This window comes from Lycium barbarum, chromosome 8, assembly GCF_019175385.1.
Source record: "Lycium barbarum isolate Lr01 chromosome 8, ASM1917538v2, whole genome shotgun sequence".
NCBI lineage: Eukaryota > Viridiplantae > Streptophyta > Magnoliopsida > Solanales > Solanaceae > Lycium > Lycium barbarum.
In genome coordinates this window covers 130110725-130254903 of record NC_083344.1, presented here as the reverse complement: position 1 = coordinate 130254903, position 144179 = coordinate 130110725, and the positions used below count along the sequence as shown (strand labels likewise).

The following is a 144179-nucleotide window of genomic DNA, read 5'->3' as shown; positions in this document are numbered from 1 at the left end:
ACCGGCATTTCATTATCCTATCATTATCTTTTACTACCGTCACTACTACTATTATTATTATTATTATTATTATTATTATTATTATTATTATTATTATTATTATTTTGTTATTATTATTATCATTATTATTACCAGTATTATCATAATTATCATTTCAGCATTTTTTACCATCTTACGCACACGCATCGCATTTATCTTCGCATAATTAGATAACAACATTTACTTACTGTTGAATTTCAAATATTATTGCACTGCTATTATGACGGCATATAATTTATTATCCGAGTATTAGTAATTGCACATTTTATATTAAGTAATTTAAATTGGTCTTTTATTTAAATGTAGTAGCCCAATCAACTCATAAACATTTTTGACCAGCCCATATTTTGATCCCAATTTTTTAGACCAGTCCATGTTTTATTGCACTAGCCCATTCATTTAATACCCAGTCCAAAATAAACTGATCCAGCCCAATCCCCTCTTCAACAAAAGAAAAGAACCCCTAGGGTTCTTTCCCTTCCCATTTTTTTCCGCCGCACCCCCCTCCTTTCCTCTCTTCCCTCCTTTCTCCCTCATCGCACGCCCACTGCCCGTTGTCCCCCCACGCCTCTGTCACCTCCACTCCGGATGACACCCTCACGTCCCTCTGTCCCCCACGCTCATCTCTCTTCTAAGTAAAACGAAAACCCTAACAAATCACCCTATAAATCGTCATTTCTGTGGATTAGAAGGGGGGGATTTTTTTTTGAATCGGGAAAATCCGCTAAACACGGTTTGCAGTCGCCATTTTTCTAAAAAAAAATATTAAGTTTCTTCAGCAGCTTAAATCCCCCAAGGAGGATGGTTTTCAGTGGCCAAAATCCCTATTAAGCAATATTAGTTACTTCTGCATATCGGGTCAAGAATATCCAAATCAATTTTTGTTTTTCGTTTACTTTGGTACTACTCTGAATTCGAGCATTGTAATCTCGGATTTGATAGTGTTCGAGCGTGAATCGAAGGCCCCGTACCCACTTCGCTGCACCCGAAGAAGGTGCGTTAATCCCCTGCTGTTTATTTTTCATCTTTTGCAATTTTGGCTTCTTAGTTGTTATGTGTTAGCATTAGTTTATTGTCTTCATGATTTAGCAACTATTATATTAATTCAGTTGTTGGTTTGTGAAGCATGCTGATAAATTAAATAAAATGCCTATGTCCTAATCGTGCTTAGTAGTCAACAGTGTCTATATGTTTATCTCGGAATCACGCTGTTCAGTTTATGTATATTCGGTATATGTCTCTCTTTTAGTGATGAGGTTATATCCGGTCTAAGATGCTTTTATGGATGTAAACTTGATTACGTGAATTGACTGATGATAATGTTACTTATATTAGGTGTGTATGAATAAATTAGTCATGTACTAGACTTTAATAGTATAAACATGAACAAGTTTAGCATATGATGTGCTCTATATGTATTCAGTTGGATAGAAGTTCTCGGGAGGAGTTAGTTTAACTCATGAAGTAATTTTGATAGTGTTCTGTTTGATTTGGGGTCGGAAGTTATGTTTAGCTGCTTAGGATTGGTTAGCTATCACCATTGGATTTTGCTTAAAGCTTCATCCTGAAACTCTTTCTCTTCCTTAACAAATTAAAAGAAATTGCTTGTTTGTTTGAGATTCAGCTTATAAATGATGCCTTCAAGGTTCGGTTCTTGTGTCTTGTTTGTTCTGTAGCTCTAGCCTTCTATGAAGATGAGAAATATAGGTTTAACAGGATTTGAAATGTTGACTATGAACCCTGAATCTGCCTGAATTTGTTCCTGCTCACTAAGTACCTATTCTAAATGATCTCATTTAAAGCACGACTTCAGCCTGGCCTTAATTAATTTTGAACATTTTCTCTAAGTGTCCTTTTATTATGTTGTGTGCTAATTTGAGCTGCATACTTAGTTTCTTTATTTAGGCCTTAGTTTTGATTATATACTAATCATTTTCCTTCATTTTTTTTATGCATGACCATCGCACACGAGTCTAAGGGACTCGTCTTCTTCCGCATTCGGCGTTGGGCTGAAACATTCTTCTCGAGTCAGCCCCTCAGCTGTGTAGAAAGATTCTGGGCCAAAGCCCCAATAGCAAAAACAAATCGCCGCAGTGGTCCTAAGAATGGGCTGATCCGTTCGCTTTTTTTTCCCCTCTATCTTATTTTTCGTTGTATATTTTTTGATTTACCTATATGACTAAGACTTTATTTTATCATTTAGCTTAGATGAATCCATAGGAGAACTAGTAGAGTTAGTTTCGGGTAATGGGTAGTTAATTTAAGGAAAAACCTACGATTATTATATTTTGCAAATCTTACCTTAAGTAACATTTTTTATTTCAAGCCTTAGCAATATTTATTAGTCTTATTTTAAACAGCGTTGTTATATTTCCCTTTAAAACCTTAGTGACATTATAAACCCTTTTTCTTAAAATTTAAGCACCTTATTTAGCATTGATTATTTAGCCTAAGTTTGGCCGGACAACCGTAGTTAACGGATCCTAGAGGATGCCTAACCTCTTCCCTTTAGGATAATATAGAACTCTTACCTAGAATCACACTGATTAAGCAGACTATTAACGGAGGTTTAATTAGCTTTACTTTAATTAATAATTAGGTGCCCTAATTCACCTTAAAATCAATTAGGTAGTGACTCCTTAAAACGAAACGATTTAGGAATCTCCAATATGTTGTACTCCGCTTCAACCCGATTAAAATGGGGTATAACAATGGTCATCCCAGCTACCTCTGAAATCAATAACGCAGGCACGAAACATATCTTCCAATGTCTGAATAGTGCGCTCGGCCTGTCCATCGGATTGGGGATGAAATGATGTACTCAGACTCACCTGGGTCCCCAATCCCTCCTGAAATGATCTCCAGAAATTTGCTGTAAAATGGGCACCTCTATCGGAAATAACAGACACAGGAACTCCGTGCAGCCTCACAATCTCCTTAACATAAATCCTGGCATAATCTTCAGCTGTGTATGTAGTCCGAACTGGCAGAAAATGGGCTGATTTTGTCAGCCGATCAACGATAACCCATATTGAGTCATACCTCCATGGAGTGCGAGGCAAGCCTACAATGAAATCCATATTAAATATCTCCCACTTCCATGTCGGAATCTCCATCTCCTACAATAGCCCATCGGGCTTCTGATGCTCAATTTTCACCTACTGACAATTAGGGCACTGGGCAACGAACTCTGTTATGTCCTTTTTCATACCGTCCCACCAATACAAACATCGAAGATCATGATACATCTTCGTCGATCCTGGATGAACAGAATATCTGGCATAATGGGCCTCACCCATAACCTGTCGTCGCAGTCTCGCAACGTCGGGTACACACAACCTGCCCCTGAATAATAGTACTCCATCGGATGTAATCTCGAACGGGGCCTTCTCCTTTTCACGGACTGCCTCTCTATACTAAACCAGAATAGGATCCTCGTACTAGCGTTGCTTTATTTCACCCAGAATAGAGGAGTCGGCCACTCCTCGAACAGAAATCCCAGTATCTCCAGAATCGGCTAAGCGGACTCCAAGACTGGTTAACTGATGAATATCACGAACCATTTCCTTCTTACCAGACTGCACACCAATCAAAATGCCCATGGACTTGCGACTAAGCGCATCTGCTACGACATTATCTTTCCCTGGATGGTATAGAATATCGACATCATAATCCTTCAGCAACTCTAACTACCGCCTCTATCGCAAATTCAATTCTTTCTGTCTGAAAATATACTGGAGGCTCTTATGGTCTGTATAAATATCAACGTGGACCCCATATAAATAATGCTGCCAAATCTTCAAAGCATGAATCACCGCGGCTAACTCCAGATCGTGAGTGGGATAATTCTTCTCGTGCGGTCTGAGCTGCCGGGACGCATAGGCTATGACTCGACCGTGCTGCATCAACACACAACCCAAACCCATACCAGAGGCATCACAATAAACCACATACCCGTCGGGCCCCTCTGGAAGAGCTAATACCGGAGTTGTAATTAATTTTTGCTTCAACATCTGAAAGTCGCGCTCACAGGCATCAGTCCACTGAAATTTCGCTGTCTTCTGAGTCAACTTTGTTAAAGGTGCCGCAATAGAAGAAAAATTCTCTACGAATAATCTGTAAAAACCAGCCAACCCCAGAAAACTGTGTACCTCTGTAGGTGTAGTAGGCCTAGGCCAATTCTGTACAGCTTCAATTTTCTGCGTATCAACCTGAATACCATCTGCTCCGACTATATGCCCCAAGAATGCCACAGAAGTTAACCAGAATTCACATTTCGAAAACTTAGCATATAATTGCTGCTGCCGAAGAGTGCCAAGCACTGTCCTCAGATGATCAGAATGCTCCTCTGCTGATCGTGAATAAACCAATATATCATCAATAAACACAATCACAAAGATATCAAGGAAAGGCCGAAATACCCGATTCATCAAATCCATGAATACCGCTGGAGCATTAGTCAGCCCAAAAAGACATAACTTTGAATTCATACTGCCCATACCGGGTCCTGAAAGCAGTCTTCGGAATATCAGACTCTCGTACCCGTACCTGGTGATAACCCGAACGCAAATCTATCTTCGAAAAATATTTGGCACCCTGCAACTGATCAAACAAATCATCAATCCGGGGGAGGGGATATTTATTCTTGATAGTCACCTTATTTAATTGCCGGTAGTCAATACACATCCGCAGTGACCCATCCTTCTTTCTGACAAATAATACTGGCGCTCCCCAGGGCGATGTACAGGGTCTAATGAAACCTTTTTCCAATAAATCTTTCAACTGTTCCTTCAATTCTTTTAATTCTGCTGGTGCCATCCTGTACGGAGGAATAGATATGGGCTGCGTATCTGGCAACAAATCAATAGCAAAGTCTATCTCCCGCTCGGGCGGAAAACCCGGAAGCTCATCTGGAATAACATCCGAAAACTCATTGACAACCGGAATTGACTGCAAGGTAAGTGTCTCGGCTATAGTATCGTGTACACGGACCAGGTGATAAATATAACCCTTCTGAATCATCTTCTTAGCCTTGAGGTATGAAATAAACTTACCCCTCGGCGACGCTGTACTCCCGGACCACTCTATAACTGGTTCCCCTGGGAACTGGAAACGAACTACCTTCTACTGGCAGTCAACATTAGTATAACAGGACGCTAACCAGTCCATGCCCATAATCACATCAAATTCAAGCATATCTAACTCTATCAAATCAACTTTAGTACAACGATCAGATATGATAACAGAACAATCCCGATAAACCTGTCTGGCTATAACAGAATCCCCTACAGGTGTAGCTACCTCAAAAGGCTCTATTGGCTCAGATTCTATCCCAATCTCACTAGCAACAAATGGGGCAATATATGATAAAGTCGAACCAGGATCAATCAATGCATACACAAATCGGGAGAAAACCAGTAAAGTACCTGTAACAACGTTTGGCGAAGCCTCCTGATCCTGGCGGCTAGCCAATGCATATATGCGGTTCGAAGGACCGCTAGAACCTGAAGCACCGCCACAGCCTCGACCGCGACCTGCCTGTACCGGCATACCTCGCCCCGCAGGGCATACAGCTGAGGGAGTAGAAGATGAACCTGCGGCTGATCCCGTCGGCTGAACTGTACTGCCAGAACCACTCGCCATCGGACAGTCACGCATAATATGGCCCTGACGGCCGCAAGAAAAACAGGCTCCCGTAGCTCGATAGTACTCCCCTAGGTGCGATTTCCCGCAATAAGTACAACGGGGCCTAGGTGGTCTAGACTGGCTGGAACCTCTAGCTATCTGTGAACCTGATGCTCTAGAACCCTGACCAACCCCAGATGGTCCTGCACTGTCAAATCATCTGCCGGCTGACTGTGTACCCCGGCCTGACGGAGGAAAATATCTGCCCGACGACTGCTGCTGAGCTGTCCGCCTCGAGAATCTCCCGAATACCCAGCGGACCTGGCCCTCTTGGGCGGCCTCCTGTCACGATCCCTACCAGCATAATCGGCCCTGTGTCGGTCCTCCATACCCTGAGCGTGGGCCTGTAACCGGGCGATATCCATATCTGTCTGTGACGCCATCGCCATGCAACTATCGACCAAGTAGCGGTCCAATCCTATCACATACCGGTGCATACGGTCCGCCATATCCGCTACTATAGCAGGGGCATATCGAGCCAGAGAATCAAACTCCAAATTATACTCACGAACACTCCGGCCCCTCTGCTACAACTGTAAAAATCTGTCAACCCGCGCCCGCCGTAACTCCGGGGGCAAAAAGTGGCGGGTAAAAGCAGCCATGAACTCATCCCAAGTAGCTGGGGAAGCACTCTCACCCCTGGATAGCTCCCAAGACTCGTACCAATTGGCAGCAACATCCCGTAACCTGTGCGAGGCCAACTCAACAGACTCAGTCTCTGAAGCCCTGACCAAATCTAATGAGCGCCGAATCCCCCGAATGAAGTCGTGGGGGTCCTCCTCGGGCCTAGACCCGTAAAACTCTGGGGGACGGCATGTTAGAAAGTCTCGAACCCTCAGGCTATCACGCCTGTCATCATCATCATAATCCCTCTGCCCGCGTCAGCGAACCTGTCCCGCTACCAAAGTAGTCAATAACTGCACGGCGTCCCTCAAAGTCCTATCCTCCGCCCCTGGCTGAGGAGCTGGGGGCGCGGGAGCTGGAGCCTCTGGAGCTAGTGGTGAAGCCGCCCCCTGATCCATAGAGGCAGCGACTGGTACTCCAGACACCTCTGATGATGAAGACGTAGCAGAGTCTGTTGGCCGGGGCGCAATATCACGCATCATCTCAGCAAGGGTCCGAGTACCCTTTCCGAGCCCGGCTAGTCTCTCCGGCCGCTGATGACTTGCCCTTCTGGGCAGCTGCCGCCTTTTTCGGAGGCATCACTGAAAGAAAAACATAACAACTGATCAGAACAGAGTCATCCTAATAGCACAGCTCTATCGCACAATCTAAGATTCAAAGGAAGGAAACATCCTAAATGTCCTGTAGCCTCCTGTTTATCGATGTGGTACACAACACATCGATAAACAAGACTCTACTAGACACGGTCTGTAGACATCCCAAGGAAAAACTGCTCTGATACCACTTCTGTCACGACCCAACCCCGAAGGCCGTGACTGGCGCCCTAATTGGGCACCTTGACATACCTGTACATATCGAATCACATCCAAATAGCCTATGCGGTAAAAAGAAAAAAATGCTATATGCCGTCTCAAACTATATCAAACTGTATCAGACACATTTCAACGCAACCAAGTGCGGACACACATATATATATATATATATATATATATATCAAAAAGCCGGCAAGGCTGTCAAATGTATCAACAGCCAACAAGGCTATCAAAGATGTCAAAAAGCCGACACGGCTATCAAATGGCACAATGACCCAAAACACATATACCTAAAGCACGCCGATAAGGCTGCCATAATAAATGAGATCATACAACCCAACTGTACAAAAGTAGGCACACACACCCACAAATACGTCTACAGACCTCTAAACAGACCAAACGAATCATATGGCGGGACAGGGCCCGGCCATACCCCTGAACGAATATATACAAATATGGCGAACAAAAGATATACCAAAAGATATGATCTGAAAGGAGAAGAGCACTCCAACAGCAAAAGGGGTGTCCTAAAGCGGTGGATCACCAAACTGTGCGTCGGTACCTGCGGGCATGAAACGCAGCCCCCCGAAGAAAGGGGGTCAATACGAAATATGTACTGAGTGTGCAAAGCAGAATATACCGAAAGCAAATATGAGACATAATCAAAAGGGGAGTATCAAACATAAGCGCAAATCCAACATATCAAAATTTGTTTGCTTTCAAAAATATGTAAGTCATGCATAGGGTACAGAAGAATATGGTCGCCCGCCTGTCAACGGCGCCAATACACAGCATAACACCAGATGTAAGTTTCAATTCTCCGAATCCCCGTCACATATCATAACCCAACATAACTCCATATACAACACATCACCAAACATAAGTGGAACCCGACCCTCATTAGCGAGTAGCTCGGAGAACCATAACACACCATAACTCCGGAGTATATCAAAGCGCGCACGATAACAGAACCGGCCCGGGACTCGGCGAAAGGAATAACAGAATGCACGAATAGAGTCGTGAGTAGTCATATGCATAAAATTGTTTTCATAAATTCAAACATAAGCAAAATGGTCATATTTGAAAATCGAAATAATAGTTATACTAATCTTTCAAAAGTTCCCGAATTACATAAAGGGAAGTCGCGGGACCCACGGACGGGAATTTACCCAAGTCGGGCCCGCTTATGGAAAACATACTCATTATACATAATGCAAACTCTTATAAAAATATCGGAGCAATCCGAGCATTTATACGAAAGATATGACATTCAAAATTTACGAATTCTTTATGCAAAGTTCGGAGAACGAGTATTTCGAATACATAAAGATTCATATTTCATCAAATCATGCATAAGAATGCCAAAGAACATATACGGATCATAACATGCTCGGATGTCGGATTTGGAATTTCCTTAAGGCTCTAATTTAGCCTATGAAAAACTAAGACATGCCCAAAAAGAAAGGAAGTTGCCTTACATACCTCGAACGCACTTCCAAGTTAGCCAATCTAAAGCTACTCCAAATCTACGCCTCGGGCTCCCCAAGGTCTACATAACGTGCCAATGAATATCCAATATTAACCATAGGCACTTAAGCAATTATTTATTCCAGCTAACTCTAAATTCTACAGAAAATTCGGCAGCACTTCCCCTGTAAATAGGCCATCCCAAGAATTTATCTCGCTTAAAAATCAACAACAACAACCACAATAACCAACCTAGCAACATCAATAATAAATTCGGAAGGCAAAATAACATTAATAGCTCTCTTTTTCATCATTCGATAACTTTCTAAATATTCAATTCAACGGCTTACATTCAAGCCACAATATCGCTCACACATTTAATTATCAACCCGAATCTTTACCAACAATATTCTAGGGCATTCTAAACAATTCACAATTTTTCTCCCAATTGGCCGAAAATAGCCCTTTGGCCGAGAGCAGTCCTCTTTTTATTTTCCTCATTTTCAAGTCATGTTTTGTCTCAACAATCCACAATATAACGATGTTATTCTCATATAATATACCAATTACATCAACGCACGATAAGCCTCAAAACAGCCCGCACAACCTCACATCAATCATAAGTCATTAAATGTTCATTTCAAGACGACGACAACTAACATACTAAGCAGTAGTAATGCGATCTTCGACACCTTATAAAAGTCACATTCGTCCACAACACACATATATACATATGTTAAGGATTCCTATATATACGAATTTCATTCAATGCACAAAGTTCTCCAAATCAGTCCGCAACGCTTACTATGTCAATTTGGGACATTAAATTCCCATTTCCAACCTACAAGTCATCACAATAACCATTACGACGCTAAGCGACATTAATGAGTTCTTCGTCGCGCATTAGAGGCTATATACACGGCTACTCTACACATACATATATATTGTTGATTTTTATTCTCTTCCCCACTCTCCAACAATCTAACATGATATAAAAATTGATTCAAAATTTCCATTTTCTACACCCATATACACGGCCCAAACACAATGCACACACTCCACTTCCAACATACTATATTTCATGATTTTCTTCCATATTAATATACTTCAACATGAAATAAACGTTCACAACACATAAACAAGAGCGAAACATACATTTCTTCTTCAATCCACCAAATAGCTAGGGTTTTGCAATGGGCACAACTAATGGTTGGATGAACCAAACAATACTTCCACGCTACTTAGGGACCTTAAATTAGCGGGTTTGAGCCAAAGAAATAATTTTTGGAAGGGATGAAATGATCTTGGCTTTTCTTCCCTCTTGGCCGTGAGCTTCTTGGTGAAGCTCTTCAATTTGGGGCTTTATTTTGCTATGGGAATAATGAAAGAAAGATGACTTGAAGTCATCTTTTAAGTCCCACTTAATATCTCTCTTTGTTTATGGCCCACACATGTGTTGGACCAATTAAAATTGGCCACACAAGGTGTGGGACCATTTCAACTTACACGGCCCACAAGGCATTTTTTTGCACCACATTTTTACTTCCAATTTTATGAATTGTGGTCCCAATTTTTCCTAAGTGTTCAATGTCAACAATTTCATACATAACTTATATCTCAAAATAAAATCAAATGGTCAAAAGTCCCGACTTCAAATCCCGGAATAATCTTGGCCTTAAATTATCATAGGTCATCCGGGTTGTTCCAATGTATAAAAATACGGGACGTAACAAAATGAGCCTACGGAAAGTGGGTGCGCAGCCAATCTGAAATGTTAGGTTCGTACTCATAGAACTAATGTTAGTGGTCGTTTGGTTGGTAGCCAAATTATCTCGGGATTATAATCCCGGGACTAATTTATCCCATATTTTGGGATTATTTTATACCATCTAAAAGATGGTATAAAATAGTCCCGTGATAAGTGGGATAAGAAGGGATATCTCACCCTTGGGATTATGCTTTATTTTGTACCGTGTTTGGTAGAAGGTATAAATTTATTATTTTGTACCGTGTTTGGTGGGAGGTATAAATTTATCCCAGGATAAATTTATACCTCCTAACAAACACGGTACAAAAAATTAGTGCTGAAATATCCCAGCCTATACTATGCACCAAACGACCCCTAAATGTGTGTGGTGGTGCTCTATGTGTTTGTGGTGGGGGGGGGGGGGGGCGAGGGGTCGAGTAATAATTAAGAGGAATATTAAGTGAAAAAACAAAATGACAATTAGCTCTTTTTAAAAGTCAATAGCAAGATCACAATTATATAGGATTGGTCTTTTGATATGCTCCGCGCATCGCGCGGGTATGAATACTAGTAAGTAAAAAAGTGAACGGGAGAGCAACTATTTCAAAATTTGAAGTTCAATTTGTCAAGATAACGTTTTTTAAGTGCTTACATATAAGTATATTAGGGGAGAACAATCCTAAAAAATGTCAATTGACGTAGGATGCAACCTGAGCTACGCGTAATCATCCAAATAATCCAAAAGCAAAGCCTGAAAAGGCATACTTACTGCATGAAATAAAATTCAGAGTTGCTATTTTTATGGAGGCAAACCATGCACTGTAATTTAACTCAGCCAAGCAACTGCCCTTTTTTCTTCTTTTTGGAACCCAGAACAGACAATTAATTACTAGCAAGAATAGAGAAATAACTTAAGCATATGTGACTCATCCTACTTGTGAAAAACGAATACAAGTCTTAACTAGTTTTTTTATTTTAGTCTAAGTATTTAGTTCTGTTTTATTTCTCTTAAAATTTATAGTTAGTATACTAGTCGTATTTTTACTTAGTTAAAAGAGAAAACAAAAGAAAGAGAGAAAAGGGAAAAAAAAAAAAGCAAAGAGAAGGATTAATTTTGTCTTATACGTAACAAATTTGGCAGGATCACCCCTTGCACTCTCACTTTTTTTTTTCATGACAATAGACATTTTCTCACTCCACTGATAAAGCTTTCTCTGCAAGAGTTTGAATAAACACAGTGCATGGTATATTACACTAAAGCAAAAGGACAACACATTCACAAATAAATCTCCTGAGAGTAAAAACAAAGCACATTATTCAGTCCATATGCTTAAGCCACCGGTTTGCCGACGATCTCGTTGAACCTGTTCGTGTTTCATAAAAACACACTGGGTATTTTGTCGTTGTAATATGCAGGTCACTGATACTTTTGATTTTTGAATAAATTTTGACTACATTAGTAAGTAATTTCCTAAGAAGTTGACTTATTATGTAGGAATATATTCTTGCTGTTTGGAGCACCTATAAAAAATAAAAACATTACTGTATTAATCACATTAATTAAAATAGGCACAACATACTCACTTTTTTTTTGGGGGGGGGGGGGGGGGGGGGAAGGGTACGTTGTTGTATATATATTAATCACATTAATTAAAATAGGCACAACCACATTATTTTAGGCATATTTTGGTATCATGAAGCCATTTTTTTGTAAATTATAAACTTAAGTTTAGAATACTTATTGTCCAAATAAGTACAATTAGTAGCTTAATTTGTTTTTCTTCTTGAAACTGGTAACATAATTAGTAGTAGTTGCTTAATTTAACAAACACATAATCTCTCACATACTCAAATGTGTAAAATACCTGTCCAGATTATAGACTAGGTTGTATAGATAATTTAACTAAGGCTGGCATATATTATAATACTTGAATCGATTAATACTTGTCAAAAGTTAGATTTGTAGTGACAAAAGATAGTCTAGTGACTTTTATAGAAAAAATGTGTAAGTTCTCTAACCATAAGAGGAATTAACTCGTATATATCCTTAACAACTCATGACATGAAACCAACTTTTAGCTCTCTGCTTCAAAATTTGTTTGTATGCAAGATTGCACTCCCTTCTTTACAGTTGTTATTTAAAGAGTTGTGATACCCTTGTTATGCTTGTTGGGCATCTTTTGTAGTTTCAAGCATTTATTATGTTTGTTGTAATATTTTCAAAGAGGTACAGAAGAAAATTTTAATACTAACATATGAAAAATATTTGGGTGCCAGAGAGCTTTTTGAAGCAAAAAAAGTCGCAAGAGCATATAAACTTTCATTATCAAAATGTCAAATTCTTTTTGGATTATTAGCAGATGAATTGATATCTCATTTGTTGGAGAAGCCTCCAACTAGGGCCAACAGCCCATTAGTAGATAAATCTCTCAAATGTTACAGAAAGGTTCAAATATGATTTAGCATCTTAAGGATTTGGTTTCACACTTTCACTCATATTAGGAGAGAAAAAACCACAGTCTAGAAGGAGGCTAGTGTTTGACTAATAAGTTATACATAAGAGAAATCTGAAAAGCGTGGTCAGTTATCACTCTAAGCTTGGTTTGGTTCTTCAGATATTACCTTCTTATTTCAAATTAAACCGTGGAGTTGAGATGTAAAATTGGTGTGTTGAGCTGAATTTGGGTGGGTCAAACATTTAATATGTTGTTGAGCTTTTCTTATATGGCAGTTTGAGCAGTTACCACAGATGGTGAAAGATTTTTGGGTGGGTTTCGCTTTTATTGAGTCTACCGGACCATTTTTGTTGGAGTCAGCTGCGTACAGGATCATGCTGCTATTACGTCACAGTAATAAGTCTCAAACTTGAATAACGTTTTATCTTAAACATTATATCTTAGGCGATGTGACGCTTTTATTTATTTTGGAACATCATGCAGATAGTGATTATCACTATGATCTTCCCATTGATATGTTTTTTGGTAATGGCATCATAGACAACCTTATTGAATGTTGTGGATCTAATCACTGGCGCAGCCTTCGCGTGAGTATAATTCCTTATAGTTTGATACATAGTAAGTAAACATTAAATAAGACTTTGTTATCTTACTGATTTTGCTCTTTATTTGTTAGCGTCAAGCTGCTGAGACGTTACGCCAATTTATTCTTGATGGAACAAACGCACAAAATCAGGAATTGCTTAGACGTGGTGTAATTCCTACTTTTATGCAAATGCTTAATGATGAGTGGGCAATCAACCTTAATGATGAGGACTGGTTAAATGACTTCTTAATTATTGAGGTAGAATGCTTACTTTTTGTAGAATCTTGTATTAAATTTTTAAAATGAAGTTACCAGTAGAATTGGGTTTCCATTCTTTATCTGAAATGTACATATGAGGAGGGGATATCCTGGCCTAAGATAGCAAAAGAATGTACAGCATTATAGTATGCTAGCACCATATGCAAAAAAAGAAAGCAAATCAACTAACAAAAAGATTTGCCTAATCATGTTTTATCCTCACACTAGGTAGTTGCCATTTATCTAAGAAGCAAGCTCCTTTAGCATCCCTTGGAAGATGTTGGAAATTAGTGATGATCCTAGGATCCTGGATAGTGGTAGCGTATTTTCCTAATCCATCTGCCACTTGATTAGCTTCTCTTAAACAGTGGCCTAACCTCCACATTAGCATGGGAAAAGCTCAGCTAAATCTGTTGTATTGCTGCCTTAAGCTTACAGGTGGCCACATTGTCCATTTCCAACATTTATCAATGATAGATGAATCTGTTTCCAAAACCTAAATCTTTATATCCCTGTTGAATGGACCACTCTGCCCCATACCAGCCTGCCAGTGCTTCCGACATGTTACTGGATTCATTTTGGTAGGAATAGCAAAGGCCATGATCAAATCTCCCTTCCAACATCTGATAATGCCAGCTTTTCCAGATGGTTGAAAGCTTCCAACTGAGTTCATTTTAACCTTGTTGACTGTGGGGAGCTCCCAGATAACTGTTAGGCTCCTTGGGACAGGTCTAAGTTTGTCTATGAGTTCACAAATTTTTGGCCAAGGCAGATCCCAGTTACAGGTTGGAAATTCCACATTCAGAGTTGTTTCGGGAGTCCACAAAGTGTTATACTACATAGAGCTGATATTCACCTTCTTATGATCCCCAAATTTGCAAGAGCTTACCCTTTTCCAGGGTTCCCAGCAGACCACTAAAGGGGTAATCTGAGTAATAAGTTTATGGATCCTATTAACTGGTTTGGTACTAAACCAGTTGTGGTGGACATCTTTAACACTTCTAGCATTATGTTTGATGCCTAAAGGACCTCCAAACAAGATCATCTCTCAGTAAAGACATGTTGAACTGTTTCAATTTTAGGAGAGGTATAGCAGAAACAACTTGACACTAGGTTGTTGCCAAATCTAAGCAAAACATCATTAATGGGGACTTTTTTACGGAGCATTCTCCAAGAGAGAGGATATTTTAAAAGGAATGCTCTTGTGCCAAACATTTGGAGTAAAGCTTGACTGTCCATCTTGATCCCTTTCCTGTCTGATTTGGTATAAAATTACCATCAGCAGCAATTTTCCATATAGGGTAATCCTTCTGATTTTGATCACCAATATACAGGTTCCTGATATGACAGACTATCTCAGAAGGTAGAACTTCTTTTAGCTTGTCAATGTTCCAAGTTCCCTGATTAATGTAGTTAGCCACATTCTGTTTGAGAGAATCTATTAGGATAAGGGTAATTCTAAGCAATTGCACCTTCCCCGTCCAATTATCCCACTAAAACTTGGAGTCCCTTGGTTGATAGTCCAAACTATGTTACTTAAATTTCAGCATGTTTCTCTGTGAAGGAGCTCCGAAGATTATACTGAAATCTTTTGTATTTTAGCAATAATCTAAGTTTTTATATCTCCTAACTTATTTTCTGATTTTTTTACTAAAGGCTGTGGAGAATTTGGCTTTGTTGTCAACTAAAGTAGATATCGGAGTTGAGTGTGTTAGAGAATTTAGTGAGCGAAATCTATGTGGAAGGCTGATGTTGCTTTTCAGGTAGTTCTTCTCCTTTATAGTCAATTATCATTATTCATGCTTGTGGCCTACTGTTTCTTCTTCCTCTTCTTCTTCTTCTCTTTCTCTCTCTCTCTCTCTCTGATCTTTTTTATTTGAGACTTTGCCTACTTGATCTAATAAAAAGAGTTGATGTAGGGATCCTAGACACACCATAGTTAAAAATGAGTTGACATTTGGGGAGAACTTTCTTACTAGAGGAAGTGAAGATCAAAATACAGGTAGTCCTTACTAGCCGTCATTCATATCAAAATACAGGTAGTCCTTACTAGCCGTCATTCATATCAAAGCATTTGTTGTCTTTCTTCCATCATTTACTGTTTTAGTAAGTGTTCCTCTTATAATTGGAGTATTATGTGTTTTAGGTTCTCCTTGACAACGAAGTTTTGCAACATCTAAGATTTGTAATTGCGGAGCCTGCGGGGAACAATTTAGACCTCCTGAGTAGACAACATAGGGCAGCACTGGCTTTAGGTAATTTTGCCCGTCGTTCAATAAGGTGGAGGGACCTTGTTATTGATAGTGGTGCAGATCTAATCCCATTATTTCGAGTTCTACGTTCCCTAGCAGGTGATGCCAATGAATTTGACCCATCACCGGCAATGAGTGCTGCCAGGACAATAGGATACTTGTGTTTTGGTAGTCCATTCCCATCATTTGCTAAGGTGTAGTATGCCAGATAGTTTATGTTCTGTTCTTTGAGATCTGTCACTCACAACACATATTTCTTTAATGCTCATACACGCTACATTCTTTTGTTTCAGCTGCGGCCATCATTACCGGTCCTCCGGTATCTCATTGATTTGGAACATCATATTGGAGAAGAAGCACGTGCTGCTATTAGGCATGCGTGCTTGATTATTGCATGTCTGGCACGTGGTGGATCTGGTCCTATAAATGTTCTGGTTGATGAACATTTTTGTCCAAGGCTGGTGATGCTTTTGACGTAAGTTGCTCTCTTTAAGACGATAATTTTGATGTGCTATTAGTTTTGATAAAATGTTTAGCTAGTATAATAGAGAATCTAATAAACTTAAGGTTATGCCAGGCATCATGACAGTGAGGTATTTGCAAGTGTGTTGAAAGTTGTGGAGAACTTCTTTTAGAATGGCTGAGAATCAAATTCAGGTAATTTCCCTGTACCATTATGATGCAACGCTAAACCATCAATTATAACCACCTATTAAATGTTTATTTGAAACATGTTCCTTGTATTTTGATTTTAACTTTTGTTACTCGAAAAATGTTTCAAAAAATTTATGTTGTTATTCACTAAACAATTCGTTGCACGTGTCGAAACCAGTATGTATAAAAATTAGGATGAGAAAATCAGCATATCTGGTCTTTTAATTTGTGAATGAAAAGTCTACTTCCTTCATCATAATGAAATAAAGTGAATCCTTTTATGTTTTCTAGGTTCTACACGATAACCAAGTTCTTCAACACGTTTTAAATATTCTAATCAATCATGACAACAGACCTTTCCATCTGAGGAGTGTTTGTCGTGCCATCGCACATATAGTGAATTACCGGGGCAGTCAAATACAGGTTCATTTCCTGACATGTGCAATCTTCTTGTAGAAATGTTATTTGAGACATTCTATATGAATATAATTAACTAATAATTTATGAGCCTTATACTATGAAACAGAGAATGGTTGATGAATCTATCTTCCCTCCTCTTATTCAAATTTCAATTAACCAAGAGGTGGATGATACCAAATATGAGGCTACATACGCCATCTCAAGTGCGGCCAGGAGAGGATCTCATGATCAGATTAGGTACAATCTTCTTTTTGAGATTATATATTCTTCCTGTTTCTTGATAAGTGTGCTGTAGTTTCCTTATATATATATATAGGCACACACACACCTGTTTGTGTGTATATAGTAATTGTATGAATATTAGTGTGCGCGTGTTGTATCCTTGTGAAGTTGCACTAGTGTGCATATTATATTAAAGTAATTGGCTCACGATTTAACAATGTGTACACCAATACTTGGCTTGTTGGTATATCCGCGTGATTGAATTTTATTTTAAACATTGCTACTATAAGTAGCTATCTCTAATGTTGTGATCACGACTTCTAGGGAAATTAGAGGCCAGTTTTTGTACTTGATTGATATGTTCATGTTGGGTATTTCTCTTTTGGATTGTTGTGTGGTCATTAGTATTAATCCTTAGATATGGTTTGTGTGTTTTACTAATCTGAACTTGAAGGTCTCAAATATGTTTATCTGGTATTGCTCAGATACTTGGTCGATCAAGGTTCCATTCCAGCACTTTCTCTTGGACTTTTGTGTGAAGGTTACACAAGAAGAACTTCTTGCTTCCAGGGGCTCCTAAAGATTCTGAGGGTCGGAGATTCTAATAAAGTCGATGGTGTCAATATCTACATACAGATGGTCATTGAGAGTGGCGGACTTGCTAGGATCAAGAGCCAAATGGATGACCCTGATGTTGGAGAGATTGCAAGAAGAATGCTAAGGTCGTACTGGCCGGGGGAGCTCTGACTGTTGCTTTGTTATCCACAACTGACAGTTGTAGTTTTTGCAAAACTCATGCTATGGGGTAGATATATGGATTCTGCTAATCTTTCCATGAGAAGTGTGTTTTTTGGGATGTTAGAGTGGGAATGAATCATGATTTTTGCTTAAACAATCATTGACAATATGAGTAAAATGAAGTAGGAATTTGGTTCTACAGAGATTTGGAGAAGGTTTTGTTGAATGTTTTATAGGTCCTTCCTATAACTGTTTTGAAATAATTTGTTATGGTATTCTGTGATGTTTATTGGTGTGCTAGAGAGCATTACAGGTGTGAATTTAAATGTGGCACACCGTCCGTTTATCTTTCTTGATTATGTTGTCCGATTTTGCAACACAATGGCAAATAAATGGGTTCTTTTGATCAATACTTCCTGTTTCTATTCAACTCTGATATGATTGCCTGTAGCCACTTCAAAAGTTATGCGCATCTTAATTAGGGTTCTGATACTTCGATCCTTTGCTATTTCTAATTGGGGGATCCTCCCAATAACTGATTATTCAAATGATAAGAGTGCTGGAATATGGTTTTAAGTTATTGCTGGAAATATGATTATGATACAAAATCCTGTGCAGTTTAACTGAAGGGTAGAATTGTCCGCTCGACCTTTGCACCTCACATAAAAGCTCTCAAACCTGTTCTTAGGGGGATTGGACTGAAAAGGAAGCGAGTCAGCTATTCTGAATGCAAGATTGACCTCGGAGGAGTGTCAGATTCGTTCCACCCGAAGATTCGACGTGTTTTTCTTAAGCTTCTCCTATTGTCTGTTCTTATGGATGCTGAACTAATTCTAGTTCTTTTATTGTTGAATATAAACATGAGTAGCAAAACTTCTTATCTAGGGTTCTGATAGAATGCTCTTGTCGGTTGAAACTATTGTTCTCATCAATCGAGCCGTTTTAAGTCCTTTTGTTCAACTATGTATTAACTGTTGTTTGATTGAACAGCTCTCAATTAAACGTGCTGGTATATCTTGTTTTCACTTGGAAGAGACTACATAATTAAGTAGTTGTTGAACAACGAGAATGCAGAATAGTCAAGGGATTGATTTCTAAGATTTAATAGTAGAAGGTAGGGATGACTTCACAAATATTCACATAACATTATTTGTTATTATATCATCACTGATTACGTTCTACCATCTCAAGCATTTGGTTTAAGGGAATCACATTAGTTTTGTCATGTTGGTAATTGCAATACTTATTTGTATTACACCCATTACCCATACATATTTTGATGCTAACCTACTTTCAGTCCGTAATTAGCTGCTCACAGGAAAAAGGTTAGATATTGGATCATGAATAACTTACATGTTAATTAGAAAGATTCTAGTTTTATGTAATTTCTTTGACTTGTTTCAATTAAGAATATATAGATGAAAAGCTAATCAATTAAAGAATGAAAACTACTCAAGTAGAAAGGTCAAATGTGTAAAGTATGTTCTACCTTATGCTCTTCCTTGGTTTAATTTAATATCATAATGGAGTTATTTCATAACTTGGTCTCAATAAAGGTGGTTTTTGCACTTTTGCTCTTCCAGGCAGGTTTGCTAATTTTGTTTGCTTGTTGCCTTTGTTGATTTCTTGTTCGATTTTCAGCTAAACAATCTGATTACAAGCCCCTCAAATCATCTCTAAATATGATTAATCTTCAATGTGAACTTTCGAAGTATACTAGAAACAATATATTAGATTCAACTGTTTTAAGCTCAACAACAATGGATCTTTGCTCTAAATATATATTATGTGGAATGTTATTTTAAAATGGACATCCGCTACATTTTTTTGGGCGGATTGTCCTTCTTTTGGGGTGGTCTTTAGTTTTTGCCCCTCAAATTGCTAGTTTTTAATTTTTGTCCTTTACTTAAAAAGGTGGCCGAAAATAACTCGAAGTTCCTGGTTCGAACCCCGTTTAGTTAAAAAAAAAAAATCGCAAGGCAAGGCTTTTGCAAAAAGTCTGATTATAAGGCAAAGTCTGCCGTCTCCGGCAGACTTTTAGTTATGCCTGAATAACTAAAAGTTTACCTTACAAGGCAAAGTCTGCCGTCTCCAGCATATATTCTATGTAACTTCCCCCGAATATGAAATTATTATTATTTTCAACTCTGCTGGATTTTAAATCCAAAATCTCGACTATTTTCGGCTATTTTTTTAAGCGAAAGATAAAAATTAAAGACCAGCATATTGAGGGCCAAACATTAAAGACCAGTCCGCATTGAAGGCCAATCGTGCAAATTACCCCATTTACTAAGACGGGGTAATAGTTTTAGGCCGCTTAGACAGGACCAAGTGCATAGATAGTCGTTTTGGGACCTTATTTAAATTAAAAATAACTTAAACTTATATTTATAACTTTTTTATAAGTCGAGACTAAAATTTCAAAATTTGGATCTAACACTAATTTTACAAAGGAGCTCTGAACAAAAAAGATACTAGTAGAAAAGGGCAAAAAGGAAAAGCAAAAAGAAAGAAAATAGAAATTAAGTATTTAATGTCATGAATTTTAATATGCCAAAAAAGTTTACTAGCTAGTTACTATATATATAATAAGGGTCAATCTAACTTTTGTGTAGTATTTATTTAGAGTCCTTGGTTACATTACAACTATCGGTTACCAACTAAACTGGAAAGTGCTCTGAGTCTCCTCTTACTGTCCTTACCCTGGTTTTGGCTCCCTCATACATGTCCTTGATCACCCTAATGTATGCCACAGGTACACTTTTAGCCTCCAATCATTTCCATAGGATCTGTCTTGGAACTTAGTCATAAGACTTTTCTAGGTCGATGAATACCATGTGTAAGTCCTTCTTCCTCTCCCTATACTGCTCCACCAACCTTCTCACAAGATGGATGGCTTCTATAGTTGAGCGTCCCGGCATGAATCCGAACTGGTTCTCTGAAATAGGCACACCTCTCCTCACCTTCATCTCCACCACCCTTTCCCACACTTTCATAGTATGGCTTAGCAGCTTGATACCTCTATAGTTGTTGCAACTCTGGATATCTCCCTGAGTAGGACCAAGACAGAGTACTTGGAGTGTAAGTTCAGTGAAGCACCTCAGGAGGCTGGCTTGGAAGTGAGACTTGGTACCCAGGCCATTCAGAAGAAAAGTAATTTCAAGTACCTTGGGTCTATTCTGCAAAGCTGCAGGGAGATTGACGATGATGTCACACATCGTATTAGGGCAGGGTGGATGAAATGGAGGCTTGCTTCCGGAGTGCTATGTGACAAGAAGGTGCCACCAAAACTTAAGGGCAAGTTCTACAAAGTGGTGGTTAGACCGACTATGTTGTATGGGGCGGAGTGTTGGCCGGTTAAGATCTCTCACGTTCAAAAGATGAAAGTTGCCGAGATGAGAATGTTAAGATGGATGTGTGGCCACACCAGGAGTGACAGGATTAGGAATGAGCATATTCGGGATAAGGTGGGGGTGGCCTCGGTGGAAGATAAGATGCGAGAAGCGAGATTGAGACGGTTTGGGCATGTGAAGAGGAGAGACACAGATGCCCCAGTGCGGAGGTGTGAGAGGTTGGCCATAGATGGTTTCAGACGAGGTAGGGGTAGACCGAAGAAGTATTGGGGAGAGGTAATTAGACACGACATGGTGCAACTACAGCTTACCGAGGACATGACCTTAGATAAGAGGGTTTGGAGGACCCAAATTAGGGTAGAAGGCTAGTAGATAGTCTCGTTTTCCGTTCTTATTAGTAGTCGCATTATCGCAATATAATTTCTTCTACTCAGATTTCTGCTATTATCTGTTATTTCCTGTGCTTTGATTATCCTGTGTTATCTGTGTCGCTTGCATTATTTCATTTCATATCGCTTTGATTCTCTTAACCTTATCTGACTTCTTTTTATGCTTTTATTGAGCCGAGGGTCTTTCGGAAACAGCCGTCCTACCTTGGTAGGAGTAAGGTCTGCGTACACTCTACCCTCCCCAGACCCCACGATGTGGAATTTTACTGGGTTGTTATTGTTGTTGTTGTATTTGTCTTTTATTGTTTCCTCTACTAGGGAGTGTTTTAGAAATATTAAGGCACTTTCAAGCCCTTTTTTCATTATTATAGAAAATCTCTTAGACTAACTTTTTCGAAGGTGATGTGACATGTACTATATCTTACTTATTTTTATTCCTACTTTATTTCTTTGTTACTTAATGTGTCACACCCAATTTTGGTAAATTTAGAAAATTTTAAGGTTCTCTTAAAACGCTTAAGAAATTGTGAATTGTGATGACGTCAATTAAAAAAAAACACGTCACTATGCATAATTTGAATGCAAGAATACACCACCTTAATTAAAACACGTATTGCGCACAAAAATTGAAATTTCTCTAATTAACAACTCTTTAATTGTTCTGTGTGAAACTTTGAAAATTTAATAGATAAAACGGGTCTTCATTTGGATTAGATATTGTTATCTAAATATTTATTTTTATCTAATCATTTGCTAACAATATTGAAATTTGAATCTTTTCATCGGCATGTTTTGTTGGTTTGTATGTTGATTATCCATATCTTTCATGCTTAACAAAACTAACTTTCTTTTTTGGATATTATTTGGTGCATTATAATTTTTTATTTTTACAATTTGATGCACACATACTTAATTATATTTTCTATGCATAGAACAATGTAAGTTGTAGTTTTATTGCATTCATCTAAAAAAAAATGCAAGGCGTACTACGCGGTTAATCAGTTCAATTTTTGGTATGAATTCATAATATATTTCTTAATATATATTTACACTTAAAAATTAAAGAAAAAGAAAAAAATTATAATATGAACTTGATGGAGTAGTTTAAATATTGATAACATCTTTGAAAAGTATGTAATTAGTGAAAAAAAAATAGTTTTCCAGCAGTAGTAATGTCAAACTTCTTGTGATAAAAGGGAGTAAATTGTTTATGTTTTTTGAGTATTATTTTTTTATGCGGGTAAAAATATGTTAGACAGTACTTGTTAGCATAGAGAAACGTGATTAAATGAAACACGAAGCATTGAATCTTCATTTGTGTTTGAGAAAATAATTAAAATATACATTTCATAAGATAATGTACCATTTAAACTAACAAAATGAAAAAAATGTCATTTTCTCTATCACGCCCCGAACTATGGCCTAGGCGAAACACGGCACTCGGTGCCTTACTACATGTGACCGAGCGAACCACATGGCTTGCTAAATCATTATGAGACGTATCATAAGCGGAATAAGACATGAATGCATAGTGAGCCTTTGTAAAACATAGTAAGTCATAATATTAAATAGAAATACTTATTTAAATCATAAATGTGGATAATATCATAAATGAGATCAGGTGGCTAACCGACTCTGAAAGTTTGACGTAATATAAATGATTTGTACTAACTGACTTGTCTAGTCTATGAAACCTTTATCATGAGTCTGAATGGAAAACATAGTTGCTGGGACAAGGCTCCCCGGCATACCTTAAATGCATAGCTAATCATAAAATAAAGGGTTGACTAAACCCCGAATGAGATGGGGCTGATCAATAAGCTGATAAGTCTGAAGCCCTACTGAGCAAGTGTGTTGTCCTGTAAATCTGAATCTGTATCATGAAATGCAGGCCCCTAGGCAAATAAAAGTCGATGTTAGCACATCGAATGTACTGGTATGTAAAGCAACTGAATGAAATAGCATGGGACATGGAAATAACATAACAGGGATTGAACTGAAACATGATCATGAACATGAATGTCTGATATGGACATAATTATAATTATATATATATATATATATATATATATATATATATATATATATATATATAAAACATGGGTAAAACATTTTAAGTTGGGAGGGCAATAAATATATAACCGACAACACGATCTGGTACTTGTGTCCTACCAGTAGAACACTCACACCTTGCATGGGTAATGAGATTTAAAAATGGCATGAAATGATCCAGTCATTATGAGAGATCATCCTAAGCATGGGTAGAGTGATCCTTATCCTACGATAGCTGCGTAGTTTTAGGCTGCTTGACGCCTTCTCGATAATTAATGCAACTCCCAAAAACATGAACATGGAAAATAAGTGGCACCTGCTACCCATGGCTTTTCAGGAATTATAACTTGCATGTATATGAATATCATTCGTATTATTCTTGCATGAACTTATAAAACATACGTGAGTCCTTGGTTTCATGAGATACTTGTCATAATCTTGCAAACATGTTCTTGATTGATGAGTAATAATAATAGTTCATAATTATATATATAATTAACTTGAAAACATGCTTGTAACTTACTAGATAAAATCATAAGGTTTCATATAAACATAATGAGAACACATGAAGAAGAATTCATGATTCATGGATTAAGCTAGGATTTCTAATAACCGTAATGAAATATTAGGAATACAATAACGAATATATATACAAAATTCATGTTCATAAATACATAAATTTGGGCTACCAATATGTTGGGTTTAATGCCCTAGGATTTGAACTTCATGGATATCAAGAAACGGAGCGTGGGGAAGAACGTAGAGATTCCCACACATGGATAGAAGTTCTACATATCTTAATCGCTCCAAAAACTTGAGAAAAGCCAGAATCTTTGAATAAGAAATTCCAAAATCTTGATTCTTGAAACTTGGAATGGGTTTTCTTGAAAACCCTACGTTAGAAACAATGATTTCTTGTTTAGATTACAAGGATATATATTAAAAGTGACTTGAAATGATTAGAATTGGCTTACTTTGGTGTTCTTGGTGATAAAAGAGGATAGGAGGTCGTTCTAGGGCTTGAAGGAATGAAAATAATGATTTTGGACTGCCTTGGACGAATATATACTGTTCTGGGTCGTAAATTATATGGCCACTAAATTCCGTATTTCATAATATAGGTCGTATTTCGGGTCGTATTTTTGGACTGCTCTGCGACTCTTTAATAAAATGGCAATAACTTTTTGTAAAGATGTCCGGTTGGCCTCCATAAATGGCCATAACTTTTTGTAAAGAAAGGCATTTCAAAGCTCTACAACTTTTATAAAGAAGCTCTACAACTTTCATAAAGGAAGTTTTCTCAAATTCCCAAATAATAAAGGGTTATGATCGCTTGAAGTAAAACCTTGTGCAAACTGACTTGAAAACATGCCCCGTAGAGTGGCTTCCAACTTTGTTTTGCCCAAAGACTCTTCTTATGACTTGATTAGTTTTCAAAACACTTTCTATATCTCCCATATTGGTTCCATTATATCCCCCCCCCCCCCCCCCCCCCCCAATCTCACGCGTTAAACCTTAGCCCAAAGATCTAAGATGTTACATTCTCATCACGTAAATTTTTAGAAAGTAAAAGGAAAGTCTAATTAAATTAAGAAAAGTAATTGATTTTCTTCATCTTTTCAATATACTCTGTATAATTTAATTGGATTAACATCTACAAACATTTGTAAAGTATGAAAATTTATTTTTATTCATTTGAAAGTTATCTTTGTTTATAAGCAACCTCATTAAAATCTCAACAAAAGAATAAATATAACATATCTAATTGATCTCTTTAGAACCAAACTATTTTTTTTCGGGGAAGAAAATGTTATTGTTCATATTATTGTTAAAAAATTAAGAGACTTTATGTCATGTATTTGTTTGAAGGTAAAAAGAGGTCTAGAGTAAGGGAAAAAAAAAAGAATTTTTGTTCAATTTTCAAATATTTTTATGCAATTTAAATATATGGTAAGCCTTTAGTTTTTAAGAGTTTTCAGAAAATATCGAACTACTCATTCAATAATTTAATGTCTCAAAAAGCGGGAAAAAAATAAATACAAATTTAACTTTTAATCTTGGTTTTGGGCCCTTGCTAGAGTTTGCAGAAAATATCAAACTAATCTTTCAATAACTTAATATCACAGAGAAGCGAACAAAAAAAATTTTTTTGCGCGGATTGCCCTTTATTTGGGGTGTTGACACCCAATTTTGTCCCTCCTTTATTTAATTTTATTCACTCGGGCGTCTAAATTTATTGACGAGATAAATACTTTATTTTCACTACTATTATTCTCGCTATTTTTATTTTCAACATTACAAATATTACTTTATCACAAATTTTAGATGATTCGTCATCATTTCGTTTTCGGGTTTGGACTCGTTTACAAGACAACACCTTGTTAAATCCCTATTTTTCTACATATTTCACATAGTATATTTTGTAGTGGTTATTAAGTTAAAAGCCCAAATAAATTAATTGACGGAAGAAGGGATCAATATTTTTGGATGAACATTTGAGTCCAAATCAGCCCATTTATTAAACAGCCAAATAAACAACCCACATTTTATCCACCTACCCAATCCAGCCCATTAATTACTCGACCCGTCTGGCCCAGACCATTTACCTCACTACCCGGCCCAATCTCCTTATTCTTTGCCCTAATCCCATTTCTCCTCTCTTTCCTTTTCCTTCACTCTTCAGCCGCCTTCTCTCGTCTCTCTCTTCCTCCTTGTTCCCTCTTCTTTGTCATCTTCTCCATCTCTCTTCCACCCCGCACCCACGTTCTCTCCACTCACCTCTCTCCCACGGTTTCTTTCTGACCGCCTCACGTTCCCTCCACATTACCTCACACCCTCTCCACTTCTTCTCTCTCACACGTTCTTCATTTCTACTCACCTCATGCCCTGTCCCCCGCTTCGTCTCACTCCCCCGCTCCTCTCTCTCCTCGTCTATAAAAGGAGAGGAGCTTACAACAAAAAGGGGGGTTTTTTTCTTTTTGAGCCGCGGAGGTCTTTCTTGAAAATATCGACATTCTTGAATCTTCATTTTCGGGTAGTTTACTTCTAAATTTAATAGCCTCTCTCTAAAGCATAAATCCGAGACCCTGACGCCCTGTTCACTGTACCCAAAACAGGTCAGAAATACTCCTTCTCTCTCTCTCTCTCTCTCTCTCTCTCTGCCTTTAATTTTGCTATATACAGACTTATGTAGTTAAGTTGGTTTAATTTAGAGCGATTATGATTTAGCATGATGATTAACTATTTTGCGAAGTACGTTTCGTTAGTCCAGTTTGCCGAGATATCGGAACTGTATCATATAGTTAATTTGCCTTAATAGGATTGTGTGTGCTAGAGTAGTTGGTTACTAAGCATGTTGATTATTGCCGGATAAATAATGTTTTCTACCTTATTTGATAGTTGAACATGTTCAGCTTATTTAGATTGGCTCAAATTACTGGGTCTTATATGATCATTTCTCCCCGTAAGCATGAATATATGTTAGTTAGCCCAGCACGTCTTTGTTCGGGTTGATTATGCGTATGGTTTGAATCTCCTCTGTTTGAAGTCCAACAAGGATCAATACCATGTTTTATCTATAATATATGAGGATGTCTATGATATCAGTGTGTAAAATAACAACAGCCTTCTAGTCCTTCCCTTTTGTTTATCTTTCCCGCTTCTGTTGTAAAAGTATAATGCTTAGTTCATTTTCAAGAACTTGTAGCAGCCTCCTGTTTGGGTCACAGTAGATTACATTTGAATTGCATCCCTTTTGAACTCTTTATTCCTAAAACTATGATTGAGTCCACATTTGAGAATTGATTTTTTTTTAATGCAATCATCTGTAACTTAATGATGAGTATGAAACTGGTTTATTTAGCGTTAGTTCAATTAGAGGAACAAGCTAAGAGTTAGCAAGACTGTCTTGTCAAGTTCAAAATTTAGAATATGTCTTTACTTGATTCTCATTTATTAGATAAGTTAAAAATTGAGAAGTAGCTTGTCCAGTCGCTTATGCCAAATATCACGTTGAGGTTCTAGTCCAGAATCATTTGCTTATAACCATGATAGTAAGGTCTAGGTAATAGCTTGTTGGATATCGCAGAAATTGTCTCGTGCGTCAGTTCCAAGAGTGCTCTGTCTTGGTCCTGAGAATAGGATACTAGAGTCTTTAAATTTTCCTTTTAGTATCGTTAGAATTGCTCGAGTATGCAAATAATGGTTTCCTCAAGCTGGTCTCCTTTACATGTCTAGTTGATTTTTTTAGCTAGTTTCTCGTTGTTCCTTTAGCTGTTGTGTTATGAACTAAATATATGTTCTTGTATATCGTTTTCCAGAAAAGAGAGTCCTGTTCATTTTAAGTTAGGTTAGGTGTTTCAGATTTTCATTCGAGATAACTAAGTCTGTACAGTTTGTTGATCCCATAGGTCATTGGATCCTGTGATTCTTTCCTGTTAGAAGAGATGTTAGCATGACTAACTGCTGCTTCCAGTTATAAAAATCTGAACCTGTCTTTATTTTTCAAATTGATCCCTAGTTGTATGTTCAAAAGTTTGGGTCATAACCTTGTTCAGTGTTGTTTATTCAATGTATGATTAACTCATGATCAAATTGTGATGAGATTAGCTCGAAGTTTCATTAGATATGGCTATATGTATCCTGGTACATCTTGGTTATAAAGAAATCAGTTTCAAGCGATATAAGGACTGCAGATGGTTACTTTAATATTCTCTATCTCAAACTTTGTTCATTAGACTAACTTTCTTTTATGTTTGATATATTGAGTTGGCTGCCATCTTATCTTCAGGACCATTGGGAATATTGATTTTAGGAGATATTTTCATAAATCGATTACTAAATTGAAAAAAAAAAAACGAATGACACCGTGACTTAAGATCTGCACATGTACTTTATAGGGAATCGACGTATGAAACTCTTTACTTGTATTATGCGTAGATACTGAAAATTTCCCTTTCCATGACAGTAGGAAGTACTGGACGTCTGTTTGGTTTCGCTGTTCTATAGCCATTATAGAACATATTCTTTGGTTTCAAATGTATGTAAAAAAATGAGGACACTTTTTAATCAAATCAAATGCGCTGTTTAGACAATGTATTTTTGGGATAATGGCTAGCATGCTTGCCTTGCTTTCTTTCATTTTATTAAAACATGTTAATTTACAGTACATGGAGGGTTTGAACGATGGAGTGATTTTATCCTTTTACTTAATGTGTCTACTGCCCTATCAGCCATTTAGTTTACATATTCAAAAGGGTAAATAGCTTAGCAACCACATCCAGCAGCAGCAAACATACTCCCTTAGTTTGCCTTCCACTTTGAATGAACATATGGATTGATAGTATTATAAAAATGAATTAAGTTAATGTCCCTCAGATCTAAGGCAGTGGGGAAATGTTATGATTTAACATTTAAGAGATTTGATCTTAAGCTGTACGAAAAGCACACAAGTTTATTTTCCAACTTGGAGTATACTCACTGTTAGCAGGAGTTAAGTTCTGATAATTATGGCTATCACGACATTTATAAAGTATTTGTTTGCAAGTTGTGAGTTTCCCCTCTGACTTTAATATTCGCTAAGAATCCTGCCATTATTCTAATCCATGTATTTTCTTTCTTTTGGTGCATGTACAATCGGGGCCGGAGAGTTTTCCCTTTGAAACTCAACAATACTGCTTACGGGCTTTGTACCCCTCCATTGTCTACTCTCTTATTTTGATTGAGCGAAATAGCGGAACAGCGCCACCTCTCCATGAACACCGAAATAACTCTAGTCATTTCGTGTTACTAGTTTGGTTTATGTGATGATGTGATTAAGTTGTTTTATGTGACTAACCTTGGCTGCTATTAGATAATTCGCTATTAAGACTAGTTGCTTTATGAGTTTCGTTTGACATTTTTTACTCTAGCTAATACGTGATAGACTAGTTAAGTAACGTTGGACTCTACTTATATTTTACCAAAAGGACGTGCTTTATCAAAACTCTCATTTTCTAATAAATCTGATTTTTCTTTGAACATAAGAAGAACTATCTTAAATTCTTTCAATGTCTCATAATCGCTTCCACGATAAAACTTAGTATTTGCAACAAAGATTAAGGATTATCGCTGGTATAATTTGCAGATAAAAAAAAAATCTGGTCGTACAAGATGAGCTTTCTAAAAAGAGTTGATACAAACATTTCTTTTAAATTTAACTGGTGCCTTCTTATACATCTATCCCTAACTTTAACTATACTTATAAAGATATTTTTCTTAAATATTATAAAATTTGAGTCCGGTCGGTTAACCATTGTTAATGGGTCTTAAAGGATGCCTAATACCTTCCCTTTAAACTAATTGAACCCTTACCTAGAATCTTAAGTTTCGCAGACCTTAAACAGAGTTAACTTTAAACATAACTTTAATAAACTTTAGGTGTCCTAATTCGCCATAAATAATTAGGTGGCGACTCCTTAATATAAACAAAACAGGAATCTCCAATATGTCATACTTCTACTTTAATCCCGGTTAAAATGGGGTGTGACATGGGGTGGTCTTTAATTTTTGCCCTTCAAATTGGTGGTCTTTAAATTTTTACCCCTCACCTAACACTTCAAGGTTGTGAGTTCGAACCCCAACTCGGTTAAAAAAAAATCACAAGGCAGAATTTGCATGGGTAGAAATTCTGCCTGTGCAGGTCAATTTATGCCGGAAGGCAAAATTTCTACTTGAAGGGTAGAATTTAAAGACTACCATTTTGAGGAGTAAAAATTAAAGACTGCCCTAATGAAGGGTAATCCTGCAAATTGCCCTAAAAATTTTAATATTTAATCTTAGTAAGCCGGGCCAAATGCCACTAGGACTAATATAAAGGAATATTTTGTGTGGTTTTTATTTATTTATTTAGTTTAGACTATTAATAAGTGAAACTTCTTAGTACGACGAAGGGCAGATTCGTAAATATACATTGCTTTATGGCTAAATTGTAAATTGCTTTTGAACCTTGAATGGCAAACACGTGTTATCCTTTCTAGAAATTACAAAAACGTCTTCCTAACTTTTCCCTTTCGGAAGTCATAGAGCTTCTGCTGACTACCAAGTCATGCGGTAAGGAAATCGTTGTAATCTTCTCTTCAGATTCAGTTAAGGTCACTCAGTATCATCATTTTGTGTCCATACCCTATTTAGCTTTCTTGAAAATTTCCATTTTTTTTTTTTTTTTGTTTTTTCAATGGAAGAACAAGGCGATTAAGAAAGCAGCTCTCACCGATTCACCAGGATTCAGGACTATTCAGGTGAGGGTTGTTTGGGTTATTTCTTGTCTTGTTATAATTCATAATTGGTTTTATGCAATGTTGACCTTCACTGAAGTTGCATGTATATATTTTGGTGATAATGCTCAGAGAAAGATCAAATACATGTCTAGATTCATTTGTTTGATCATACAGAGGGAGACAACATTGTCTCTGACTACACCATCATGAACATGATTTCAGCTTGCTACTCTATATTGTGAGTTTTGATCTTTTTGTTATGCTATATGTGCAGCTACGCCAATCTACTGTATTAGTCTATGAAACTTTATTCTGAATCCACTCAAAATAAGAGATTGTGGAGATTTGCCTGAGTGTTTTACTTTTGTTTCCTATGCTCTATATATGTTTGACACTTTGTTCTATAGAAGGAAAACAAATTATGAACATCATTGATGGATAGTACAGGTAATGGAAATGAGTCATGACTAAGTTCATTCAAAGATTTCCTTAATCACAATAAATCAATTTTCTCAAATGTATTATATTTGGTAGCATATGGACTATATATTCTAAGAGTAAAACATAGTTGCGCCAAAGCAGTAGGATATGAGTAGTATAATGGCATCAACATATGTCACAGAGCTTCAATATCGAGCATTTATTAATTTTTGTATTTGTATTGATGGTATTCTCCAAAGTTCTTCAAATCAAAAAATACATTTTGAGAGTACTGGTTTTTATGTTTCTTGTTGTAACAAGTCTACTAATGTTTCTTCATATGTTTCGTTAGTTTAGAAATTGCACTCTCAATCTTCTTACCATCTATGATGTAGTAAGTGGATTTTCAGTGTTGATTTAGATGGGTAGTGTTTATTCCACTTGTAAAATGTATTTATGTAAATCTCTGCAGTTTCAAGTATTAGCACCTTAATATTTGTTCCTTTAGCATCTTTCAAATGTCTCTCGGGACAACTGGGAATTAGAGAATCTTGCATTACTTCGAGATAATACTTGACGGTGATGGGAAGTCTTGGTGAGGAATGAAGTATAAAGCCATTGATTGGCACGTATAACATGTCAGTCAATTTATAGAGTAAATGTGAACTACAATTGAGTTCTTACCAACTCTTCTCTCTTTGTATTTGTAGGAGGATTATTTGAAAGGAGCTGAATAACATTTTTTCAAGCCATTTATTGCTATCGCAAATGATCGAGCCAAAAAGCAAATAAAAGCTCTAGATAATATTCTTCCTTTTTATATATCAGGTGGGCAATTTTATCTTTTACAATCTCTAAAGAACTACTTTTTCCATTTACTTTTAGAATTTTTATATTACCAGTTTCTCGAAGAAAAAAAAAAAACTACTCTTTTTGTTCCACTTTATGTGACTTGATCCATAGTACGAATAAATGTACATATTTAAAAACTAAATAAAAAGTACTATAGGTTACAATAATTAACAATTTAAAATAGTTTAAATATTAAATCGTGTTCAAATACAACATCTTCAACTCTCCAAAAGTCCAAATAGTAACTAGATCACACAAATTGGAACAGAGGAAGTATAAGCTTTCCATGTGACCCTGGTTCTATTTGTTTTTATGCTGTTGAGTAGTACGTGCAGTTTATGTAATTTCAAAGTAATATAGTCTATTAGCAATAATAGCCTGGTGAAAGAAAGTTCTTATTATTAATTTCCTTTTTAAATATAAAATATATGTAATAACTCTACTGTTCAGGTAGTTAAAATTTGTTAGCTTTACGACCAATTCACTCTTCTCTGGTCAACATGTTCAAATGGCAATAGCAAAACAGTTTTAAACATCTAATAGCCAACAATATCTGAAATTTTTAAGGAAGGAATCATGAGAATTCCTACATCTCATTTTTGATCAAAAAAGAGAATTCATACATCTCTCATTTATTTATAACTGATTAAGTTATTTGGTGCAGGCCACTGGGAGATATAAATTTTGCATGTGATTTTGCTTTTGTACGACTGGAAATTACTTTAACTTTTGTGTCATTTCAAGGTAAAGTAGTCTTCGAACAATGATAGCTCAGTAAAGTAGCATATAGTTTTATCATAACAATGTCAAATTTGAAATATGATAGAATGCTATAGTTGAGCCATTTTATTAATCCTAAACTTGACCAATATAGTAGGACTCTCACATTTTATTGGTTGACATTCTGTCTAAGAGTTGGAAAATTTAACCAATACAATCTGAAGTCATGAAGGAAAGAACAATGAGAATACCAATTTGAGCAGCTTTTATGTGCCTATCTTCGGTGATTCTCAGGTAGAGATAACTTTCACGGTATGTCATACTAACCTTTTTCCATATTTGCTAATTGTTGATTTTCTTCATCTCAAAACACAAGTTTTTGTTGCCTGAACTAGAAAAGCTTTTTCTTCATCGAGCGCTACAATTTTCTCTGGCACTATTTTAAGTTTGTCAAGTCGTGGAAAGCTTGGTAATTTTCTTTCCGAGTTTTGAAGCAAGAGTAATTGTCACTGCTTATTATTTTATATATGTCTTGCGGACTTTTACTGTAACCTCTTTTGATGTCTTCTCTACATATTGTGCACTAGAGGTTGGCTGATCTTACTTTTCATATGGTTCACTTAAAAGACTTGATCTCCATATTTCCATGTAAATAAAAGCCGAGCTGTCACAATTTTGTGATGGTGCACTACAAGTTCTCTCACCTTGCTAATGCTGCAGAATAGATGGGAAATACAAGAACTGTAGAGATTTTAGGAGAAAGCTATGCAAGTGGGAAGATTTGTAAATTGCTACTATTATTTTCAACTTATACTGTCTGCCATAATATAAAGACTTTGAGGTATTGCGATATGCTTTAGTCTTCGTTTTTTTGATTGAAGGTGCGACCGAAAGAGTCTTACCTTCCAGAATGGTTATGGTATGTTACACTAGTTTTACTGTAAGAAGATAATAGAAGACTACCTTCTGTTACTCTTTTCATTCTGTTTTTCACTTTCCAGCGGACCTCCAGGCAATGCTTTTGGTCATCCTCTCAAACAAGGAATATATACATAAATTTATGATCTTCTGCAACCGTCTTTAATTTCATGGTATGAAGTGGCCGTGCTTGAGTTAATGCAATGTTGAGCTTGCTATTTTTTTAATTACTCTAGAAATTTAATTGTTCAAGTAGGAAATTTATAGTTTTTAGTTACAGCTGGAAGATGAATAAGCTAAGAGATATAGGACTTTCTTCAACTAGAAATATTATTTGTACACTTACCTTGAAGCGTTCGCATGTTATATAACTTGGGAATTGGGCAAAGAGATGGTTCCACAAAATAGTGAGAACTCTAAAACTAACTGCTCTGTCCTGGTTATGAACAAGTAGGCGAAAGGTATTGCTTGGCTGCTATAGTGGTTTATGCGCCAGAGGTTGTGAACAAGTAGGCAAAAGGTATTGCTTGGCTGCTTTAGTGTTTCATACGTGAGAGGTTGTGAACAAGTAGGCGAAAGGTATTGTTTTGGCTGCTTTAGTGGTTCATAATCAAGAGGCAACGTCACAACTCTCTTGAATTGAAAAGATTGCTTTTAGCCTATGTTCTTGTTCTTATTTCTCCTCCTGCATTTACTTCTTGGCATTGCCTAAGTTTTGTAATTGCAGGTTCTAATATTTTTGTTGTATACTGCAACAAAAGAAGGCTTGGAATGATGGACTTTCAAAAGGAATGCATTTTTGTTTTGCCACTTTGTAAATATGTGGGAAGCAGCCTAAGAATGTACATATGTTGCAACATAGAATTTCTTAATCTTTTGGATATGTTGTAAAATTTTGTTCCTCAATAGGTGAATATATATTGGAGCATTAATATGTTGTAGACATTTAATCTTGATAAATGATAGTAACGAGTATAACTTAATTACTTCTTCGGTGTTGAACCTTTTGGCATATTGTCCATGCTGCACAGGCTATCTAGTACTATTAATAAATGAAACTTTTGGATGACGAAGGGTATTTAAGTAAATTCAAACTATTAATAAGTGAAGCTTTTGGACGATGAAGGGTATTTAAGTAAATTTATATTTCTTTTGTGGCTAAATTGTAAGCGTCCGTTGGCCTAAAAATAAACACATGTCCCACCATCCTACTCTTTTACCACAGTGGTTCCCTCCATTCACCATCTTCTCTCCTTTTGCGGATTTCTGCAAAAGTTGTTCCCTTCGTCTTATTTGAGCTTCCAGTTGTCATGAGTTTTCTCTCCAATTAACTTTTCTTGTTGCACATGTTTGTGGGCAAATTTTTGTTGGATTCTTACCTATCTTTCAGTATTTTTTTTTTTTCCTGATCTTCACATGCATGTCTGAAAATAGATACTCCAATGGGTGATTTTGGATAACTATTATTTGATGTCTGTTTCGATTAATTCTCTAATGGTTTAGTTGCTTGAGAAAATTACTGATTAAAATAAAATTAGTCCGTCTTAGAGAATATCTCAATACTTTTGCTAATTGTTGGTATGTGTCAAATTCTGATATTTAGGTGATCTCTTAATTCTCAACCTCAGGTTTTTCCCTACAAGGATGGAAAATCATTTTGCTTTGAGGTTATCCTTTTTCTTCGGTAGAAAATTCACTTACTAGCTCCACTATTCTTAAATAAAGAAAGTTGATGTGCAAAGAGGGTGTTTGATAATATGCCTAAATCAATTTTTTTTTACTTTTCTCTTTTGACAGGGTAACCCCAATTTGAATTTATATCATTCACTCAATTTTTCACCGGAATGAGCTTCTTTAAGACATGGGATTCGATAAATGTATCTTGATGATACGCAATGAAGGATTAAGGGAGGTGAATAAACACACTTTGTCTAATTTATATGATCCACTTTCCATCTTAATGTCCAAAATATATTGACACTATTCAGTTAGTTAAATGATTTTGAATTCTTCAAAATTGTTAGTTATATATATAGAGAGAGAAATTTATTCTCTGTGTCTCATAATTATGATAAAGTGGTGTCCTGCATTATGATGCTGCCTCAAACTGAGTCGAAAATTAGTGCAATTATGACGAGGAGTGTCTTGCATTGCGGCACTTAAATACTCCGTGTCACTTTTGAACTGGCATTTAGTATAACTATGATAAAGGGTTTCTTGCTTTGTAGTGTTGGTCTCTATTACTGTTGAAATTGAATAAGAAAAATAACGGTGAATGCAGATGGTAAGGAAGGCTTCCTTGCAAGTGAGAAATAATACCAGGACTCCCCAATGAAGATTATGTGGAAAAGGGGTTTTACTTGGTTCGTTCTTGTGGCTGCAATTATTTGGGGTATGCTCATTCTAATTGCTTTTGTTATTTCATGCTTGGTCTTGCCAATCATCTATTGTTTTCTCTTTAGTTAACTATTTCACACTTTCTTGCTTTTGTTTCCCTTGCTATATTTACCGAAGCATTCTCATTTACTTTGGTGGATGAGGGGTTTGCGGTGATGAACAATGTGATTGATCATTGACAAACCTGATTGGTAAACCTAGCATATTTAGCATGTGGACTCTAAACACAAATTAAATGTTATCCTCTTTTACAAGTTCCCTGCCTTTATAGTTAATGAAACCATGGCGTAGTTGAAGCTGGAAGTAGTATGTCTGATCTTATTATTGCCAATTTTTGTTTCAGAAATTAATTAGAAAAACCTATACTTTTTACGTTTCAAGAGGGGATTCTACATTTATCTTCCTTTCTTGATATGGAGCCCTTTGTAACAAAAGCAGTGAAATATATGAAAAGACAAATGATGGAAAATATGGAGCAATATATGAACTTTCTAGAGGAGATGGGGGTTTATAGTTTAAATGGTATGGCAGGGGCTGTTTTTGTTGTAATTCTGTACCATCTTGGTACCTTTTAATAAAATTTACCTTATCAAAAAAATGTGAAGTGGTACATAGAATTGGACTTGTATTAATGGATCTCAGTCACCACTTCCGTTTAGAGGACATATGGCAACAAAAAGATGAGAGCTTTAAACGTTAACATACCTCCTTATCTAACTTAATTTGAGACTTCAGCTGTTCCGGCACCTGTTTGTTGCATTTACCTGGGCCAGTTTCTTCTTCTTCTTTTTTAAAACTTTGGTAAAGACTAAGTTTTGCTCATAGGAGCAGCGGCAAGTGTTTTGAAAAGGAAATCTACCTTAGCTTTGGCTATATGTACTACATATAATATATAATTAAAGTACAAATCAGATTTGGTACTCTCTTGCTCCTTAATTGCTTACTCCATTTTTGACATGCATTTGCATATTGCAATCAGTGAAGTACTTAAGATAAGTGTGTACCATTCCCAAGTGATAACATTAGTAAAATGTCTTGAAAAAGACTGCCATACTCATCAAGTGAATGTGATTATATTCTGCTAATAAATATAAATTGAACAGGAAAGAGGAATGAAAATATGTTACATACTCGGAGCGCTGTATTTGTAATTCCTGAGGATTTGGTTTCCTTTTGCTATTCTCGCAGTTCGTTTAATATATACCTGTACACATTAAAATAGTTCCCATTCTTTTTCAACTAATAATTGAGCAAAGTCAAGAATTTGTTGTTGTAATAACATGTTGGAATGAACTTCGTTGTGAGCCAATTGCTATTTTTTTCTATTTTGTTTTTTGAGTTTCATTATCAATTCCGTCTTTAAAGAGTCGCTACCTAATTATTTTATTGATGAATTAGGACACCTAAGTATTAACTAAGGTAAAGCTAAACTAAACCTCCATTAATGATCCGCTTAACTAATGTGATTCTAAGTAAGGGTTTTTGATTATCCTAAAGGGAACGGGTTAGGCATCCTTTAAGATTCGCTAATTACGATTAACCGGTCAAATTTAGGTTAATTAATTAAGGCCAAAAAATGCAAATATAACATTTTAAATATTTAAGAAAATAGCTTGTAAGTGTTGCTAAGGTTATAAATGAAAAATATAATAATGCTATTTAAAATAAGACTTGTAAAAAGATAATAATTTGCATAAAAGACTTTAATTATAAGTGAAACTAAAGAAAGCGCGGGATTGTGCAACGTTTATAAAGATTTGAAATAACTCAAATGGCTAGATATTAATTGATTTTAACGACTTAAAATATATTGATAAGATAGATGAATGACTGGTGTAAATTTGAAAATATCTTTATAAATAGACCTTTCTTGGCTAATTTAGGCACTTGACGAAAATGAAGGCTTCAAAACATTGAAAGCTTATTTTTTCTTTCCAAAAGATACATTAAAATACTTCCATTATTATATAGAAATAACGCCAGTTTCTTTCAAAGATATACTATAATACTTCATAAAATGAATTAAAACATTTCCATTTATTATATCATAATAACGTCTCAAATAGCCTATCCGATTAAAAGCTCTTCTAGAGTCATAAAATGAATCCAATATTTTGCTATTATGCCGAATTAATATCCCAATTAACCCACTAAGTCAGGTCTTCTAAAGTAATCAAATACTCACACATCAAAAGCACAAAATAAGTTAAGCAAAATATAAGATATGCTTTAAATGTAGCACTTTCTTATCTCCCCCCCCCCCCCCCCCCCCCCCCTTTTCTCATTGATTCGGCCTTGATTATTTTCGAAGGGGGGGGGGGGGGGGGGGGAGACCCGAATAGAGAAGTCCCGTCTCGAATGTCATGGGAAATTGTTTTGGACGAGTTTTATGAGCTAGGGACACAAAGTGGAGTGATGAAGTCGTTTGATCTCGCGGCGAAATCAAGTCTCATTTGAGACTCTTCGCAATCCCGGATGTCATGCAAAAGAAAAGAAAAAAATTAGAGCGACGACATAATTTTATAATATAAGATTTTATGAAAAATAACCAACATAATAGAGCATTTTCAATTAGAAAATATCTACACCCATTCGCTACTAAATACAAATATGCATGAATTAAGTATGCAGCATGCACCAAAGGCCTATATTTATTGATGTAGTGAAAAGAAGAACCTATAGGGAAGTGAAAACAAGCCCAAACAGTGGGGATGCCCAATTAAATGACAACAGCCATAAGGATGATAGCAGGCCCAAAAACGTGTCAAAGCAAAAACAGAAAATACAGTAGGCCCAAAATAAAGTAACAGTTTCAGTTTTCAGAATAAATAAATAGCTTATGTATACATTATGTATATTTGAGTATACTTCGTATATACACATTCATAAGGATGTTTAGAAGGTTAGTATTGGAAAGCTTTTGCCCCCGTCTTCCCGATGTTGCTCAAGTTCCAAGGGATTTCACGAATCCTAGGCATGGCTAACACCGGAGAGGGTTCAAGCTTAATCCATAATGACCGACTAATCTCCCCATAAACGTATTAACTAAAGTATACTGATCATATACATACATATACATAATCAACACAATATACTTGCAATACACAAACACATACGAATTTAAACGAGCACAAAATCATCACAGCATTCATACAGATCGGAACCCTCTATCCATTCACTATTTTTTTAATACGGTTCAAAACATCAGCAACAGCTAACAAATATACCGGTAGTGAACCAGCAAACTCAACAACAAAATAATGACCTCTTTTTCTTATTTCAGCAGCTTATACACTTAAAGGAACATCACTATCACTGGGGCAAATTCCAGTTTTTTAAAAAAAGAATCAATTTCTAATTTATTGAGGACCTATACTGAAGATGACGGGACCCATTTAGAAAGGACATAGAAGCAGTTTAAAGACAGAATACAAATGATATACACAATATTCAAAATTCAGATACTAATAGGATGCAGTGACACATAAATGAAACTTAACATGACTATATACCTAAAGTATCTAAATTACTTTAGTGAGACAAACATCAAGTCCAGCCAAGTATCAACAAGTCACAAAGGGAAGGAAGACAGATGCAGTATTATATAAGCCAAATGATTATAGGCCTGAGACTATGCCAACTGAGAGGGGATGATACTTCACCATACACACAGTCAACTAGGCACATTGGTAACCAACTTATAACTAAGCAAGAATCAAAACAGAATATACAGGTTCAACTTCAAACAACATTTCGATTCTGAGAAAAAGGATTCATGCGACTTTTAAATTCTTTTTTTCAAACCAAGGTGCAACAAATAGATTCAATTTTTACTAAAAATAGGGCAATCTAGTCAAGTATGGACACTACAACATACACAGGCCAAATTTAGGCAAAAAAGGGCATACAAGGACTTAAATGACCATTTTTCATATCAAAGCATGCTTTTACTTCAACTAAATCATAGATGATCCCACGGGTGCATAGTAGTTTAACCATACATAACTAGTTTGCTTTTAGACACAAACATGTATCATAGACAATGGAGACTTTATATTAACAAGATGGACACATGGAAAGTGTTTGAATGATGGACCAAAACATAACAACTCAGTATTAAACAAACATAAGGCAACCATCATGTTTATCTAAATGATGCAAGTTAGAAAAGTCCTGCTCAAATCTCTAAAGAACATTTCAGTTTCCTTTATATGTAAAAACCTTTATTCACCTAGTTTGAACCTACCTGTGTCATGTTTTTTTTTTTTAAATCCAACCTCATGCAGATCATTAAGGGATGAAAGTTTTTAATTTGAGTAAAATGGGGGACTGAATCTGTCTTGAGCATGCTAAATGATAACATTAAACAAAATAAAGCATATGAACACTCATAAGCTATGACACTAAGCATTTTAAAGGTAAAATAGGCATTCTCTGATTCAAACCCCTATATGCATATCTAAACCCCAATTTTACTTCTTAAATACAACCCCATTATACTACTAACACACAATAAAGGACTATTAGTATTAATAGGGATATCAATAGATTCAGGTCTAGACTAAACATAATGCAATCATGCTAAACATAGGCATTCATTTGATGGCAAAGAGATTAACTGGTTTATAGGGTTTCTTAAACTAAGCCAAACCAGTATAAGTAAGTTATTTACCCAATTAAAACTAAGGCTAAATCAAACATTATCCGTCTAACTATGGCTGACATATGAACATGCTTAAGCATACTAAACTAACATATGTAAGATTACTTGATTAAGGTATATTAAACTAAGCAAAAACATAACTCAGACATTTGAATAGCCTAAACTAAACTATCATCACAAACATATTTAACTATACAAACAGAACAGACTCAGAACACATGATTAACTAAACTATCATGAGAAATGATTAAATCTTAACTAATACTAACATGCAAACAGACCTTTTCATTAAACTAAAATAATTAACGTGTTTCAGTCACAATGACAACTAAAGAACATAAAGAAAGTAGAAAATAAAAAGGGAAAAAAGGAGAATCACTGACCTTCTTCGGGTGCAGTGAACAGGGGTTTGGAGTCGTCGATACACACTCGACCACAATGAAAAAGAAGAACAAAACTAAAATTAGACCCGATCGAATTGCCACTGAAAATCGTAGTTCTAATCGAAACCCAGACTAAGTTTTAAAGTTTTGTTTTTTGGAAAAAGTCGAAAATCTCAATATTGGAGAGTCCCAGAAACCCTAAAATCCCCTTTCGTTTTTAGTGAGAGACGAGTGGAAAATCGAGGGAAAAATCCCTCCAAGTTTTGAATCAACCAATCACTAGTGAGTATTCAAACTCACAAACGGGCGAAACCCATTAAAATGTCTTTAGATCGAAAACAGAAAAGGAAAGAAGAAGACAAACCTACAACGGTTGAAAACTGACGGGAAAAAAGACGAGCATTAATTTCCTTTCCCCGAAATGGCCTGTAGGAACAAAAGGCCTCTGCAATTTTTCCGTTCGCGTTGAAGAAGAGAGAGGCAAGAGAAAGAAGAGGAGAGAGGCGCGGCGGATCTCATATGGATATTAGGTTTAGGGATGAACAACAAAAGAAAATGGACCGGGTCGGGTCGGCTTTTAAGGGTTAGTGGGCTGATGAATTATATGTGGGCTGGTCGGGTTGCCCATTAAAAATATGGGCTGATCATTAATGGACTGGTCCGAAACACTTGTAAATTGATTGGGACGGATGGGCCCAAAACTTGGCTGATGGAAGGCCTTTTTGGGCTAAAAATATTCATTTCTTATACTGCTTTGGGCTTCTAAATTTAAATAAAAGACCTTCTTCAATTAATTACATATTAACGTGTGCCAAAATACTATTTATTATTACTCAAATACAATTATACGATGTCGTAATAGCCGTGCGATAATATTTTAAAGTTTAACAGTAAATAAATATATTGCTTAATTGCATAAAATGAAATGCGATGCGTGTGTGCATAAGACGATAAATAGAAAATGTTAAAAGTGATCGTAATGCAAATCATAATAATGGAAAATATAATAATAATAATAATGATAACGATAATAACAGTAATAATAATGATAATAGGCAATGGCTATAATTGGATAATAAACTGTGGTATTAATAGAAGGCTAATTACAATTGCGGCAAAGTATAAATGACTATTCTTAAGCTATTAAAAATATTAGAAATGCCAATAAATATTTTTTGGAAGGAAGGCGGGACAAAATTGGGTGTCAACAGTTTCTTCTAATGAAATCTCTTAGTGATGAGCAAGTTCTTTGTTTTTTTTTTTTTTTTTTTTGGTATAAAACTTCTTGATTTCACAGAATGAAGATGTGACATTATTTTCTTTGAGAAATCCTTCTGAGGTTCCTTCATGTTCGAGTATTTGTACAACTTCCTGGTAGATGCTTCGCATTCTTAGTATTGACAAACTTTAATATGTTCAATCTTTCCCATTTTAAAGAGCGTCCTATCGGAAGGTTTTTAAGTCATTCTCCTGCAATCATTGAAGAAATCTACTGCAAGTTTGAGGGTGAGTCTATTCTTGAGTTTTATGCATTACTTTGTATTATGCTGGATCTGACTGTTAGCTACATTGATCGGTATCTCTCTTGTGATGTGATAGTATGATGGATAGAGAACTATTATATATCTAGGAGCAGTTTTGCATGATGACATTGTAAGAGATTGATTCTGATTATTAGTATGAGAATGCATGTAGCAAAGTATAAGGCTTGTGCACTTCAAGTGCAAGAGTCTGCTACATAAAACACTATACTCCAGGAAGCATGTAAGCTTGACCTTTTGAACCACAGGACATCCTATGCTGCAACGAAAGAAATTGTTTGCAAATAATATCTGGATCTGTGTCAAATCTCCCGAAGGTTGGTCACAAGCTGCACGCAAATGGATTGGCATACTCCATAATACTTTTGGTTGACTCGGAAGACTCTTTGAGGTCTATCATTTTCATTTGGTTTTCACGGGCATTCTTTTGTAGGTGCCGCATTACTTGGCTTATGTGATCTGCATAATGAGACTATTATTTGGAGGAAAAAGAAAGACGAAAGAAGGTGTATTGACATGTAGTTTCCTCTGTTACTCCATTATATAATCAACTTGGGATTTGGCGTGGCTATTTTCTAAGTAGGTGACTACTTGCTTTTAGTCTGAGTTGTTTTCTTTGTAATTGCATCTCATGGGGTGTCCCTTGCCATGTTTTGCATTTAGTTGGGTAATAGCATTAGCAAGCCAATCAGAATCCAAATAACTGGTGGTGCTTGTAAGCCGTACTTTTCTTTGATCAACTCTGATTTTCACTTTTCAAATTTACTTAAATTCCTATCAGTGTGCAACTACTTGAGAGGTTTTATAGGATATTAGACTTCTTATTGAGGATTTTGACTGCACAACTATCCAATTAAGTATTATTTCATGTTGTTTGTTGGAGAAGAGGCAAATATTATTCAAAACTAATCTTTCGGAAGTGGAAGGGGAATGACGACTTTGTACTACTGTTGTTGCCACAATTAATAGTTAATCTGGTTTGAATGAGTGATGGTCTAACAACAATTCTATAGGTGTATGCTACTTTGGGTTAGAACCAAAAAAAGGTACATCGGGCACCGTGCGTAGCACGGGCACGCCATCTAGTTTACTAAATAAAGAAAAGAAATATTAAACCAAAATCAAATCAAAACTTGATTAATCACAATTCATATTTGGATTTGAAAATGTTTTAAAGAAAAAATTCAAAATATGAAAAATAAGCCTTTCAAAACTAATTATAGTACTTTTTAAAGTAGATAGTTATATTTTTCGAATGATTAAACCATATCCAGAAGTTTGGTAAAAGAAAATTTAAAAGATGTTTTTTTTAAAAAATCATGTTAAACACTAATAAAAACATGGTTTTTTCTAAAATTGTTATCCTCTAAATATGGTCTCTAAGGGGTATTTGGTACGATGGATAAGGAAAAATAGTTTTGAGATAAGAGTTTAGTATCATCATATCCCTTGTTTGATTATTAATCCTGGGATAAGTTATTACATGATTAAAAATAGTATTGAAATAAGTTTATCTCTGGCCCAATTCCAGGAAAAAATAATGAAAATGACAAAAATAGCCCTGAGGTCTCTCAAACCCTTTTTTCTACTAAATAAAGTGGAGGATATTTTTGTAAACAAATAATTTTTTCTTAAAAATTGTGCAATACATGTTACTTTTAATATAACAAATCGAACAATCAATAAAATTAATATCAGAATAACTAATCATAACATAAATAATTCTGATATAACTATTCCCATCATAATTTTTATTCAAACCAAACGATCCCTAAGTACCAAATCAAAACCATTAGCTAGTCTAATTTGATTCGTATATAAGCAGCTCACTATCTCTATAAACAAGTCAAAACATGGGCTTATTTTGCTTAGAATCTTTTTGGGGAATCAAGCTTAGATAAAATGACAAAAATAGTCCCCTATATTTGAGGATAGTTCAAAATAGTCCCTTATAAGATGCACCTAACAGTTTTGGTCCTTTAATGACAAAAATTAACACTTTCATTCTCTGTTAAATTTTTATTGGACCGTGTCTATTAGGTTTAACTTCATAGTGAAAAAAAAGATTTAACTATGAACACCAAAAAAGTCATCAAATCATAAATATGCAACACAAAAAACTACATTAAACATTAAAAAGATATAAAAAGTAAAAATTACACCTCAAAAAGTTACATCAAATTCTAGAAATAAATTAAAATAGCAGCAAATATAAAAATTGTACCTCTATATATGAGTTTTCTCTAATTTCCTTTTTTTATCGTTCCCATCAAATCTAACAGACAAAGTTTGACAATTATTTTACGGAAACTAAAAATGTTAGGTTTTAGCAAAAGTAAAGGACCAAAATTATACATACTTTAGGACTATTTTAAACCTACCTTCAAACATAAGGGACCATTTTGTCATTTTCTCAATCAAAAGACAATATTTTCAGAAATAAAAATGACAAAAGCAGATCCAAATCCTTCAAAAAATTAACCGAAATCTTTTTCTCCAGAAACGTATTGTGAAACACAACTTTTTCCTAATATCGTATTTAAAACTAAACCAAAAGTGCAAAACCAATGCTAATGAGTTATTAATTCGTGAGTTGAGAATGCTGTCAAATTCCTCAAGAAGGGTTTTTTTTTTTTTTTTTTCGTGTGTATCCGTGAACTAGGAAGCTTGTCAGTTTACTGAATATTTATTAATATCGTACTCCCTTCATTTTAATTTATATGAACCCATTTGATTGGGCACGACATTTAAGAAAAACGAAAGACTTTTGAAACTTGTGGTTCAAAATAAGCCTTGAAAATTTGTGTGGCTGTAAATCATTCATAAAGTGAATTTGTTTCCAAATTAAGAAAGAGGTCATTCATTTTGGCATGGACTAAAAATGAAATAGGTTCAAATAAATTGAAATAGAGAGAGTATTATTTTTCATATTAAAATAAACTAGACAAAAATATAAATAAGAGTCTATATTTTTTCTTGCCAAATTCTTTCGTACGACGCTTGTTTTTTACTACTGCAATTCATAGTTCTCGCTACGAGAGTGTATGAATTTGCTTATTTTAAGTGTTTATTGACTTTTAAGCATTTTTTTATATGTGCCGTTTGAGAAATATAAAAAATGTTTAATAAGTCAAAAGTTAAAAGTTCGGTATTCCAAGATGTTTGAATTGACTTATTTTAAGCATTTTTCTACTTTTTGAGGTGTTTGGCTTACAAGCTCCTCATAGAAAGTCAATCCAAACACCCTTTATCTAGTACTCTTTCCGTTTATTTTTACTTATCCACTTTTGATCTTGCACACACTTTAAAAAATATTCCCTCTATTTCAATTTATGTGAACTTATTTTTCTTTTAGTCCGTGTCAAAATGAATGACCTCTCTTTTTTTGGAAACAAATTCACTTTATGAAATAATTTATAGCCACACAAATATTCAAGACTTATTTTGAATCACAAGTTTTAAAAGTCTTCACTCTTTCTTAAATGTCGTGCCCAGTCAAATGAGTTCACATAAATTAAAACGGAGGAAGTAATAAAAAATACATAATTTACTAATGTATTTATATTAATTAGTGCATATTTTTATTAAATTTAAAAATAATTTAAAATAAATAATTAATACTATGAGTAAAATAAAAAAAATTATCTTTTCCTTAAATGTTAAAAATAAAAAGTAAAACTGAAAATTTATTTTTAAAATACTGACATGACATGAAGTGAGGGAGTAATTTATTTTGGCTATTCAGTAATCAGTTTAAGGAAAATGGTCTTTTACCGAGCCTCTTTGTCAAAATATAAGAAAACCTGACACAACTTAGGTCAATTGTGTGAATTATAAAAATTTCCCCCTTTTCACTCTCGGGGGCTTGTATTTCAGGTATGTTCAAGCTTCTGTAATTTTTTAGTTTTGGGTGAACTCTAGCAACCTAAATACTGAAATTACGATATCAAATCTGAATTCAATCTAAATAAAGTTATTAGGGTTATTGAATAAACTTGCATCTATTGGCCTGATGAGTATAACACATAACAAAGTAAGTTGAGAAGCCTATGACACGTAATGCAGTTTCTACCAGTCGATGGACGATTTGCATTGAGATATATAGTGAATGCTGTTGAACTAGTTCATTCTTGAATTTTAGGTGTTATGATATGCTACTAAAAGTTTAAGACATTGTGTGTATCCGATTGTGTGGAAGGATACAGTAACAGTAAATACTAAACCATAACATGTATTATTTTTTTCATGTCCTATGTTTTTTTTCTTGAGTTGTTTTGCTATAGGAATCGGCATAACGGCTGGTTTAGTTTGTTGAGCAAGGCACGTCCTCCCCAGTTCTACCATAACACATATATATATACATGAAAAATAAATGAAAAAGGAAAACTTCTCATATACTCTTTTATGTTGTTTGTTCTCTTGAAAGCTTTTTTCTTGCTTTGTAGTGTTATCTGATGCCTTGCATCTCATTGTACCTGTCTATGTTGTAAAAATCTTATTGTACCCCACTCTTGCAAAGGTTAGATAATGTCCATTTGTTGTGAAATGGACTGTGAATATTAACTCCTTACCAAAGGACTCTATTACATGTACACTTTCCTTAGGTTTATGAAATTATTAGCATGGCATCAGAGTGTTTCTTCTTGTCTGCAAATTTGAATTGTTTTTCTTCTATGTGATTGTAAATTCTTCATATGTTCTGCTTTTCCTACGGCTCCTGGATAGCGGAGCTGCAACAGACACTTGATAAGTATGTCATAACAAGTGATATTCTGGACTTATGTTAAGAAATATGTCATTATGATTTTCCAAATGAGCTTGTCAGCATAGCATTGACCATATCTAATATTGGCATCTCCTAATGAGCTCTTGTGTGTTCATTTATATGATATGTGCTGCTTCAGTTCCAATTACCATAAGTCTTTTTCACAAAAATTACCATACGGTAGACACACTGCTTTTTGTTAATCTCATCTGTATCTTTGTTATGTTTATCTTAGAGGGTTTTTTTTTTTTTTTTGGGGGGGGGGGGGGGGGGGGGGGATATTTCTCTCACTTTTACTAATTCAAATGGTTGTTTCATTGATTTTCTCTTGCATTTCCTAAACCATATTTTTTTGAGTTAGATGACCATATGCACCTCACTGAGCCTGCGGTTCGACTGGTTGAAAGGAGAGGAGAGCTCTGATAAAGTCCTAAATAAACCTTCTCCTTTTTTTTTTTTTTTTTTTTTTTGAAAAAGAAGATGTAGGTTCTAAAAAGATATTATTCACCATTTTAAGGAAATTAAGATTTTCGTATTGGATTCTAATTAAAAACATAATTAAGACTAAGTATTGAATAACATTTTAAACATTTGAGCTTGCCCTAAGTACTTAATGTATAGGCAACCCTATTGGTCGTTCAGTCATTTCTGCTTTCTGCCTGATTTTGCTATCACCTCCTTACTCCGCTGCCTCGTTTATGCCGTCTCCGCCTGTGCATCACCATTCCTTCTCCTCCTTTTGATATCTCAGTTATTTCAGTCGATTTCTTAACTATTGCTTGTAATCCTTTTATGGTGTATGATCTATAGAATTAGTAACTATTAACTCGTTTTTTATTCTTTTTTCATATTTCGCCGATTGTCGTATATATATTGTTGATTCGCTTAAGCAAGCATCACAACTCACAAGTTATACACTGCTTCTGCTTCCATTTTGCTGACACTCGCAGACATGCGGATATATGAGGGCATGAACTAGTTAATAATTATATTAACTTTCTAGTTTATTGGGAATTTTAAGAGGTTTAAATCTTAAAAGGCATTTAAAATTGAAATTTACATTTACTTATACTTTTCTACTCTTATTAGGTTTTTTGATAGAGTTAGCACTTGGAAAGAGTTTAAATCAAAATCTTATGTTTTAATTTCTCTAGCAACAACTGCCTTATTTTATTAAATTATATGCAAAGAATGCCAGTGATCATTAGCCTAATGCATCACTACTTTTGGACAAACTTAAACTAAAAGAACTGACTTCCTTGTAAGTGCTCATTCCAGTGGATGATTGCTATTTTTTTTCCCCTCTCTCTAACAAAGCACAGATATATTCCTTGGGAAGTGCTTACGCATATCGATATGAAAGTTTTTGTTAGTGCTATGTATCTTTCTCCTCGTCTGCATTTATTAAGGTCATGTACTAGGCTGATTGTTGCAATGACAAAAACGTATATAATGGCATGTGTGGCGGTAGTACTGAAGCACTTCTGTATACATGTAGAATAGTGGTTTGTATCTCTTTTTGCATCTGCCTAAAGCTTCAGAATAAAGAGTCATTAATCAGGTAAAATGATTTTTGATTGTGCAAAAGGCTTTTGGAAATGTCAAGTGAGAATTCTAATATTCACTCTTAATAATTCATCTTCCTTTTAAGGTCCTTGACTAACGACATATTTCAAACATACTGGGTCTACTTCACTCTCACACAGCTTTAAAAGGAAGGGCTGCATCAGCAAAGACAGCAGCTCTTGACAAGCCTAAACCAGCTGAAGAGTGGACAGTTGTAATGCCTCGTCGCGGGAAACAGAAAAGAAATTTTCATAAAGGTATCATCCATGAACAGCAAAAACAAGAATAATTATGGACTCCAGCAGATACTGAGACCGATCCGGAGAGAGTCTAAATTGATGCAGAAGATACAAACCTGCATTAAGAAACTCGAAAGATCTTCCTTCTGGTTGACATTTTTGGATCAGTTACAAACCCCTGAAATATTTGATTGGTTTCTAAAAGCTGTGGGCTCAGAAGGAAAGATGCAGATAGTAATATATGGCATTGGTAGCATAGAATCGTACGAGCCTCCTCGATTGCAGCTTAGTCTTGCAATCTTAATGAAAAGAATGTTTAGTTGGATTGGGGAGGTAGAAGTATTTGATCCAGTGATCTGTCTGGCAGAATCTAGGGTACTAGCAACTCTTGGTTGTTCTGTCCTAACAGTAAATGAACAGGGTCGACGGCAAGCTTTAAGACCTACAATGTTCTTCATGCCACACTGCGAAGCTGAACTGTATGACAATCTTCTAGAGGCAAATTGGAGGCCTGATCTATTGAATAATATTATCCTGTTTGGAAACAGTTTTGAGGCATATGAGCAAGACTTGTCAGTGTACAAAAACCTTAGATTTGCTGATTCTAGGAAGCATGTCCTAGCAATTAGGCAGTTCGTGAAAGAGTTTGGAATTGATTCTTCTTCAGATGATTTCTTTCGAGCCTTCCATGGTTCAAGTTGGCATTTCTTCAATATTGCTCCCGATTTAGACCTATGTGGTGTTAAACCATGAACTCTTTCTTCGTTTTCTGGATCATATGAACTTGAATATCTATTTTGTATTAACATGTCGGAAAAGTTCTCTTCCTTTGTTTTCTGGAATTAAAGCCTGTCATCAAGCTTTCAACGTTTTTATTTGTCATGTCTGTTGGCTGAGATGCTGCCTCATCGCTCCATGATTGTTTCGTCATGTGCATGCCTATAGACTCTTTAACGTGTCAAAATGATGAATCTTCAAGATTAATAAAGATTTTGGTTATGTTGTACATCCTATCTGCTTTACAACCCACTAACTGCCTGTTTTCTGATGATTCAAAAGCAATCCCTGAATTTCAAACATGGAGGCGTGAGAGTTGATGTTCAGTGATATTTGACTTTGGGCTTCTTTATGACTATCTGAATAAGAGGTGAGTAATTGTATGTATTTTGCTTTTGCATCAAATGTGTAAATGCTGTCATGATGAATTGAATATATTTAGTTTTTGTCGTGATGAATGATAACATTTTAATTGTTTTAGAAAAACAAATGCTTGGTTGCTTTACTTATCAATATAGCTGGGATCAGTTGCACGTGGTATTTTATTATCTCAATTACATTCCAATTTTTATTTGACCATCTAGTTTCCCAATAAATAATTGGACCCTGAGTCTGTTCTTCACCGAATTGGAAGAGCTTAGAACAAATAAATTATTGCCGCCAGCTTGGTCCTCTCCATCAATTTCTCCACTAAATTGTATGTTTCTCCTTCCCCCCTTCTCTAAATATAAACACACACTTAGTTAATTAAATTAAATTATACTTAGTGCTGTTTTCTACCTTGTGTTTTAGTATGAAGATTCATAACATAATGCACTTGTTGTTCTACACAGGTCCAGGTTTCGCCAATGTCTAACCCCAAAAATAATGTTCCCTGCGAAAATACAGAAGCCTATGTCCAGGTTTTTTTTAATTTTTTTTTCTATATTTGTGCAGTGCTTTTGTTAATTTTATTTATCTCTTCAGCATACTTGCTTGCTCAAACTTGTTTGCTGGGATTTGAAGGTGCCAAAAGAGGGAGGGAGGGAGGGGGGGGGGGGGGGGCAGTGGAATAGTAACTAAAAGTTTCACTTTTTACAGTAAAACGAGTCAGTCATAATCTCTAGGAACTAAAAAAAGAGTTTTTTATGTCAAAGGGGATTTGACAACTTATATATATGGGAAAACAAAAAAACCGCACGGGGCTTGACTAGTGCGGGTTATCTCTCCTGCGTGGTTTGCGAGCTATTACACAGGAGTTGGGTTTACCTGTGTGCACTTTCGTAGCGGCTGCGGGTTCCATGTCATAAAAAAAAAATTACCTTAGGGTTCAATTGACACTGATCTCGAGGAATTTCTTTGATTAAAAAAACATAATGATACTTTTTTTTTTTTTGATGAAGTGGAATATTATTAACAAAAACATCACGAAGATGCATAGATTACAAAAGAAAAAAAGAAACATAAAGATTACCTTTTTTTTTTTGATGAAGTAAGTGGAATATTATTCACAAAAGCATCACGAAGATGCATAGATTACAAAACATAAAGAATACTTTGGTTTTTTTTTTTTTTTTTTTTTTTGATGAAGTAAGTGGGATATTATTAACAAAAGCATCATGAAGATGCATAGATTACAAAAGAAAGAAAACATAGAGTACACTATAGTCAAACGGATGAACCAGAACAGAAATATGTTGGTAAAAGAGGAAGAAGCGATCATTAGAATGGTTGTAGATGAATAAATTAATCTTGGTGAGACATCGATATTAATCTCAGATTTGTTGCTGTACAAGCTGTGTTGGTTAACCGCTCTAGTCGCTAAAATCTTATATACTAGTCAAGATACAAATGCTTTTGCCTTGCTGAACCGTTACACATCAGGAATTTTTCTTTGGAAGAAATCTGAAAGACTAAAAGCCCAAATTTCTACCGACCTGAATATTGTAACATGTGGTCTAATAGGTATGAGGACTCCTTTTATGTAGCAGTGTTTACAGTAATTTAAATCTTGTAGCCTGGAGCTAAATGCCCTTGAATAGATTTCTTAGAGTTTCTTCCCATGTGTCCTAGCGTTGGTGGACAGAGTTACTAGGTACCTGTTGCTGGTAGGAGGTGGTAGGTATCCCTAGAATTAGTCGAGGTGTGCGCAAGCTGTGCTAGGACGCCACGGTTATAAAAAAATGATTTCTTAGAGTTTCTCTTGGGTCATTAATTGTCGTGCTTCTCATGGAATTTCTGACTCTTTCTGCACCACTTAGTCTCTTGTCTGATTATATTCAAACTGCGACCGTTATTTGTTTATGGAGATTTGGAGATTGCACCTGTTTTCGTGTATAACTTCACTTGGTTAGTTGAGGGGTTGGAACCTGGAGTTCACATGTCCTCTGTTTTAATCTATTGGTAAACTCTCTTTACCTAAAGAGAACCAGTTAAACTGAAGTACTCAAAACGAAGCTGTTGCTGGTGGTTCTGACATGTTTTGTTTGTTTCCTAGTATGCCCCTTTACATCATGTGTATTACCTTCTAATTTATTTCTTAAGCATCCATGGGATGCAACCGATAATCATTTCAAGTGAAGTCCCCGTAAAACAGAAAGCATGCAGCAGAAGTCCTAAACAACATGTCTGTTACACCCCCTCTCAATTCTATTTCCTCCCTCACTTTCTCCTCTTCTTCTTCTTTGTCCTTCCGTTAGATCCTAGTTGAAGGAAATTGCAAGAAAGAATCAATAGGAACCCTAAATGAGAAGTCAAAAATAGATAGATAGATAGACAAAGAAATGGTTAAGGTGGCTCTTAGAAAAACGTAAAAGAACACCAAGGTCAGTTGGGGATTTAAGTACAAAAAAAAAAAATTAAGTATGAGTTTTAGTGGAAGAGGCGCTAATGAAGAAGAAAATAGAAAATATATACTCACTTATTTGACTGGGCATGGAGTTTAAGAAAAAAGAGGAGACTTTTTGAACTTGTGGTGTAAAATGCAACCCATAGAGAGATATTGCATCTGCCATGTTGCTAGTCTCCTTTCCATTTTTCCAATGACTCTGTTCCAAATTTTAACAGATTTGAATTTGGCACCTAGGGGCAATCCCAGGTAGGTGGTTGGAAAGAAACCAGTTTTGCAACTTAGGATTTCTGCCAGTTCTCTAAATTGGAAACATCATTAACAGGGTATATGATGCTTTTGTTCATGTTGATGTGTAATCCAGAAATGGTTTCAAAGACCAGAAGAGTAAGTTGAGATTGGACACCTGATGTCTGTCTGATCCACAAAAGATCAAAGTGTCATCTGCATACACTAGATGAGAAATAGTAACTGTGGTGGCTGGATTCCTGCCTATCCGGAAACCATGAATCCATTGTAGTTCTTTTGCTTTATCCAACAACTGAGTGAGACCCTCCATGACAAGTATAAAAAGAAAAGTGGAGAGGGGATCTCCTTGTCTAAGATCCTTGTGTGGAGAGAAGAAACCCGCTTCTGTTTATCAAGACAGAGTATTTCACTGTTGATATGGAGAAGTAAATCCACCTTATCCACCTATCTCCAAAGCCCATCTTCTTTAGAATGTTGACTAAGTAAGACCAATTTAATTGATCAAAAGCTTTTTCAAAAAAATAAATCTTTTAATAACTGAGAAATCTGCTATTTCTAACTTCGTATGAATAATGCAGTATTATCAAAGGTTCACTTCACTTAAGCCTTGAAACTAAGTACAAAAACTGGCGGATCACTTCGCGTTGGTTAGGCATAGTTCCAATCTAGGCACCAAGGAGAAAAAGGTGTGTGTCTCATCACCCATTGGCCCATTCTTGAAGAGGACAACGCTAAAAAATAACTGCTCCCTCCATCCCTATTTAGGCAACCATCTTCGGGAAATTGCTTCATCATCAAGTTTTTTTTTTAATGTCACACCAAATGAGCTGAAGCGTGGCTCTTTTGAAAAAAATTCTGTGTACCATTATGCAAATAAGAGAAATATCCTCTTTAGAGATCATAATATCGACCATAGTATTCTCCTTAAATGCTTTTCTAGAGTCTTTGATTTGATGTGTCTAGACCGTTGGATGTTTAGTTTGGTAACTCTGATCCTCACCTGAGCTTCCATGCAATTTTATTTTCTATTGTATGTTAGTGGCATGTCCTTTTAATTTCTTTGCTTCTTTACGAGGTGTGGACACAATTTTACCAACTCGTGAAGTGATGGTGTGCAACCCATGTGCACTACAAAAACTGTACATTTTTAATTCTGAAAATACGTGAGCATTAATTTCAAAATCTTCAGACAATTGGGGGAAGTACGTGAAGACATCTATAAAGCATTTTAGATCCCCTCTAACACCTTTTGACATGTCTAACCCGATTCTTGAATTTGCATGTGAACTGAGTGTTGAACAATCGAGTCTGACAGTCCACCCAAAATTGACAAGGGAAGAGTTTGTTCCTTCATCTCAAAACCTTAAAGCAATACATGAATACCCCCAGACCCTTATAAGCGGTTTGCATACCTACATATCCTTATCATCTATAAAGTATACAAAAACATAACTATCTCTGATGAATAACTTTTCCTTACAAAAAAAAAAATAATAACTGTCTGATGAATTATTAATTACCTTTAAGTCTTAGCTGAAAAGGGGATGCCCTCATATTTCTTTGTTTTTTTGCCTTTATATCTATTCTCTTTCATTTTGTAGTAGTAATTCCTACTTTCCTGTTTATTACAGATTTTAGGGACAGGAATGGATACCCACGAAACATCCCCGTCTGTTCTGCTCTTCTTTAACAAGGAAAGATTCATATTTAACGCTGGAGAGGTAACTCTTGTGTGATAGTAATATCTATTACCCACTACATCTTTTTATCGGAGAGTAGATTGGGGCTTACTTCAACTAGCCTGCTATTTCGTTATGTTTCTAAAAGTATGGTTATTGAAGTTGAGGATATTCATTAGATGATACTTCAGAATGTTATAGTATTAAGTATTAACAGTGACATGCTGAGTTGAAAATCTGTCTTAACTCTGTTTATGCTTCACCCTTGTGAGCCATTTCATGCTTATCTTAAGAATTCTCGCTTCCCCAAATATTCTCATTCCTAGTAATTTTCGCATCTTGATTGTGCAATACAATTTAATTCGAAAGCTCTAGGAACAAGCAGCTTGGAGATGCCAACACAATGCTATTTTCTGATTATGGGCGTTCGTTGGCAAAGTATAATGAGTAGAAGTATTCTGTTCAAATTCATTCCTTTAGTAAATTGATAGAATGCTTAAACCCAAGATTCCCTGTTATCCTCAAGTTAGTTTGCTGAAGTAAAGATCCCGATTCAACTCTTGGTTGAACTGAATTAATTGCTTTATGTGAAAATCTAATCTGGACTGTTGGTGCGGTATCTGCTAGTTCACTGTCAACAGGGGAACATTCCAAGTTTTTTGTTTTTTGGGGAGCTTGGAGGAGCGGTTGTGACACTTGCTGTCATTGTTTTCCACATTCAGTAGAATAGTGACAGCTTTTCCTTGTGGTTTTTAGTTGAAATAGTTTTCTGTAATAAGAATTGATGCTCTGCATTTGTATTCTTAAAAACCTTGTTTTGCACAGCAAATATTATCCACTTGTTTAAAATGAAAAAAGAAGAAGTTGTTACCCGCTTGTGGGAGTTGTCTAGTTAGTTCTAAGAACACTTGTAAGGCGTTATTCCTCAAAGCATTACCTATGTTGCAGGGATTACAACGCTTCTGTACAGAGCATAAGATAAAATTATCTCAGGTATGTCTCGCATGCACGATTTCAGTTTTGAAGTAGAAGTAATTGGTCACTGCTTTTGTGGACGGACATAAACAATCGATTTTCAGGTAGACCACATATGTCTGACTCGTGTCTGCTCAGAGACAGCAGGTGGACTTCCAGGTTCGCAGCTCGACCTTCGGGGAATGAACTAATTTTTAAAGCCATAAATTGTTTTGTCCCTTTGTTCTCTTAGGAAATTAAAATTGATTATCTAGGTACAATTTATGACAATTTCCATGAGTCAAATCTCTCATGAAATCTTTTCCTCATGATCCCTATTTCACCATTTCTCAGGCTTGCTATTAACTTTGGCTGGCATGAACAATGGTAGTCCTGAGAGTACTGGGCATGTGAGTACCAGTCCAGAGCTTACCTCCCCTATTTTTCATATGTTACTTATCATTAAAATGAACAGCGACAGTGGTGCTACTACTTACTGAAAAAACATCTCTACTAATCCTTTAAGGTCGATATATGGGGTCCTCCAAATCTAGATTTATTGGTTAATGCAATGAAGAATTTTGTCCCTCATGCTACCATGGTCAACAAACATATCATCCCAGACAACATTAAGATTCATGAAAATGGATCTGTATTAGCTCCCTCTTTACATATGCTGGAGCTGAAAGATAAACACAAGTTCAAGGCAGTTAGTATATCAGCTATTCTCCTATCACCGACTCAGTTGGCTGGATCTCATTTTAGGCCAAATGATGCCTCCATTGTATATATTTGTAAACTACATGACATCAGGGGGAATTTTGATCCCGAAAAGGTTAAAGCTTGCGGACTTAAACAAGGGAGAAAACTTGCAGAATTGGAGAAGGGGTTCAGTGTGAAGTCAGATCTTCTGGATATTGAGGTCAGTTCTACTCTTATTAGAACTACTATACAGACTTTAGTACAAGCCGTACTTGTGCCTTTGAAGTTACAAAATTGCAGCTGACTTTCATTTTGCCTCGTTCAGGTCCATCCAGATGATGTTATAGGTCCACCTATTCCTGGTCCCATTGTACTGATTGTTGACTGTCCAACAGAACCTCATGCACAAGAGTTACTCTCTGCGCAGGCCCTTGATGCCTATTATACAGATCCCCAAAGCAACTCCCCAGAGACCACCAAGGTTGTGAACTGCATCATTCATTTGAGCCCTGCTACAGTCGTCAGCAGTCCAGTCTATGAGAAATGGATGAGCAAATTTGGTTCCGCCCAACATATTATGGCAAGAACTACAAGGTCTGTAACTCCTCTTAATGCTTATTTTAATTTTTTCCATATCAACACTAGTTCATAGTCATTCTCTCACAGGAAGCATGAAACAACTCCAATTCTAGTATCTAGTGCTAGAATCGCTACAAGACTGCATTATTTGTGTCCTCGGCTTTTTCCAGCTCCTAGTCTTCCTTCTGTTCAGAATGACGATGTTGCAGCACCAAATTTCAAGGTACCAGTGGGGCTTTGTTTTGAGCTCTAAAAGTTGATAGTCACTTGTGAGACATCTTTAAAAGTCGAGGAAAGCTTGTGATATATGATACTTGTCTTTGCAGGGTTCAGTTTGTGGCATATCTGCTGAAAATCTCTTAAAGGTATTGTTGACTCCAATTTTCGAGATTACTTTGTTTAGAAAGGTTAACTGTATTATAAATCATCAGCATAATAGATGTGCTACAAACTATATTTACAGTTCAAAAGGAGCAAGAGTATATCCTTGTGCTTCCTACAACAACTATATGATAGCTAAGAGTGAATCAGCATCAGCTATTCTTCTTTACACCAAAAGTGAATCAAAAGCAAGCAGTTCATTTTGATTTCCTGCACAGGCCTGGGTATTTCTTCCAAAATATCTTGCATTTCTTTCCTTCCATACGGTCCAACATATACAAGCAGGAACTGTTTTCCACCATTTCTTCTGCCTAAAAGATCCCCTAGTATGCAGCATGGTAACAGATCTTTTGTGGACTTTGGCATAGTCCACTAAATACCTTTCATGTTTAAAGGGAGTTGCCAGATCTGGTAAGCGGTTCCACTGTAGAAATAGATGGTTTATACGATCTGATTTCATTTCGCACAAGTAGTATCTTGAGCACAGCTGCATTTTCTCTCTCTTGAGTTTTCTCGTGTCAGACATGTTTCCTTGTAAATGTTCTCTGCATAACAATCTATCTTCAGTTGTGGTAATGGCTTGTAAGTGTTCTAAACTTCTGAAAGATTCAGCAATTTGAGTAACTTCTCAGTCATTGAAAAGTCTTCTAAAGTTTAAATTCCAACCCTTCTGTAGCATCAGCTGCTGGTTCAAACGAAACAATTCAGGAAAAGGTCTTTTAAAGGTCCATGCCCAGCCCAATTGCTATCTAAAAAATTTTCATCCCATTGCCAACTTCTTATTCTGATATCATTGAAAAACAAAGTCCATAGTTTTTTATAGTTCTCCAGACACTTGGTGACGGTGTATATGGGGTGCTTACAATCCTTGAACACCATTGTCCCTCTTAACTATGCTTTTCACTAATAATTCTTCTCCATAAAGCTTGATCTTCCAAACTAAGTCTCCATAGTCATTGCATAAGCTTGTGGGTTCTTCCTTATGCCTAAACCCCTTCTGTTCTTTTCTGACTGTGAAAGCACTCCACTTTATGATATAGTAGATCTAGTTCACCTGCCAGCTAGAATATAAGTGAGAAAGGAATTTTTTCAAATGTTCTCTGACTCTGGAAATGAATTACCTGCCTTTATGAGTTTTTTTTTTTTTTGGAACCATGTCATGATAAACTGTTCCTTAACGAATCTATCTAAGAACTTTTTCGGATTAGCACCTGTGATTATGAATTATTTCAATAGCAATTCAATAATTTCGCTCCTGAAATTCTCCCTCCTCTCGAAGCTACATTTAACAATTTTCCTCTTCTTCTAGGCTTAATACATTGTTCTTACCTATGGTATTATAAAAAATTTCATTTGCATGGCCTTCGATTGAATGAACTTTTTTTGTCTAACCTTTTGAACAGTTCACCTTACGTCCTCCTAGACGACTGGGATTGGACAGATCAAGTGTTCAAAATCCGATGACCTCTTCAGTGTTCATTGAAGAGTTACTTTCGGAGATTCCTGAGATTGCTGATGCAGCAAAGAACATAAGCCAATGTTGGCGCAAACCTAAAGAAGATGAGGTGGAATTATCCAATATTCAGGACAGTGGTGAAGTCCCAAGGTGTCTGGAGAATGTACAGAGAGATGATCTGGAGATTGTTTTTCTTGGCACCGGTTCATCTATACCTTCAAAATACCGAAATGTCAGTTCCATCTATGTTAATCTTTTCTCTAAAGGGGGTTTGCTCCTTGATTGTGGAGAAGGAACCCTGGCACAACTCAAGAGGAGGTAATAGCATTGGACTCTTAGGATTTTTGCTTATGTTGTTCAGAACCTCTTTTGTCATTTTTAATCTGTGAATTAATATATTTTAATAATTTTGGAACAGATATGGGATTAATGGTGCAGACAGTGCAGTTAGGAATCTTAAATGCATTTGGATTTCTCATATCCATGCTGATCACCACGCAGGTTTGGCACGGATACTTGCTTTGAGACGTGATTTGTTGAAGGGAGTAGCCCATGAACCCATGCCGGTTATTGGGCCAGAGCAGGTTGGGGAGTTTCTCAAGGTATATGTAAAGTTAGAAGATCTAGACATGTTGTTCCTCGACTGTAGGAGCACTATGGGGTCTAAGCGGGATAACATGGAGGATGACTCTGTGCATGATGAAAGTAGAGAATATAGAGATCATACTCTGTTGACTTCTCTTTCCGAAGACAGTTCTCTGCTGCGCTGTTCAAAAAGAATGAAGCCAAGCACTCCAGTTGATGACATAACATTGCTAAGGTGTTTCAAGAAAGTTTTGAGTGAAGCAGGGCTAGTGAGACTCATCAGCTTCCCTGTTGTACACTGTCCTGAGGCGTTTGGTGTCATCTTGGAATCAGCAGAAATAGTGAATTGCGGGAAAGTAATACCAGGTTGGAAGGTTGTGTACTCTGGTGACACGAGGCCATGCTCACAAGTTATAGAAGCATCTCTTGGAGCAACAATTCTTATACATGAGGTTAGTGTAACTTTTCTCCATTCATCAGGTAGTTTGGTCGCTCTAAAGATAATCAGTTATGTTCCAACTTTCCCTTGTGTCAAAAATGTAGCTGGCTATTCAGGTAGTAGTTCATGGCTTGGTTTTTTTTTTTTTTTTTAGTAACATTTTGGTACAGTAAACTTATCATTGGTTATGCAAAGCGCACAAATTGTAACAAGGATTTTTTTTATTTTTTGTTTTTTTACGATTGACATGCTAGTACAATATCTGCAGGCGACCTTCGAGGATGGCCTGGTGGAGGAGGCTATAGCAAGAAACCACAGCACAATTAAGGAAGCTACAGAAGTCGGACATTCGGCTGATGCATACCGGGTAATATTGACTCACTTCAGCCAGAGATACCCAAAAGTACCTGCACTTGATGAAGTGAGCATGCAAAGAACTTGTATTGCGTTTGACCTGATGAGTGTAAACCTAGTAGATTTGCCAGTGCTCCCTAAGGTTCTTCCGCACCTCAAATTGCTTTTCAGAAACTTTGGTTAATTTAAATTTGAAAGTAACGTATTGTAGACACAACTTCTTGAGTTATGGACAATTTTTATTTTTTGAAACAATAATTTTTATTTTTTTATAATGAAAATACCTCTCTCGAATTCCTAAAATGCATTTACATTTGTTGCTGATACTATCCTACGAAAAAAGATGAAAAAGATAAGTATGAATACATTATAATTTTAGTAAAAATAAAGCTAGAAATTCGTTACGGTAATAACTTGTCTTCATTCTCAAAATATGATGAGAGCTTCTCTCTTAAGGTGTCAACCTCAACAACCATAGCTCCTTCAACCTGTTGACCAAAAGAAAAAAAATATACCCATAAGAAAAACAGAACAAACACAATTTCGAAGATATATGAACAAAGACTAATAGAGGTGGAGATTTTAGCGGGTACAATTTGATAAGTCTACTGTTAGCTAAAGAAATTAAATTGTTAAGTGGCATATATATAGCTTCTCTGAAACTTAAAGGACATGGAGTATGCCTCGTTTTCTTTTAATTTAAGAGTTAATAAAAGTTATGACCTCTTTATACTCAAGGTATTTTGTTAATTAAAGTTACCTTTTCCCGTTAGACCTTCCCCACCACAAAAATATACATTAGACTCTAATTCGTCTTAAATATTCTAAATCGCTAATTGTTGTGATTTATAGTATATTTTATGTAATTTCTAAATATATTGTAAATCTTATTATTAAAAAATGAAAATTTTATGTCCGATTCACACTCAAAAAATAATTTGATTGTCATACTCAACATTGTATCACATAAAATGAGACGCTGAAAGTATAAATGTTGGACGGGATTCGGGGCAAAATATACCCCGCAACCTTGGGTGGGATCTGGGTCAATAAAAATAAGGTAAACGATTTTTTAATTCAGTAAATGGGAGTCTGTTAACGAAAAGGGCAAATCTGCTCTATGTGTTAGACGTTGAAGATATATATGAGCCACATTTTTTTTTTTTAACAAGAGGAGTATCAAATATAAATGACAAAGTTGTTGGGTATATTTGCCCAAGTCGGACCTAAAAAGTATAACGAAGAACAATGTATATTGGGGGAAGTAAAAGAATAAAGGGCGAGTAATTTTTCATTCTGATGCGTTAAAATTTGTCTAATAGTAAGAAGGGGAAGAATTATTTAATAATACCTGAAAATGCGAGGTATAAAATACCCTATCCTCAAAAGTTTCAAAAGAAGATGCATTTAGTAGAACAAGTCCTTCATCCTCTAATTTTGATACAGCCTCAGCAATTGAACCTTTATTGATCTTCAAAGTAGATACTTGAACCACTACTTCTTTATCACCTATTTCACTTGCTGAAATAATCGAGGAAGATCTCTCAATTCCACCTCTTCTTTTTTTCTTAGTAAAATTAGTTGAATTTTCATTATTGGAGATGGTTGTTGATGTAAGTTCTTGTTGTCAAGTATTACCGCCATCGTCCACAAACGTACCTATTAATATTCTGATCAAACTTAATGTATATGTAATTAAAAAAAAATTAAATATATGTATATTTTTGCAGCTGTACTCATTGTCTCAAAAGATAATGATATTCTGCATCTGCTGACTTATAATTATGAATTCACCTTTATTTTTGACTAAAGTATTTTTCTTCATTTATGACTACTATTCAGAACGTAACTCAGTTACTAGCATTTGAAATCGTGTCTAGGATCTAGAATATGTAGTTCAAATCTTGGCTCTATTTCTGCTACTATCTACCTTCTTTCTTTTCTGTGTCTGTAAAATATAGTGTTGAGACAATCATTAGCTCAACTTAACATTGTTGATGTTCTTTTTGTAATTTGTGTAGTTAATTCAATTGTTATAGGGAGAAGTCATCCCTACCGGCAGGTGGAATTACCACTGTATATCACACACCAGGTCACGTCACCAAGCACTTGCTCTCAACTTGTATAGAAATTGGCAATGGTTCAATTCCCACGTAGATTTTGAGGGTCAGGTTCCTCTAGCAGGGACATTCTCAAATTCTCTTACATAAATCATATGCAAAGATAGACTATCACATCCTTATGAATTGCACATATATTAACAATAATTATAACATTAACTCGCGACTAGTGCCCGTGATAACCAAGATCGACTTTTATAGACAACTACTAAAGATCAAATCAAATTCCTCAAAAATATTTATTGAATTTGATCAACTATATGTTTTCCAAAGTTAGGAATTTAGTATCCAAAGCAATTGATGCTCATTTAATAGATACTCCTAACTTATGGAAATAGTTATTTAAAAAAGCAATTAGCAAATATAATTATTTGCTTAGATGACCACTAACAAAGTGAGGTAAGGTACGAGTACAAGGTATACTTCAAGGGTCACGCACAAAGTCGTCATTGCCAAATTAATAAATTTGCTTAATAAAATGGACGATGTGCAAAATTACTTCCAAGAAGGAAATTAAAGCGGATGAGCATCCGGAGCCTAAAGGGTATATCCAAAAATTTACATACCAAAATGGGTATAACGTGGATCTCCTAAAGGGTATATCCAAAAATTTACATACCAAAATGGGTATAACGTGGGCTGATCCACGTTATACCCCAAAAAACTTTTTCGGCTGTCAGAAGCAGTCAACGAAAAATAAAAAAAATAAAAAATTAAATTGTATAACGTGGATCAGTCCACGTTATACAATTTATATTTTTTTCCCAGCGTTTTACAAAATAGGAGTCCGGAACCAAAATGCCTGAAATGTTTTTTCCATACTTTGACCAACGATTAGTCGTGTGTCAAGACTCCGAAACGTCAATATTTTATCTAGAACCTGATATTTTTTTCTGCGTACAATAATTTAAGCCCAATACATCAAGGATACGTAGACGTTCGGATAGTCATTTTAGGGGTTGAAAAGGTGCCCGAAGTAAGTTTTGTTTGATAAAACTTAGTGTTTTTTTCCATACTTTGACCAACGATTAGTCGTGTGTCAAGACTCCGAAACGTCAATATTTTATATAGAACCTGATATTTTTTTTTGTGTACAATAATGTAGGCTCAATACATCAAGGATACGTAGACGTTCGGATCGCCATTTTAGGGGTTGAAAAGGTGCTTGAAATAAGTCTTGTTTGAAAACTAGTTGTAAAGTGGTCAAACTTTAGATGGTCATAACTTTGCGCTCGGACGTCCGTTTTACGTGTTTTTTTTTTTAATTTGCGTATTTTTTCGAGATCTACGCGAGCAAACCGCCGATTTTTTCGAAAGGTGGTTTGGCCGAGCCGATTTTTAAAAAAACACCTTTTATCCCATTCAATTTCAATTTTTCCCCAAATTGGCATGAAATTTTCAGTTTTATTTACCTATAAGATGATGATGCGCAATAGATTTCAACGTAAAAACCCCGGGGTAATGTAGCTGTGAATGTCAATTTCACGTCGGCGGTTTCAATTTTTGAAAATAAAGCCGACTAATTTTCTCGACATATAAAGTTGACTAAAATAACCTTACAATCAAACACTAAGTTTTTTCAAACAAAACTTACTTCGGGATCAGGAGCGCGGACTACAACTAAAAGGAGGAATGAAACGGATATAGCTCCTGCTCGCATGGCTAGAAAGTGTAGTACGTGCAAGCAAACAGGTCATAAAAAGAATCGCTGCCCCGACAGAAATCAGTATTTGTTGTTGCTTGTTGGTTTTTATGTTTTTTCTTAAGTTGTACTATCGTTGTTTCCTTATGTAATTTTCCAAGAATATATAACATGTCTTGTGTCGTTTAATAGTTAGTATGTAATTTAACATTTGCTACTCAGTTAATGTGTGACGTTTATTTAACTTATATTTTATTTTTTATTTCTGTTCGCATATATAACACATATTTAATTATTGCATGTGTTAAAATATTTATTTGAGTTAATCACTGAAATTAACTATATGCTTTAAAAATTAAAAAAATCAATAAATATTTTTTATTAAAAACATATAATATGATTTAAATAGAGGCAACGTCTTACCAAGTATTTGTAAAACGCTGGGAAAAAAATATAAATTGTATAACGTGGATCAGTCCACGTTATACAATTTTTTTTTATTTTTCGTTGACTGCTTTTGACAGCCGAAAAAGTTTTTTGGGGTATAACGTGGATTAGCCCACGTTATACCCGCTTTGGTATGTAAATTTTTGAATATCCCCTTTTGATTTATACCGTGTATTTTTATACCCTTTAGGTTCCGGACTCCACTTCAAAGACGACATAGTAATAGATCGTGTGGAATTTCGTAAATTGCACATAGAATACCATGAAGAAACATTTGTCTTTTCTAAATTCTTATTAGTTGTGTTTACCCCGGATTCGGTAATCAATTGAATTTGTGTGTGAGTATAGGATATGTGCTTGAGTCCCAATGTTTATTACAAACCGTAGATGAGAATGCTTATTGATAAACGTGCAAGGAGCGCAAGTGACAGATGACTCTGCGTATGGCCAATTTGATTGAAAAAATATGATATAGATGACAAACTTACAATGGAAAATATCAATATTGAGATTGCTAGAACTGTATATATATATGTATTGTGTTACAAGTGTTCTTTTGAATAAAAGATCAACCAACCCCCCAAAGGAAGGAGGGAATGCCCTATTTATAGTGATGAACCCATGGGCCTTCCTCAATATGAAGTAATAAAATAATAATAAAAGGACAGCCCCTGTATGGATGTGATGGGATCTGACTGACGGCGCCGTCTGACACACGCATAGTTGGTAGCCGACCATGATGTGACACCACTGCTGCGCCCCAGTAACGGTCATAACGGACCAACGGACTCACGGGTACCGGACCACCGGCGGTAACCCCCCGGAAAGAGATCCGAACCTTCGATGGCTTAAAAACCGGGACCGATGATGCTTCCGCTCGGCTTTGATCCGAATGCTTATCCGGAAACCCGATGCTTATACACGAACTTTCCCTCCTTTTCCTCCTCCGAGCCACGGTTACCCCGGATTGGCCCTCATCCGGTTTTCACCGTATACAAGTTGTTGTTTAACTTTTATGCTAAATCCAAGTTTAACCAAGTTTATCTTGACCAATCCAAAGAAAAGCAATCGAAGACATCCTGACGAAGAGCTAAGATTATAAGGTGATGCTAGAAGGGCCCAAGAATTCAAATACTACAAGGGACGAATAACAAAAAAGGATTCCTGGAGCTAAAGGAGTCAAAATAATGCTACAACTCCAGACAAGTTAGTTCTTTAATAAATTTGTTTCAGCGACAAATAACGAGTGCTAAATACATACAACTATCACTTAACCATGATTAATTAATGTATAAATGTACTGGGTGAAAAGTGCACCCAGGGTTAGTTTACATGACCGGATACTCGATAGGTCCAGAGGATCCATCCAGCTGGCATCCACTCTTATCAACTTGGGTCACGTCTGCAGACCTCGATCATAGTGCCGCAGTATGTATGCACGTTGGGGCTGCAGAGAGGTCAGATCACCTGTACTTTAGGGTTTGATAAAGTCCGACTTTGACTTGTATAAAAATAGTTTAGGATAGAAGGAAGGGGATAGTCTTGTTCATGCTTTTGTAACCCTATCCCTCTTTTCTCTCCAAAAAGGCAATATATAAAAGTTCGTTCATTACTCATTTAGTTCTTGAATCACTTTCTTGCATTTTTGTTCCTCATTGTGCCTTACCTGTACGCACTATTACTCCGTACCGGACTCACAAAAGAGTTCTCGGGATTAATCCCTATTGTTATACCCAACAACCCAAGATCCCTGTTGAAATCGAAACCCGTCAAGACAGGAGAGGAATAAATCCATCGTGCCTTAAACTCAAGGAACTCATCGTAGTTGATGTGGGAATTTATAACAAGTTTTGTACAGATATAAGATATTGAATAACTTTGGATGTAATTATAAGTAAAAATATGTACCCAAACCATGACATTTTACACATACATACTAAGTCTTATTGATACATGCACACTGGGTATTGCAACTCATGAACCTTTTAGACCACAATTTAAAGATTTTTTTTGAACAAATTGAAAAAATCTTATGAGAAACGCATGATTACGATCTAAAATTTTGTAAGCTTTTGCCAACATTAATTAGGCGATAATCTAATTTTTTTTATAGTGTTGAAAAACATATGAGCAATCATCAAAACTGAAACTAACATTATCCGGAAGAGTAATGTCCTAAACGCTATATTTATACAACTTTTAAAAGAAGAGACAAAAATCTAAATGAGAGCCTAAAAATGAATAACTGCCTAAATTAACCCATTACCGGTCCATAGTAATCCCAAACTTGGTCCACAAACAAAAACTTCCTGCTGTATTGTCACCCAAACTTCTTTTGCCAAAATCCAGAATTTGAGAAGCAATTTTTGGAAGTAAACGCATCTTCTCTATCTAGTCTTCTGGCAATAAAAATTGACAGATTAATAAGATTTTTCTTTTTTGTTAAGAATTATGTCCAAAATGGTGGCAATAAAATTGGACCAAGTACTCATCGTACCAACTTAACTTAAAACAAAAAAATTAATTTTATAAACTATTTGGATACACAGATTTAACAAAGAAGAAAAAAATGGAAAAGATTCCTGGCTGACGGTATCAAACTATCTGGAAGTAATTAAATAATTGTAAGGCAGAATTTTTAAAATGGAAGCTACCTAAGTGCTACTCCCACGTGCCCCAACAACTTTGGCTCGAGTTTGTAATATGTGAGCTTGCTCTGGGCTTGCGTTGTCCATGCATGCACACACACTTTCGACAACTTAATTCATCTCCACAATATATTTCTACCCAGTTTTTGCTGCTTCTTTTTTTTTTTTTTTTTGGGGGGGGGGGGGGGGGGGTAAATCAAGATGCTTAAATTAAAATAAAACTTAAACTATTACAACTAAGGAGGGGTGTCAAATGGCGAGTTAAGTTGAATTTAGGCATGTCAAATGAGGAAAATTAATAAATGAGTGAGTTATTAACAGTCTAAAAGTTACATGGGTTGAAATGGGCTGGATAAAAAATGACTTGAGTTTATAAATGAGCAGGTCATTGCCACGCCAAAAGGTTACTTGGGCTAAAATGACTAAATCAAAATAGGTTGAGTTAATCAATGAACGAATAACTAACCCACACAAAGATTATTTGGGCAAAACAGGCTAGGTCAAAATGGGATAAACAATGAGTCATGCTCTAACCCCCTCAATTGATCTTACTAAGTTTTAATTTCTTTGTTTGTTTTCTTATAATTTGTTAAGTACCTAACAAAACATTGGTGCTTTATTATACCTATATATAACATGCCAAACAAAAAATAATAATTCAAGAGTATATAACAAAGTTTCTTATGAGTCAATTTGAGCTACAAATCAACCAACATTTAAATTGATTGATTTTTGCCAATCAAAATGAGTTGAGTTGGTAAATAGGAGTTATTAACCCGCTCATACTTTAATGAATTATGCAAATCATATTTTTATGTGCTAAACTTAACACCACAAATTTTAATCGTTGACTTAGGGACTAAATTGTGTGAGAGGAAGAGTTAGAATATTCTATTCACATATTATTTCAACTCTCATAGTTCGTAGATATACATTTCGATATCCATCCAAAGGTTTGTTATATGGCGGGGACTTGGGAGACGGCCAAACATCTTTAGAAGTTTCTTTCTTTTTTCATATTTAATCTTTGTATGATTATACCTTAATTTATGTAACACTTTTTATTTTTAGATATCCCAAAATATTTGACATCCTTTGACTAATAATTTTAGTTTCCATCCCTTTTATAAGTTAGAATTCAAGTTTATTTATTTTAAATAGTTAAATTTTAGTTTTGAACTAGTTATATGTATTCCCTTTCTTATTAACTCTATATATAACTGTTGGATAACTACTAAGTACGAACACAAGATCCACGTCATAGTATTATCCTAAACTTTGTGTTTAATCCAATGAAAAGTATTCCTTTGTTTAGTACTTATCTTATTCTATTTATCTAATGTTAAATTTTACTCTTCGTAAGCAAAACTAGGACAATTTTCCTCTTGTTATATAATAATAAGTAGAAAATATATTTTATGTATGTACTTTACCCAAGTCTTAGCAAGATTCCGTGTTTATTTATGTGCATCCAAGATCAGGTGTAATAAAGTAATTAACGTTACACCAAACGCACCAAAGTGCACCAAGCATCGTGTATAATTTAACTAATTGTTTCTAGCCATGATTAAACTAGGGAAATTAGCACTTTTTATCCCTCAAATATTGATAAAATTTTATTTTTATCCTTATAATTTTTTACTAAGCATATTTAACCTTCAAATTAGTGATATGCACACCTGTGATCCCGCTGATAGGGGCGGATCCACATATTGTCAAGGGTGTTCACCTCCTCGGCAAAAAATTATAGTGTATATATAGGATATATTTTCTGTGTTTATGTGCATATATTAACTTTTGAACACCCTGAATAAATTATATTTAGCTTCCACTTTTTTCCGAATACCCTGAATGAAAATCCTGGATCCGTCACTGCCCGATGACTGTAAATCTTCACAAATTTAATGATTTATTAAGTGTTAACCATTCAATTATTGATGTGTTATGTCTACGTTTTACGTAACTCCATATTTGAAGGTATAGTTCTAAATATATTAAATATTTGCTTTATAAAGGGACCAAAATACACATTTTAATTGGCTTTTTAAGGTAGATATGCTTAGCCAAATATTACAAAGATCCATCTAAGAGTTTACTAATAATCGAGGAACCAAAAGTGCAATCATCCCATTAAACTAATACTAAGTACGTTTTTTTAATCTAATTAATGTCAAATTGTAATTCTCAGATTAAAATAAAACCAATGTATTGAATTCAACAAAAAGTATATGTACGGTTACAACAGTCTGTATAAATACTCAGATAGCCATCTCCCAATTTCTCTTATCTAGGAAATTTAATAAAATCATTACTGATTAAGAAACCTTATACAAAAAATGGTAGCCTTTTGCTCTTCTACTAATTATCCAAATATGAATACTGGATGGTCATTTGAAGAACCACTAATTAGCTATAATCAGAAAACAACGAAGACAATAACTTCGCCGCAGTTCCAAATTGAGACTAACAACTTGTTTGAAGGTTTACATATTGATAATAATATGAATTTTCCTTCATCTCATCAAGAACAATATCACAAAGAAAGTGAGTTTGATGTTCAGTTAGGAGAAGAGAGGTCATTAATGGCGAAGAAACTAAGCCATAATGCAAGTGAGCGTAATCGAAGAAAGAAGATGAATTTTCTTTATTCCACTCTTCGTTCTTTGCTTCCTTTTGCTGCTAATCATCATCGAAAGGTATGTATACCCTACCAGAATTACTTATCATGAAATACAAAGTCCTTTTTGTTTAATAATAACCATATGATATACGGAAATTAGTGGTTCGACTAATTTAGATGCGCACTATGTTGGAAAGCCCTCCATAGAAGTAGCACCAGGTAGCCGCTTTAAGATATAGGCTATTTAAAGTTTAGCTAGAGTTGGCAAATTTCATACCGTTTTCTTCTTCTTCTTCTTCTTCTTCTTCCTCCTAGCTTGATCCTTCTTCTAATTGAGACATATTCGAGCCTGGAGATTTGAACTGTCTGAACTGAAGTTTGATTTTGGCAGTTGAAACTTCAGACTTTTCAAGTCCGATGTTTGAAACTTCAGACCTTTGAGTTTAGAGTTCGAAATACCAAACCCGAGGTTAGAAGTTTGATCTTTGAGGCGACTAAATTCAAAATATCTTGTTAATTTTGGTTATGTTTTAGATAGTTTTTCTGAAAGTGGCTATTCATGCACTTCGCTTCAACACTCTATTCTAGGGGGTTTCCATTCCTAAAACTCGACCCTGAGACATTAGGACTGATGCTCGAAAGTATCCCAATAGCCCCTCATCAATTCATCAAAATTGTAAATTTCTTTCTAATTAGTAGTATGAGAGAAATTAAAATTTTAGTTTACATACTAATTGCTTTCGTTTTTCTAAGGAAAAATATTTTTACTCCATCAACTAAGATAATTTTTGAAATGATAACCCTATTGATTCTAGCCTAGGATAGAATTGTAGATAAAGCTAGGGATGGGGTGGTTGTGGGGTGTTCTTAACTTCCAAACATTAAACGGATATATGTAGGACAGATATTTTGCGAGTTCGACTAAATTCAATATTTTCAGTTAACTATATATACATATGGAAAATAATTAATATCACACTTATTTTAGATCCGTTGATTCTGCTGAGTTCTGAATTTGCCTCCGTATCGAAATAGAACACAACAAGGGTTAACAAAATTGCTCAACTTTGGTTTAATAATCACTTCCAATGTGAATAAATCTTTCTTTTCCATAACTTGTTTAATCTATATGTCTTTTTTAATTACAGAAAAAGCTAAGCTTTCCCGCAACAGTATCTTATGTGCAAGAATACATACCAGAGCTGAAGAAAGAAATAGAGAGGCTAAGCAAAACAAAGGATTTGTTGTTATCAACTATGTCAAAGAAAGCAGATTCATTAGTCCAAATTGATAATCAGAGAAAATTAAGTATGAATGGAACTTCTTGTGAATCTTCAACAACATTAATTTCTGCAAGTCCACTTTGTCATGGACAAGTTTTAGTACAAATCTCCACAACTCAAGCAAATGATTTTCCAATTTCAGAAGCATTCCAAAGTTTAGAGGAAGATGGGCTAATTTTGCTAAATGCCTCGTCCTTTAAATCTTTTGGAGACAAGATTTTTCACAGCTTGCATTTTCAGGTACATATATCTATGTTTCATGGTTAACACTTAACAGTATTAAATTGACTATTTTCTACTCCCTCCGGTTCATAATAAGTATACTAGCCTTTCCACTTACATAATCAAGAAAAAATTAATTATTTTCTTCCAAATTTACCCCTATTTAGATATGTTAGGTTTTTATGTAATCAAGAAACTATTACTCAATTTGGAGTAATTAGGTAGAAAAATAGTATTTAATTAAGGCTAGTTCAGTAAACATGCCTATTTTTTTTAGGAGTTTAGTATTTTCTTAAGGGGTGTGCAAAAAGCTAATTAAGTGAGCTCTTATTTTGAATCGGAGGGAGTAGTAGACAATATATAACTTATCAATAAATGTCACATAAAGTCACTAAACTAGCTATTTTTGTAACTGAAAAGTTACTTAATTTGCTTATGTATCATAGAAAGTCACTACATAATTTTTTAAAAACTAAAAAGCTAGTCAGTCGACTTTGCGTAAGTATTGCACAAAATGCTTCATTTGTTTTCGCTGAATGACTTTCGGTGGTCTTTAGGCAAATTATGTGATTTTTCGGTTGAAAAAAGAGAGAGTTTAGTTTGTGAAATAAAGCTTGATTTATGTCGTTAAAAAGAGACTGTTGACATATTTCTAATTGAATTTCTTTCCTAAAAAATTTCCAGATGCAAGGGCCAATAGAAATGGAGATTCAGATTCTGAAGACAAAGCTTTTAGTAATGTATGAAAAAAACCAAAATCATATATAGTTTAGCTTAAATTAATTTCCAGTTGTGCTAAACAATTGTCAACTCTTCGTTGATGATAAATAAAGTTGTGCGTGGTATCGAATTTCCATTATTGCTTCTTCTTCTTTTCTCTTTTTTCCTTTTTTTTTTTGGTTATTTTTTCTCGATTACTTCTTAAGAATTCCGGTAACTCTGTATTAAAACATCTTAAATACTGAAGCCATTTGAAAACAAGAACAAGAAGCCTTCAAATAAAACATTAAGATGTGAGAGCCACTCCTTGCCATATTCATACAATTTTATGATACTCGACTAATTTTGCTTTCGGAATCAAATCTACAATTTTCTTATATCATGGGCCGCAAGTTGAAAGCCCAACTTATCTATAATTCAACAATGATAAATTGATAATATCACGTCTTTAAAACTTTTAATTTATATCACAAGTCTAAAGGCTTAGAAGTTACCATTCTGCATCACAAATAAGAGCATGGTTGGATTGACTTATAAGTTGTTTTCAGCTTTTTTAGTGTTTGGCTAGCCAGCTTAAAGCCATTTTGTGCTTAAAATAAACCCAAAAAAATAAGTGGGCCCGTTTGGCTTAGCTTATCTAAAGCAGCTTATAAGCTGTCTTTTGTCTGCTTTTTTTAAGCCCATCCAAACAGGCTCTAAATATCTCGAGGTGGGCGACAAGTAGGATCCTCCTCCAATTGCTACTTTAAGGGTCGTTTAGTTAGAGGGAAGGGAAAATAATCCCAGGATATGCCTGTATGAAATATTCCCTCCGTCTCAATTTTAGTGTCTTATTTTCCTTTTTGATATATTCCAAAAAGAGTGCATCTTTTTATATTTAATAATTTTTTCAATATCAACTTTGTACATGGTAAATTTAAGAGCACGAGATTTGAAGGACTACACATATCTTTAATTTAAGATCACAAGATCAAAAATCTCCCATCATTTCTTAAATTCCGTGCCCGTTAAACTAAGACTCTTAAATTGGGACGAAAGGACTAATATAGTATTTTTGGATGGACTAGAAAAATTAATCCATGCATTGCTAATGTTGGGTTTAGTTGGTTTAATCTAAGCATTTAGTTAACGGTATTGAATAATGAACATTCAATTATGCTTAATATAATGGGCAATTAGTAGGAATGTCCTTATTTTGGGGTGGTTTTTAATATTTTCCCTTCGCCTAATATCATGAGGTTTGGGGTTCGAATTGCGGTGCAGTAAAAAAAAACGCAAGGAGGAGCTTGTAGCAAGTTAGGCCTATTCAGACAAAATTAGATCTCAGGCAGAGTTTTTAATGTAGCAGAGTTAATTGTTGACTGAGCGAGGGTTCGAACCCGGAACCAAGGGGCTTCTAATGAAAGGCAAAAGTAAAGACCACCAATTGAAGGGCAGAACTTAAAGATGAGTGCTTTTGAAGGGCAATCCTCACAAAAAAAAAATATATATATAATTGGGGTATGACTTATTATTTAGTCCATCTTGACTTTATTCATCTAAGCCCAAGTAATCTTTAATTCGTGCAAATTCAGCCCGGATCGAGCTCCTCTTCATTTCCCTTCTCTCCATTTTCTCCAAGTTTTATCTTGGAATTAAAGACACATGGCATGGATTAGAATTAATGACTAAGATTTAATTGACTAAAACAAGACCATAACCATGATTACATAATTAATAACTTATCCATAAATAAATTAACAAATTTTTCTCTCTATTCCTATTTTACTTTTCCTGCCCAGTGAAATATCTTTTCTGATTTACCCGATTATTTTTTGCCACTTAATTTTTCCCCCCTAATAGACTCATTATTCAATTGGTGATATTTTTCATTTTTTCAACTATGATGCTTACAAATTCACAGAATATAGACCCCTTTATTCAATTGGTAATTGCATATTTTTGAAAGAGTTGTCAATAATCTGGAAAATATCACCATTAAAGAGTTGTCATGATTGAAAAAAAGATGGAATATTAAAATAGGAAGAGAGAGAAAATATTTTAATATATTTATGGATAAGTTACTAATTATATAAACTATGATTAGAGCCTTATTTTAATAAATTAAATCTTAGTCATTAATTCTAATCCATACCATGTGTCTCTAATCTAAAGTAAAACTTGAGAAAAATGAAAAGAAGAGAAATGGAGAGGAGCTCAATCCATTCATGCCCGACCCTTCTATATGAGATATTGTATACGGTAAAAATCGGATATAAGTCAAACCGGTGGAACGAGGAGCCGGAGGAAGGAATGAGAATGTGCCAGATACTATTCGCCCTTGACCGGAGTAATGCTTGGGTCAGAGCTGAGTGAGGGCACCGACTGATCTGCCTTCTGCATCGTTGAAACGGCCAAGTCCGGTGACTCGAGCATTCATGGCCGTTGGTCCGTATAGCTATCTGTCCGAGTAGCCGTTGGTCCGTGTGGCCGTTGTACGCAGGCCACGCGCCAGTAACGTCCAGTCATGGTCAACTACCCACCATGCGTGTGTCAGACGGCGCTGTCAGTCTAATCCCACCAAATCCGTGCAGAGTTGTCCTTGTTACTATTATTTTATTAGTTCACATTATATGAGACCCATGGAGGTCACACTATAAATAGAGCACATCCCCCTCCTTTGTAAAGGTTGGCTCCTTTTACTTTCCAAGAACATTTATAATAGAAGAATTCATATATTCAATCTCTCTCTCAATATCTGATCCGGCCAAGATTGTTTGTTTCCGTTTATATTGTGTTTCTTCTATCAAGTGTTTCATATTGTTTATATACGTTCATATTCATAGTAAATCGCTGCCATTAGCCATTTATCGAAGAGCTCTCACACATACATTTTCTCTATCTAACATACATCAAGACCCAAGCACATATCCTATATCCACTTACAAATTTAATTGATTATCCGAATCCGGGGTAAACAGTTTGGCGCCCACCGTGGGGCTAGGATAATAGTGGTCTTTGTCCTTGATTTCTATCATATTCATTAGAATAAAAAACGTCCCTGCCCGTCTCTGCCAATGGCTGACGTCGAACAATCTGGTCATGTCAATAACACCGAGATTGTGGCGGAAAACGAAGGAAGCGGACTACGGGCATTGCCAAACCCCGCTGACCTGAACCCCATCGATTCAAGGGAGGGACTCAACCGGCAAAATACCGTGGATCAAGAGAATGCCGCCCTACCGGCCACTGATCCTCTAAATACTCACAATTCCGTTACATTGTCCCGGTATCGGGGCCGGAGAGAACCGGACGCACCAAACGACGGTGTTACCTTACGTTTAATTTTTGAAATGTTGCAGGAACAAAGAGCGGCAATCGCCGAGCAAGGAATAGCAATTTCCCAGTTGCAGGCCGGAAAAGGCAAAGGGTACTTCCGGAACCGGAAGAAACGAGGCACGAATGGTTGAGAGCGACGGCTCCGAAGCCGGCTCCTCTACCGAGGTTCTAAAGATTCAACCGAAAAGAGGGTCGAGACATACAATTCTCGGGTGGACCAGATACCGGGGGCTCCACATTTGCTGAAGGGGCCGAATTCGAAAAGGTACATCCAAAGGCCTTTTCCACCGAGTGCGGCCTCGAAACTGATCCCGAAGAGGTTCAAAATGCCCGATATACAGAAGTATGACGGCACAATTGGCATTAGTACTGGTGAGCACTTCTAGAAAGCTCAAACCTTATTTTCAATGCCACCCCATATGTGTAGTAACCACTTATCCTTTGAAAAATATCATGCATAAACCGGAGTTGTCAAGTAGGTTAACAAAATGGGCTGTAGAAATTAGCGGTTACGATATCGAGTATAAACCTCGAACGACCATCAAATCCCAAATCTTGGCCGATTTTGTGGCGGACTTTACCCCAGCTATGGTCCCCGAGGTCGAAAAGGAACTCTTGCTGACCTCGGGAAAGACCACGGGCATTTGGTCTCTACACACGGACGGGGCCTCGAACCTTAGAGGTTCCGGGCTAGGGATTTCCCTTAGGACCCAGGCCGGGGATGTCATTCGACAATCCGTTAGAACTGCTAAATTGACCAACAATGAAGCCGAGTATAAGGCTATGATTGCATGTTTGGAATTGGCTAGAAGCATGGGAGCCGAAATAATCGAGGCAAAGTGCAATTAGCTTTTGGTCACAAACCAGGTGAACGACGTGTTCGAAGTAAAGGATGAACGGATGCAGAGGTACCTCTAAAAAACCCAAGTGGTGCTTCATCAATTTAAAGAATGGACCTCGCAACACATACAGAGGGAATAGAACAGTGAGGCCGATGCATTGGCAAATTTGGGATCCTCAGTCGAGGGGGAGGAAATTGACCCCGGGGCAACGGTGCGCTTATCAAACACGGCCATAGAAAGCGTACACGCCGAAATATACACAATGAGATTAACTTGGGATTGGCGCAATAAGTACATCGACTACTTGTGCGACGGAAAGCTCCCGAATGACCTGAAAGAATCACGGTCACTACGGACCAAGGCTGCCCGTTTTTGCTTAGTGGACGGCCAATTATATCGGCGCTCTTTCCTCGGTCCCCTGGCTAAGTGTTTGGGCCCCGGTGAAACGGAATACGTGATGAGTAAGGTACACGAAGGAAAATGTGGAAACCACTCCGGTGCAGAAGCCCTGGTCCGAAAGATTATCAGGGCCGGTTATTACTGGAACCAGATAGACGAGGATTCGAAGAGTTTTATCCGAAAATGTGACGGGTGTCAGAAGCATGCGCCGATAATTCACCAACCCGGGAAGCTGCTGCATTCAGTGGTCTCACCATGGCCTTTCATGAAGTGGGGAATGGACATCGTGGGTCCGTTACCCTGGGCACTAGGTAAGGACCGTTTTATTTTATTTATGACTGACTATTTTTCTATGTGGGTTGAAGCGCAGGCCTTTGAAAAAATCAGAGAGAAGGAAGTTATCGACTTCATATGGGATCACATCATCTGTCGTTTCGGCATCCCGCTGAGATAACTTGCGATAATGGTCCCCAGTTCGTAGGTGGTAAGGTCAACGATTTCCTCGAGGGACTGAAGATCAAGAAAATTGTATCGACCCCGTACCACTCGTGTGCGAACGGACAGGCGGAATCTACGAATAAAATCATAATTCAAAATTTGAGGAAAAAACTTGAAGCATCAAAGCACCATTGGAGAGAAATATTACCGGAGGTACTGTGGGCCTACAGAACCACGGCCAAATCAAGCACGGGGGAGACCCCATTCTCGTTGGTTTACGGGGTCGAAGCCCTTATCCCTGTGGAAGTTAGCGAACCAACTCTCCGGTTCAGATATACCACCGAGGAATCAAACGAGGAGGCCATGGCCGTAAAGCTCGACCTAACGGATGAACTACGCGAAAGCGCGCTAGTCCGTATCGCAGCTCAAAAACAAAGAATGGAAAGGTACTACAACCGAAGAGCCAATTTTCGACACTTCCAAATCGGAGACTTGGTACTTCGAAAAGTTACCCTGCACACCAAGAATCCCAACGAGGGAAAGTTGGGCCCTAATTGGGAAGGCCCGTACAAGGTAACCGGGATAACAGGCAAAGGGTCATACCAGTTGGAGTCCATGGACGGGCAGCGGTTGCGCAATAACTGGAATGTGGCTCATCTGAAAAGATACTACGGCTAAGGTATGGACCCCCCATGTTCTCTTATTAACGTTTCTCTTTTGCAGGAAATCGAGGACGGGATAAAGTTAGAATTTAGGCCTGAAAACACCTGTTCCACTCTTTTCCTTAGTACGGTTTTATCCCAAAATGGGTTTTCCGACAAGGTTTTTAATGAGGCAACAAGTACAACGTGTTACTCGACAAAGATGAAAAACCAACGCCCGAAAATCCAAGGTCACGCCCTCCGACCAGGGACTTAATAGCACTCACCCGACCTTGATGCTCGGATAAGTGCTAGGGGAATACCATGCCGGCACCAAAGATGACCCCGATTAGAGAAGATGAGGAAACTTAACATTTGCTACGGCAAATCTAAGGCCCGGCCACCGGCCATAGCCTTCGATGTAAGTACCAAACGATCACAATGAATCGTGTCCCATTTAACATTTGCTACGGCAAATCTACGGCCCGGCCACCGGCCATAGCATTCGATGTAAGGACCAAACGATCATAATTAACGAATCGTGTCCCATTTTACATTTGCTACTGCAAAGGAAGAAAGAGTTGAAATTCTCATATGTACAAATATTTTGCTAACACAAAGTTATCAAAAGTCGGGATAACAACTTTCTGTTAAAATATGCTTTGCCCGGTTGATAACCACCGTATTTCGATATTGCCTCATTCGCATACCCCACGCCGGGTACCGTGGTCGAAATTCGACAAAGGCAACGAGATCACAATGATCCAAGCCAAAATATCGGATAAGACCTACGGACATGATGAATTAACAACTACGAGTCGACTTGTCCTAGAACAGACTAACAATTATGGCAAAAATAATAGCGAACATTCAAACGAAGAAACATGAAAAGGATATTCTTTATATATACAAGGGATGCTTTTTACATCAAAAATAAAAATCCTACAAAGGCAAAAAACAAAAACAGAAAGCGAGGCACGAGCCCTGTGCTATCCGGCATGACTAGAGGTGGATGAGTGCTCGGACTCCGTCCGCTCGGAGTCGTCTGACTCGGACCCGAGAGCACGGTTGGCTTCCTCCTCCATCCTCTTGGCTTCGAGTATTAGGGCCGGAAGATCCGGAAGGCCGTGCTCAGCTTGCTCGAGGGTGATCCGCCGAGACTTCCACTTCTCGTACTCGGCAACAATAGCAGTATGGGCCTCGGCCGCCTCAACACTTCTCCAGGTCTCTTCCTAGTCGGCCTCAGCTTTGGCCAGTTTTGCTTCCAGATCAGCCCGGTCCTCCTCAAGGACACTTATCCTACCGGTGGCTGCCTCTAGTTCAGCCTTAAGGCCGTCGTTGGCAATAACTGCCTCCTCGAGCTCAGCTCTTAAGCCATCACATATCCGAGACTGCTCCTTGGTTTTTTCCTCGAACGCCCTCCTACGCTCGTTGGACAAAGCAGCCTCAGACTCTAGCTGCCGGTTCCTCTCGGCCAAGCCCGTTGCATCAGCCTTCACCGAGTCCAGCTCTCCCCGTAGTCGGGAAACCGTGGTCTCGAGCTCATCTATCCTCGAGGAAAACTGGGCTTTATCCCGGCTAAGGCCGATTTTTTTCAGCCTCAAGGCTCCGGTTATAGTCGGTCATAGCGGCCAGTTCACTCTTCAAACGACGGTTTTCGTCCTTAGCCTCATCGAGCTCAAGACGGAGGTTGGCCAGCACGGCCGCCCAATTCAACTCTTCCTCCTTCTCCTGAAGAAGATGCTGGTATTTCTCCGTTTCTCGTCCCTGGGCATCTAGTTGGCCTCGAAGATCGTCTATCTCGTGTTGGGCACGGATGAAAGCTTCATTAACCAGCACCACACTCTGCAGGAAAAACAAGTCAGAAGACTTAGGCGAAGTAAGGATAAAATCCCCAAATAAACTGTACGAAGACGGTTAAGAGTCTTACCCGGTTCCCCGCATGCATACCCTCGTTAATGAGGCACTGCCAAGTGCCACCCCAGTCATTTTGCGCCTATCCGAATCAAAGACAAGGGGCCGCAAATAGCTGGCTACGCCCACCGAACGTGATAGAAGTTGCAGTCCTCGGGGACGGTGATTATGGCTGATCTGGTTCTCCTTGGTTCCACGCTCGGGGCTGGGAAGATATTCACCAAGCTATCCCTGGCACCAGAATCGTTGGTCCGGCCGGCCGACCTCGTGGCCCGAGGAATAAGGAGATGACCAAAGCCCGCAGCTTCACCGGTGGCGGGGGGAGTTCTCGAGAGCATATCATCGAAATCATCCACCCGCTGAGCCGGGGTAGATGAACTCAAAACAGCCTCAATATTTTCGGCAAAGGCCGGGGGCTCCGCAGTTTTAGCAGGATCATGCTCGGGGGATGGACGAACACCTATGGGAGCTTCGCTCTCCGGTATTGGGACGGTTCTTTGATCGGCTTCAGCAGCAGCCGCTTCCCCGGACCTCCTTTCTCTTTGCAGGGGAGTGTCTTCCAAAGAATTTTCACCTGAAATGTCGACAAAGTCAATCGACCGAAGAGGAGCCGGGGAAAGTATTTCTTCCGCACCTGAATATGGAGCGGGAACCAAGAGACCTTCGCCGATAGAAGAAAGGGGTGGAACGGAGACCGCCTCCTCCGGTATTAGAGCCACGGAGGGAACAGAGCCGACTCTCCGGACAATGATGTCGGGCTCTTTCTCTTCCCTTGAAGACCGAGCAACGCTTCTTGCTTTCTTCCTTTTTAGCGTCTGCCCCTTTTCGGAGGGCCGTTTTCTTTTTGCGGCATCGGTGATAACGCGAAAAGAACCCGCTGTGTCAAACTCAGACGCCGGTGCTGGGGGAGCGGTCCCCGACTCCGATCTGGGGGCTACCGAGCCCTTAGGCAAACTTAAAAAGACAAGATGTTAGCAACTGGTAAGAGGCGCTTCCTTCGGGAGGACAAAGGGCCTGAGGTCACGGGTTCGAAGCTCTGCAGGGCGCAGCGAACTGGTGTGATTTCACTGCCACAATAATGCAGTGTACATGAGCAAGTCATGGAGGGCAACCCGCAGCATGCATGGGTTACACCTGCGGATCCTCAAACACAAGTCGCCTTTTTTGTAAGGACCCCACCGCCTGGGTCGCCCAGGACCGGTGAGTAGACCCCTTGCGGGCCCCCTCCATGACGCAGCTCAATTGGTGAGAGTCGTCTCCTTCGGGAGAACAAAAGGCTTGAGGTCACGGGTTCGAAGCTCTGCAGGGCGCGGCGAACTGGTGTGATTTCCTGTCCATACAATACCTGAGTATGTCAAGCATGCATGTCATGGAGGGGGCCCGCAAGGGGTCTACTCACCGGTCCTGGGCGACCCAGGTGGTGGGGTCCTTACAGACCGAAGAGGAGCCGGGGAAAGTATTTCTTCCGCACCTGAATATGGAGCGGGAACCAAGAGACCTTCGCCGATAGAAGAAAGGGGTGGAACGGAGACCGCCTCCTCCGGTATTAGAGCCACGGAGGGAACAGAGCCGACTCTCCGGACAATAATGTCGGGCTCTTTCTCTTCCCTTGAAGACCGAGCAACGCTTCTTGCTTTCTTCCTTTTTAGCGTCTGCCCCTTTTCGGAGGGCCGTTTTCTTTTTGCGGCATCGGTGATAACGCGGAAAGAACCCGCTGTGTCAAACTCAGACGCCGGTGCTGGGGGAGCGGTCCCCGACTCCGATCTGGGGGCTACCGAGCCCTTAGGCAAACTTGAAAAGACAAGATGTTAGCAACTGGTAAGAGGCGCTTCCTTCGGGAGGACAAAGGGCCTGAGGTCACGGGTTCGAAGCTCTGCAAGGCGCAGCGAACTGGTGTGATTTCACTGCCACAATAATGCAGTGTACATGAGCAAGTCATGGAGGGCAACCCGCAGCATGCATGGGTTACACCTGCGGATCCTCAAACACAAGTCGCCTTTTTTGTAAGGACCCCACCGCCTGGGTCGCCCAGGACCGGTGAGTAGACCCCTTGCGGGCCCCCTCCATGACGCAGCTCAATTGGTGAGAGTCGTCTCCTTCGGGAGAACAAAAGGCTTGAGGTCACGGGTTCGAAGCTCTGCAGGGCGCGGCGAACTGGTGTGATTTCCTGTCCATACAATACCTGAGTATGTCAAGCATGCATGTCATGGAGGGGGCCCGCAAGGGGTCTACTCACCGGTCCTGGGCGACCCAGGCGGTGGGGTCCTTACAGACCGAAGAGGAGCCGGGGAAAGTATTTCTTCCTCACCTGAATATGGAGCGGGAACCAAGAGACCTTCGCCGATAGAAGAAAGGGGTGGAACGGAGACCGCCTCCTCCGGTATTAGAGCCACGGAGGGAACAGAGCCGACTCTCCGGACAATAATGTCGGGCTCTTTCTCTTCCCTTGAAGACCGAGCAACGCTTCTTGCTTTCTTCCTTTTTAGCGTCTGCCCCTTTTCGGAGGGCCGTTTTCTTTTTGCGGCATCGGTGAGAACGCGGAAAGAACCCGCTGTGTCAAACTCAGACGCCGGTGCTGGGGGAGCGGTCCCCGACTCCGATCTGGGGGCTACCGAGCCCTTAGGCAAACTTGAAAAGACAAGATGTTAGCAAAGGTCGAAGGACGGAACGAATAAAGAAGAATACAGCAGAATAGAAGTAGAAGGCTACCGTGATTTTGGGTGATCCATCGGCCACGAGATAGGTGAGCCCATGTCCGGTCGTCATGAGGATGCTGGGCTAGGAGTACAGTGACCTAGTCACTCAGATTCTGAATGACCGGAGGAACGTACCCATTGGCTGACAAAAGTAAGGAAGAAACAGTGAGAAAGCAGAATCAAAATTTGACGAAGCAATGCTAAAGCAATTATTCGAGACTTCGGACTTACGCTTGTTATTCCACTTCTCCGGGAAGGGCATGTGGTCGGCTGGAATAATGTCCTCGGTCTTCACCCGAACGTATCGCTCCAACCATCCCCAGTCTCTGTCTTCATCCATTTTCGAGAAGAATGGATTCCGGCTGCGCTTGGCCAGTTTCATTACGCCACCCCGGAACAGCCTCGGGGAGTATAGGCGTATCAGGTGGACCAGTGTGAACTCCTTCTCGGCGTTGTTGGCCAACAATCGGAGACACGCTACGACCCTCCAAACATTTGGGCCGATCTGAGCCAACGTAACGCCGTAAATCTGGCACATGTCGAGAATGACCGGATCCACCGGAGGATTGAGTTTAAGAGTGAAGAGGTATGTGTAAACATACAGAAACCCTTCACGATGGTCAGTAACAGATTCATCTGGTCCGGGGGCGAAAACCCGAACCGGACGGGTGTCCCCCCCGCAATCGGCTCGGACTATGTCGAGCTTCTCCTCGATGATAGATGAGGGATACCGCCTCACGTCGAATCCCCTGTCTGAAACGGAGGAAGGCTTTTCGACCTCAAGGTCTTTGTTGAAATTGAATTTAGCCGGTATGATATCCGAAGCCGTGGGCTCGAATTTAGCCAGAGACGCAGGCTTGGCCCCCGGGGACGATACCAGTGGAGCATCATGGGAAGTGGATTAGGACATCTTGAGAATAGGAAAGAAGGAAGGTTCAAGAGAGGGATTTAAGAAAAATGAAGGAACTGGTGATGACTGACAGAAAGGGAGACAAAATTAGTTCTTTTGCACGATGTGTGCAGCAATGAACCAACTGCAGATCAAATAGGAAGTTGATTGTATGTAGTGTAGATGGAAGAGCGCAGAAAATAGAGTGAAGCTGAAGAAGAGCAAAAGCGTGAAAGTGAGAAAATGAGGAGGTAAAGAGCCTTATATAGGCGAAGAAAAGGAACGGTTACCGAGGACGGCCAATCAAGGGGCGCCACATGTCCCGTCATTAATTCAAAGTGACTCGAAACGACGTGCAAAAGGCGGTTGGCAGAGGCGGGCCATCCGGGGTGGGACACGTGGCCGATAAAATGGGAGGCATTACGCAATCGTTCCCGCCAAAATAAGAAGATAACGATGAGCTGATAGAACCACCGGTTTCAGAAATTATCCACTCCCCGTTACTCCGGTAGACCGGAGATCCGAGAAGTGTGGGGGTTTTCTGTATACGGTAAAAACCGGATATAAGTCAAACCGGTGGAATGAGAAGCCGGAGGAAGGAATGAGAATGTGCTGGATACTATTCACCCTTGACCGGAGTAATGCTTGGGCCGGAGTTGAGCAAGGGCACCGACTGATCTGCCTTCTGCATCGTTGAAACGGCCAAGCCCGGTGACTCGAGCATTCATGGCCGTTGGTCCGTATAGCTATCTGTCCGAGTAGCCGTTGGTCGGGCCACGCGCCAGTAACGTCCAGTCATGGTCAACTACCCACCATGCGTGTGTCAGACGGCATCGTCAGTCTAATCCCATCAAATCCGTGCAGAACTGTCCTTGTTACTATTATTTTATTAGTTCACATTATATGAGACCCATGGAGGTCACACTATAAATAGAGCACATCCCCCTCCTTTGTAAGGATTGACTCCTTTTACTTTCCAAGATTATAATAGAAGAATTCATATATTCAATCTCTCTCTCAATATCTGATCCGGCCAAGATTGTTTGTTTCCGTTTATATTGTGTTTTTTCCATCAAGTGTTTCATATTGTTTATATACGTTCATATTCATAGTAAATCGTTACCATTAGCCATTTATCGAAGAGCTCTCACACATACATTTTCTGTATCTAACATACATCAAGACTCAAGCACATATTCTATATCCACTTACAAATTTAATTGATTATCCGAATCCGGGTAAACAGATATGACGCCCCAACTTCCCCGAGGCTATTAGATTTGTTCAAATATGAATGTGAAAGATAATTTCAACAAAGTAAACGTAAAAGTAAAACTACAATTCCACTTTATACGTTTTCCAAAGACATAATCATTTTTTATTTGTACCTTTCATAGTCGAATATTAACATCGGCTGCAGTAAGATCTATAAACTTTGCAACCTGTCAACGCCAATGGACAACAAATATCCAAAGAAACGTAAAAAGATTACCTAGATGATGATCAAAATCTACTTTAAGACAGGTCAACATACAAGCAAAGGGGATGCACCGTTGGTTCATTTAAATTCAAGACTTTGAACGCGAAATATAAATCTACGTGTAATCAACTAAAATTATTATAAAATGTACTTTCTTCATCCCAATTTATATGGTACTGTTTGAATTTTAAGAGTTAAACGAATTTTTTTTTTATTGTGACTTTTTCATATGCCTTTTAAATATTTCAGACTATTATTCTTTTTTTTTTATCCACTAGACAGAGTTTAATTTCTAGCAGTCTTGAAATCCAAACAGTGCCACATAATTGGACAGAGGGAGTATGCTCTAATCCATAATTTTAAAAATTCCATATGCTCAATGCTAAGAAATTTTAAAGGTTAATCTAGAGCATAAATTCTGAATCTGCCCCAGAGACCTTGATTAAAATAGATTAGGAAGTACTCCCACATAAAGAGCTTAATTAAAACGACCATTAGTCCTAATGGATCATCAACTTTTACTTTTATATTTTAATTTAAAAATATCACGTTTTAGCTTAAATAAAGAGCGTCATCAGTGGCGGATCCAGGATTTCTATTTAGGGTGTTCGAAAAAGAAAAAAAAAGTTAAATATACACCGTAATTTTTTGCCGAGGGTGTTCAAAAGTTAATATATGCACATAAACACAGAAAATTTACCCTATATATACACTGTAATTTTTTGCCGAGGGTGTTCGGGTGAACACCCTGGCCCCAAGTAGATCCGCCCCTGGCGTCATGACTTCCATATTCACTCTGGAGCAGAAAAGTTATTATACTACTTATTTTTAAGTCTAATTCTTGTCCTATTATTTTCATAGTAATTTGGACAACGTGGTTGCTTTAATATCCATGCATCCATGGTTTTGGGTCATTATTGTAACAATCAATATTAGCTAGGTTAAAGATATGTCTCATTTCAATGAATCAAATGTCTGGTCTCAAATTAAATATGCTTAGGGAGAAGTACATGCATTTTCAATCGAGGACACTAAAGGCCCTACGTTGTCTCAAAATATATATTGCTCTCGTCATTTTCTTATTTTTGTCATGGAGTTTGACCAGAAATAACAGCATTCATGCTCCAAGTTAGCATGCGATGTTTTGTACCAAATGTTGTGTGATTCTTTGACATTTCAAGCTAGGCATTTTTGTTCTGCAAAATTTTCCACATTTAGAAAAAATCATCAAAGGGAAGCTCCTAGCTAGGCCAAACCTTGAGGCTTGAGTACGTGAGTCACATTCGCGTGGGACTATATAAATTAATTTGTGCAATAATGTTGACTGCACGTGAAAACCCTACTCTAGATTTATGCAAGACATTCATGTATGAGATTCTTAAAGAAGAATTAGCTTGTTTAAGTGTTAGATCATCTAATCTAAAAGCTTAAGTTGTTAGAGAATATATTTTTATAACTTGATTATATCTTAAACACGCTCCTCCTCATGGGCAGGGGCGGAGCTACAGGGGTGCAAGGGGCGGCAATCGAACCCCCTTCGTCGAAAAATTACACTATATATATACGGTGAATTTTTTTATTCATGTACAAATATTATTTTTGCATCCCCTTAACAAATGAAGATTTGGATCAGTGGATGAGGCGCCTATGATTGAGCCTGTGGTCACGGGTTCGATTCTCGGCAATGACACTTTTTTAACTTTTTTCATTCAGTCCCTTAAAAAAAACAATTAACAAAAACGACGTGGACTCTATTTATTATTATTATTATTAAAAAAGAAAAACGTGAGCCATTTGGGATAAAAGAATCCCTACTTTCAAAACACATTGTTCTTTGTAAACTCAATTGTGCTACTGCTGGCTGCCTTTTTATTCAAACCTCTGCTCCTGTTTATTTTCTCCACCCCTGCGCCTACTCTGTCATCTTCTTGGGCCTTCGCCCATTGCTTCAAATTCCAAAGTTTTTCTTTTTATCTCTCTCTTTTTTTTTTCTTCATTATACTCAAATTCACAACAAACTCATTATTGTTTCTCGTTAGTTGTTAATCAACCCATTTTGTGAAATGGGTAGCTGATCCATTTTCTATCCATGAACCTCAAGCCTTGATTGTTTTAATTCTTAAATGTTGTTTGTTTGCAAAATTGGTCTTCCAGATATTTATTTTTAGCTAATAAAAGAATCAAAGTGTAGATTTTTATTTAGTAATCAATTTCCTTTTATGTGTGCTGAATTGTGGTTAAGTTGTTTTCTTGCTTATTGAGACATTTGGTAGAGTTTTTTATGATATAGGATCATCTGTAGGCATTTGAAATGGGATATGCTCGCTTAAGGTTACTGTTTATTTTTTAATTTTCTTGAACCCCCTTGTCAAATTTTCTGGCTCTGCCCCTGCTCATGGGTCATGTGCTAGTTTGGTTCTTTTCCAAAAATCAATAAGCACGTGAAAGTTATTTTTAATATGAGTAGTAATGAGACTCAAAACTAGTACAGTCAAACTTCTCTATAATGACAACATTTGTCCAAAATTTTCAGTGTTGTTATGTATGTATAATCTCATTTGATGTTTGGATCTCAGTTAGCTGTAATATACAAAAGTACGCAAAAAATTATTTTTCTATACGGTTTATGTTATAAATGAAAACAAAATACTTGTTAATTTTAATTAAAATCTCAATTGATTTTCATATTTCATTAATTAAAATTGAAGTGACTAATAAATCCATAAGGGATGGAAAAGGGTCAAAAATGCTCCTCTACTTTTGGAAAAGGGCTAAAAATATCCTCCGTTACGAATTTGGGTCAAAAATACCCCTCTCGTCATTAAAGTTTTCAAATATACTCTTGTCTTAATGATAATCCGCCAAAATAACCCGATTTTATTTTTTAAATCTTCTTCATTTAAACCCAGCTCAACTAAATAAAAAATTCATAAGGGTTATCCGCTCCTGTTTCAGCAATTTACGTGAATGAACTTACTTTGGCAAAATTATTACTCCTGCCGGTGTAATGTTTGCTATTTGGAGCATCAATGGGGAGTGTCTTGCTGTCATCGACACGTCACAACTTCCATCTGGCTTCATCCTTTCACTTGCTGGAAGCACATTCTCCCGTTGGCTGGAAGCTAACTGGTATATCATAGGCCACCAGAGTGGAGCCAGTAAAAATTTTGGAAAATAATACGTTGCTCTTGCCAGGTCATTCACGTAAATTGTTGAAACAGGAGCGAATAACCCATATGAGTTTTTTTATTTAGTGGGATCGGGTTTAAATGAAGTGGGTTTAAAAAATAAAATCAGGTTATTTTGGAGAATTTCCATTAAGATAGGGGTATATTTGAAAACTTTAATAACGGGAATGACATTTTTGACCTAAATTCGCAACGGAGGATATTTTTGGCCCTTAGCCAAAAGTAGAGGGGTATTTTTGACCCTTTGCCCAATCCATAACTAGTTGTGTTGTACTGATAAAGAATTAAAATCTAAGAAACATAAGCATTTAAAATTAATTGAAAATTTAAATATTTGAAGTTTGACGTAAGAATTCTACAATTGTAGTTGTTTCGTAAATTTCAATCTCTTAGTGATAACATAGTGCTTGAATTGACATAGATTTTTGTTGAAACTTTCAGCAAAAAGGAATTAAATAGCTTTCCCTTGTTCATCACCATAAATATCTTAATATTTTATTTTTATACGCAATATATTTCTTACAAATATTATTACACAATATCTGAGTATGGCTGTTATAAAGAGGTAATTTTACAAAGAGTGTACCACTATAATGAATGTCATTGTTGTTATAGGTAGAATGCTGTTATAGATCAGTAAAATATAACATGAAAAATCGGTTCTGGAGAAAATCAAGCCGTTATAGTGAAATATTGTTACAACGAATGACAATTATAGAGAGGTTTGACTATACCTCTGCCTACTCTGATATGTTAAGTGTGTGACCATAAGCTTTGGCAAAAGGCCCTTTCGAATTTGGCCTTTGGCCTATGCTATAATCGATTTCAAAATCGTATATACCACGTGAACTTGTGTTATACTTTTTTATAATATTTCATTTTCTCTCCATTTTTACGTGGATTTTATTTAGGTGTCTTTATTTTTTAAAGTTTGTCAACCCTAGAAGAGTTTTAGTGATCTTTCCCCTTAATTTGTTCTCATCTCTTTAATTAAATAACTACCCCTCCCTCAAGAGCGTCACAATTATTCTCCTCCATGAGTGAAGATTACTTGGAGAAATTCGTGAAGATTACTTGGAGAAATTAAGAATTTTTCTTTTTAAAGAGAAATCTAAAAAGAAAGCCTCTATCAACATTTGCGATTATTGTCAGTATTTTCGTAATGCTTCATCCTAACATTGTCCGATAGAAACTGTCTAAATTCATGTAGTAGTACGAAGAATATGTCATTTATCATGTTCTCATTATGTTTGTTCATTCAACTTTCTTGCTTGTAATTTACAAAGTGCTCCATATAATTAGTAGTTCTAAAGAATAGCAACGTTTTTACTTTTCATCAGTTTGTGTACGTACGTGCAGGTTGCAACATGGAACATATTCAATTAATCTGCTAATGGGAGATTCCAAATTGAAATTAAATAACTTCACGTTCAACTTAGATCGGACAACTAGCTAGAGCGTCGGTTACAGGTTCAGCCTAACTAAGTAGCTTTTGTTCAAATCATAACCCCTATATTTGTCTTAACAATCCATTGAATGCGTATAGATTATTAATTTAGCGCTCAATAACTTAAAAATATTATAATTCAGAATCCATAAACTTGAAATCCTAGCTCTAATCCAGAAAGACTTAAACAAGTGGAGAATTAAATACAAGTAAAATTATTATCTCCTTTTTAGGAAACAACTCAAATGCATGTACGTGGAGTAATATTTGACCCATCTTACGTTTATCATTTCACCAAGTCCTTTATTAGGAAAAGGGTAATATTAGTCCTTTATTAGGAAAAGGGTAATATTTTTTTCAAAAATCTTAAAACGTCGCAGTACGACCAACAAAGGGCTAATGGTAATTAAGTACCTTTTAAATTTGAAAGTAAAAGCCTAATAGGAATTAGATGACCAGATACAGAGATTCTTGGTTTTAGTCATCATTCATTATTAAGCTTAACTGTCTTTGTATTATTAAGCTTAACTGTCTTTGTTTTGAAGTTATCGCTGGTCACCATCAACATTCTGTCTAGTATAAAATATAATTACTGTCCAATTAATGGAATAATTAGGAAATGTACGTACTGTCAAAAATATCCCAAATAGTGGATATCCAAAATATCCCAAAATATCTCAAAATATCTCATGTCCTGTTTCTCTATAAATAGGATGCACAAATGTAATGTTGAAAGAGCAGAAGTAATAGAATCTGATATCTCTCTACATATTCTCTCTACATATTTCTTCTGTGTATTTACTTCATAGTTTTATTTTATAACACGTTATCAGCACGAGACTCTGTTATCTCGAGCAAATACTTCAAAACCTCGAAGGTATTGATTTCTTCGTTTTCCTTTACTAATGGCAAATCTTACTAAATGTGAATTTGTAGCCTTAGATATATCCGGTAATAGATATATGTCTTGGATTCTTGATGCCGAGATTCACCTTAATGCGATGGGTCTGGAAGACACCATCAAAGATAAAAATGAGGCATCAAACCAAAACCGTGCTAAGGCAATGATATTCCTCCGCCGTCATCTTGATGAGAATTTGAAAATGGAATATCTCACGGTTAAAGATCCTCTTACGCTGTGGAATGATCTGAAAGATAGATATGATCACCTGAAGATGGTCATACTTCCACAAGCACGTTTTGATTGGCTCCATTTAAGGTTCCAAGACTTTAAATCTGTTAAGGCATATAATTCTGCAATGTTTAAAATTATTTCTCAATTGAAATTATGTGGTGAAAATATTACTGATGATGATATGCTGGAGAAAACATTCTCCACTTTTCCTGCCTCGAGTATGCTCCTGCAGCAGCAATACCGAGAGATGAAGTTCAAGAAATATGCTGAACTAATCTCACATCTTTTAGTGGCTGAACAACATAATGAATTACTGATGAAAAATCATGAAAGCCGACCCACTAGTACTGCCCCATTCCCTGAAGTGAATGAGGCAAATTTTCGCCATTCTAGGCGTGGAAGAGGTCGTGGCCCCAGTCGTGGTCATGGTCGTGGTCGAGGAAGGAATTTTAATCATGATTCTCGTTATGCACCATATAATACCCTTCACCACCAGCAGTGTAAAAGGAAGGATGAAAAGCATGATGTTGTGCAAAAGAAAAATTCAGAAAATAATTGCTTTCGATGTGGAGGAAAAGGGCACTGGGCACGTACCTGTCGTACGCCAAAGCACCTTGTTGATCTATATCAAGCCTCCCTCAAAAGGGCAGAAAATGATGCCGAAGCAAATTTTATTTCTGAAGATAATGTTGAGCCTATGCATTTAGATGTGGCAGATTTCTTTGAAATCCCTGAAGGAAAAATAGATCATCTGATCGGTGATGGATCTGTATTAACTTAGATATTTCATACATGTCATTTGTATTAGCTAATGTGGTTATGTTTCCATATATAAGTAATAAAGTGTGTGTAATACTTTGTCTAATCAAAATATCTACTTCGATGTTTACTTTGCCTATTTTTTCGTTTTGAAGAATATATGGAAAATCCTCAAATATTATTTGGATCAATGACAAATCATGAAGATATTTGTGTGATTGATAGTGGAACAACGCATGCTATATTCAAAGATGAGAAATACTTTTCTCAATTGCGTAGAAAAAGGGGAAATATTAATACAATTTCTGGCAATTCGAAATTAATTGAAGGCTCCGGAAGAGCTACTATATTTCTACCTAAGGGGACGAAACTTGTTATAGAAGATGCACTATTCTCTTCTAGATCCCCAAGAAACTTGTTGAGTTTCAAAGATATCCGCCGTAATGGGTATCACGTTGAGACATTAAATGAAACAAATGATGAATATCTTATCATTACAAAGAATGTCTCCGGCCAGAAATGTGTTTTGGAGAAATTACCAACTTTGTCTTCTGGCCTGTACTAGGGGTGGGCACAGTATGGTATATACCGAATACCATACCGATACCGAAGTTTTTAATACCGCGGTTTTAGTATTATGGTATTTGGTATGGTATTTGGTATGAATTTAAATTTTCTTTGGTATTCGGTATGGTATTTGGTATTTATAAAATGGATACCGAAATACCGTATACCATACCGAAGTTTATACTACATATATACAATCCATATATATTATATTTACTACTGCTAAATATATAGACTAGTTTTCGTATAAAAAATTACATCACATCTCATTTAATGCCAATTTGTATCTAATAGAAAATTGTACCATCAAAGCTAACTTTTTATCCAATATTTTCATGCTTTTAGTCTTTCACATATGCTGAGGCCTAGAAGCAGCCTTTAATTTGTCTCTGCTATTTTTCCAATACATTAAGACTTGAAATGGTGGAAATGGCCTATTCTCTCTACTGCTGAATGAAATTTTTGGTGTAAAATTGTTTAGGACCGAAGATTATACTTAATTTTGGCTAATGTTGTTTAGACTTTGAAACTTTGACTACTCTATCGTGATTCAAATGTCCGTTGTGCAATTGATTAACGAAGAAAATTGCTTGTACTTTCTTTTAAATACGTCTATTTGTGTATGGTGTTAGTTTAATATAATTGAGAAATCTCGAAGTCATAATCCTTTATTACATGAGTATATACGTAAGTCGAAGTCAAATAAACTATGGTTACCGAATTACCGTACCGTGAAATACCGAAACCGAACTTAAAAATACCGAACCATACCGAATTAATTTGGTATGGTAATGGTATCGTATTTTTAAAAACCGAATACCGAAGTTACCGAACCGAAGTTTCAAATACCGTACCATACCGTACCATGCCCACCCCTAGCCTGTACTATGCAGAAATTAGTACAATGGAAGCACACTCAATCGTAAACCAGAAGTTTAACGATTCAGGAACTTTTGTGCTTTGGCATGACCGAATGGGTCATCCTGGATCAATAATGATGAGACGAATTATTGAAAATTCAAAAGGGCATCCACTTAAGAACCTGAAGATTCTTGAAAGTAGTGAGTTTTCATGTGTCGCTTGTCATCAGGGCAAATTGATAACCAGGCCATCACCAATGAAAGTTGACATTGAATCCCCTGCTTTTCTAGATCGTATACATGGGGATATATGTGGACCTATTCACCCATCTTGTGGGTCATTCAGATATTTTATGGTTATAATAGATGCGTCTTCGAGATGGTCTCATGTGTGCCTCATATCGTCTCGCAACCTGGCGTTTGCGAAATTATTGGCACAAATAATACGCTTAAGGGCACACTTCCCAGATTATCCTATAAAGGCTATACGTCTTGATAATGCTGGAGAATTTACATCCCAAGCTTTTGATGATTATTGTTTATCAGTTGGGATAAAGGTTGAACATCCTGTAGCACATGTTCATACCCAAAATGGCCTTGCTGAGTCATTTATTAAGCGTGTGCAATTGATAGCAAGACCATTACTTATGAAAACACGGTTGCCTACAACCGTCTGGGGTCATGCTATTTTACATGCAGCATCTCTTGTTCGTCTTAGACCGACTCATTATAATAAATACTCCCCGTCACAATTAGTGTTTGGTCATGAACCAAATATTGCTCATCTCCGAATCTTTGGCTGTGCTGTATATGTGCCTGTAGCACCACCACAACGCACTAAGATGGGCCCCCAAAGAAGGTTAGGAATATATGTTGGGTTTGAATCACCCTCCATTATTCGCTATCTTGAGCCATTGACGGGAGATTTATTCACTGCCCGATTTGCAGATTGTCGATTTGATGAAACAAATTTTCCACAATTAGGGGGAGAGAGAAAAGAAATCAAAAGAGAAATTGCGTGGAGAGTTCCATCACTATCTCATTTTGATCCACGTACCCCTATATGTGAGCAGGAGATCCAGAAGATCATCCACTTACAGAAAATAGCAAATCAAATGCCAGACGGATTTACTGATTTGAAAATAATAACTAAGTCGCATATCCCTGCAGAGAATGTGCCTATTCGAATTGATGTTCCAAAGGGACAATCTACTAGTGTCATAGCCTCTGAATCTCATCCACGCCTGAAGCGTGGTAGGCCATTGGGCTCCAAGGATAAAAATCCAAGAAAAAGAAATACAAACAATGATCAGAATGACACTATGAAAGGATCTCATGAAGAGATTCAAGATCTGATTAATTCTGATATTCCTGAAGAAATCAGCAAACCCGAGACTTCAGTGAGTGAAGAACTATATCGTTCGAAAATTGTGGTGAATAGTGTTTTTGCATATAATGTTGCACTAAATATTATAAAGGGCAGTGAGGATCAGGAACCTCAATCTGTCGGAGAATGTCGACGAAGATATGATTGGCCAAAATGGCAAGAAGCAATTCAATCAGAATTGAATTCACTTGCTAAACGTGAGGTTTTTGGACCTGTAGTCCAAACGCCTAATGGTGTAAAACCAGTTGGTCACAAATGGGTCTTTGTACGGAAAAGAAATGAGAGAAATGAAATTGTGCGATACAAAGCACGCCTTGTTGCACAAGGATTCTCTCAAAGACCCGGCGTCGACTATGAAGAAACATATTCACCAGTTATGGATGCTATAACATTTCGATACCTCATGGGTTTAGCTGTCTATGAAACCCTTGAAATACATCTTATGGATGTGGTTACAGCTTATCTTTATGGTTCACTTGATAATGAAATTTATATGAAAATTCCTGAAGGATATAAAATGCCTGAAGCATTTGGTTTAAAGTCTCGGGAAATGTATTCAATCAGATTACAAAGATCATTATATGGTTTAAAACAATCAGGGCGTATGTGGTATAATCGCCTAAGTGAATACTTGATAAATGAAGGATATATAAATGATGCCATTTGTCCATGTGTTTTTATTAAGAAAACAAAATCAGGGTTCATTATACTTGCTGTTTATGTTGATGACATAAACCTCATTGGAACTCCAGAAGAGCTCCAAAAGGCGATTGAATATTTGAAGAAAGAATTTGAGATGAAAGATCTCGGAAAGACAAAACTCTGTCTTGGTCTGCAAATTGAACATTTCGCAAAAGGGATCTTTATCCATCAATCTGCCTATACTGAGAAAGTTTTAAATCGGTTTTACATTGACAATTCGCATCCTTTAAGTACTCCTATGGTTGTTCGCTCACTTGAAGTGAGCAAAGATTCGTTCCGACCTCAGGAAGAAAACGAAGAGCTACTTGGTCCTGAAGTACCATATCTTAGTGCAATAGGTGCACTTATGTATCTTGCTAATGCTACAAGACCTGACATAGCATTTTCTGTTAATTTGCTAGCAAGATATAGCTCTTCTCCTACACGGAGGCATTGGAACGGGATTAAGCATATATTGCGATATCTGAAGGGAACTAGCGATATGGGTCTGTTTTATACTAACAAAGGTAGTACAGATCTTGTTGGTTATGCAGATGCAGGTTATTTATCTGATCCACATAAAGCTCGATCTCAAACGGGCTATCTGTTTACATGCGGAGGTACTGCTATATCATGGCGATCGACCAAGCAGTCCATTGTTGCTACTTCTTCAAATCATGCTGAGATAATCGCTATTCATGAAGCAAGTAGAGAATGTGTGTGGTTGAGATCAGTAATACATTTCATCAGAGAAAGATGTGGCTTGAAGTGTGATACAAAAATACCCACAGTATTATATGAAGATAATGCTGCATGCATAGCTCAATTAAAAGGAGGTTTCATAAAAGGAGATAGAACAAAGCACATTTCACCAAAGTTATTTTTCACACATGATCTCCAGAAGAATGGTGATATTGATGTGCAACAAATCCGTTCAAGTGACAATCCTGCAGATTTGTTCACTAAATCTTTGCCAACTTCAACTCTTGAGAAGATGATATTCAAGATTGGAATGCGAAGACTCCGACATCTGAATCTTGGTCTTCGTCAGGGGGAGTGAAATACGTGTTGTACTCTTTTTCCCTTAACCAAGTTTTGTCCCATTGGGTTTTCTTGGTAAGGTTTTTAATGAGGCAACTCTCAAAGCGTATTATTAGATATGCGCACTCTTTTTCCTTCATTAGGACTTTTTCCCACAGGGTTTTTTTCTAATAAGGTTTTAACGAGACACATCATCTATTAATGGATATCCAAGGGGGAGTGTCAAAAATATCCCAAATAGTGGATATCCAAAATATCCCAAAATATCCCAAAATATCTCAAAATATCCCAAAATATCTCAAAATATCTCATGTCCTGTTTCTCTATAAATAGGATGCACAAATGTAATGTTGAAAGAGCAGAAGTAATAGAATCTGATATCTCTCTACATATTCTCTCTACATATTTCTTCTGTGTATTTACTTCATAGTTTTATTTTATAACACGTACGTATTACTTAAGTGAAGAAACTTTACCTTAAATTGTACAGCTTGTGACAGATTGTAGATATATGTCATGATCACATAATGGAGTACAACTAGCTGATAATTGTAGATGTTTGCAAGGATTTTTGGGGTGTTCGGTGTCGTTGGAATTTGTGTGTGTATATATATATATATATATATATATATATATTCAAAAGAGTATGAACAGTGCTATTTGCAATCCAATTATGGAACATCGACTCCCAAGATACTCACTGAATCAAATTAAGAAATAGAAAATATTGCTGAGTATAATTATGTGCAAACCCGTATTAAACATCCGAAAATATACAAGGTTGATGCATGATATAAAATACATAAAATATGCCATATATCTTCGCGATTCATACAGTAATGAAAGTAATTAATTTAAAGGCACGATTCTGCTTTTTTGTTTTAGTAAGAAAAAATGTGTCTCGATAAACAAAACAAATACTATGTGTCTATATGCTGCAAACTCGATCCAAACAGAGTTTAGTTTAAATGGATGGATGAATTACGTAATTAGCAATGACTTTTTAACTACAATGTACAACTAAAACATAATGAAAAAGATAAAATTGACAAATTCGTGGTATCATAATTTTCAACCATGCTTTGTGCACGCATTTTGAGACCATCAAGAGTAATGACGTCTTAAATAATTTCTTTCCACTTTTGGAATTGACCATCGATACCATGAATTCACTGATTAGTGCTTATCATACTGATAATCTTTCCATTTCAAATCAATTCAAGGATGATAACTTCTCTAAGACATATTCAAGCCCATTCTAGAACATTCTAAGAAATCGGAATTTTTTTGAGTTTATAAGAAACTTAGATTTTTTTTTTTCATTCTGTTGTCAAGTAATTGGAGAATATTTACAATATTTATAGAGTAAATTGTTTTTAAAATTGAATCTTCGAGCGTACACAAATTAATACAGATCCGAAGACTAATATATATAGTGAAAAAAGTAGGTTTTGCGTGTTAAAGAAAATTATTATGCAAAACCTAATTTGCACGTATCATTTCTTACACAATAATTTTACCTATAGAGAAATCAAATTATTTTACCTTTTTATGTTAGCAGTTTAACAATATGTGGTACTAATCGAGTGTATTAGAAGTAAAGAAAAACTAATTCTCTTTCAAAATTACATATGTTTAATGGAAACATCAACAACCACATGAAATTGACAAATAATAGTATTCCTAATACAAAATGACACGCAGTTAATTTCTTAATCTAAGAACTGAATTTTGTCCTTTGTTAGAAACAAAATAAAAATAAAATATGGAGGGCGGAAGAAAAGTTATCCATTCACAAGAAAATTTCCAAATGTGTTTTTAATTTTTCAGATTTTCAAGAAGTTGAAAAGTATTTTTATTATAAAAGAATTTTTTTAAGATGTAAGGAAATATTCATTTTTTCCAAAAGTTGAGTTTGCATAACTAAAAAATTGAATGCAAACTTCCAAGAAAATTACACCTAAATCCATTCTTTTACAAAAGCACAGTTTTCCTGTCCCATTTTATACGACATTTTCTTTAGTTTGTCTCAAGGTGTGTCATATTTTTATATGTTGAAATAATTTAACTTTAAAGTCTTCATTTATTATTAATGAGATTACTTATTGTCACACCCCATTTTAATCGGGTTAAAGTAGAAGTATGACGTATTGGAGATTCCTGTTTTTATTTGTTGTTAAGGAGTCGCCACCTAATTATTTATGATGAATTAGGACACCTAAAATTCATTAAAGTTATGTTTAAAGTTAACTGTGTTTAAGATCTGTGAAACTTAAGATTCTAGGTAAGGGTTCAATTAGTCTAAAGGGAAGGTATTAGGCATCCTTTAAGACCCATTAACAATGGTTAACCGACCGGACTTATAATTACTTAGGCTAAGTGTAAATATAGTATTATAGAAAAAAGAAAGTAGCTTTGTAAGTATGCCTAAAGTTATAGATAGACATGTAAGAATGTTATTTAAAATAGAACTTGTAGAAAATAATAATTTTTGTATAAAAGAGTACTTTTAACGCTATTTCGAAATACGACTTATAAATATTGTTAAGGTTTTAAAACGAAAGTATAATGACGTGGTTTAAAATAATACTTGTAGAAAATAACAATTGCATAAAAAGTTTAGTCAAAAATAGACTAAGAGAAAGCGGAACATGTAATGTTTATATGTGGAGGAAATGACAAAAATTTAAAAGAGTTATTTAATAAAATTTTAAAAGTTGTTCTAGATAAATATGTATTTCAATGTATATTTCTAAGTGTTGAAAAAGAACTTAAAGCGAAAGGGTTGTTCGTTGAATTAGTTTACCTTTTTATTTCTTAAGCGAGTTGGCATTAGTGTCAAATATGTAATGTTTTAAATTTCTAAAGTAGTAAGGGTGAATCTTGATTCCTTTAACTCAAATATATAGTCGTGTTATTTGAAATACATTGTCCTAATAATAGAAAATGACAGTATAGATATTATAAGTAGTTAAACTTACAGATTTAATAGTTGATTTTCTTCAAATTAACTACTCATGACTAAAACCAAACCCAACTAATTCGCTAAGGTTTAATTAATCTAAGCAAATAGACAAGTAAAGTGTTAGTCATGTAATACAATTGAATGCACAAAAATAGAATAAAAATAGAAGAGTAAAATGGTTCAAATGGGCTCAGCCCATTTCTGGATTGTTGTGACCCGGCCACTGTTTCTGTTCACATTGATTGGGCTTTGGCCCAAATTTTATTTCCTTGCTGCGGATAGAGAGACTGGAACAGAGGGAAAAGATTTTGTTGGGCTTTAGCCCAACGCCGAATGGGAGATGACGAGTCCCCGCGGACTCGTATGCGATGATCATGCATAAAGAACGAAAGGAAAGAAAGGATTAGTATCTAATCAATGCATAAGTTAAACATGTACATATACATACATAATCAAATACGGCGCGTGTGAAAAGCATACAAGATCTTAAACAAATGCCGAAAATAAATATACTTTAGCAGTGCAATACAAGGGGAAGAAAAGTTTAACATAAACCAACCTTAAAATCAAGCTGTCATGAAATGAAATAGACACATCAAAGTATTTTGGGTTTGCTGCAAAGTTAGGTGTTTAAAAAGGATTCTCATATAGCTTCCAAACACAACAGAAGTCAGCACACATATATATTTTAGACCAAACTAATTCCGAAATGATAAGTTTATTATTTTTCAAATACGTCAGGCAAACCCAGAACTGGACAGAACTCGTCTTTTAAACCAGTAGTAGACTCTTCAAGGCATGATTGTTGCAACTAAATGAAATAGTTCTTCGTAAGTTTAGCTGAACACTAAATGAACATTTAGGTACACAGGCCCATTGGACCATAGTCTCTTTAATCATACATTGATATCCAAACTTAAATGATCTCTAAATCCCCAAGTCATACTTAACTAAATCATCTTTATTTTCAGCAAGAAATGATACTAAAGCAAACTGATCCAAACAATGCCTATTAATCTGAGATCCACTAAGCTACTGATTCTTCACAAAACATGCTTATAGCCATCCCATAGAGTTAGTAACAAACACTTGTATAGTTATACCACACAAATAACATTTGAACTAAAAGAAATCTATAACTAGCTTACACCTTAAATAAAGGGATTGAGCTAACTGACAATCATACTAATAGTGCACCAAACTCATTGTTTAAGCTAGAATAGAATCAACACTATGCGGTTATACACCTAATGCAACAATAAGTAAGCTAGATATACAAAATCCTTCGAATAAGGTGGCAGTTCAAAGAGAAGGCAGAACTGATTTCAAACAAGAGGCATACATGGGATGCAAGCATAGCTAATATAATGGTCAACCCATATAGGCACATTATCCACAGCAAGAGATCATGCTTACCAAATAGTTTTGTATTTAGGCTAAAACAGGAGAAAGGCTTGATAAATTACAGTGTAGATGATTAAATGCATGTTGAGAGTTGTTTCAGATGAGATGTTGCACAAGATAAGAGAGTATGCATGGGAAGGCAAGCTAAGATGCAAGAAAAAGGAGGCAGGGGAGACACATAATCACACATATGAGGACATAATAAGGTAAGGGGAATGGATGCAAAGAGATACAAATAGGCTGTGAACTATAAGGAAACATACACAGAGATGAAGGGGAAGGTATAACATGATAAGAACAAAACAGCCCGAGTCTTAAATATTAGGCAGAAGGTCTTAATCGAATATACTACTAAATTGCAGGTGATTCATCATACGAATTTAGACACAAAGACCAATTTAGAGTGACATATGCAGACTGGACTGGACTAGGCAAGGTCCTCTACATTATTGAAGTTTAAACTAACCATATTTTCATAAATTATGATTCAATAACTCAATATAGAAGCCTGATTCAGTTAACAGAACCAACATAGCATTCCCAGGCTACTCTAATATCAAACAAGATCTGCGGAATATACTAATAGCATGTTTAATCATACTGATCTCATTGCAACAAATCACAGGTGACTGAAACCAATTAAAACTGAGCATAAACGAGTATCAATGAATCTACGAGGACTATGTTAACCTACTACAGACTTAAGCAATTAAAACACCTAATCCGAGCCCAGGTCATAATACTTGTACGCATGAGACTATAAATTCAATGACAAGATTCAGGGCCAAGCATATAGAGCAATAATGGGTTTAAGTCATTATGTTGGCAGGGAGACTAAGCATATGACAGTCTGATTAAGCAGGCTGTGGGCTAACTTAGAGTACAACTAAATAAATTTAGTCTTTTATAGCATAACGAAGTAATTGTAGACCCAAACTACATAACTAAATCAGAATATATCCTAGATAAATTGTTCAGACTAACTAATCCTAAAATAAAAACTAATGCACACAAACGATTAGCAGATTACCTAAATCAATGCTAGCACATGATCAATCCAAGGACATACAGGCAAACAAAGATAAACTGAGAGCACCAGGTTAATCTAAACTTGCACATAAATCTGAAATAGTCACAAACTGAACTAAACAAAATTAAGCATGCTTAATACGCCTAGAGTAACTACAAACAAACTGAAATACAACTGAGCAAACAAATCACAAAAACAGTTTCAACGTTCAAACCAATACCAAAAGAATATTGACGGAGGGAAATTACCTTCTTCGGGTGCAGCGAAGTGGGGCGAAGGTTTCGATATTTACCTCGAACACTTTGAAATTAGAGGTTGCGATGCTTGAATTCACAGCCACAAACAAGACAGACGAAAACGGGAAAAAAAATATTCTAATGTTTTGACTCGATACTTTGGATTATCACAACTACTACAAGCTCAATATTTTGGGGATTTCTGCGGTTAAAACAAACTGTTCTTCGGGAATCTTATGAATCGAAAAATCCTCTTTTTTTCAGAATTTTTGGGTTTTTTAGATCTGGTCTTGTAAGGGGATTTTTTGGGTTTTCAATCAGTGGGTTCCTCTTTTTTTCTCTTCCTCCCCCCTTTTTCTGATTTGTTTTTCTCTTTTTCGTTGATTTCTCTCATTCCCTTCCTTCTCCGTTCCTTTTTTTTTTTCGTTGTTCTCCTGCCTCCCTATTTATAGTATCAAGATAGGGTTTTTCCGCTCGAAATTAGGCGGGGGTTTGAAATCAAATAGCCGTTTGAATCATAATCGAATCTCAGTAGTTGCTTTTTTTTTTCAGAAATGTCAGAAGGGGTTTTTTGGCCTTTTATGTTGACCGAATTCATTGAAGAATGGGAGAAGAGAGAGGAAAGAAACAGGGAGCGTGAGGCGTAGGAGACAAAGATGACAGACGCATGGGGGACATGGGAGTGTGGAGGTGCAGAGGGAGCACGTGAGGAGAGAAGGAGAGGGAGGAACGTAGTGGGGAGAACGTGAGGGAGAGAAGGGAGGAAGGGAGAGTAGAGAGAGAGGGAGATGTGCGGCGGGTGAGGTGAAGAGGAGGGAGAAGGGAATGAGGAAGAGGGAGATTAGGGCAAAAAAGAAAGAGATGGCCGGTTGAAGGGATTGGGTTTTTAGGGGAAAAGTTGGGCTGGATCGGGTAGGAATAGAAAATGGGCCGCTGATGTTGAATGAATAGTGGGCTGAAAATGTGGGTTGGGTATTAAAATGTGGGTTATTTATTTGGGTAGGGAATAATATTGTATTGGTATTTTGGGCCATTAATTTGGCTGAAAATTGTTGGTCCTTCCTCCGCTATTTTAATTATCTTCGGGCTTCTAATTTAGTAACTAGTACAATATTTATTATGTGAAGATAAATAGTAATTAGTATATAGAAAGTAAGGATTTTACAAAGTGTTGTCTTGTAATTAATTTAACGAATCCGAACCTGAAACGAAAACGATGACTAACTGTTCAAAATTTATGATAAAGTAATGCTCATAATGTCGAAAATATAAGTAGCGACATTAATAGTAGTAGCAATAAAATATTGTGAAAAATAAAGTATTTAGCTCGTCAGTAAATTTAGAAATCCGAGTAAACTAAATAAAAGAGGGACAAAATTGGGTGTCAACACTTATGGCTATAATTTGTCTAAGATTTATTTTCGGTCACAAATTTTAAAGATTTTTTTTTCTTTCTTTAATATCGTGCTCAATCAAATAATATCACATAAATTAAAATAAAAAAAATACTAGTTCATCAATTCAATTTGTATAATATTGTTTGACTTACCATGATGTGTGTGTGTAAAGAATACTCAAAATATCTATTATATTTTATAAACATGTCATCATATTTGTGTAACAATATGATTTCTTATTAAAAATAAAATAAACAATTCCAACAAACGGTACACTAATATTTATATCAGTCTATGTTAATTTACTAACATACCCTCCCTCTTATACGCTGAATTTAACCCAAAACTTTGACATTACGTTTGTTGTTGGTCAGGTGACCTGTCGATTTGACGCTGACTCCTAAAGGCTGATGTAAAGGTTTATCTGAATTCATTAATTTTTTATAAAACGTAAATTTGTATGTAAAAAATCAATACAATTAACAAATATTTCGCCGATCATAAATTATTTATTGTGATTTAAAAAATAAATATCTCAAATTATTTATCATTTTAAAGTTCAGGATAAAATTATTTTTTTCTCATTTTATTCTTACCGGTAATAGCTCTTGATCAATAATTATAATTACCTCAATTATGAAGAGATGACACGTAAATATTCAATAAAGAGATATGATATTTTTAGACATAGACAAGAATAAAAAGGTCAAAACCCCCTCTTAATTAATGTTTTTCTTAATTGATGTATAAAAAAAAAAGACGACAAATACTTTGAGACGAAGAAATTAGCAAATATGAGCCTATAACTTGAAAATACAACGTGTTCAATTCTGAAAATCTTGAATAATCAACTAATGAAAATTAAATTTTAGATTCGCCTCTCTATTGACTCGTCTTCACCCTGCCACTAGACCCCACACCCCAAAATTCTTCCCCCATATGCTCCTCACTTTTTCCATTTGTCTTCGTCATTTATACCCATTCACCCCCTGTATCCCAAACACACACAGACGCACACCCCCTTTTATATATATAAAGGAATTACATTTTGTAAACTACTCCATATTTTTCTCAAATGAATATTGAAGATGATGATGTGCAGAATTGGCCCATTTGATCAAGCAAAGTTGAACACTGAGGAACCATTTTCTACAAACTTGATGTTGAAGAAGTTGAGGTCATCAAAGGCTATTATCTTAATAATGGTGTTTTTAACCATTTCACTTCTTGTATTGCCGTTGGTTCTGCCACCACTACCGCCACCGCCGCTAATGCTTCTGTGCATCCCAGTTTTGCTTATGGTTTTGCTTGTGGTTTTAGCTTTTACTCCTTCTCAATTACCCAATGCGCCAATCACTTCTTTGTAAAACTTTCAATTTCATTATATTATTCCTAGTGTGCATGCAAATAGAAAACTGAAAGTAATTTAGGTTTTGAGATGTTCTTTTTTATTTTCAAGATTCATTGTGCTTCTCTAGTTAATCGGGTTAAAGTAGAAGTATGACGTATTGGAGATTCCTGTTTTTATTTGTTGTTAAGGAGTCGCCACCTAATTATTTATGATGAATTAGGACACCTAAAATTCATTAAAGTTATGTTTAAAGTTAACTGTGTTTAAGATCTGTGAAACTTAAGATTCTAGGTAAGGGTTCAATTAGTCTAAAGGGAAGGTATTAGGCATCCTTTAAGACCCATTAACAATGGTTAACCGACCGGACTTATAATTACTTAGGCTAAGTGTAAATATAGTATTATAGAAAAAAGAAAGTAGCTTTGTAAGTATGCCTAAAGTTATAGATAGACATGTAAGAATGTTATTTAAAATAGAACTTGTAGAAAATAATAATTTTTGTATAAAAGAGTACTTTTAACGCTATTTCGAAATACGACTTATAAATATTGTTAAGGTTTTAAAACGAAAGTATAATGACGTGGTTTAAAATAATACTTGTAGAAAATAACAATTGCATAAAAAGTTTAGTCAAAAATAGACTAAGAGAAAGCGGAACATGTAATGTTTATATGTGGAGGAAATGACAAAAATTTAAAAGAGTTATTTAATAAAATTTTAAAAGTTGTTCTAGATAAATATGTATTTCAATGTATATTTCTAAGTGTTGAAAAAGAACTTAAAGCGAAAGGGTTGTTCGTTGAATTAGTTTACCTTTTTATTTCTTAAGCGAGTTGGCATTAGTGTCAAATATGTAATGTTTTAAATTTCTAAAGTAGTAAGGGTGAATCTTGATTCCTTTAACTCAAATATATAGTCGTGTTATTTGAAATACATTGTCCTAATAATAGAAAATGACAGTATAGATATTATAAGTAGTTAAACTTACAGATTTAATAGTTGATTTTCTTCAAATTAACTACTCATGACTAAAACCAAACCCAACTAATTCGCTAAGGTTTAATTAATCTAAGCAAATAGACAAGTAAAGTGTTAGTCATGTAATACAATTGAATGCACAAAAATAGAATAAAAATAGAAGAGTAAAATGGTTCAAATGGGCTCAGCCCATTTCTGGATTGTTGTGACCCGGCCACTGTTTCTGTTCACATTGATTGGGCTTTGGCCCAAATTTTATTTCCTTGCTGCGGATAGAGAGACTGGAACAGAGGGAAAAGATTTTGTTGGGCTTTAGCCCAACGCCGAATGGGAGATGACGAGCCCCCGCGGACTCGTATGCGATGATCATGCATAAAGAACGAAAGGAAAGAAAGGATTAGTATCTAATCAATGCATAAGTTAAACATGTACATATACATACATAATCAAATACGGCGCGTGTGAAAAGCATACAAGATCTTAAACAAATGCCGAAAATAAATATACTTTAGCAGTGCAATACAAGGGGAAGAAAAGTTTAACATAAACCAACCTTAAAATCAAGCTGTCATGAAATGAAATAGACACATCAAAGTATTTTGGGTTTGCTGCAAAGTTAGGTGTTTAAAAAGGATTCTCATATAGCTTCCAAACACAACAGAAGTCAGCACACATATATATTTTAGACCAAACTAATTCCGAAATGATAAGTTTATTATTTTTCAAATACGTCAGGCAAACCCAGAACTGGACAGAACTCGTCTTTTAAACCAGTAGTAGACTCTTCAAGGCATGATTGTTGCAACTAAATGAAATAGTTCTTCGTAAGTTTAGCTGAACACTAAATGAACATTTAGGTACACAGGCCCATTGGACCATAGTCTCTTTAATCATACATTGATATCCAAACTTAAATGATCTCTAAATCCCCAAGTCATACTTAACTAAATCATCTTTATTTTCAGCAAGAAATGATACTAAAGCAAACTGATCCAAACAATGCCTATTAATCTGAGATCCACTAAGCTACTGATTCTTCACAAAACATGCTTATAGCCATCCCATAGAGTTAGTAACAAACACTTGTATAGTTATACCACACAAATAACATTTGAACTAAAAGAAATCTATAACTAGCTTACACCTTAAATAAAGGGATTGAGCTAACTGACAATCATACTAATAGTGCACCAAACTCATTGTTTAAGCTAGAATAGAATCAACACTATGCGGTTATACACCTAATGCAACAATAAGTAAGCTAGATATACAAAATCCTTCGAATAAGGTGGCAGTTCAAAGAGAAGGCAGAACTGATTTCAAACAAGAGGCATACATGGGATGCAAGCATAGCTAATATAATGGTCAACCCATATAGGCACATTATCCACAGCAAGAGATCATGCTTACCAAATAGTTTTGTATTTAGGCTAAAACAGGAGAAAGGCTTGATAAATTACAGTGTAGATGATTAAATGCATGTTGAGAGTTGTTTCAGATGAGATGTTGCACAAGATAAGAGAGTATGCATGGGAAGGCAAGCTAAGATGCAAGAAAAAGGAGGCAGGGGAGACACATAATCACACATATGAGGACATAATAAGGTAAGGGGAATGGATGCAAAGAGATACAAATAGGCTGTGAACTATAAGGAAACATACACAGAGATGAAGGGGAAGGTATAACATGATAAGAACAAAACAGCCCGAGTCTTAAATATTAGGCAGAAGGTCTTAATCGAATATACTACTAAATTGCAGGTGATTCATCATACGAATTTAGACACAAAGACCAATTTAGAGTGACATATGCAGACTGGACTGGACTAGGCAAGGTCCTCTACATTATTGAAGTTTAAACTAACCATATTTTCATAAATTATGATTCAATAACTCAATATAGAAGCCTGATTCAGTTAACAGAACCAACATAGCATTCCCAGGCTACTCTAATATCAAACAAGATCTGCGGAATATACTAATAGCATGTTTAATCATACTGATCTCATTGCAACAAATCACAGGTGACTGAAACCAATTAAAACTGAGCATAAACGAGTATCAATGAATCTACGAGGACTATGTTAACCTACTACAGACTTAAGCAATTAAAACACCTAATCCGAGCCCAGGTCATAATACTTGTACGCATGAGACTATAAATTCAATGACAAGATTCAGGGCCAAGCATATAGAGCAATAATGGGTTTAAGTCATTATGTTGGCAGGGAGACTAAGCATATGACAGTCTGATTAAGCAGGCTGTGGGCTAACTTAGAGTACAACTAAATAAATTTAGTCTTTTATAGCATAACGAAGTAATTGTAGACCCAAACTACATAACTAAATCAGAATATATCCTAGATAAATTGTTCAGACTAACTAATCCTAAAATAAAAACTAATGCACACAAACGATTAGCAGATTACCTAAATCAATGCTAGCACATGATCAATCCAAGGACATACAGGCAAACAAAGATAAACTGAGAGCACCAGGTTAATCTAAACTTGCACATAAATCTGAAATAGTCACAAACTGAACTAAACAAAATTAAGCATGCTTAATACGCCTAGAGTAACTACAAACAAACTGAAATACAACTGAGCAAACAAATCACAAAAACAGTTTCAACGTTCAAACCAATACCAAAAGAATATTGACGGAGGGAAATTACCTTCTTCGGGTGCAGCGAAGTGGGGCGAAGGTTTCGATATTTACCTCGAACACTTTGAAATTAGAGGTTGCGATGCTTGAATTCACAGCCACAAACAAGACAGACGAAAACGGGAAAAAAAATATTCTAATGTTTTGACTCGATACTTTGGATTATCACAACTACTACAAGCTCAATATTTTGGGGATTTCTGCGGTTAAAACAAACTGTTCTTCGGGAATCTTATGAATCGAAAAATCCTCTTTTTTTCAGAATTTTTGGGTTTTTTAGATCTGGTCTTGTAAGGGGATTTTTTGGGTTTTCAATCAGTGGGTTCCTCTTTTTTTCTCTTCCTCCCCCCTTTTTCTGATTTGTTTTTCTCTTTTTCGTTGATTTCTCTCATTCCCTTCCTTCTCCGTTCCTTTTTTTTTTTCGTTGTTCTCCTGCCTCCCTATTTATAGTATCAAGATAGGGTTTTTCCGCTCGAAATTAGGCGGGGGTTTGAAATCAAATAGCCGTTTGAATCATAATCGAATCTCAGTAGTTGCTTTTTTTTTTCAGAAATGTCAGAAGGGGTTTTTTGGCCTTTTATGTTGACCGAATTCATTGAAGAATGGGAGAAGAGAGAGGAAAGAAACAGGGAGCGTGAGGCGTAGGAGACAAAGATGACAGACGCATGGGGGACATGGGAGTGTGGAGGTGCAGAGGGAGCACGTGAGGAGAGAAGGAGAGGGAGGAACGTAGTGGGGAGAACGTGAGGGAGAGAAGGGAGGAAGGGAGAGTAGAGAGAGAGGGAGATGTGCGGCGGGTGAGGTGAAGAGGAGGGAGAAGGGAATGAGGAAGAGGGAGATTAGGGCAAAAAAGAAAGAGATGGCCGGTTGAAGGGATTGGGTTTTTAGGGGAAAAGTTGGGCTGGATCGGGTAGGAATAGAAAATGGGCCGCTGATGTTGAATGAATAGTGGGCTGAAAATGTGGGTTGGGTATTAAAATGTGGGTTATTTATTTGGGTAGGGAATAATATTGTATTGGTATTTTGGGCCATTAATTTGGCTGAAAATTGTTGGTCCTTCCTCCGCTATTTTAATTATCTTCGGGCTTCTAATTTAGTAACTAGTACAATATTTATTATGTGAAGATAAATAGTAATTAGTATATAGAAAGTAAGGATTTTACAAAGTGTTGTCTTGTAATTAATTTAACGAATCCGAACCTGAAACGAAAACGATGACTAACTGTTCAAAATTTATGATAAAGTAATGCTCATAATGTCGAAAATATAAGTAGCGACATTAATAGTAGTAGCAATAAAATATTGTGAAAAATAAAGTATTTAGCTCGTCAGTAAATTTAGAAATCCGAGTAAACTAAATAAAAGAGGGACAAAATTGGGTGTCAACACTTATGGCTATAATTTGTCTAAGATTTATTTTCGGTCACAAATTTTAAAGATTTTTTTTTCTTTCTTTAATATCGTGCTCAATCAAATAATATCACATAAATTAAAATAAAAAAAATACTAGTTCATCAATTCAATTTGTATAATATTGTTTGACTTACCATGATGTGTGTGTGTAAAGAATACTCAAAATATCTATTATATTTTATAAACATGTCATCATATTTGTGTAACAATATGATTTCTTATTAAAAATAAAATAAACAATTCCAACAAACGGTACACTAATATTTATATCAGTCTATGTTAATTTACTAACATACCCTCCCTCTTATACGCTGAATTTAACCCAAAACTTTGACATTACGTTTGTTGTTGGTCAGGTGACCTGTCGATTTGACGCTGACTCCTAAAGGCTGATGTAAAGGTTTATCTGAATTCATTAATTTTTTATAAAACGTAAATTTGTATGTAAAAAATCAATACAATTAACAAATATTTCGCCGATCATAAATTATTTATTGTGATTTAAAAAATAAATATCTCAAATTATTTATCATTTTAAAGTTCAGGATAAAATTATTTTTTTCTCATTTTATTCTTACCGGTAATAGCTCTTGATCAATAATTATAATTACCTCAATTATGAAGAGATGACACGTAAATATTCAATAAAGAGATATGATATTTTTAGACATAGACAAGAATAAAAAGGTCAAAACCCCCTCTTAATTAATGTTTTTCTTAATTGATGTATAAAAAAAAAAGACGACAAATACTTTGAGACGAAGAAATTAGCAAATATGAGCCTATAACTTGAAAATACAACGTGTTCAATTCTGAAAATCTTGAATAATCAACTAATGAAAATTAAATTTTAGATTCGCCTCTCTATTGACTCGTCTTCACCCTGCCACTAGACCCCACACCCCAAAATTCTTCCCCCATATGCTCCTCACTTTTTCCATTTGTCTTCGTCATTTATACCCATTCACCCCCTGTATCCCAAACACACACAGACGCACACCCCCTTTTATATATATAAAGGAATTACATTTTGTAAACTACTCCATATTTTTCTCAAATGAATATTGAAGATGATGATGTGCAGAATTGGCCCATTTGATCAAGCAAAGTTGAACACTGAGGAACCATTTTCTACAAACTTGATGTTGAAGAAGTTGAGGTCATCAAAGGCTATTATCTTAATAATGGTGTTTTTAACCATTTCACTTCTTGTATTGCCGTTGGTTCTGCCACCACTACCGCCACCGCCGCTAATGCTTCTGTGCATCCCAGTTTTGCTTATGGTTTTGCTTGTGGTTTTAGCTTTTACTCCTTCTCAATTACCCAATGCGCCAATCACTTCTTTGTAAAACTTTCAATTTCATTATATTATTCCTAGTGTGCATGCAAATAGAAAACTGAAAGTAATTTAGGTTTTGAGATGTTCTTTTTTATTTTCAAGATTCATTGTGCTTCTCTAGTTATAATATATAGTACTGAAATAGCAAATTTCTGACGGACATTCTCATCGAAATGTTGTTGGAAATTTCCATAGTAAAATAGGAATTTTTTAGTTTGTTTTGTTTGATATGCATAGTTTATATTGAATAGTACACTGTAAGGAAGTTATAATTACTAACTTCCTTTGTTTGTATGCATTATAGTACCACAAATCAACAATTAAATTTCTTTTTTGACATATACATAAAGTTTGAATTATTGTTTACACTGACAACGTCTGTATATATATGTCTTTCGTATAGTTCGTGTATGTAAGTTCTAATAAGAAAAAAAAAGAAATGGGGAAATTAAATTTTAGTTGAATTAGGATTTTCATGGTGCATTGAATTGAACTAACAAGAAAACTTTGTTGAGTAGGATTCTCCTGGTGCATTGAGCGGACTATTCAAGCTTCTTTTTGTAATCGTGGTATCTGTCAGTACTTTTTATCATTGTGGTATTGGCTGAAAGAAATTACTTAATGCTATGATTTTCGAGTAACTTAAATTGACCGATAGATCAGCTTGCCTATTCTAGTTCTTAATTATCATCTTATGTTTTCACATGGTTTAATTAGCAAAGGTAGGGACAAGCAGATCGGAATTTGCATTCACGTTTAATGTCCTTGATATTGAATTTATTATAGCACTTTTATAATTATGAGTTTATATTTAAAGTTTATTAAAATCACAAAGAATCGTTAAAATTTTAGTTTTAAAAAAATCTGTACGCATATTTTAATTTATGCATTAAAATCAACGGTGAGAAAAGAAAATTAGCACGGGTAATTTTTGTTATTTATAAAACCTTTAAGATTAAAATCACGCAGAGAAATAAACTATGATAAGAAGTCTTTGAATGTTAGTTTCAAAAGATAAAACTTATAGCTTTAAGGATTAATTAAAGATAAAACTAATTGATCAGACTCTTTAAATTTGTAGTACTAATATACTCAATTAGTGGTAAGCATTTGCCGCCACTGGTATTAATGTCGTGATTGATGCATAAATATGGTTAGTCTTATTTTATTGAGATCAACTAGCTAGCTTTCCATATGGTTTAGCAAAACCAGGGAAAATTTACCAATGTTTAACTTAGACGCAATAGAGTAGAAATTAAATACACATTTAAAAAGAATAGACAGAAGGACGTTCCAAACCAAATAAGTAATCCCAAATTGTGTTATTCATTACTCGAACAATAATTATTGTTGAGGAATCAAAAAAAAAAAAAAAAGGATCAAAAGAATGCTCTACTCGGATTACTAAAAAGTAGGGTTAAAAAGAAAAAGGAACTAGCTATGGTTGTTGAAGGCTGATAGCGATTACTCAATTCTTAATCAGAAGATCAAGATCTTAGTTTGAGCTTTAGGATTCTTTGGGGTTGTGTGATTTAACGACAGGTTTTGCATGAATTAGTTATGTGGGGATTATATAACTCTACGATTATGTGATCAAATGTGAATTCAAAAAAAAAAAAAAATCAGTACTTGAATTACGTTGAAATGTTAATAAACAAGACTTTTTCTTAACTCCTTTTTTACCTCATAGAGATATTGAATAGAAAGGGGTTTTTTGAATTGTTGAATTACAAATTAATATGCGATGTATAATTTTAATTATTAATTAATTTTTAAAATAAATAAAACACCTCTTCCTATTATGAGCGTTAGTTTGGTCGTTTTAGCATTTTAAATCCATGTGTTACTTAATAACCACATTTCATTCTACACTTTATCCTAATATAATAATATAAAAATTCTTGCATAATTTATGTATTATTTATGAAGAAAACAACAAACAGCAGCTAAATTGTTTAGATGTTATATTAATTAATCTTGATTTCTATATGTGGATTTAATTTCTTTAAATCGCAACAAAAAATTGCATAAATTTATGCTGATTTTTATGTAAAGATTATATCCCCTATAACTCAAACAAAATGGTCCCTTAGTAGGAAGTGCTTCCATTTGAACGGACCCTACACACGAGCACAGATTTAAAGTAAATTTCAAGTACAATAAAAAAGAAATCACTGTCAAAGAAAACTCAGCTGTTCTATATAGTTAGTGTTATTATAAAAAACGATTGTTATAAGAAATGTCTAATTGTACCGATCGTTAAAAGCTAACGGACGGAGCTAGTGCACAAAAACACGTACGAGTAATTTAAAATAGAGAGTGGGGGTCACAAATTCATCAAACATATATAGAGGATGCAACAAGTGGCTATATTAACCTTTTAATACAATGTCACTTGACCCTTAACTTCAAAACTTGTGTGTTCCCAAGAAAGGAAAATAGGGGTTATTGCTGTGGGCTGCTGTGATTCATCTGTACTTAGACAAGTTTTCCTACTTTAATTTCCATAGGGCGGTTCTCATTTTAGGCTGAGACAAAGAGGAGGGGGGACTGGGGCATAATGCCTTTGAAGGCCTAGTTGTTAGCTGTCTGAAATTACGAGTAATTTGAATTTATACCGAGTAAGATCCATTAAAGAGATGAACGCTTACTATCAATTTTTTTTTTTTATATTCCTATCCTAACACCTTGATATGTTAAACTAGCGCCTAAAGTTCAAACACAGAACCTCAAATAAAGGGTGAAGAAATCATATGCAACACATCATAATCACTGGTGTTAACCAAACTTATACTAATCTAATAAGGAATTACTAAGTTATAGTGTACACTATTTGTGTTAAAAAAAAAGAAGTTACACAAGTAGACAATTTTTATATGTGATAACAAGTTAGTCGTTTTCTATTAGGTCATCAATTATGACAGAAGGAAAAAAATTCTATAATTATCTTGATGGTTTGTGCTAGGCTAGAGTCTATCAATTAGCTAAAGGCATGCGCTCATAAAGTTGGATTTGACTTTGGGACAGACAAATTATAGTATTGGTTACGAGTTTAGGTGAATTTTTAAGTTTTTATTTATTAAATATATATTTAAGTGTGAATCAAAACAATATTATATGAGTATATAAATTTGAGGTTATTATAAAAATTCATAAAGCTAATTCTGAATATTGCTTTAGAACCGATATTCATTGAATTTGTCCATAACTCACCATCACTTGCTTGAATTATACACATAGTTTAATATAAAGATTTAAACTAAAATAATCACTGGTGCAAGAAAAAGTAATGAATGTAGAAACTTGTGAAAATTTCCCATTTTATACAACCAAAAGAACTTATATTATACGAGGCTTTTGTTATTTAGCAGGTTTAAAGTGAGCGTCAATTGTTGTCGATGTAAGTTGAATCATATAAAACTTTAAATGAAAAAAAAAAAAAAAAAAAAAAAAAAAAACGAAGCAATAGATTTTATATCTCAAATTGCAGCCTTTGAGGAGGATGCCCCCGTCAAAAACATTCAATTAGGAGTTATGATTAGATAGACAGACACATGACTAAAATAGACAGACACCAAATCTAAAAGTAGATCTTATATTCATTAAAAGTTCTGTAAAAGATTTGATAAATTTACGGTTGAACTCCGTTAGCTATATCCTTTTATTTGGAATGTATCGCCATTTAGGACCTAAGATTCTATATTTCTTCTTTACTGTGCAATTAATTTCCTTCTTTGTTTACACTTTCCCATTTGTAATATTGACTACGGAAAATGGCCAAATATACCCTAGAATTATTTGGGCTAACTATAACCCTCGTTATACTTTGAGATCAAATATATCCCTATCGTTATACTTTTGACACAAACATACCCTCCATTAAAATGGAGGACACGTGTCATCATATTATTAGCCTATTTTAACTATTTTCAAATTAATTAAAAATTGAGGCAAGCTCCATCAATGACGCCCACCTTCCGTCACCATCGCTGGCGCTAGTCAAAAACCTATTCAACATCACCCAGCCACCCTCCTCTGCCCCCGCCTTCCATCGCGTCGTGCTTTTCTTGCTACCGCCAAATCAAAAACTTAAACCAAAACAATTCAATCTTGAATTTAAACAATTTTAAAAAAATTTAAGATTAAGCATTAGTATTATTGTTGTGTGCCTAGGATGGTGAAAGGGGATCTTGAAAATGCTATTTTTCTGTTTTCCCTCTTTCCTTGCGTATTTCGCCATCAGAAGCTGCTGAAGGAAGAGCCATTATTGCTAACCAATTCGTCCATCAACTCTCTCAACATTAAAACAAAAGGAATAAACATTTTGAGTGTGGAGGAATGTGATTGAGTAGTAGAAGTAGTTGGTGAAATGGAAGAGAGCGAAAATGTGGATTTTGAGCGTGTATCGCTCTCAGATTCAGTAGAAGTATGACGAGAGTCAAGTCTGTATTTCTCTTCTTGCTACGTCCAAATCAAAAACTCAACCCAAAACAATTCAATCTTGAACAAAACTCAGCTTTGTTCAAGATTGAATTGTTTTGGGTTGAGTTTTTGATTTGGCGATAGCAAGAAGAGCACGACGCGACGGAAGGTGGTGACGGAGGAGGGTAGCTGGGTGGTGGTGAATATTTTTTTGACTGGCGCCGATGGCGGTGGAAGGTGGCGACGGCGGAGTCATTGATGGAGCTTGCGTCAATTTTTAATTAATTTGAAAATAGTTAAAATAGGTCAATAATATGATGACACGTGTCCTCCGTTAAAATGAAGGGTATATTTGTGTCCAAAATATAATGATAGAAGTATATTTGACCCTAAAATATAATAAGGGGTATATTTAGCCCTTTTCCAATAATTCAGGGGTATATTTGTCCCTTTTCCGTATTGACTATTAGAACATACAATAAAGAAAGTGACCTTATAGAAATTTTATTGGGCGAGTAAGAATGTAAAAGAGCAAAGACATCTTTTCACTCCTAAACTTGGCAGCAGAACTCACTTTAGCAACTAAACTTAACTTGTAATTATAAACTCTCTTATCTAGTATGAATTGAAATAAATACTACCTCTAATGCTGATGTGGCAAAAAAAAAAAAAAACATGCGCGTAAATTCAATAAATAAGGCTAGCCCACTGATGTGTGTATATTTTTTTTAATAACAACTGTGAAAGATTACCATTAACAAACAATCACAAAAACAAAGTAAAGAGCACCTAATTCCATAACCACCTTTGAGGGGTGTTATGAAAGTTAAGCCTCAAACAGGCAGGAAGAAACTAGTTACATCTCAGACTAAGTAAAAAAATCCTACAGCTATGTGTTCTCTTTGAAGAGCTAAATATAACTAATCTATCAGCAATTTCCCTCCTGATCTGTGCAATTATATCAGCCGCCTGTACATTTACTTTCTTGAATATCTTCCAATTTCGAGCCCTCCAAACATGGTAAATCATAGCTCCATAAACTGCTACTATCACCTCTTTTTGGAACTGCTTCCACCTTTTGCCCTTGATGTTCATCAGCACTCTCTTAAAATTACCTGCAATAATCTGAACACCAGTCCATTGCTCAAAGCCTCTCTTTACTTCCTTGGTCCAAGCACATTGTTCAAATAAGTGGTCTGCTGATTCTTGCCTCTGTTGATCACATAAACAACAAGATGCATCATCTGTAGGTATATTCATCTTCATCATTCTATCCTTTGTGAGTAGTCTGTTTTGTGCAGCTAACCACATAATAAATCTGTGCTTCGGCTGAGCCACTGAACTCCAAAGAAGCCTAGCAATATTCAATCTACGTTGGTGCCCCATTAAATCCATGTAGCTTCTAGTGATAGAATAATCACTTTTGTGAGTGAGACTATACTTATCATGCACATACCATTTTTTCATGCTTTCTTTTATAGAGTTTATCTTCCGCCAGTACCAACTGCTATCTTGAGGAGCTTTATGGGTCCAAATATCCTCCGGTGCTTTCATATAGATTCCATAAACCCATTTTACCCACAAGGATTCCTTATTTACTATTAATTGCCACAACAACTTGCCAACCGAGGAAATTCCAGGTTCTACAACCTTTGATGTTCAGTCCACCTAGTTTCTTTGGATAACAAACTCTATCCCAAGCTACTAGTGAAACCTTCCTCTTAATCTCCGTTGTTCCCCACAAGTATTCCCTGCACTTCCTATCCACCTCCTTCCGGATGCTTCGAGTCAATAAAAAGACTGCCCCCCAAAAACTGTGTATTGAGAAGAAAACTGCATTTATCACTTGCAACCTACCAGCATAAGAGAGCTTTTTGGAGTAAGTCAAAGTGATTCTATTAATAATCTTATCCACTAGCTGCTTACACTCCAGTTTACTCCACTTCTTGGAGGATAAAGGCAAACCCAAATATCTAATTGGAAATTCACCAATTGAGAATCCAGTCCGGACTAGGAGTTGATCCCTAACTTCATCAGATACTCCAGCTAGAAAAATTCTAGACTTATCCATATTAGCCTCCAGTCCTGTGGCATCGCTAAAATGCTTTAATGCCTCCATCACCCTATTAACTGAACTTACTGTACCCTTCCAAAAGATCATTAAATCATTAGCAAATATAAGATGAGTCAGATTCAAAGATTTGCACATAGGGTGATACTTAAAGTCAGATAGGCAACTCATGGTCTTGAGTGTTCTTGACAAGTATTCCATCACTAGCACAAATAAGAGGGGTGATACTAGGTCACCTTGCCTCAATCCTCTTCTACCTTCAAAATATCTATGACTTTCTCCATTTACCCTTTTTGAGAACTTAGCAGTGGTTACACATGTCATAACCAACATGATAAACTTCCTTGGAAATCCAAAACCTTGCAGTACTTCCTCCAGAAACTCCCAACTGACCATATCATATGCTTTCCTGAGATCTATCTTCATTAAGCATCGTGAGGAAGTCTTTCTATTGTAATGTCTTAGTAGGTCATGTAAAATCAGAACATTATGAATCATAGACCTACCCTGGACAAAAGCAGCTTGATTTTCAGCTACTAAATGATTTACAACAACCTTCAATCTAGTGCAAATCAGCTTTGATATACACTTATAAAATACATTGCAATATGAAATTAGCCTATACTGACTTGCTTGTTCTGGACTGTTCACTTTTGGTATTAGAGTTATAATGGTAGAGTTAATCTGCTTCAACAACTTCCCATTCTGAAAAAATTTGAATACAGCTCTTGTAATGTCCTTCCCTACAATCTCGCATGAAGCTTTGAAAAAACCACTTCCATAGCCATCAGGCCCAGGACTCTTAGTGCTATCAATCTTGAAAATAGCAGATTTTATATCTTCACTGGTAAATGGTCTTACTAGATCAACCTGCTGATCAATGGAGAGAATTGCACCATTTTAAATCAAAAAACTAACAGCTCTAACTTGAGATTGTGCTTTCCTGCCCAACAGCTCTTTGTAGTAGTCAACAAATACTGTTGCAATATCATTTGGGTCATACTGCCAATCACCCTGAGCATTCTTTATTTGAGTAGTAGCTTGTTGCAATCTTCTATGTTTAATCACTGAGTAAAAGTACTTGGTATTGTCATCCCCCAACCGTATCTAGGTCACTTTACTCTTTTGTTGCAAACACATTTCAGCTAAGTAGGATGATTTCCTAAATTGTTGGTACTTGGTGGCTTCATCTTGCTGAAATTCCAAGCTTAAAGGATCAGTCTGCAATTTCCTCTGAGACTCCTAAAGTGCAATTCTATCCTCTTGAGCTTCTGTCACAATGTTCCTAAAATGTTGAGAATTAAGCTTCTTCAGGCTCTTCTTTAACATCTTCAGTCTCTTCACAATTGGCAACATCTTACACCCTTCCACTCTTATCTTCCATCCAATTTTCACTAAGTCTAAGAACTGTGAGTGTTGAGCCCAAACATTGCAGTACTTAAACTGCTTCTTGACCCTTGGTCTTTCATCAGCTAGAGATACTTTGGCTGGGTAGTGATCACTGATGCCCTCTAGCAAGAATCTGGCTATACAAAAAGGGCATTACATCTAACCATTCTTGGTTTATAAAGACCCAGTCAATTTTTGAGAACACCCTTTGATCAGTACCTTTATCATTTCAGGTGAGTTTGTTCCCTAGGTGTGGCATTTCAATCAACTTACATTCCTCTACACAATTGTGAAAGTCCACTACTTCTGACCAAGTCACTAAACTCCCACCCATCCTATCCTCAGCCTTGAGCACTAAGTTGAAATCACCGAGAACCATCCATGGCTTAGTACAACCCCTCTGATGAAGCACCAACCTATCCCATAAGTCCTTCCTCTCTTCTTTAGTGTTGTATGCATAGACATAAGATAGGTGAAATGACAGTTTTTAGAGGTATGTATTGTACCTCACAAGTAATAACCTGGGCAGACATAGATATGGGGACCACTGAATAGTAGTCTGGCCTCCATGTGATCCAAATTCTTCCATTGTAATGACAAGACAAATTAGTAATAAATGGCCATCCTTCAAACAAACTAGCAGCTATTTGATCAATCTTATGACTTTTGATTTTTGTTTCTAAAAAACCAACTAAACCAAATTGTCCTTTATTGCAAAGGAGTTTAGCCTCCTTTTGCTTATTTGGGGCATTAAGACCCCTCACATTCCAACTTAGTAAATTAACCATCCCCGGATTGAGGAGTGGTCTTACTATCTACATTCATATCACCATCTGTATTTGGTTCAAACCTGTTCAAAGGCTGAAAGGTATTTGTCCTGCTCACTGGTTGAGTTTGTTGAGATTGCACCTTACCATTCCTCATGGGAGTCACCCAAATTACTTGTCCAGGAGCACCTTGAGGCACTGGCTTAGTTCTAACCTTCTGAGTGTTTCTGTTAACTTGCTGACCTACTGGTTTATATACCATCTACTGAATATTACTACTGCTCGGGTTTCCATTGCGACCTTGTGTTTCCTTAACCACATTCTCCTGACTACTTTGTGATCCCTGGCCTGTTGTATGCACTGGTAGAATTGCTTGCTTAACAGCATGTTGAACAACCTTTACTATCTGCTCCTCCATCGGTTGCACCTCTTGAACCTCTTTAACTATATGAGCACTCTTCTTCCTATACACAGCCGCAGAATGTCCATACTTGTGACAATGAGTGCATAATGTAGGTTTCCAGTCATAAGTGACTTTTTGCTCTATCAAATCCCCCCTTTCTGTCTTAAAAAATATTGCATCGGGCAACTGAGCATCCATCTCTACTTCCACCAGCAGTTTTGCATAATTCAAGCCATTCTTCTTCTCAGTATTATGGTCTACCATCATCGGTTTTCCAATCAAACTTCCAATCTTACTCAACCCCTTAGGAATCCAATATTTGAAGTCTAGACCTAGTAATTTAATCCATATAGGAACAGTGTACAATTCATCTCTAGTAAATTCCATGTCTGGATTCCATGGTTTCACTATGAAGGGTTTGTTATCGAAATGATAAATACCCCCTTGTATCACTTCATTTTTGCCAACAGCAGAATCAAATCGAACTAAAATGACCCCATTCTTCAGCATCACAATTTTATTGATTCCATGTTTCCCCCATAACCTCTGAATATAGCCTTTGATAACCGTGAAAGGGGGATGGGCACTAAGTACATAACATACAATTGCATTCTTCCAGAACTCAACTTCAGTACTTATATCCTCTAATTCAATTTCAACTATAGAGGACTCACCATGCTTGATAGAAGGAAGAAATTCCAGTTTAAACCCGGCATTTTTAATCTTCGCTATGTCGAAATTGTCCCAAACTGAACACGTCACTCTGGGTGAATCCACATCCGCATCAGCTTGGTCCGCCCATGATTTCTGCCCACTACTGCTCGAATTTGCTTGTTCTTCTATCACTGATGCCTGTAACACTTGATCCCATACTAGTTGCGCTTGTTTCTGCTGGGTTTTATCGCCTGCTACCACTGTTTCTTTGATTTTGGGAATCACCGTAGCCGGTGTTGAACCCCGGTTCATTGCTGCACTGGATCTAGATCCAGTTGAAATTGGAGTGTTACCAGCTACAAGATTTGAGCAGGGTACTACTACCATAACCGAACTTGAGCTGGCTTTCTTACCTCGCTGCCCTCCAGCTTACAAGGCCTGAGTTTCCTGCGCCATTAGAGCCTTCTCGGATGGGATGCGCATCCTCTTCTCCATGGCAGGCGTAAGTTTGGCTAACATATGCCCAGAGAGAAGCAAGACATCTAGAGAGGATGTGTGTATATTGTACAATAAAAAATAGTAATAAAAAATGAGCCCCCCTCCCTCTCCTTCTTCCCCCAATCCCTCGCAAATCGCCGCTGCTCTCTATCCTCATCTTTTTTTTTTTTTTTTTTTAATTTTTCTCCTTTCTTTTTCTAGATAAATTGAAGAGAGCAAATTTAATGTCAAGATTTTTTTATGGGAAGAGACGAATTTGACTTCCCAAACAAATGACCCTAATTCCTAAATCAAATCATCCCAACCAAATCGTTGTTGAAAATCACCGTCGACGATTTTCGAGAGTGACTTGAAACAAAGCTTTGTCAAATTTTGATATCTCCCATTTAATCCAACAAAGCTTTACAAAACCCAGTTAAGTTCTAACTCAAACAAGAGACAATCTTTAATTTGTGGTTATATATTCGATTTCTTTATCAACTTGTTGAAAATTCTAAAGCTGGCAGTGACCGGTGGTGTAGTGTGAATAATAAATTAAATTAATTAAAAATTAAAAAGAAAGAATAAATGAAAAAGCTTGAAAGAAAGAATAAATGAAAAAGCTTGAAAGAATAAATGAAGGAAGAAATTAAAAAGAAAGAATAAATGAAAAAGCTTGAAATCTTTAGATTTGTTGATATGGTAGTGACGTGTGCTGACGTGGCAGTGACATGACTGATGGCGCATGTATAATGCACCTTCTATTGTGGTAATGGTATTGTAATCTCAGGGTGGTATTTATTTCACTTCATACTGAATAAGGGGGTATATAATTACAAGTTAAATTTAGTTGCTAAAGTGAGTTCGGCTGTCAAGTTTAAGGTTAAAAAGATGTCTTTTCTCAATGTAAAATTTAAGCACATGGTTTTAAGATATACACACATTTACATGCCTTTTAGGTTCATCACAAGAGGTTCCACACACCCACACACGTACGGATACTTAGCACCACATTAGCAGCTTGATTTTAGTATGCTATTGTACATTAGGTTCCACATACGTATGGATATTTCAGGTTTGAGTTCTGAAAATGAAGAATTATAATTTTGATGAGAACGCTTTATTTTTTAATGGATCTTTACCTGATACTAATCAAACTTAATCGACCTAGTGGATCTGAATAACGAAATAATAGAAAAAAGAATTGGGTGAAAGGAAAATAGAAAACATGAGGGAAATGACGGCATGGTAGATTCATCGTACTTGAAGCTTAAAAGTGTGTTTTTGTGTAAAGTGAATAATACATGAATGTGCAATATGCTTTTTCAATTTCTTGTCTGCATAATATGTTCTTTATGAAGCAGGCCACAAGGAGAGTTTTCTTGTTAGTAATATAAAATAATTCTCTAATGTTTTGTCTCGCATGCAAAATCAAATACTTGACTGGACTTTCGGTAAGCTCTACAAATAAATACTTTGTTCATGAATCGTTGCTCCACGCTGAAAACTTTAAACACATTAAAATGTATTAGTTGGCATTTAAGTTTCTTGAACTAGCACTATATACATCAAAATATTATTACTCGATTCGTTTTAAATTGTACTATTGCACAGATTGACTCGACATAAAATATATATCAACAAAGACTAACCAATATAATTTCGCTTGTGATCAAATTCTACTTGAGTATTTATTTTGAGTTACTGCTCGATGTTTACTAAATAGAGTTATAACTTGTAATTATCTTTTAAGTGTCCTGATTATGCAAAATTTTTCAAATTGTGTGATGAACCCACTTTGACTTCAAGCTTTCAAACTGTGTGATGAACCCAAGTGGGTTCACTTATTTATTACAACTTACAAGTAAAACGCTTTATTTCTTTTTATTTAAATGTTAATTATGGTTTTTTTGGTTCAAAATTCAAATATATATATATATATATATGGTAAAGTGCGTATATATACATATTAAGGAGAAATATTTAGGAAACATGACGATAGTTTTCTATTTACAAAACATAACATTACAAATCCTATACAAAACATACTTTTTAAAAAAAAACATTATTTAACAAAAAAAATTAAAAAATATATTTATTTTTTAAAATAATTTTTTTCGCTCAAAAATTTATATATGAAATGTGTATATCTCGCTCAAGGCTTAAAAAGTTCGCTCAAAATTTAGTGTATGAAATGTGTATATCACGTTCAAGGCTTAAAAAATCCGCTCAAAATTGTGTGTATGAAAATGGTAGGAAATTTTTATCTCGCTCAAGGCTTAAAATTTTGCTCACATTTTCGTGTATAAGGTTCATGTTAGATTTCTATAAAATTAATATAACTACAACAACATTGTATACAACTTTGATACAACATTCAAGACTTAAAATAATCGCTCAAATTTTTGTGTATGAAATATGTATATCTTGCTCAAGGCTTAAAAAGTTCGCTCAAATTTTGTGTATGAAATGTGTATATCTCGATCAAGGCTTAAAAATTACGCTCAAAATTTTATGTATGAGAATGATATGAAATGTGTATATCTCGCTCAAGACTTAGAATTTTATTCACATTTTTTTAATATAAAGTTCATATTAGGTTTCTGGAAAATTAATACAACTACAACAACATTGTAACAACTTTTATACAATATTCAGAGCATAAGTTTTCGCTCACACATACACATTTCATACACAAAAATTTGAGGTAATTTTTAAGCCTTTGAGAAAACACAAGTTAAATTTTTTTTTTATATAAACAAATTTTTTAAAAATAAAATATATTTAAAAAAAAATTTAAAAAAAATGATTTTCTGAAAAGAAAAAAAAAAACGAAAAATATATGAAAATCCGTCATGTTTCGTAAAATATCGTTATGTTTTGTAAATAAGAAAAATTATCTATATATTTTGTAATAAAGAGTCTTAAGTAGTTATAACATGTCATTTTAGCATATACATATATATATATATATATATATATATATATATATATATATATATATATATATATATGCAAAATTGCAAATTGTTGCATTTTTCGCTCCAACAAACTTCTCCGGAGATAGTTTTGGACTTGGGCTTGAAAAACTCAAGCCATATTGAGCTTAGTTTTCCATTTTTTCTTTTGGACAACTTACATAAATAGCTACCTTTTATTAGCTCCTAACAATATATAGCTACAAGTTTGGTAATTACAAACCGTAGCTACCTTTAATGTCCCATCGGCTGCTTGAAATACAGCGAAATACAAAAATCGTAAAAACAAAGTGGAGTAAAAATAAGCTCTATATTTGAAACATTCACTATATTTACACCAAAAAAAAGATGAACACATTAAAATACAGAGAAATACAAAAATCGTGACAACAAGGTGGAGTAAAAATAGGCTCTATATTTGGAACATTCATTATATTTACACCAAAAAAAGATGAATACATTGAAATACAGCGAAATACAAAAATCATGAAAACAAAATGGAGTAACAATAGGCTCGATATTTGAAACATTCACTATATTTACACCAAAAAAAAAAGATGAATATATTGAAATACAATGAAATATAAAATCGTGAAAATAAAGTGGAGTAAAAATAGGCTCTATAGTTGGAACATTCACTATATTTGATTATTCAATTACACAATTTCTTCTTCGAAATATAGAAATAAATATAAAATATACACTCTAAGTATACTAAAAAATAGAGAATACAGTCAAATCCGGTCATATATCCGGTGAAAATACAAAAAATTACACTCTATGTACAATAAAAAAAAAATGGAGAATACAGTCAACAAAGGGTGGAGAGGAGAGTCAAACATTCACCGAGAATAGAACAAATGGCCAGATCTGTTTCCCCAACATTGGGTCCAGTTCCTTTTAAGAAAAATGAAAAATAAAAGTAACGAAAATCTCCACAATATGCTCAACTCCTAGATGAAATGGTGTCATATCATCAACTAAAAGGACCTGGATTTTCTATAGCCTTGTTACTCAAAAACCCTGTAAAAGGAATATGTTTTTCCATGTAATTCGATGATCCTCGCCTTGTTTTTTTTTGCGATAAACACAACTCTATGACCATGTTTAACTTTATCTTCTTCTAAAGCAACAACATGAAGCATATGGTGTTCAGATCTGAAGAACTAGAAACCTAAGCTTCTCGAGTTTGGAGATGGAGATAGAGATGGTAGTAGTGGTGGTGGTGGTGGTGCTAGCGGCATTGGTGGTGAAGATGGAGGAGGGAGGGAGGGGAAGGAGAGGAGAGGATAGAGAATATTTTTAGGGTTTGGAAAAGATGAAAAATCTTAAATGTATAGTGAGGGAGAATATAGAGAGGTGTATTTATTTTGAAAGTTACTGGACCAGTTATGGAATGCAATTTTGGAAAAATAAAGCTATGAAAATTAAATAAAAAATAAAGTAGTTATTATTCATAAATAAGTCTTAGAGGTAGCTATGACAAGTAAATTTTCCTTTTCTTCCCGTTCGTCTCTCGTGATGCATAGCTTTCTTTAACCGGCCCGTTATTTGCTTTCATAAGCATAGACATGTTTTTTTCACGGATTGTTCTTCAAAGGCTCCGGTCATTAATTTTTGTCCATCAAATTGATGGTCTTTAATTTTGTCCTTCACTAAAAAAAAGTGGCTGAAAATACCTTGAGGTTCTAGGTTCGAACCCTTGCTCAGTAAAAACAAAAAACAAAAAAAATAATTTCGCAAGGCAAGACTTCGTGAAAATTCTGTCTTATATGGCAGAATTTGCCGTAAAAGTCTGCCTTAAGGCAGAATTTAGTTATGCCTATAAGGCAGAATTTTAAGGTTAAGGCAAAAGTTTACCTTGCGAAATTTTGCAAGGCGGAATTTTTTTATTCTGCTGGAATCCTAAAAAAGTTAGGCCTAATTTTTGCCCGAATAGACCTAATTTTGCTACAAAACTCCGCCTTGCAATTTTTTTTTTCTAGGAATATTTTAGACGAAGGAAAAAAAATTAATGACCAGCAATTTGAGGGCAAAAATTAAAGACCACCCCCCGAATGAGGGCAACCGTGCAAATTGCCCAAACATTAACATCACCGTTCATGAAAAGAAACATTGCAGATCAAGAAAATAATCTTTTCAGTTAATATGCATACATAGGGTTAATATTACAAACAATGGTTTGGTTAAAAATCGATCCATACCAAATCGATTAAATAAATTGATACTTTTTTTGTTTGGTTTTAAATTTTTAAAAATCAAAAATATTTGGTTTGATTTTTGATTTTGTTCAAATAAAACAGAAGAAAAAACCAAACCGAATAGACAAATATATACTTAATTTTTATAATTATATATATAAATAAATAATGTATTAAATTAGATCGAAATTACCATGAAACTCACGAAGTTTAATCACATCTTTTTCTTCCATAAGGATTAGCCAATCTTTCTTGTACCATAGGAAGATAAAGTTTCAAAAATCTTTAGTATTTGAGTATTCTAACTTACATAGAATTATCACAAGGCACTGTATAGTTAAATATATTTAACTTGTTCTGAGAATATTTTAACGAATCGATGTTACATTTACCTAATAAAAAAATTTGTCATTTTATTTGTTGGTACAATGTAAAGAATAATAGTAGAAAAAAGAAGAAGAAAAGAGTATATATTTATGCATTGTTAAAAACCGAATAACCGAACCAAAGCGATAACAACCAAACCGATAAATGTATATTATATTTGGCTTGGTTTGGTTTGGTTAAACCGACTAAGTTGGTTTGGTTTTAGTTTTGGTTTTGACATAAACACCAATCCAAATCGAACTATGAAGTGCATGCATTTGATGTGAAGAGATAATACATAGGTAGCTCCTTAAATTTGTCAGGATATTTCATTTAGATATTGAAACTAAGTCATGTTTCAACACCTCTATTCCTAATAAAGTGTTCCAATAAAACACTTTCAGTACAAATTCTAAAAAACTTTTTTCGTGTGTTTTCAATCGTCTATTAAACTAAGTCATCTCATTTAATTATACACATTCGCCTCAATAAGCCGTAAAACCCCGAACATTTTCTACATGAGGTTGATGTGTATATATAATTAAAGGAGGGGGAATATTTTATGTGATTAACTTAACTACCTAATAAATGAATGCAAACACACAAAAAAAAAAAAAAAAAAGTTAAAAAAAAAATTGAACTGAAAATGTCTAATTGAGACACTTTATTAGAAGTTAAGGTGTTCAATTGAAACAGAGCTTAATTCGAGTGTCTAAATAGAATATCCTGACACAGATTAGTTTTAACATTTTCTTGAAGTTTCAAGCCAAGGAACCATAGAGAGAGAGATTTCATTCTTCATATAATTAAATTGGTTGTCATATTTTCTCTTCTTCTGTTTAATTGCTTATATACAACGTGAACTCTTTTATGAAATGACCTTTATGAGAACTTGATGATGTTTGATTTAGACTGCAGTACTTTCTTGATTAACCTATTGTATATGTTTTGCGGTCTATCCATCAAGAGATTGACTCCATTATATTTGAGAGAAGTGATAGAGTTCGATCACATGCACTTGAACTGTTTCCTGTAATTTATTTATTCGAGAGAAGAATTAATTATAAGAATAATTTTGTGAGAAGTTCCAATATCTTCAAATCTGTCAGCTTAGAAACATGCACTTTAGATTGAACTCTTAATGTGCTTCTACAATCGTTAGACTATAGCTAATCGAAAGAAGAATGACTTAGGTCAATTGATTTTTAGGAAATAGATGATTATATCGAACGAAGTAAATTAACATTTATGTTCAATAACAGGTACTATTTAAGGAGAGAAATATAAAAGAATCATCTCAAAATCGGGAAGTTTTTTGCCTTTTTCCTTTGGTAAAAAAAATTAAAATTACTCGATTCGTTGCTCATAATCTTGTGGAATTACACTAAGTATATGTTGTTGTTGCAAATGTCACTCTTTTCTTATAACTTTTAATACGTAGATCACCATTAATTCTTATTTTTGGGCTTAAGGAAAACACGTTGTATACACATATTTTCACTTTAGCCAAAGAGAAAATAACTGATAATAATTCTAGTCCCAGTGGGATCGACACATAAAAAACGAGAAGCCCAGTCGTGGGAGATCTTTCGATACTATTTCTATAATGGAATACCAGCTTATTTTTATTCCTATATTTTGCTCGTCACTTATCTCTTGAATTTGTATCTGATGTTCACATATATAACAACATAAATTTAAAAAAAATGTGTTCCCATAGAAGCTTCTACGTAGTAAGAGAACCAAAAATCCAAGGTTGTAATAGCTTGTCTTCCTTCTCATAATACGATAAGAGCTTGTCTCTTAGTATTTGAACGTTAACTGGCAATATTCCTTGCACCTGTTCAATATAATAAAATAAAATTAGATCAACACACACAGTATATTATAAGTAACATAGATATTGATTGTGAAGTTCACAATTTGATAAGCCTGTATTTCTAGACAAACTTAATTATGAGATTATCTCGTTCGATCCTTAGCACATTTGAACCTCAAAAACCTTTGATATGCCTCCTTTTTCAGGATAATTTTACAAATAGTTACTGAACTTTTACTTTATTGCACCAAAGTTACTAACTATATTTGTCATGAAATTTGAGAAAAAGGAATATGTTAAGTCCCACATCAGCTGTGGGAAGAAGATTAGATTCCTTATATGGTCTTGACAATCAATTCTCACTTCTTATTATTGTATCAGAGTAATGCTCTTCAAAATTCCTTATTTACCCGCCGTTGGGCCTCATTTTATATTGTTCAGTCTATAAATCTCCTTCTGGAGTCCCACATCTGTTGTGAAAAGGAAGATTGGACTTTTTATATGATCTTGGGCAGTCCTCACTTGTTACGCTAACTTTTGAAGTTGAGTTAGGCCCAAGATTCATTTTTTTATGAGCCTCTTTGCAATTTGTGCTCAACATATGATAAGGAGTCAAGCATCTTTCACAATATATATATATATATATATATATATATATATATATATATAACTTAAATTCAATCCAAGCAGATAGATGAAGAAGAGAAAGAGAGTCAATTTTATTCATATTAATTACCTGAAAATGCAAATTGTAGAAAACTCTATCTTCCAAAGTTTCAAAAGTAGATGCATTTAGTAATGCAAGTCCTTCCTCCTCTAATTCTGATAGAGCTTCAGCAAATGAACCTTTATTGCTCTTCAAAATAGATATTTGAATCATAACTTCTCTATCTCCCACTTTATTTGCTGAAATAACTGATAAAGAACTCTGAATTCCTCCTCTTATTGTTTGCTTATTGGGGATACATCTTAATGTGAGATCTTCTTTCTTTTGTGTTAGTCTTTCCACTTCTTTCTTTAACTCTGGTATGTATTTTAGCACTCTTGCTATTGTGGCTGGAATGCTTAATTTTTTCTGTGAAAAGATAGAAAAAAATGGGTTAGTTTGCATGAGCATATATATACTTATTAAGAATATGATAAACATACAAAGAATTAAGGAAATAAAGGATGCCAAGTCAAAATGTACCAACTACCAATCGAAACATTCACTATCTTTAATACATGGGATACAAAGTGGGATAAGTAAATGGAGTTTCAGCCATTTTTTGGTTTCACAAATTCGGTCTGAAATGAATGATCCGAAAAGTTAATAAATTTAAAAAGGTATAAACTTATTTTATTTTTAAAAAATTCCACATGAATAAAATTTACGTGGTAGTATGTGTCTCACTCCTGTCAGTTGAGATTGGTTAGCTAAGGGGTCGATGCTATCGAAAAGGCAAGTCCAGGCCTCCAGGAGGTAATTAGACTGTGCATGGAATAAAACGTGTCAAGTTAAAAGCAATCTCGACATAAGCCGTCAAAAAAATGGATATTGCAATTGTTTCCCTTCCCTTTTTGACTAAAGGCAAACAAGAAGCTATATATGTAATACTACTCTTCCTTTCTTTTTTTTTTTTTTTTGAACTGGGAGTATAGTGGGATATATGAGATTCTTTGATTTTTAATCAGAGGTCTAAAATTCTAGCGGCGAGCATTGTGCCCCCCTTTAATAAATACTATTCCCTCCGGATAAAAAAAAGAGTCTACTTAGCAAATCAAGAAAGAATTAACCTTGTTTTTTCATTTTGCCCCTATTAATTGTTATATGATCAAATCTCAATGCCTATTTAATTAGGGATAGCTTAGTCAAATTACCTATTTTTATCTAAGAGTTAGTATTTTCTTAAGGGATGTACAAATGGCTAAGTGGACTCTTTTTTTTATCCGGAGGGAGTATGAGGCACGTTTGAATTTGGATTAATCCTCTTAGCGGGTTCCGACCATATGGTTATACTTACAAAAAAAAAAATTATACTTCAGAAAATAATGTCAGTCTCATGCATTTATATCACTTTCTGAATTTGAGACGTTCACCATTAATTTATTCAAATTTGAACACAAAAAAGAATCAGAGGAACGTTAAACAAGAGGGGGGAAAAAAAGAGAGAAAAGAATTGTACCGTATGATCAGAAGGTAGAAGCAAAGAACGAAGAGAATAATACAAGGAATTAGTTTTTTTTCTCCGATCACGTTCACTTGCATTGTGATTAAGCTTCTTCACTATTGCATTATTCATCTCATCAAAATTCTTAGTTGATTCACTGTGTACCATGCTTGGATTAGATGATGAGTAACGAAGAATAGGAATATTATTATTTTCTGGAGTTTCTTCTATTGTGTTTGGTTCTTGGTTCATTGTGGGATCTGCCAAACACAAGCCAAAGTTAGAAAACAATGGAGAAGAAATGCCAAACATTATGCTTAAATGTTGCTTATTATTTTCGAACAATTTTGATGTATGATTGTGTTGTGACAATCATATAACGTGTATTTATACTAGGAGTCTTAAGATTTAACTAATACATGTCATACTAATTGTATAGTACTTTTATCACTATCAATATTTTTAATTACTACTTACATGTACTAGTATCATATGCGGATCCAGGATTTTAAATTTATGAGTTTTTACCGTCAATGACGGAAGAATTTTCGTCAAGGGTGGCTCATCATCTACTTCTACTGTATATACAAAAAAAAATGGATTAACCTTGTATATGTAGCGTGATAATCCGGCTAAAGGGATTCACATGAAACCCCTTCTAACCCTCTACTAGCTTTGCCCCTGCATACAACGGCATCAAGTAAATACATAGTAATAGCAGGATTTATAGTAAAATGTTTACTTAATTAATACATATACTAGGTCTGAGCAAAATTACTGAATTGTAGTTCCGCCCTGACTTATAGAAATAGCATATTAGTAGTTCCTCATTTTAAGAATGGTACGTACGTGGGAGTTGTGACTATCATATAAGTGATTTAATATTTTGAAATTTATTTATATTGTCAAAGTATTGAAGTTAAAGTCTTGATATTCGTAATCAACACAAGGACTTAATTAATATCTTAGCATTATAACAAAATAATTTTTTGCGTATTATTTTGAATTATTGAAAATAAATTTCTTGTGAGCTGAAAAAGACTTTTCATCTAATGAAAGGAAAATAATTTATTCTTCAACAATGGAATCAATGTCGGATATACGGATATCCAGATAGAGTCAACGTCTTGTACGCGATTATAAGTTGATAGGACTAAAATTCTTCACTAATTTATTTTGCAAAAGAATAAATTAAGTTGGTACTAAATTTTTTTCACTAATTTGCTAAAGAATAAACTATAGCAATTTGCTTTGACTAGCTAACGCGTCAAATACTATTATGGATGAGTTGGAAAAAGAATGCCACGGATCCGGAGCTCTAGGAGAATAATATTCCCACAATCACAAAAATAAAAAAAGATAACTATGGATTTTGATGCTAATATGTTGCTAAATATCTTTAGATAACTTGATTTTTCGATAATTCATTATTGATTTTCATCGTTAAATAAAATTAGCGATAATTTTTTATTGTTTAGCAATAAATAAAGTCCACTGGAAATTTTTACAATACGAGGCTTGAATTATGTATGGGAGATTGGATCAATGATCACCTAAAGGAGTGCTAATTTTACCTAGTAGCCAATTTTTACTATATTATTTAAGCACTACAACAACATACCCAATGTAATCCCACAAAGTGGGGTTTGGGGAGGTAGAGTGTATGCAAACCTTACTCTTACTGTGAGATAGAGAGGATGTTTCGGATAGATCATCGGCTCAAAGAAAGGCAAAGTACGCAGTTCGAAAAAATAATAATAATAAAAGTAACGAACCCAAGGCAAAAATGCTAAATAAGCATGACAAAGCAGTCTAGAAAAAAAATGTAACTAGCACAAAATTCTATGACAATCGAAGTACAAGACGCCATCCTCATGAGCCAATCCACTAAACTCGCAATCCAAGTACTCTGTCTCAGTCCTGCTCAACCTGAACCCTTTAGATTCAAGGATCTGTCTCCAAACCTCCAGTTTAGCATTAACTCCGCTGCGAGTCTCTTCAATCAAAACTATGTCATCTGTAAATAACATACACCAGGGCATCTCACTTTGAATTTAATTGCTGCGTCAAAACATCCATCACCAGAGCAAATAAAAACGGACTAAGAGCTGACCCTTGGTACGACGACATCACAACTAGGAAGTGCTCCAGTCACCTCCCATTGTCTCTACCCGATCTTGGCTCCATCATACATGTTCTTGATCGCCTTAGTGTATGTCATAGGTACACTACTAGCCTCGAAGCACCTCCATAAAATCTCCTTTGGAACTTTGTCCCATGCCTTTTCTAGATAAGTAAGATTAAATTTTTCAAAATCTTTAACTTGTAGTTAATATTTGCAAGTTTCAAGTAAAACTCCTCTACTTCTTATTCTTCTTTTCGTTCTTCATTTGTGGAGTAAAACAAAATTAACTTGACCACTTCCTAGCAAACGTTTGCAAATTGTTTAAATACTACAAATATTGAAACGGTCGAAGTTGGGGATACGCAAAATTTACTCTTTCCTTATTTTGTAACTTAATTCTCGTATATAAACATAATTTAATATAAATATCAGTTGTGAATAAATTTTTACCGCGGAAAAAAATACTTAATTATTTTGGGCACCTTGAGGGCGTGTGGTTTGCAGCATCCGGGCACGAGCCTTTTGGGTTTTCCACGTGGAGGCACGTTTCTTTATTTGAATATTCACAATATTCATCAGCTTGCTCTAATGGCACACTCAAAATGTTTAGACTATTTATAATATTCCTAGTGTATATGTGTCATTAGTTTAATTGGTTGCATAAAGTCTATTCTATTTTAAGTTTACCTACGACCACCAATTTTACAAATTATTTATGCTTACGTGATCTCATTAGTTTTGATGCAGGGAAAATGTCAAATTTGATTATGTACTATTCGAGGTTGTTTAATTTTATACTTTTGTTTCATTCATACACTTGATGTTAGTAAATTATTTCATATTTGTTTTTACTGTTAATAGAGTTCTAGCATGAATGAGTAAACTCCATGAGTCCTAATTCTCTAAAAGCAAAAAGAGTTTAATTTACCTTTCAACTTTTGGAGCTCTGTTAGGACAAGAAAACTAACCTTTTATTTTACGACGAGATGATATTAGATCAAAAAATTAAGTAACGACTATATTACTTAATTTTGAAACGTACGTGAGCAAATTTGACACTTTCCTTTAATATACCGTCGCATTTATGTTGTAAATGGGTCCCTTAGATCACTTTCGACGATTACTTAATTACTTTACTATTATATACAAATATACATTTTAGGTCCTTATTCTTTTCAGCTGACCTACGCCCACTCAAATGACTAAATGTTAGAAATAGTGCATATACTAAGTGTTAAAATAATCTTGTTTAATTTGAATATACAATTTTAATGTTCTCAAGTGATGTCAACGGGCCCCTTAGAGTTTCAAATACTTAAAACTAAGAATTCAGTTTATTAGTTGCATTGATTGATAGCGATAAGTTCTTACTCTTTTCACATCATGATTACCTATCTCCACTCAATATATTACACTATTTATAATTGAAGTTCACGTAATGTAAATAATCGACAAAAGTTTCTTGAGTTAGCTTAGGATAATCAATTGCAGGAAGTAAGTAAGTCATTAACTAATGATTCTTAATTATTGAGACGATATATTTATATTGAGATTAGACTATACCCCTCAACAATGAGCACTTAACAAGCAAAGACTCAATCTTCATATCCCCTCCCCACACTTAGGATCTATTCAATCATCTTAATAGTCGATAGTGACGGCAATTGCTTAGAGCAAATGGAGATTGTTTTAATTAAGAAGTTGGACAAAGCTAAGATAGACATGAATTTAACATGAAAATTACAATTTCCTTATTCTAATTTCTAGCTACTTGATGAAAAGAATATGTAACTTTTCGGAAAAATTTAAGGGGAAAATGTGTATTTTTCCTTCCTTGTTTTTTGATGTACTTGTCCTTGTTCATAAAAATTTTATGGAGTATCCTATTTGAACACCATTATTTAGATTTAAAGTTTTGCACATCTAACCACTTCGAGACAATTTCTAACATGCGGTGTCCAGGCAAAAGTGCTTGAATTTAGCTACATATGACTAAAGTTCAGGTGAAATTGATTGAATTTCAGCGTTATGAGCGTGAAATTCAGAAGAAGAAAAAAATTGAATTCATATGCATGGCTAAAGGTTAGGCAAATACGGCTAAAGTACAGCCATATATGTCTGATATTCGGGCAAAAAATGAATGAACTTCAATCATATTTATCTAGACTTTAGTCATAAGATGTCTGAAGTTATTCCAAAGTAGATAGACTTGCAAATTTTTACTCACTGTGAATATAACTTAAATGGTGGTGTCAAAATCAGGTATCTTTGCACTTCGGCCCCCTTCTCAGGTTTTGGGCTGGATTTTCTGGACGATGATCACATATTTGAGTCTCTTGGCAGATTGCCCTTCTTTTGGGATGGTCTTTAAATTTTGCCTCTCATATTTGTGGTCTTTAAATTTTGCCCCTCATATTTGTGGTCTTTAAATTTTGCCCTTCGCTTAGATACCTGAGGTTCTGAGTTCGAATCCCTGCTCAGACACAAAATAAAAAAATAATTTGGCAAGACAGGGCTAGGGGGAGTGTGTGCCGGATCCGACATACAGTCCTTAAGAAAAACTAAAGTTAAAAGATAAAGATAAAAGTTTAACTAAAATAGTTAAAATGTTAAACAAAACATAAAATTGGGGCTTTTGAATGGCAAATCTATACAATATCCTTCAAAATTTAACGAAAGGATAGAGTTTTAAAACCTGAAGTTAAGGCTACCTTTTTAAAAATTTGAATAGAAGGATTAGATTTAATCTTGAAAAGTAGAGTAGTTTTACCTCTATTCAAAATCAAATCAGATGTTTATCCCTAAAATAAAGCATACTAAAACGTTATTTGATAACTTTGAAGATGACATAATTTTCACTCTCAGAATAATAATTTAAAAATTTTAAAAATAGTTTTGAAGTAAATTATTGAACTGAAGCATCAGACTAAAATTTAAAAACAAAAATATTCCATTTTGGTAATTTCAATACTAGCAATTTAAACTAATTCATCATGTTGAAAATTTAAAATATTTCATTATTTCTATATCTATTAATTAAAGGAAGTCGTTCATTATTACTCCTATAACCTATGCAAGAGTTTAAATGGCAGTAATCTTCTATATAATTATTATAAGATAAGGATAAATATGATCTTAGAATTATATATTTTATTTAAAAAAAAATATTCTATTCCTAACTACTTATTATCTGGTATGACTTTTGAATTTGAATTTGAATTTGAATTTGAATTTAAATAAAATTTAAAAGAAATGAAGTTCCAACTCCTTAATTTCTTCTATATATGCATACAACATAGAATTACACATAATAGAGTTACTCATTCTGTTACCAAAACGTCTTTCAGGAGCTGCATTTTTGGATCAGAAATCAATTTTGACTATGCAGTACTCTTCAAGTTTTTTTTTTTTTTTTTTAAAAAAAAAATTGTTTGTATGGTATGATTGCAGGTATGGTTTGAAGCTACAAAAGAAATAGGAAAAGGCATTACACATTGCATCAGGTATATACAATTGTATTTTGCTTTTGCTTTAACTTTTAAATTTTGGAGAAGTTACATTCTCCGAAATGATATGGCGACCATTTAGTTACCTACTTACGGTGTTTATGCCATGATATATTCCTTTTGCTTCATTAGAAATTGCTTACGTATAAATGAAAGTTGCAGGTTTTCTATCAAAAATCTTGATGTGAAGTTAATGATGACTGTATCATATGATAGGAAGATATTGAATCTCCGGTTTGAATTTTTTCTTTGAATTTTGTCAAATTTGCTCAAGTAAGAAACATGCATTGTGATTAGTTAGCATCTTTATATAGCTTGGTGGAGCGTTTGAAATTTTAAATGAATCAATTGAATGATATCGTATTTAATTAATATGAAGATTAGAAACAATAACTTGCGGCCAGAACAACTGGAAGTATGATTTCATAATAGAAGAGCAAGGTACATCACACATTTTTAACTTATATGAACTCACATACATTAATATTGTTCTTTGTTTTAACAATAACAACCGGTTACTATAGATTCTTTTTGCAGTTTTAGTTTATCAAATTAAAAGATCACTTTAACATGATGGTATAAAAAAATTATTGCTATCAATGCATATAAGTTAAATTCAAATCTCAATTATATTACTAATATGTTTTTATATTTTTTTCACCTTTATACTACTTTGAATTCTTTTACTTTTATTTAATAAATTTGTGCATGCTTTGTGAAGGACTAAACTGAAGCAAGCAGAAGTAGACAAACACTGTCAAGATTAATCAATGACTAACATTGCATTCATTCATAAGCAAAAAAGAATATCAAATTCCCTTTTAAAGTGTATAAAGGGGTTGGGTGGGCCGCTTATAATTTTGTAAACATTATTTGATTTTGAAATTTTACTTAGAATATCACTATTTACCATAAAATCCAATAAGCTTGGTCTTCGTTCGAATTCTTAAAATCGTTTTTGGATTAATCTATTTGGTTACTTGGCACTTTCAGTTTGAGTCTTTAAGTTGGACTTCTTCATGTTCTTATGATAAAATTAACTTCTAGCAAAAAGAGTTTCTCTATTTATACTTTGGAAGAAAATTAATCCTGTTAAAATGATATTATTTCAAAAGATAAATTTCTTTTAACAAAATCATAGAACATATATATACACACACACACACATGAATTTTGCTTGAATGGCTTACTTTTATTATCTTATAAGGATTTTTACAAAGTTAGATTTCTCTTTATTTATTATACAGTAATAACTCCCACGAGATTCAAAATGATAGTAGTTAATTTAAAATGATAATTATGTATTCGATATATTATCATATCAATTTTGCCTAACATTTATATTTTTATTTTCAGACTTTTGTATTAATTTGTCACAGGATTCAAAATGATAATTACTCGTTTGGTAAAATTGTTTATCAATTTTACATATTATTTAGAAAGTTTTTTCAACACCAACAAAAGGAGCCTCGGAGGAAACTGACTCTCACATGCACTCCCGCTCATAATATATGCAAAATAGTATTTATGTATAGTAGAATCGTGTCTTTTCAAATATATGTTGTTTAGAAAAATGATAGCTAACAAGCTCGCAGTAAATTCGAATTCAAATATAATTTTGTTGAATAAAAAGATAAAGTGTTTTTTAATATAATTTGAAAGATATATAAATTTTTTGAAGTTTAAATTGAAAGTTATTTTTGATAATATGTGGTTAGTCTTCGTGTGAAATTGGAATCGCTCAAATATGGAGTATCATCCACAATTATAACTTATAACCCTAATCTAATCTTATTCCCTTCTCAAAATTTTAATGTGCATAAGTTACGAACTTAAATAAAAATTCAAAAGTTTTATTTTAACCAAAAGGGAAGGAGAATTTATTTTCTTATTGTACATAATAAAAAACAATTATTAAGAGTATAAATAATTTTCAGAGGCATTATCTATTTATATTCTAGACTAATTTGAAAGTACAATTTAAAATAAATATGATATTATTTGAACTATACACAATACTTAAATGCGAAAATATTATTGATAAAATTAAATAATACAGAGTGTGTGAGGTTCTTTATACTTTGAGCTAAATAATTAAATAATAATAAGAATAATAAAAATATATAATTGATAAATTCAAGCAATGAAATAATTTCGAGCAATTGAATAAATGTATATAATAAGTAAATTTTATGTGTAAGAAAAAAAAATACATTTATCTATATATCATATTAAAAGAGAGTAATAAGCAAGCACATTACGTCAAATGGGAGGTTAATAAAAGTCACATTAAAATATAGTAACATTAGGTAATGGGTAACACAACAATTATTGATAAGGAAAAAGAAGCTAGACAATCTAAAATCACGTAAATATCGTACTCTCCCCGTCTCAATTTAAGTAAAAATACTTGATTGGCACAATGTTTAAGAAAAAAAAAAAAGAACTACTAAAATTTATGGTTTAAAATAAGCTATATAAATTATTGAGACTATAAATCATCTTATTTAGAATTAGAATTTTAAATTAAATTGTTGTTAAATATAAAAAGATGTCATTTTTTAACTGTTTAAAAAAATAGTATAACATAAATTGAGACGGAGGGAGTAATAGATAAAGTTAAAATTAAAAGTAAATTGAACAATTCTACGCAACTAGATTCAATGATTAAATAAAAACTCAAAATTCTATATTAAAACTAAAGAGAATGAAAATGTAATTGCTATTTCCACTTAATTTTTCTATTTCATTAATGATACTACAATCATTAAAAAAATTAAAAAAAAAGTACCATTTGAGTTTGTATCAAAATCATCAAAGGATTGTTCTGTTTATTATTTAATGAACTAAAATAAAAATCTGGACACATATCTAGATTAAAATATAAAATATTATATATAATTAAAAAAAGTAACATATATCGAGGATTGAAAATGTTAACGGTAAAATAAACATTGTATAGAATAAGAAGGGGAAGGGGGGGGGGGGGGGGGGGGGGGGGGGGGGGGGAGTCTATTATTCAAAGTTGAGCGGGGATTTTCTTTTTTAAAGAAAAGTTACGGAATGTAAATAATTTTCACCCAAATAATAAAAAGACTTCTATTATTTGACGAATTCAAAAATCACTATTAGTATTAAATGCATTATTTCAATTATATATAAAATACTAACTGGGAAAACTAATTAAAATACTATAGTAGAAAAAAAGTTCAAAGAAATACTATTCATAAAATTAGCCAGTTGAATATTTGTGAATAATAGATAAAATTTTAAAAGTAAGAAAATATTTGAGGATAAATAAATTTTTTTATTTATGTTTATTAAGTATGAGATTTGTTGAATATTTGTGAATAATAGATAAAAGTTTAAAAGTAAGAAAATATTTGAGGAGGAATAAATTTTTTATTTATGTTTATTAAGTATGAGATTTTGTTATTATGTGCAATATTACATTGAAAAATATGACGACAAATTGTTTTAAATAAATATTACTAATGTACTTAAGCAAACAAGATCACAATCTGGTACTAATATTTTTTAATTAACATTGCGCATCACGCGGGTACGAATACTAGTTTTAATTAAGAAGTTGGACAAAGCTAAGATAGACATGAATTTAACATGAAAATTACAATTTCCTTATTCTAATTTCTAGCTACTTGATGAAAAGAATATGTAACTTTTCGGAAAAATTTAAGGGGAAAATGTGTATTTTTCCTTCCTTGTTTTTTGATGTACTTGTCCTTGTTCATAAAATTTTTACGGAGTATCCTATTTGAACACCATTATTTAGATTTAAAGTTTTGCACATCTAACCACTTCGAGACAATTTCTAACATGCGGTGTCCAGGCAAAAGTGCCTGAATTTAGCTACATATGACTAAAGTTCAAGTGAAATTGATTGAATTTCAGCGTTATGAGCGTGAAATTCAGAAGAAGAAGAAAATTGAATTCATATGCATGGCTAAAGGTTAGGCAAATACGGCTAAAGTACAACCATATATGTCTGATATTCGGGCAAAAAATGAATGAACTTCAATTATATTTATCTAGACTTTAGTCATAAGATGTCTGAAGTTATTCCAAAGCAGATAGACTTGCAAATTTTTACTCACTGTGAATATAACTTAAATGGTGGTGTCAAAATCAGGTATCTTTGCACTTCGGCCCCCTTCTCAGGTTTTGGGCTGGATTTTCTGTACGATGATCACATATTTGAGTCTCTTGGCAGAATTTCCCTTCTTTTGGGATGGTCTTTAAATTTTGCCTCTCATATTTGTGGTCTTTAAATTTTGTCCCTCATATTTGTGGTCTTTAAATTTTGCCCTTCGCTTAGATACCTGAGGTTCTGAGTTCGAATCCCTGCTCAGGCACAAAATAAAAAAATAATTTGGCAAGACAGGGCTAGGGGGAGTGTGTGCCGGATCCGACATACAGTCCTTAAGGAAAAACTAAAGTTATGCCGGAGGAGGCATAACTTTTCCACAAGGCATAATTTAGTTATGCCTTACGGGGCAGAACTTTTCCTCAAGGAACTATGCCTTATGGGGCGATTTTTTTTTTTTTAAATGCCTGAGCAGAGATTGGAATCCAGAACCTCAGATATCTAAGCGAAGGGCAAAACTTAAAGACTACAAATATGAGGGACAAAATTTAAAGACCACCCCAAAAGAAGGGCAATCCGCGCAAATAAATGCTCTGGGTTTAACTATATAATCCAGTCCATTGGACGTCCATCCAAGTTAAGCAGTCCAAGTTGACTTGTTGAGGCCCAAGCCTTCTTCCATCAGAGTCCATTTCCTAATTCTGATGCTAAAAGCACAGTTGACAAAAATTTACATTATAGCGAGGACAGGTTCTTGTATGTCAAGCTGCTTTTCATACTTACTTTTAGATAAAATGCTTCTTTTTTTATCTAATATATAGTTTGGCCTGACTATCAGAATTTGCTCCTAAACATTCTATTTTGAAAAATAAAACTTTATTAGGAAAGCCGATTTCATTAAATAGTTAAGGATTCTAAGCATTTAAGTTGTGGATTCTCAGCGTTTACATTTAATTAATACCTAGTAGGACAAAAAAAGGTACTGTATCATGATAATCATGTGATTGCACCATGTAGCTCTGTGGACTTCCTATAAATTTGGTTGACCACAATGTTTTATATAGTACAAAATCTTATCTACTCAGAAATACACAAAGAAATGGAAAACAAAGTGCTTTTTCTTCTTCTTCTTTTTCTCATATTTTGTTTTGTGAATCAATCATATGGGGATCAAATAGATGATATTTGCAAAAATAATCTTGATCCAAATCTATGTGAAGATTCTCTTAGAAAAGATCCAAAAGGACCTTCTGATGATTTTAAGGGGCTAGCAGGTACAATTCTCAATTTATGTTTAAACAAGGCCAAAGAAAATTTGGATCAAGTCCCAAAATTGGCTCCCCAAAAATGCCTACAAATTTGTGTTCAACAATATAATTTGGCTGTCAATACTTATATTCCTAATTCAATTAAAGAATTGGGGTCTGATCAATTTGCACAAGCAACTGCCTCAATTTTGCAATCTGGAGATAGAGCTCTCACTTGTGAAGATTCATGTGGTCAGTCTCAATTGACTCAGAAAAACAATGAATTTGCTCACCTAGTACAAGTGTCTGGTGACGTTATAAAAACTAAACTGTAAAGAATTATGTCAAGTAGACGGTGACATTACTAAGTGACATAAATTGTTACGAATTCAAGATTTAAATTCTATGAATCTCATTTATTTTTAAAATTATGGGTTCAGATCTACTTTGTTTTAATTCTTAAACATAATTAGTACTCTACGTCAAATCTATTACTTTAGACGCAGCACTGAATTCATATGAATCTAATCATAGAAATAGCATGATTTTTAACAATAAATAGTAATCAACATGTTTAAGTAGAGAAAACATTAGGAGAAAGAAGAATGACTGACAGTGTGGGAGGAGCAAAGTGAAACCATAATAAATGTTTGGTTTTTACCCGTAACGCGACCCAATCGGTGTTACGACCAAGCCGTTTCTTGACGTGTAATTTGCACAAACTAGGATTTTTCGGTGCCATCATTTAAATTTTGACAAAAATGTGGAAAAATATAAACTTTCGGTGTAAGCGAGAGCATAATTCTGGCAAGTCCCGGAGACTTTATAGTGGTAGTTAGAATTTTTGGTCAAATCCTGATAATCACCCGGACGTGATGTGTAGATAATTCACCAACACAACATGTTATGATGATTTCCTGGATTTGATCAGAAATTCTAACGGATCGCAAAGATTATCTCAGCATTTATAGCTGAATTATGGCGATTCGCAAAGATATATGGAAAAAATTCTACAGTCAAACCTCTCTATAACAACATCGTTGGGTCTGAAATTTTTTTGTTGTTATAAAGAATGGTTGTTATACACCTATAACAACATTTATCATTTAAATAATAGTCTGCTGTTATAGATAAAAAAAAAAAGATGCATAAAATCTAATTTTTGATTTTTTATTGTTATAAAAAGTTACAAAAAATATTTAAATTTTAAATCTCAAAGATATGCATACTTCACTAACTAAGCATTAAAGAAAGTTCATACAATTTCAAATAATTCACAGTTGAATGTATGAAGTTTTAATATCTAAGGCACATATTTTAATTTACTTCAAAATTAATTTTTTTCAAGATTGATGGAAGAGATTATAATTGTAGCTTGTTATGTAGATTTCAATCTCTTTGTGGTAAGATAACGCTTGAATTGACGATGATTTGCGTCTAAACTTTCAGCAAATGGGTATCCAACTACTTTCCCTTGAATGAAATTTAAGAGTTGAACCATTGAATCTTCTATCCCAGTCCAAGTAACAATAGGTTTAGGCTCTTCTTTAGCACTTTCATTGTATCAAATTAAATATTTGGTCAAAACCTCTATACTTATTTTTGATAATCATAGATATTCTATATATTTTTATAAAGATGGTTGGTTGTTATATTACCAAGAAAAAAAAGATAGTTGTTACATGAAGGGTAGTTTTACAAAGAGCGTATTGTAATAAAATTGATTGTTGCTGTTATAAGTAAAATATTATTATAGAGAAGTAAAATATAACATAAAAAATTGATTCTGAAAAACCTTAGCTGTTATAGAGAGGAATTGTTATAGAGAGGTCTGAATGTATCACCATAACCTGTGGTAAAGAAATTGCAACAAAATTGTTCCTTGTTCCAAATCAAATCCAAATGAATCTAAATTTGATATCCAGCCTTCTAATGTATGTTCTATGATTTTCAATTGTTCGATGCAACTCAAACCTTCAAAAATCAATAGTCCACTTTGTCTTCGTCTATAAACTAGCTCAAAAAAATCATTCATGATATCCTTCAAGTTTTCTCAACTAAAATTAATCTAAAAATAATCACAGATAACCTGTAGTCTTCAAATTTCTATTGTGCATGTGAAGAAAATGGAGGAGAAGAAGAAGAAAAAAAGTAATAGAAGCAGTAGAAGGAAGAGGAGGAGAAAACCTAGTGAACATCTTTATTTTGTACAGTTTTTCCAAACGGGGGTTAAAAATTAAATCGTAGGTGTCCTTGTAAAGTACATCCCGCTTTAACTCCAGTTTCTAGCCCCATAAAAGAAGGCATTTTCGGCTGTGAGCCTAGATAGTGGAAGCCCATTTAATATGTCAATCAAAATTCTTTTTTGGGAAAATTTCACAAATGACTAACATTTGGGGGTTAAAGATTCAGCGTAGCAACACTTTCATTATTTACGTATCGTAGCAAATCCAACCCACTTATCCGCGTGTATCCAACATCGGTTTCACGCTGTATTCAGGAATACAGTGAGTTAAAAAGTTGCTGAAATCTTGGAACCAAATCTTTTTAAACATGGCAAACAAAAATAAAATCTTCCTAAAATCATGCTTAACAGATAGCTTTCAAAAATTAGCACGACTCTTTATTCCTCCATACATTCAAATTTGAATTCAAATTTGCATCATCAATAACTGAAAGCAGAGCAATTTCAGTCAAAATTTAGAATTCAATTCTACCAATTCCATGCATAAAACTATCTCAGAATTAAATTGTGAATCTCTTGCGTTTGTGTATGTCAAATTCGGTGTTGTATGTATCAGTTTCTACGTAAATCCTTTCTGTTGACGTATACAGACATTGTTGGATTCATCTCGTCGCCATTATATATAGCAAAAGGTA

At 35.3% G+C, this 144179-nt stretch overlaps 5 protein-coding genes and 2 long non-coding RNA genes across 33 annotated transcripts; 5 read left to right on the top strand and 2 right to left on the bottom strand.

Annotated features, from left to right (window-relative positions):
• The first annotated feature begins 30663 nt into the window (after positions 1 to 30663).
• LOC132607443 (uncharacterized) lies at positions 30664 to 43854 on the top strand. 23 transcript variants are annotated; one of them, XR_009570277.1, is made up of 6 exons: positions 30669 to 30843; positions 30975 to 31031; positions 31140 to 31248; positions 32141 to 32258; positions 32947 to 35832; positions 36202 to 37046. It is a non-coding gene; the product is annotated as an uncharacterized LOC132607443 (long non-coding RNA). The 23 variants fall into 23 exon arrangements; XR_009570285.1 differs by lacking the exon at positions 31140 to 31248 and having other exon boundaries at positions 30674 to 31031; positions 32947 to 35194; positions 35524 to 35604; positions 35718 to 35832; XR_009570283.1 differs by lacking the exon at positions 31140 to 31248 and having other exon boundaries at positions 30675 to 31031; positions 32947 to 35194; positions 35524 to 35587; positions 35718 to 35832.
• Positions 38336 to 42033, bottom strand: LOC132607442 (uncharacterized). Its single transcript, XR_009570267.1, has 2 exons — positions 41364 to 42033; positions 38336 to 38778 (listed from the first exon to the last, which is right to left on the bottom strand). It is a non-coding gene; the product is annotated as an uncharacterized LOC132607442 (long non-coding RNA).
• A 2797-nt stretch (positions 43855 to 46651) lies between the features above and the next one.
• On the top strand, positions 46652 to 60759 carry LOC132607439 (tRNAse Z TRZ4, mitochondrial-like). 5 transcript variants are annotated; one of them, XM_060321409.1, is made up of 15 exons: positions 46652 to 46780; positions 50534 to 50621; positions 50836 to 50948; positions 51085 to 51153; positions 54959 to 55048; positions 55955 to 55999; positions 56086 to 56140; positions 56315 to 56370; positions 56487 to 56882; positions 56988 to 57256; positions 57329 to 57464; positions 57568 to 57606; positions 59026 to 59396; positions 59497 to 60115; positions 60371 to 60759. In XM_060321409.1, exons 4-15 carry the CDS (start codon positions 51100 to 51102, stop codon positions 60638 to 60640), a joined length of 2400 nt encoding a protein of 799 aa, XP_060177392.1. In that variant the 5' UTR covers positions 46652 to 46780; positions 50534 to 50621; positions 50836 to 50948; positions 51085 to 51099; the 3' UTR covers positions 60641 to 60759. The 5 variants fall into 5 exon arrangements, with proteins under 5 accessions (XP_060177392.1, XP_060177393.1, XP_060177390.1 ...); XM_060321407.1 differs by lacking the exon at positions 46652 to 46780 and adding an exon at positions 49353 to 49492; XM_060321410.1 differs by lacking the exon at positions 50836 to 50948.
• LOC132607441 (protein SENSITIVITY TO RED LIGHT REDUCED 1-like) lies at positions 49491 to 50480 on the top strand. The gene has a single exon (XM_060321412.1). It carries the CDS (start codon positions 49502 to 49504, stop codon positions 50225 to 50227), a length of 726 nt encoding a protein of 241 aa, XP_060177395.1. The 5' UTR covers positions 49491 to 49501; the 3' UTR covers positions 50228 to 50480.
• A 98-nt stretch (positions 60760 to 60857) lies between the features above and the next one.
• On the bottom strand, positions 60858 to 132478 carry LOC132608347 (transcription factor ORG2-like). The gene is made up of 6 exons (XM_060322382.1): positions 132472 to 132478; positions 132166 to 132333; positions 130332 to 130576; positions 129141 to 129241; positions 61808 to 62069; positions 60858 to 60944 (listed from the first exon to the last, which is right to left on the bottom strand). Exons 1-6 carry the CDS (start codon positions 132476 to 132478, stop codon positions 60858 to 60860), a joined length of 870 nt encoding a protein of 289 aa, XP_060178365.1.
• On the top strand, positions 69636 to 72625 carry LOC132605489 (transcription factor ORG2-like). The gene is made up of 3 exons (XM_060318626.1): positions 69636 to 70009; positions 71082 to 71456; positions 72123 to 72625. Exons 1-3 carry the CDS (start codon positions 69650 to 69652, stop codon positions 72204 to 72206), a joined length of 819 nt encoding a protein of 272 aa, XP_060174609.1. The 5' UTR covers positions 69636 to 69649; the 3' UTR covers positions 72207 to 72625.
• Positions 132479 to 141151: 8673 nt separating the features above from the next.
• Positions 141152 to 141634, top strand: LOC132608346 (cell wall / vacuolar inhibitor of fructosidase 2-like). Its single transcript, XM_060322381.1, has one exon. It carries the CDS (start codon positions 141152 to 141154, stop codon positions 141632 to 141634), a length of 483 nt encoding a protein of 160 aa, XP_060178364.1.
• Positions 141635 to 144179: the final 2545 nt, after the last annotated feature.

Bases quoted from the DNA above. Each gene is read 5' to 3' on its own strand.
- LOC132607439 (XM_060321410.1), top strand. From the start codon at position 51,100: ATGTCTAACCCCAAAAATAATGTTCCCTGCGAAAATACAGAAGCCTAT. The intron at 55,049-55,954 runs GTAACTCTTGTG...CCTATGTTGCAG, and splicing joins TCATATTTAACGCTGGAGAG to GGATTACAACGCTTCTGTAC. The intron at 60,116-60,370 runs GTTAGTGTAACT...CAATATCTGCAG, and splicing joins CAACAATTCTTATACATGAG to GCGACCTTCGAGGATGGCCT.
- LOC132607441 (XM_060321412.1), top strand. From the start codon at position 49,502: ATGAACAGCAAAAACAAGAATAATTATGGACTCCAGCAGATACTGAGA.
- LOC132608346 (XM_060322381.1), top strand. From the start codon at position 141,152: ATGGAAAACAAAGTGCTTTTTCTTCTTCTTCTTTTTCTCATATTTTGT.
- LOC132608347 (XM_060322382.1), bottom strand. The intron at 130,577-132,165 runs GTCATAGAATTT...TGTGTTTGGCAG, and splicing joins TGGCGTCTTGTACTTCGATT to ATCCCACAATGAACCAAGAA. The intron at 62,070-129,140 runs ATTAAGATGTAT...ACAAGAACTTAC, and splicing joins CAAAAGAAAGAAGATCTCAC to ATCAACAACCATCTCCAATA.
- LOC132605489 (XM_060318626.1), top strand. From the start codon at position 69,650: ATGGTAGCCTTTTGCTCTTCTACTAATTATCCAAATATGAATACTGGA. The intron at 70,010-71,081 runs GTATGTATACCC...TTTTAATTACAG, and splicing joins CTGCTAATCATCATCGAAAG to AAAAAGCTAAGCTTTCCCGC. The intron at 71,457-72,122 runs GTACATATATCT...AAAAATTTCCAG, and splicing joins TTCACAGCTTGCATTTTCAG to ATGCAAGGGCCAATAGAAAT.